Below are 144,179 nucleotides of genomic sequence, written 5' to 3'. Positions count from 1 at the left end.
ATATGTGCATTTTTGCTGGAGGAAGGTAAAGAGCTCAAAAACTAGTGTGAATAATGTTTTCTGTTGCGTGTTTACATGTGTGATACATCAGTCCTCTACAGTCCTTATTATATGTTTTAGTTCATCCAGAAATTTCCCTTGTTGTTATATGGCAATATGGCAGGCAGTGGGTTATAAATTCCTCTTATTGTTTCAATGTGAAAACAAATTGACTTTTTCAACTTTAACTGCCATGCATGCCTTAATCTATATTAGATCCTGCCAAATATATAACTGAAGCTGATTCCTTGTACTGATCTCCTCCTATAGCAGACCGTAGCAGAGTGAGTGGATTATTGACATTTTTTATAAAACTGTGCTTGAGTTCACTCTCATCTCGAGTATTGAATAATTTCTGTGATTCAAAAGTCCTTAACGTTAAAGGCAGATTTCAAAAGAAATGTCCGGAATGTCTATTCCAGTGCCGAACTGTAAATGAAATTCATGAATTTATTAAGTAGCGAACAGACCCAAATCTGAATACAAGAATGTTTTTATTCTGTCTGTATGTTTCTGCAAAATAGAGTACCTTCACTTAAATTTTTAAAAACAATAAAAACTCATAAAAGATGTGTATTCACTATATTTCTGTCTTAAATTACACAATTTTTCGATTTTTTTATGCTTCTTAAATAGCTGTTAAGTATTTTTGTAGAAACTATAGCCCATGTAGGAAGGTGTTATCACACAGTGAAGTGGAGCAGTAGAGAAGTGTGGAGGGGACAAGATTTACATAAGAAAGGCAGTAGAGAGTGGGCAGACAAAGTCTGCATTGCAAGACCTTGTTGCTGTGGGCAACAATCAGTTTCATTTGTTTTGGTTATGTGTTCCATTGATCATTCTCACAGTAACCATTATGATGTGGAATGTGTCAAGTGCATAATAAATGCATACATGAATCAATTTTTTTATGCTTAAAATTTTTATCATGTACCCCATATTATTAAATGGCACAAAACTCATATATTATGCCTATAAATTTATTTATTCCTATTCAAGAATTCATGTATGGTCTGTCAAACATTTTATTTCATCTGGTAATTTATCAAAAAGTTTTACAGCAGCATATTTTACCCCTTCCTGTGCCAAATATAGGTAAAGAAGAGGAGAGTGTAAGTCTTTCTTCCTTCTAGTATCATAATCATGAATGTCACTGTTGTTTTTAAAATGGTCCATGTCATTGAGAACAAATTTCATTAGTGAGTAAATGTACTATGAGGCTGTTGTAAGAATTCCTAACCTTTTAAACAGATGCCTAGATGTGCGACTATGAGTCCCACAAATTATTCTAACCTCTTTCTTCTGAACAGTGAATACATTTGCCCAAGTGTTGAGTTACCCCAAAATATAATTCCGTATGACATCAGAGAGTGAAATTGTGCTAAGTATGTTAGCTTACTAATTTCTATATTCTCAGAATTGGCAATTATTCTGATTGCAAAGTTCCTGAACCTAGTCGCTTTAGGAGATCCAAAATATGAATTTTTCCAATTAAGAATCTCATCTATATGTCCACCTACAAACTTAGTATGCTCTACCCTGTCTACTGACTTCTGTTGATGTGTTATTTTTATTGAAGGAACTGTACTCCTTGTGGCAGAAAATTGGATGTACTGTGTTTTTTTTTTTTTTAAGTTCAGAGCAAGCCCATTTGCAGAAAAGCAATGAACAACTTTTGCAAATTCATTATTTGTATCATTTTCTATTGGAGTTTCTTTTACTGGATAAATAATGATGCTTGCATAATCAGCAAATAGTGTCAGGTTAGCTTCTTGTTTCAGAGAAGGTAGGAAGATCATTCATTTATATCAAGAACAGAAGGAGACCCGGGATCAAACCCTGTGGAACACCTAATGTAATTCCACTCCAGTTACATGAAGTGGCAAACTTCCTTAAATCATCTAAACCATAGAAAGAAACTTTTTTGTTTCCTCTTTTGTAGATATGGCTTAAACCATTCATATGCTGTTCCATTTATACTGTAGAGTTGCAAGTTCTGTAATATAATGTCATGGTTCACACAATCAGATGCTTAGGATAAGTCACAGAAAATTCCTATTGGCGATATTTTACTATTTAAAGACTCTATTACATGGACAGTGAAATTGTATATAGCTGTCTCAGTAGAACAGCATTTTTGAAATCCGAACTGTGATTTACTAAGTATCCCATTACTGTTGAGATGGCTAACCATTCTTGAGTACATTACATTCTTGGTGATTTTTGAAAATGCTGTAAGCAAGGATACTGACCGGTAATTATTGACATATGTGGTGTCCCATTTTTCCTAGAGAGGCTATGACAATGACATATTTTAAACTGTCTGGGAAAATACCTTGAGTTAGTGATGCATTACATATGTGACTCAGAACATCAGTTGTAAATTCTCCACATTGTTTTAATATCTTGTTAGAGATGTCATCTACTCCAACTGAACATTTATTTTTCAAAGATTTAATGATTTTCCTTATTTCATACGAGGTTGTTAGGTGAAAATTAATTTAAGATTTCTCCAAACTGACTCTTCCACGTGCTGCTTGTTTTTTTTTTCTTGAGCTGTTCTCACCAAGTTTTTTACCTACACTTAAGATATGGTTGTTAAATACATTAGCTGCTTGTGTAGTTGTTAAATACATTAACTGCTTGTGTACTGTTGGTTAAAATAGTCTCATTCCCCTTAATAGTAATACTACATACCCCCGTGGTTACTTTTCCTGTCTCCCTTCTAACAACATTCCATATTGATTTGATTTTATTGCCCGAGTTGTTAATTTCATCTCTAACATATGTATCTCTTTATTTTCTGACAACTTCTTTCACTATGTTACAATAACTTTATAGTGTAAAATTACTCCTGGGTCTATACTAATTCTTGCTATCTCATACAGTTTTCTTTTTCTTTCTGAAGACATTTTAATACTTTTAGCAATCCAAGGTTTCTTTGAAAAATGGTGTTACATTTAGTAATTTTTTTGGGCAACAATGTTCAGAAGGGGATATAAACCTATCAAGATATATGTTGCATTTATCATTAGCATTTGGCTCATTATATAGGTACTGGACTGAGCAACCTTACACTGTTACTTAATGGTTTCTGAACTGTACACCCTGCTAGGTTTTGTAAGTTAATCAATTGTGCATCATGGTCTGATAATCCATTTGTCACAGGGAAAGCATGTGTTAGTTCTGCATCCTCTTGCTTTACAAATACATTATCTATTAGAGTGCTACTGTCTTGAGCTATATGTGTAGGGAAATTGATCATTGATTCTAAGTTACATGTCATTAATAACACTTCTTGTTCCCTTTTCCTATCAGAGTTGCTTAGAAAGTTTATATTGAAATCACCACAGATTAATAACTTCTTCTTTCTGTCTGACGGACAGCATAATAGGAAGTCAAACGTTTTTTATGAATAGCTCCCATTCTCCTAATGGGGACCTGTGCACTGTTGCTAATATCAACATACACTAGCTAGCTGTAGTTCACATGCACAAACTTCAGAGTGCTGATCAACACAAAATTTGCTTACTTCTACAGTTCTGTATTTGTACCCTTGTTTTGTGTAAATGGCAATTCCTCCTTTATCCATGCTAGATCTGCAAGTGTAAGATGCTGAATTATACCCATTTGTACTGACACTTTCCATCCCCACAGTTACATGGTGTTCAGACAGACAAAGTATATCAATCACATTCTTATTTTTGAGATCATCTAAACACACTAATAGCTCATCTACTTTATTTTTTGTTGCCCTGATATTTTGGTGAAGTAAGTTGATAGTACCCATAGCTTTATCTCTATTTGCTGTACATATGGCTTCATTTGTACTATTTTTCTTGATTGTTGTCTGTCTGGACTTTGGCTTTAATCTAAAGAACCCGTTATCTGGTCCCATTAACCACAGCGATCGTCCCATGTGTAACTGTGGCCCTCCTTACAGTATCTACTAATAGAGAAGCGACCTTGTCTTTCCCCTTCATATTTAGGTGCAGGTGTATTCCCACTTACCAATAGCATCAACTGGAACAACACTTACATGAGATTTTGCCGGTGTCTGGGGCATCCTGTCCAGTCGTGCCTTATAGCAGTGTTTATCCAGAGCCGATCATGGCATAGAAAGAGCTCCACAAACCCCACATTTGTGTTCCCATTTTCTGCTCCTGTTTTATCCAGGTCACTCCTAATGATTTATCTTGGATTCATAGCCAGGCTGTCTCCTGCTCCTCCAATTATAATAACCTGATGTTCCTTCTCAGAGTTCCTGCATAACTGACCTAAGTTTGCTGTCACCTGGCTAAGGCTAGCACATGGTTTCACAAAACTTGTGACCTATTACCCTGCGCCTAATTCATCCTGAAGCCGCTGGCCTACACCCCTCCCATGACTGCTACCTAGAAGCAGAATTCTTCTTTTCCTATTCTAATTTAATCCCAACCTGTTTTTTCCTTTAAGCTAATATTCTGCTTCAACCTACATTCATCTACATCTGGGTGAGACCCTTCCTACATTGCCTCAGATAGCAAGTAAAACTGATGATGTGTTCAAATATGTGAGTGGAACAACAAATTTTAAAATCTGATTTGATTTGATTTGATTTTTTATTGGTCCAGTTTTATCATACAGCACAAATTGTACAATTGATATTGGACAGGTCAAATATAAGTTACAATAATACGTAGTATAAGCAAAATAGTAGGCAAATTAAAAATAGGTACCTATTACAATTAATTTTGTTACGTATTCAGAAATTCTCTGGCAGAATAGAAACAGTGCTTTATTAGAAATGCCTTTAGTTTAGCTTTAAATATTGGATGAGTAGCATTTTTTATTTCCTCTGTTATCTTATTATGTAGTATTACACCAATGTTAATTATGCTCCTCTAATAGGTGGTTGTTCTGTGATATTTTTGATGTATATTTGATTTCCCTCTGGTACCATAGTTGTGTACATTTTTGTTCTGTAGCAGTTTGCTTGTTTTCAGGAGGTAGTCCCTAGTGAACAAGACAGTTTCATAAATGAATAAACTTGGAACATTTAGAACACTAAGCTCAGTAAAATGGGATTTACAGGAGTCCATCTTTTTAAGGCCACAAATTATTCTTAGAGCCCTTGTTGCATTCTAAAAACCTTTATACTATGAATTGAGTATCCCCAGAAAACGATCCCATATTGGACTAGTGAGTGGAACTGTGCATAGTATGCCTGCAGTACTGTTGTTTTGCTTGTTGTAGCCTTTAAAATTCTTAGGCCATAGCACACAAATTATAGTTTTCTAGACAAGTTATTTATATGTGTGCCCCACTTTAAGTCCTGCTGAACCAATAGACCCAAAAATTTTGTGACACTTACATTTTCTAGGGTATCATTTTTTAATTGTGCTTGAATAGACATTTGATTAGTTGGAGGAATTAAATGAAAATCGACACACACAGTTTTTTCTCTATTTATAATGAGTTTGTTTTTTTGTGAACCACTCAGAAAGTCTTTCCATAGAACTTTTTGCTGTGGACTGCAAAGTTTCTGGATTGGATCCAGTGAGCAATATGCTGGTGTCATCGGCAAACAGGATGGTTTTTGTGGGACTCGTATATTCAACTAAGCCATCCACATAAATCAAGAAGAGTAATGGACCTAAGATTGAGCCCTGCAGTACACCAAGTTTTATTGTTAATTCGCTAGAAAGTAAGGAGTTGTTTCTTATTTTATTAATTTTGTTGAATTCATACTGAAGTGATACTTTCTGCCTGCAGTTTTTTAGGTATGAAAACAACCAGCTATGTGCTACACCTCTTACTCCTCGTCTTTCTAATTTTTCGAGCAGAATGTTATGGTCCAGGATATCAAAGGCTTTTGATAGATCTAGAAAAATACCTGCAGCTAATTTATGTTGATCAAGGGATTTTAAAATGCAGTCTAAGAATTCGAAAATTGGTGTCTGTGTAGATTTAGACTTTCTAAAACCGTGTTGTTGTACTGTAAGTGGTGCATATTTATTTATGAAACTTAGAAGCCTGTCATAGAAGAGTTTTTCTAGAATTTTTAAGTAGAAACTTAACAGTGACACGGGTCGGTAGTTTGATATTTTTTTCCGAAGACCCTTTTTTTTAGCATTGGTGTAACTTTTGCTATTTTAAAAACATCTGGAAATACACCAGTTTTTAAAGAGAGGTTGAAAATTTTTGCCAAGGGGTTTTCTATGTGGTGAGCACATGTTTTTAATATGAAATCAGGTACTTCATCAAGACCACTTGACATTTTATTGCTTAATGATTTAATTTTACTTATAATTTCATTGGGGTTTGTTTCATAAACATACATAGAAGCAGTCAAGATCACTGACTTGCTGGAGAAACTTGGGACTGGTCCTTGACAGTGTACTTGAATGAGGTCTTCAGCCAGTGAAGTGAAGTATTCACTGAATTTTTCCACTATCAAATTTGGGTCTGTGACTTTTGAGTCTTCTAGTGTTAATGATATATTCTTTTTCTTTGGAGCTGAACTACAAGTTTCTTTCTTTATAACTCTCCACGTGGATCTCATTTTGTTAGATGAGTTTCTTATCAAATTGTCATTCCACATAATTTTTGCCTCTTTGACTACTCTACCATAGATTCTTTTGTAGGCTTTTGAATAATCAGTAATAATGATCAATCGGGTCAATATAACTTTTACTGACATCACAGAACTTTATTTGTTTTTTTCACAAAGATAGCAGAGCCACCATGTTTGGAAAACTCTCGGCTAAAATGACTTGCTAATCTATATCCTGAGATTGAGGTTAATTTTACTTCGGCATTTCATAGCCAGTGTTCAGTAATGCAAATTGTATCTACATTTAGTGCATACTGGAGTAGTGCTTCCAACATGGAAATTTTATTTGTGAGTGACTGAACATTATGGTGTACGATAGCAAACCCTGGGTATTTAGTAACTTTAGTGGAAATGGTTTCTGATTCTTTATCCAATGGCATTTCTAATACAGCACTTACCCTAAAAATTTTCAGTACCTTTCTTGTGTATGGCTTCTGTTTTCTGGTGGCAATCAGTAGGTTAGTTAACTTCTGGAGCTTGTATAAGTTTTGCTTCATCCACATCTGACCTCTTCAGTTTAAACCATTTCGTAATTTTCGTTTGGCTGATGACTTGATTGTTTGTTTCTCACCTAATTGGTTTAAACCACACTGTTTGGCAGATGGCACAGCTTGTAACTTGTCTAAAGCACTTCTTAATCTCCGTTTGTTTGTCACTTATACTTTTTTCTTCACTCTTCTTTGAGATGCGAGTACATATTTTTTCAGCTAGTAATTTCTTTCCATTAGTCGTCTACACGAGACATGAGCTGACTATGTTGCTCCACAGCTATAACCTCTGTGACGGCAGAAGGTGAAAACAGCTGATGCGGCTTTGTGAAGACTTTTTAAGTACAATTTTTCTCAAAAAAATGATCGTCTAACGATACAATCATCAAAATTGGTTACAGTGTTTATCATTTTAGTAAAAACTGAACAATATTATTAGTAAAAAATGTAGTAACAACCAGATTAACTTCAAGCAGAAACCAAAATTGCTATACTTGATTGACAACTGCTTCTACTACATAGAATTTAAAAAAAAATGTAAGTTTATATTTTGTGTGTGTGTGTGTGTGTGTGTGTGTGTGTGTGTGTGTTTTACTGTAGTTGAATGTAAATCACTGTGTGTAAAAAAGAATTACTTATCACAATTCTTTAAAATTATAGTGGTTGGGGGGAGAGATGATGTGAATTGTCCAGATCTGAAGTAATTATCATTTAGCCGCAACAAAACTTGTCCATAAATGCGCACAGGTATAGATGCGTACACGTTAAGAACATTGTGGCATTCAATAAATGTTAATTCCTGTTAGTTTGGGTGCACGTCGTGGTATTTACCTTTTCTCCCCAACGATGTACAACAACATGGCTGCGGCGGCTATTCTCTCTTCAGGTTGACTTCATCTCCAAAAAGGTCCATTTAAAAATGCAAGCCCTTGTCACATTGGGAAGTAGAAAATAAGGTGTAGCTAGGTACGAGAATGAAAACTTGTGTCTTCTGCGTATTGTAACTTTTAATTAAAAGAATACTGGTAGAGTGCAATTACATACGTCTTTATTGCACCAGCTCAAAAGACCAACAAGACACCGAGATATATATACGAGGGCGGTTCAGAAAGTAACCTCCGATTGGTCACAGTGCGGGTTGTGGGGGGAGTAGCGACGCCATCTGTGCGTTCACGCACTCAACAGGTCAGTTGGCATCAAGCCGTGGTCGAGTGAACGCCGTACCTGCGCTAGTTTAGTTTTTGTGGCAGTTTGAAATGTGTGCTGCAATAGAAAACCCCGCCAAATGTGAAGTGCGTGCTGTCATAAGGTTTTTTACAGCCAAAGGATATTCTGCAGCAGCTATTCATCGTGAGCTTTGTGCCGTGTACGGACCAAGAGTTATGAGTGAAGGAGTTGTCCGTGAATGGGTACGTTTATTTAAAAGTGGACGAGAAAACGTTCATGATGAAGGGAGGAGTGGTTGACCATCATTGGTGACTGACGAACTCGTTCAGACAGTTGATGCAAAAGTTCGTGAAAATCGACGTTTCTCAATGTCAGAGTTGTCTACTGGTTTTCCACTGATTTCTAAGACTCTCTTGTACGAGATAGTGACAGCAAGATTGGGTTACCGTAAGTTCTGTGCACGATGGGTGCCCAAAATTCTTACCGACCACCACAAAACTCAAAGAATGGCCTCTGCATTAGACTTTCTGTCACGTTATGAGGACGAAGGAGAACCATTGTTAAACAGAATCGTGACCGGTGACGAAACCTGGATTAAGTACGTGAACCCTGAGACAAAAGAACAATCAAAGATGTGGGCACATTCAAATTCACCTACCAAACCAAGAAAAGCCTCGCAAGATTTTTTCTGCCAGAAAACTGATGGCAACGGTGTTTTGGGATGCCAAAGGGGTGTTGTTGGTTGAATTCATGGAACGTGGTACGACCATTAATCAAGACGTGTACTGTGAAACAATAAAAAAGTTACGACGGGCTATACAGAACAAACGCCGTGGTATGCTGACTTCCGGTATCGTTTTTTTGCACGATAACGCCCGTCCTCACTCTGCTCGCAGAGCAACGGCCCTTCTTGAGTCCTTCAAGTGGGACGTTATCAACCATCCACCTTACAGCCCAGACCTGGCGCCAAGTGATTATCACCTCTTCATGCATTTGAAGAAATGGCTCGGGTCACAGCGGTTTGATGACGACGAAGAGCTCAAAGATGCGGTGACAGGCAGGCTCCAGGCACAAGCAGGTGATTTTTATGCAGAAGGAATTTCAAAGCGTGTGAAGAGATACGATAAGTGCCTCAATCGCTATGGAGACTATGTAGAAAAATAGTGCAAAGATGTAGTTGTAAGATGTATATATTAAAATATTTTTATTTAACTTGGTGTATTTTTTTAAATCAACCGGAGGTTACTTTCTGAACGGCCCTCGTATATATATAAACAAAGATGATGTAACTTACCAAACGAAAGTGTTGGTATGTTGATAGACACACTAACAAACACACACACAAAATTCAAGCTTTTGCAACCCACAGTTGCTTCATCAGGAAGGAGGGAAGGAGAGGGAAAGACAAAAGGATGTCGGTTTTAAGGGAGACGGTAAGGAGTCATTCCAATCCCGGGAGCGGAAAGACTTGCCTTAGGGGGAGAAAGAGACAGGTATACACTCGCACACACACATATCCATCCGCACATATACAGACACAAGCAGATATATATACATAAAGAGGTACATAAAAATCGATAGTTTTGTTTTTAAATTTTCTGTCAACGTAGATGTAATCATACCTCCCTATGATATCTCTGCCACGTGGGGATGGTGCGACTTTTTATTGATATGTGTAGGTCATTTAAAGAACCTACACAATTGCAACCCCCCCCCCCCCTCCCTTGCCACCCCTTACCCCTTACCCCTCCCCATTTATTGTATACTGGAGTGATCCATATCACTGGTCGCTGGATGTCAGTATGCAGTGGTGGTGCATTAACACCATTTAACTTTTCTGTGCTTTAAACTCTTGGCCTGCCATTGTACTGAGACCTTCATTTGTGCCCAAGTTTACCTCATGTACTCTCAGAACATGCCATTACATAATGTTTGTATCTAATTTTGTTTAATGTACACTTTACACATTATTACTACCACTATTTACAAAATAATAAATGAATAAATAAAGGTTGCATCAACAGGCACATTTGAATTCAGAGTCTGTAGTTTGATTATTGGAATTTAACTGCTGCTATTGCGGCATCGTCCAGAGTGCTCACCTCACATGAAATATGGTGCAGGCGCACTTGAGTTTGTTAATGCTGCTGTTAAGTTGAACTGTCCATGAATGTGCTACAGTTTCACTTGTTTACCAAAGTCAATAAAAGTGTTCATCCCTTTGCTGGAACATGGTGTGCTGAGGCTTGTGCATAGTGGAACCATTGATACTGTGGTGAGGAGGTTCATCATTTATGGCCCAGGCATTTGTTCCTCTCATAATCCACATGTTTCAGTGGTTGAACCAAGCTCACGCTGTCAGCATTCTGAGGCAATTGAATGGATTCAACGTAAGTCTCCAATGCCCTTATTCTTTTCCATACCACGTCTGTGGTAGAATGCTTTGTCGATACTCAAGTCCACTGATGATACTAATGTTTGATACTCTTCAGCACTGGCACACGGTTTTTACAGGAACACACCATTGAATTGCGAGTTTCAAACCTTCATAAAATGTTCGTTGCATATTTGGTGTTATATTCAGCTCTACATTACATCACAGGCTGCCACGTAATCGTGACTTATTTAGTTTCATAATCGAAAGCAGTCTTTCATGCATTTATGTTGATCAAAACATTGTTATCACGTTTGCAATCTCATTATATGGACGTGGAATGTTGAGCCTCGGGACAGTTCCAACACAGATGGATTTGGCTTATAAACGGGAAATACGTTGCAGATCGATAAGCTCCATCTGCAGTTGCCCAGGGGCGCTTTAAAATTAAATGCAAAACGGTCTCTAAAAGAGATCACAAGGAAATTTAGAACTGGCAGTGCGCTCAAATGTTTGGAAAACTATTTCTGTAATTCTTTTAACGAGACAGAAGTTTGTTCAAATTCATGTTTTCTTTAACACCAGTGAGTTTAGGGAAATGGACGGTGTTTTTTTTTTCATAATTTATCACCCGCACAATGCTATTTTTTTAAACATATCCCCGTCATATCCAAAATAGATTATTTCTCACCTTGCAATATCTTACTGTGGGCAGTGTGCAGTCAAATCCACGTAAAATGCAAAGTCTTCAGCCCATCCTGGGTGTTCCAATTTTCTTTCCTCCTTTCATTTTTCTTTCATAAATTTAACAATAGCGGGTTTCAATTTGAAAAATCGTTTCAGGCATGCCCCTTGACTTAACCAACGTACTTTGAAATAATATAGTCCAGTTACAAAAGACCTGACACCCCTTTAATTTCCTGAACGGTTACAGATATCGAAACGAGGTTTCGTGCAATTGATAGTACCCTGAGGGGCACTGTTTTGTATGGATAATGCCCTGATATCAGGCATCAACCGAGATGTTGATACAAGTATGATTTTTTTTAATGGAAATGTATACTTTTCATAACTATATTCAGTAGGTCTTGGAAAGGCAGTTGCGATGATATAGCGCTTTTATTACTGACACTGAAGCCTTTCGCAAGAGAATCCGAGAAATGCACTAAAACTGGGAAGCAATGAGGCGAGAGTAGGCCATTGCTGTGAAATAACACCAAGCTCTCAGACCAGACTCAGCCGTTATATGCCGATGCAGCAAGGCACGCCTTCGCTACTAAAATAAAACCTCATTTTGTATACGACCTAGAAACACCTACGATTTTTTTTGTGAGACTATGGCATATGCTAGTTTCTGGCGTATCAGATGGGACTAAGGAAAGCTGTTTCAATTGTACGTACTTTTCGAGGTTTTTGTTGGAACAACTACAGTTTTTCGAGCAGTTTTTCATTACTATTTTCACAGAATTTTCTTGACATTCGTCTCATAATAGCGTGTCTAACTTTTGCACATTGGTGTACATGTCAGCATGCAAGAAATTATGAATCATAAATGATCTGCTGACAGACAACACAGTTTTGTTAGTTCTTTTGCACAGAGAAGTAAACAGTCGAAAAGCTTAATACAACGATGTAGACTGGCATGACCATGTTTACAATGTAATATCTGATTCCGGATGACTCAGTTTTAGAATATTTCTCTCATTCTTTTGCAAGGAGTTTCTACTACAAAATTAACAGGCATTGTATCACTGCAGTCGTCTTCTCATGCGCTTTCGGATGCCGTTAAGAAAGTATATCATTCTCTTTAAAAAATTATACTTGCCTCATAATCACGATCGATACAAAAGTGAAGATTCTGTATTACACACCAAATTACGTGTCCCTTAGCGTGCTATCATTGGCCCAAAACCTAGCTTCGGTATCTAAAATCATTCACGAAATAAAAGGGGTATTACGTCGTGCATGACTCATCCTGAATATACTCCCTTTGTCAGAAATGTTACAGGACAGATTAAAAAAAATATAGAAAATTGTACTTCAGTTACCAACGTTTCTGGAGGTCTTGAAAGAAAGCAGGGAAATTTTCAACTTCTATGCTTGTAAGTTCATTTGTCACAGGCTGTCGTATGTATGTGATATCTTGATGGAGTTTTCTTTCAGTTGCATTCTTGAAAGGGCCTCGCTGCAGTTGCTTAATCATCGTCCACATTTCACTAGGGTTTTCCCAGCTTAACGCATATCTTATTTTTCACTCTTTGCTCAGAATCAGCATCGATTGTGTCACCAAAACTAATGCGCCAAGAATCCAGACAGGGTGTTGCTAAGCACAGCCTTGCCACATAGTGAGTTTCACGGAAACACGTGCAAGGTCATTTCGAGGACACACACATTAACATGAAAGCAACATTTGTTCCCTTTTGGTATTGCAAGCTCAGAAATAAAAAAAAGCCTGTCCTGGAACTTTTTCTGCGAAATGGATTAGTCTCCATACTCTTCGTACAGTTTCACTGAAACAGTTATACCTGACGGCATAGTAATGTATTCTACTTCCGAATATTTGCTACTTGATCCATCAATGTCATCATGTCAGCTACGTCTGCTAATTTAAAACAAAGTGCTTTTTGATGTACAGAACACAGAATCTCGTCTGCTAATCTTTGTAATTTCTGGTTCTTTCCTCGTCAACTAAAAAAATGGTTCAAATGGCTGTGAGCACTATGGGACTTAACTTCTGAGGCCATCAGTCCCCTAGAACTTAGAACTACTTAAACCTAACTAACCTAAGGACATCACACACATCCATGCCTGAGGCAGGATTCGAACCTGCGACCGTAGCGGTCCCGCGGTTCCGGACTGTAGTGCCTAGAACCGCTCGACCACCCCGGCCAGCCCGTCAACTAAATCTTTAAATTCTATCTGAGTGGTGTGTAATGTTCCATAGGAAATTTCTGCTACTCATATATTACTGCGACTGCATAATGGATATGGAGAATTTCAACCTTCTGTTCTCGTTCCCATCCACATCTTGTGACGATAGATCACTAGACTGCCTGTTTTTGTGCGAATAACCACTGGACCAACTTCCTTTATACCACGAACAAATAGCGAAGGATAAACAGTGCTTACACCAAGACCCTGGCGAGCTGAAGAAAGCCGTGTCGATCAAAAGAAGCCTCATCAAATGCTGGAAGGAAGTGTCGCATCGCTCTGCTGTATGAAATGTGGCGCTATACCGAGAGGGACCGAGCAAAGGCGAGACGTACCAAACAGTGACGAGACAGACCGAACCTCGGAGCGCTTGGAAGCAGCACATTGTGCAAAAGTGAAATTTTGCACGACTTGGTCGACCATGGTGTATAACAACTGACGCTCGGAAAACCGATATTTGATCAGAATAGCAGAGCCGAATTAGACAACGTGTGAATATGATAGTGAAAATGGGCCTCCGATATCTGGCGAGCTATGCGGGCGCGCGCGGGCCGCTTAGCGCTTACCTCCTCGCGGGACAGCGTCTCGTGTGGCCAGCGCGTGTCCAGGTCCTGCAGCAGGCGCAGCAGGATGCGAGTGTCCAGCGGCGAATACAGCACCTGCCGGCAGTAGGACGTCCAGCGCACAGCGGCCAGCTGCAGCTCCGTCACGTCGCCCTGGATCGCGTGTTGGTGCTGGATCGTCTACGCCACATGCGGCAGCTCGCCGCTCCACTCCCACGTCGGGCCCTGCGGGCACATCGCCGGCACCCGTCACTACAGACAATCTCACAGGACAAAATATCAGCCACCCCCTCAAAAAAGCTCAACTCCTCGCTTTGGAGCTCTGAAGGTGGCAGGGGTAAAATACAGGGAGCGAAAGGCTATTTACAATTTGTACAGAAAGCAGATGACACTTATAAGAGTCGAGGGGTATGAAAGAGAAGCAGTGGTTGGGAAGTGAGTGAAACAGGGTTGTAGCCTATCCCCGATGTTATTCAATCTGTATACAGAGCAAGCAATAAAGGAAACAAAGGAAAAGTTCGGAGTAGGTATTAAAATCCATGGAGAAGAAATAAAAACTTTGAGGTTCGCCGATATTGTTGTAATTCTGTCAGAGACAGCAAAGGACCTGGAAGAGCAGTTGAACGGAATGGACAGTATCTTGAAAGGAGGGTATAAGATGAACATCAACAAAAGCAAAACGAGGATAATGGAATGTAGTCGAATTAAGTCGGGTGATGCTGAGGGAATTGGATTAGGAAATGAGACACTTAAAGTAGTAAAGGAGTTTTGCTATTTGGGGAGCAAAATAACTGATGATGGTCGAAGTATAGAGGATATAAAATGTAGACTGGCAATGGCAAGGAAATCGTTTCTGAAGAAGAGAAATTTGTTAACATCAAGTATAGATTTAAATGTCAGGAAATCGTTTCTGAAAGTATTTGTATGGAGTGTAGCCATGTGTGGAAGTGAAACGTGGGCAATAAAAAGTTTAGACAAGAAGAGAATATAAGCATTCGAAATGTGGTGCTACAGAAAAATGCTGAAGATTAGATGGGTAGATCACATAACTAATGAGGAGGTTTTGAATAGAATTGGGGAGAAGAGAAGTTTGTGGCACAACTTGACTAGAAGATGGGATCGGTTGGACATGTTCTGAGGCATCGAGGGATCACCAATCTAGCATTGGAGGGCAGCGTGGAGGGTAAAAATCGTAGAGGGAGACCAAGAGATGAATACACTAAGCAGATTCAGAAGGATGTAGGTTGCAGTAGGTATTGGGAGATGAAGAAGCTTGCACAGGATAGAGTAACATGGAGAGCTGCATCAAACCAGTCTCAGGACTGGAGACCACAACAACAACAACCTGTGTAGGACTTCTGCCAAGCTGTCATGTTACCCTCCACCGCTCTGAAGTATGTCATGCCAGCCAAGTGGTGGGTACACCTTCTGATCAAAAGTGTCCAGCATCTAGTAATGGACATAAAGGGCACTGCGCACACACACCAACCGACCGACCAATTTCCTGTACAGCCTACACACTTTACGACCTACTTTACTGAGTGACTACAGGGACAAAAGATGAACTTCTGTTGGTCGGCTGGCAGGGCAGCGCTACACATAACATAATTTTTTGGGTGGAGTGATTGGGGGAGGGAGGGGTTGGGTGAAATTGTGACGGAGATCATGCGAAGGGCTGGTGGGTCGGCTGTTGGCTGTGTGTGTGTGTGTGTGTGTGTGTGTGTGTGTGTCCCTTTATTACTCATGGGATATGACCACCCTTTAATTTATGATAGCTGGAATTCTGCTGGGGACATTTCCAGTGAGGTGCATGAATGTCAGTGAGGGAATGACAGTCTGTTCTTCTTCAAGTGCTGAAACCAGAGGTGGTAGTGATGTTGGATTCTGGAGCGAAGTCGATCTTTTAACACTTCCCAAATGAGTTTCATTGGGTTCAGGTCGGGACACTGGGCAGCATAGTCCATTTCAGGAATATTGTTATTCACAAACCACAGATACTGCCGCACAACAGGGTTTACTATCACGCTGAAACAATTATAGTCTCCGAAAACGTCCTGTGCTGAATGCAGCCTAAAGCTCCACAAAATGTCTTCATATACTTCTGCATATAGCGTTTTCCTAAGTGCAATGAGGGAACGACACCCTAAGCACGATAAACAGCCCCATATTGTAACATCATCTCTTCTGTACTTCTGTGTTGGAATTACGCATGATGGCAGGCATTCTACAAACCCTTTCATTGGATTTCCAAAGTATGTAGCATGGTTCCTCACTTCAAATCACCCCTTTCCAGTGATACACTGCCCAATGGCGTCATTCTTTACATCACCCCATGTTTTGCTTAGCACTAATTACAGAAATTTGTGGCTTGACAGAAGCTGCGTGACCATCGTACTCCATTCCATTTAACTCTCATTCATTGTGCTAGCTGGACTACTGGTAGTACTTTGGAACACACGAGTGATCCCTTCCACTCATTTTTTGCGGTTTCTTACAACCACCGTCTGCTAGGGTTGGAGGTCCTGTCCGTCAGTACATGATGTCTGCTTCATCTAGGTTTAGCTGTTAAGTTTCCTCTCCACTTCCACTGCACACTCCCATCGCTAGCAGTCGACTAGGGCAGCTTTAGAACGTCTGAAATGACCCTGATGGATTTGTTACTCTGGTGACATCCAGTCACTACGTTCGAGATCACCGAGCCCTCGTGAACAACCCATTTTACAGTACTGTTTCTCTGCTAATAAGTCAATGGCTCCCACCTCCAGTTACCCTGTCAAGTCTACCTCTCGTGACATATAGTCGCCAATTCCGCATCACATAGTGGTGTCCAGATACTTTTGATGAGATGGTTTATGTGCCAGTCAGTTATAAGGAACACCGCAGTAAGAAGGCTCTACATGGAGAAGTGACAGGATTGCAGTTAGTAGTAATCGTGTTTGGACTCTCCTGTGATCAGATCGTGAGTGCAGTCCACCGATTTGTTGATGTATCAAGACAGTAATGGTAGATCTCTCGCAGCCATGTAGTACGGCGTAGGAGCAACACTAGTAAGAAGACTTTAGCTGACATGGACCAGAGACAATTGTCATACACTACCAGATACAATCGGTTTCAAAGATGACAAGGAATTGCTGCTCACAGCGAATGCTTTGGATCACTCTAAGTCACGTAGAACTGATACCAGACGGTTGTGTGACACTCCACTGCTGACCTAATTCAGGACAGTGCCTCTTTACAATGAAATTCTGTGTATGTGCCACTCAATTATCCGAAATTTGCGCTGTAAGATAGGTTGACGAGGTAATAGGACATGTACATGTGTTAAGACATTAGGCAGTAACTTGGATGGTACTAGAGGGAGCTGTAGAAGGTAAAAACTGTAGGTGAAAACAGAGATTGGAATATATGCACCAAATAATTGAGGACATTGTTCTTCTGAGATGAAGAGGTTGATTGGTGTATCATTGTGGATTGTCTACAAGGAATGGTGGACCACTCACAGTCATGTAACACATGTTAAGAGCAGCCATTGTTAAAACACCCTAACCGACAGTGACTAGTGACGGATGTCACACCTCGCCAATGACAATATTTTTCCAACCCGACAGAAATTGCTGCAGTCATTCAATGCAGACACGGATCCACAGTAGGATCCTAATGGGGGGGGGGGGGGGGGCTCTCAGTTTCTTACTTTCTCACCTCTCCCACCGGAAGGATCCAGGACTGAAAGAATGCAACAAGTTTCCAGCGAACCAACGTTGCGAATGGAACTGCATGCCATGGACTTTCGAAACGAGGTACTTCGCAAAAGGTCATTGCTCTCAGCGGCATGTGGAGTTGGACGTCTTTAATTGGACAAACAACACAGTATCTGGGCAGTAGTTGACTGGAGTGCAATCATGCCATACTGAAGAGTGGAAGTTGTGGATCAGGCCGGAGGTGGTTCTGTGATGTTTTGGGGCAGTTTTCGCACCGTGACTTGCGACCATTCATTGCCATGAAAATAAACCACGATGTTCATCTCTACATTATCTGTAATTAAGCATTACCCCTCTACATTTTGATATGGATATGCTGTGGACCCTCCCGTCTTCCAGGATGACAGCAGCCATTTTCACAGGGTTGTATTCTTATGTTCCTGGTATGACAAACACTCTCACTCCTCTCTGCAGATGACAGCTCTTGCAGGGGTGGATTCGTCAAGTGGATGTGGCATACCTGAAGAAAGTTCTGGAGCACATCATTGTGTGGAACTGAAATATATACCAAGCGAAAATTTGAGAAGTATAAATTAGAAGGACCGAAGATTTGGCTTCCTTTCAGCATCATCATGACTAGAGACTGTGCATAAACTGAGATGTGTGAAGGGTGTGAAGGGAAATCGGTGTATGCTTTTCAAAGGATCTATCCATGCAGTGACCTGAAGTGGTTCAGGGAAGCCACGAAAATCTGATCTCAGTGTGGGGCGAGTATTTGAATCCACCGTCCTCCCCAGTACGAGACCCTTACCTTCATCACTACGCCACTTCAAACGATCAGAAGTTGGGGAGAATTTGATCCTTTCAGATGAGGTACTATCGAAGAAGGTAGTAAAGTAGAGAGACGGGATACGAAACAAGGAGGTACTGAAAAAACAGCCGGCCGCAGTGGCCGAGCGGTTCTAGGCGCTACAGTCGGGAACCGCGCGACCGCTACAGTCGCAGGTTCGAATCCTGCCTCGGGCATGGATGTGTGTGATGTCCTTAGGTTAGTTAGGTTTAAGTAGTTCTAAGTTCTAGGGGACTGATGACCTCAGATGTTAAGGCGCATAGTGCTCAGAGCCATTTGAACCATTTTGAAAAAACAAATAGGCCCTATATTAAATCTATGGGAAAGCCTTACCAGTAGAATGGTCACGTTAATGGAACATTTGCCACGCAGGCCGCTAAAATTAATTTTGCGCTGGAAGGAATTAGAAATGGAAAAAAGTAATGTAGGTGTAGACAGATACTAGAACACGCGTCCTAGTACAAAGAAATTATAAACTTGGTGTTCTAGATACGTTGAAACAGACTTCGAGGGGTTGTAGATGGTATCTTGAGGAATACGTTGCGGGTAGAAACCCGTGTTGGGGAACGTCGTTCAACGACGCTAGAGCGCGCCGATGTTATAGGCGCTGGCAGCAAACGTGACTTTGCACGCTGACGGACGGTAGGCAGAAAGTCTCTTAATGTTGTTTGTTTATTCACTGATCGACTGATTACCGCGACCTTCAGTGGAGAAGGTGGAGCTAGCTGCTGCTTAGAACGGCTTTGTTTCCTATGAATACGATGCTCTGGTGCTTCGGTTGGTGGCGGTTTCTGACACGAGTATCCACCCGCAGTTTATTTTTCTCCTGGAACCCTCTAAAATACAGGAGAAAAATAAACTACAGATGGAAACCCGTGTCCGAAACAGTCATCCACCAAGGCAACAGAACATCGCATTCATTGGAGACAAGGCCTGTCTACGCAGCAGCTAGCTCCATCCTCTCCAATGGCGATCATGGCAATCAGTTGCGATCACTGAATAAGAAATAACATTGCGAGGCGTTCCTCTTACATTTCGTCAGTGTACAATGTGAATTTGCTGCCGAAAGGGTGCCCTAGTGGCAGACATAGGCTTCTATGACTTCGACGTTCTGTAGCTTCGTTGGATGAAATTTCTAGACACGTACTCCTATCCTCCATTTGTTCCTCAAGACACCCTCTACAACTCCTTGAATTTTGTCGCAACATTTCGGGGACACCCTGTAGAGATGAAAAGTAGTGCAGAAGATAGGAAGCGATGTAGGACTCCAAACCAGTCGAAAGACAGATGAATTAAAAAAACAGACAGTACTTTGGATACACAGCTGTACACCAGGATAAACTGAAGCAATACCACGTGGGAAGACTGTGGCTAAGGTCCTAAATTCTAAGCTTGTCAAGCAACGTACAACTGGTTCATGAATCAGTACTGACAATGTTTCGCGTCAATTGTTAAATGTGTGATATAATAACCAGAACATGTTTCGGGACTATGTTATTACTTTATAAAGTGGTATAAAGTAAGGAAGCAAATCGAAGATCGCAATACTACATACACTGAAAACCATGTAATTATATTGTCCTGCATTATACCATACCCTGATTGAGCCGTGCGCGGCTCGTGTTAGTGCCGTTTATTGCTTAACATCTTGTCTTTGCGGTACTGCCGTCCTGTTTCTTATTAGATTTACTGGCGTCACTAAGTTGCTGGCTTGCCTGCCCGTGAGTGGCACCAGTGGCGCTTATCGATAAGAGGACTGTCGTACTATCTTTAGAGCGACCGCTAGTATTTCCGGGTCGTCGTGTGTTGGGACGGAGCAGCAGTGAGGTCCGGACAGCCATGTACCTGTTATTGGAACACAGCATTCTGGACAGCTCAGGAACATATTTAGATAGTTGCATGTATTCTCTGTGGTTATCAAGATTAGTGCTGAACCATCTTTTTTTCTGATTCAGTGCTGGCAGATAGTAATAAACTTAGTTTCATGTAAGTACTGTGTGAATTATGAAATTTTTCCACCACACAGTGCTGCCTGCATATTACTGGATGTTCTGTGAGTAAATTTTCCACTGTAACTGCGAGAAATGCATTCGATTTTCCCCAGATAGTAGCATAGCTATATTGTTAAAATACTTTCCCCGGTTTTCAGAAAGCATGGGTGGTTTTTCAGGAATTCCATTTCTAATCTGTGCAATCGCATTTGAGCAAACTTTTTTATATCCTATTTTGAAATTTAATTCATAGTGTGTCGCACTTCGTAGATTTATACTTAGTCATAGGCTACAGAAGTGTGGGGGGGGGGAGGGAGGAGGGGGACGTCAGGGGACAGACAGCAAGGAGTTGCACTTGCCACCAACCCCCCCCCCCCCTCCCTCCCCACCATGAGCGTCTGCGATAAACTTCATCCATTTAAGAATTCTCACTAATTTCTGGATGTGTCCCGCATGTAATTCGTGACAGACTAAATATTGAGTGTCCTGTCAGTTATTTGTGCAATGTTTCATTCGTTATAATGAATACATCATTTGCCTGTCGTTTCGGAACACTGCTGAAACAAAGTACCTTGTGTTGCTTCTTTCGCCCCCTCATACAGCTGGAAATTAGTTGCGGTAATGGACAGTTCCGACTTAGCACCGTGTATACCTGTCTGACAACTGTCCGAAATTTTAAGAACAGCCCTTTCGTTTCTGGACATCGTGACCTTAACAAAATGTCTGAACTTTACCTGTTAAGGCTTGCTGAGACTTTAACAGCAGACAACTGGATTTCATATCCAAAGATTTATTTCATTTGCAGTATGGACAACATAACATCCTATACTATGTGTTTCTTTACTTTTGGTTTATCTGAGGGCAAACAATAATCCTAGGCTAAACACGATGGAAAATTGTGAATATTGAGGTTGAAATGGTGTTTGGATCTTTCTCAACTGCATGGTTGAGAATTTATACGCTGTATGACCCTGTCTCACTTCTAGTCACATAACTTGTGTACTCGAGTTCACGCATGTACACATGATCACTCCAAACCAAAGAGACGAAGACCATTTTGTTTGCATCATTGGCCTTTGATACGTGATTATGGGTATTCATGTCGGCTCTCCAGCCAGATCAGATGATGTTTTGAATCTGGAGCCCCGACATGAATACAACCAATTATTACGCCGGCAGAGATTACGGAATCACATGAAGATCCTCTACGGTGAGGGGACGTTTCAACTTTCAAGGGTATTTCATGAACTTCGTAAGAAGGGGAAATTACTGAGCAACCTCGCTTTTTGGCTGAGATGCTGGAATGAAGTTTTAATACCTAAATTTGCCAGAATTGTTGATTACATTGAGACAAGAATGGCCAACACCATTAAGAAGCGTGCTGGTTTTGCCTTACTAAGGGAGCGCAATAGTTTTATACGCACACAACTGGATTTCATATCCAAAGATTTATTTTATCTGCATTTGGCAGTTTCAGCGCTGCTTCCGCTGCATCCTGGAAGTGGGTCGACAGTTCGTCCTGGGCAATATCAGACTGGGTGTAGGCAAACGCCGTCAGTAGGAAATCTTCGAAAATTCAACGGTTTTCTTCGCAGTCTACACTGATAACACCCGTCGACATGTGATCAGTCTCACAACAAAAGAGTGAACGATGCTATGCCTGCAGTATTGGAACAGGAATTCAATTTTACCCATACACCCAGTGATGTTCCAATTACGGAATACATTTCTGCCGTTGAACAAGTCGTGTCCAGGTTTCCCGACCATCTAGCTGATGAGGTTAGGTAAGAGGTGTCTCAGCTGTGTCAGGTGCCACCCCCGCGAGGTAACATCTCGCTTTAAAGAGCCGCAATCCGGTCCTTCAGAGAAGATTTCGTAATTCCTCCAGCGGACAAGGCCAGTTCAACGGTTCTTCTTTTGCGGGACAATTATGTGCTTAAAATTTATCTCTCTCTTGCACACTTGGCATACCAAAGATTGCAGAACTATCCAACTCACCGTATAAAACCCAAGACTCTCAAGACTCTTCCAGTCATTAAAAGAGACTTCATTATCTGATGAAGTTCTGGGAAAAACGTCGACCTGGTTCTGCAGTCCAGCCGAGATTATACGGTTTGCCTAAGGTAGACAGGAAGTACGTTCTCTTCGGCTTTTTGTTAGAAATTTGGGCACTCCTACTTATAAGTTGGCTAAGTATCTAGCGTCCATGCTCAGTCCCCCTGTCGGAAATTGCTATAATCTTATTTCCAATTCTCTGGTTTTTATTCAACATATGACTTCTGAGTCTCAATCCCAAGAATTGGCTCTTTAGTTTTGATGTTGCGTCTCTGTTTTCCAAAGTTCCTCTTGAGGATTCTTTGCAGTTAATTTGTGAAAAATTGGACGAAGAAACAACAAGCTTTGTCGCCATGTGTTGACGTTGACGTATTTTTTTACTTAATGACAAAAGTTTTAAACAAACTGAGTGGCTATTGGGAGTCCATTATCCCCCGTGGTCGCCAATTTGTGGAAGATTGAGTACATTGCAACATGGTTCTTTAAACCAACTTGTTCATGGAGATACGTCGACCATACGTTTATGGGATGGCCATTTGGGAGGGATGTTCTGGATCGTTTTCTGTATCATTTTAATTGTGTGCATCCCAATATTGAGTTCATTATGGAAGTCAAAGAGGACGGCGAACATGCGTTTTTAGGTGTCTTGGTCCACAGGAGGGGTGATGGGACATTAGGACAGTTTATCTGAAGCACACGCATACGAACAGATATCTTTATCCATCAGGCAGTTATCAATCCTACCAACGCAACGAGGTCCTATTTACATTGGTGAAAAGGGTTTACGCTATCTGAGATGCAGACAGTTTGACGCAAGAACTGGAGACTGGACATTCGCGGGAACTAACAGAAGATACAAGCAAATCTGCGGAATTCCTACATTTTGCGGGGAGCATATCTTCAGAAACAGGAAAAAGTTTAAAGAAGTTTGATATTCAAAGTATTTTCCGTCCACCGCCTGAGACAACAGCTCTGCTGGGCTTAGTGAAGGATAACTTTGGTTCGAGAAAGCCCGGGATCTACACAATTCCCGCAGTTGCGGGAAAGCCTGTATTGGACGAACTATTCGTACGCTCCAGTATCGTTGCGTGAAGCACGATCGGCACGCACATTTAATTCAGCCAGAAAAATCTGAGTGTCTGAACATTGTCTTACTGAAAAATATGAAATGTTGTACGATGAGACAAGTGGTTGACCCTGCGTCGCTGTATTGGGACTGTGTAGTGGAAGAAGCCATTGGAATGCCGCTATCTAACAATACTCTGAATTGAGATAAGAGGTACCCTTTAACTAACAATTAGAACCTTGTTCTGTTTGATGTTAAGAAACACAATGGTCCCTGTTTCGGTCATCAGAAACTGTCAGTTTTTTATATCTATTGTTCCCACGAGCTTTCACCACCTGTGCGCTGTTGTGCCTGTCGCTAGAGGGCAGTTGTGTTCGCGCACGCGCGGTGGATCCACGGTCGATGGATATTTGTGTTCCGGCTGATAGTGCGACGGCTCACAGCCATAGTATTGTGACCAGATGACGATGTGTTCCACCTGGAGACCTGACATGAAAACAACCAATGGGGACGTTTACGGAACCTCAAATGGTGATTCTGCTGACCAATTCTATAGTTGTTTTTAACTATTATTCTATGTTCACATTCACATCAAGCATGTCAGAAGATGTACTGCTGATATACTCATGAGGTACGCTTACTTTCAAGGTACAGCTGCCATCTACATTTGAATAATGTTCGCTGTGTAGCTGTCAAGCGTTTGAGACAGGATAGGCTGTGTGTACTTCATGTGAAACTTATTTCTGCTGCCAAGGGTATTTAACTCCACTGGACGCTCTTTGTTGCTTCCGTACAAGGTAAAACAAAATTAACCACTCTGGAGCAACCCATACTCTAGCTACGCTACATATAAATCTGACCACAACCAACATTTCATTGGGGAGTTGGCAGTATTTCTAACTAGTCAAAATCAGCCTCTGATTATCACAAGAAGCAACTGCATGGAAAAAAGCGGGAATTTCAGAACATCCTTTAGTTACATGATTTGGCCTCACCAAACACCTGTAGTACTTTACTCGGAAGAAACACAGCAGTATGATGAATCTCACAGGATACTGAGCTACAAGCATGTGAATTGGGCATTGTTCAAGGAAATGCTTGAAAAGTCGTATCCCACAAATTCCCAAAATTACACAAAGCAGGAAACTTGTTGAAGCTGTCAAAGCCCTTAGCACCGCAGTTCAGGATGCAATAGCAGGTACCATTACAGTACTTATACCACAAGAATGCTCAATGGCCCTGCTCCCAGAAATACAGGGGCCAATGTCAATGAGAGATCATCTCGGGAGATACTGGCTGTACAAACAGAATATTAGCAGGCTCCAGGAGATCATACGGGCTAAATTAAAACTTTTAAAACCACAAACTGGGACAATACACTCGCAGGGCTGCACACCACATGACCTGGAGTGTGGCAAATAGCTGTCCACTCCACCAAGAAGAAATACTACACACCAAGTTTACAAATACCTTACAGACCAGCATACTCCATGGAGGAGAAGCATGAGCTGATGACCAGAACACTAGCAACATCATTCACACTGAATCTGGCTCCTTCCAATCCAGCACTGCTACTTGAAATGGACCAGGAGGTTACATGGCTTGTAACCCAGCCCAAGTGCAATGTAACAATACATACTGCTACACATGAAATTACACAGGTTATTAAGCACAAAACAGCTAGAAAAGCTCCTGGTCCCAATCACTTTCAAAACCGTGTCACCCAGGAGTTCATGAATAAAGCTATAGAGCATCTCACACATATGACGAATACCATTCTACAACATCAACACTTCCCTGTCCTGATGTTCAGGAAGCCAGGGAAATACCACTCCCTACCACAAAATTACGGAGCCATCAGCCTGCTGAGCTCCCTAAATAAGATTGTTGAGAAGATGATTCTCAAACATCTTACTATGCACTGCAACACCAATGACTCGCTGAGACTGGAGCAATTTGGATTCAGCAATCACCACTCCACAACACAACAACTCCTCCGCGTAGTAGAACATATTACACACACCCCCAACACCAACAAAGCTACAGGAGCGCTGTTCCCGGTCTTCAGTCATCTACAGCACAATCGTCTCATTCGCAAACTCTGCACTGCTAGTCTCTCCGACAAGCTCATACATCTTACACACTCATATCTCACCCACAGAAGCTTCAACACCGACGTTCAGGGCAAACAGTCAACACAACACAGTATACAAGTGGGAGTACCCCAAGGCAGCATCCAAGGGCCCCTCTTGTTTAATCTCTACGTCAATGACTTTCCAACTGAACAAAACACAATGGCAACCATCTACGCAGATGACACTACCATCCTAGTGCAAGACTGGAAACCATCAGGCATAATTCGCAACTGCAAGCAAAACTGCCTAGCTGGAATGACAGTGTGTTAAAGCAAATGCTGACAAGTGTGAAGCAGTTCTGTTCATTGACAAGCCATAACAACTGCACAAACATTAAGTGTTCTGGCATACCCACAAGCTCTGGAATGAAAATTAAGATCGCAAGAGCAAAGAAGGCAGCCAATAGCCCATTGGCAAGGACCACACCACGACGGGAGCAGGCCCCTAGACCAAGAGAATATAAGTGCCGCTCCTGCCAGCCTCGGCCACTCAGTATTTGGACAGGATTAGGACAGTATACGGACAGGCCTAGCGCAGAATGCTACAATAACAGTTATTAGTGATCCACAAACTGTGTGTCAAACTTGCACGAACATTGTATATAGCAAAGGACTCTGATTTATACTGCATGTCGCCTATTGCTTGCGACACCATTGTAAATTCCAGGTTAAGCATTGTCAAGCTTCTTATTTGTAATAAAAACTATTAATGTTGTTTGCTTGAATTGTTGTATAGCATTTTGAGAATGCAGCATCCTTTAGGCACCCTATACGAGATGAGTGGGCAGGACCCCACATTAAGACTGCAGACGAATAACACTACACACACGCCCGATACGTTTCAGTGTGAAAGTCAAACACTTCAGTGACAGGCCAACTGAGCAAATGCAAGGCTCAAACAGTGTTACTCTAAGCTCAGCAGGTAAAGCACACTGAATAGGAGGGTATCGAGGTCCGTGTACATGATACTGATTAGACCCATGATGATACATGCAGCTGCAGTCTGGGGTTACGTGGCTCTGACCGCCTGTGCTGCCTACAGGTGATACAGAACGAAGTGCACCACAGTCCACACACACACTGTCGACCTTCACAGAGAATACTGCCTTGAGACTCACACACAGATATTCAAAAAACTCACCACATGACTGTACAGGAACTTGAGACACTCTGACAATCACTTCATTCTTAACCTGGGAAACTACGACCACAACCATGGGTGAAAACACAACTGCTGAAAAACACTTCTATCTAGGGACAATTAATCACCTGTGGACAGCACAAGCTCACAGACAAAATAAACACTGGTGAATCCCTGCATTACAGCAAAACTAAATGGCATTGCCAGCTGCAAATATCTAGCTGACGAACTGGCAATACGGGAAAGCAGTATTGCACACTAAACATAAACATATCCAACCAAACCTCTTTATGGCCAATTGACCACTTGTATAATGACCTTGGCATGTTACAAGTACAGATGCTGCAGGTGGCCCAGGAGACACTCAGGTGCACAGCCCAGGAGTACCCCTCCTCAATAGGACTGACACTCGTAAAGAGTGTTTTAAGCTGCGACAGTGGTATTGAGCATCGCACGATACCCAAAACTAACGACAACCTCACCCTTGCAGACAGAAAGAAACTGCTATTGCTCTTACTATCTGTCCAGACTATTGCAGAAGTTCTTTTCCTTTGGTGCTTGCCTCAGCACTTTTCTCCCTCTGCTCTTAAAACTGCTACGTTCTGCTCACTTCTTGACCACTTCTATCGCCTCAAAGTACCTGTATTAGTGGGTAATCCTACGGACAACATCATGACCCCACATCCTGTGCACTTCTCAATTGTAATGAAGCAAACGGAGGTGATGGTAGAACTTTGGTGATGGTCACCATGTCAGTGTGGGTGTGGAGTAGCTTCGCCCTTTAAAGAAAAAGGCATTACCACGAATTGGACCTGGGTCCTCCACATAGCAGCAAGATATGCTGACCTCTGAGCTGCTCAAATGGACAAGAGAGAATTTAGCATTAATTGCAAAGTTTGCAACCATAACAATCACAATATAAATAATTTCCATAGAGAATATGCATTGAAGCTTAGGGTTAAGAAAACTGTTTTATATTCAGGTGCAACACCCTTTTAACATCTGCCAGCCGACATTAGGAGCAATCTGGAAATCCCCAAATATTCAAAATTAAAGTAAAAAATGTTTTATTAGCCAGTCCACCAATAATTTACCTGGATATGTGAATTTACCTACCTGTCCCACCTCAGATACACAACGCACAAACACTTTCTAACAGAAACCATATTTAGCCATGCAACATATTCTCTAGGAGCAGACAGGAATGGCAGATGGTTTATTCCACAGAGGGAAGCTGGCAGCAGCTTTGGAATGCCTTTTGAAGTGGTGATTCCACCTTAGTAATAGCCTATGTGCAGGTACGGTTGGTTCTCCACGGAACAGAAACTACTGTACTGGTCCCAACGTGGCATTGACAGCATAAAGGGCAGCAGCCCTGTAAAGTTAATTGTTTTGGTATCATTTTAGAAGTGTCAACTACATTTCATTTTTGATTATTTTATTTTTGTGATTTAGGAGCAGAAAACTATAGTGGTAAGTATATTTCCCACTGTCTTTAGTAAGCTGTTATGAGTTACTACTACATGTGAAAAAAAGGAATTTTCTGTTTTTATTTGACTATCTATTTTACAATCCTAGAAACTTCATTCAACACTACGTAAAGAAACGAGCTGAGACAAGTCACAATAGCATATATTGCAGAATGAAACAATGTGTTCTGTTGTAACAAGTGACAAAAGCACTGATGTCATGACAAACAGACACCAGTTGTTTAGCATATTATCACAAAAGGTCAACCACATCCAGAGGAGGTACAACATTTTCCCAAGAGCATAGTAAAACAACTAAATTAGTGGTAAGTATGGTCAGTTGGTGGTAAGTATCCTTTCCGCTGTCCAAAAAAGAAATTAATTTTGTGGTAAGTATATTCCCCTTGTATCATGGAAAAATTACTTTGGTAATAAGCATACTTCCCAGTGGCCTTCAAAACAACATTATTTGGTGGCACATATAGTTGCAACTGCTTCTGAAAGGAACAAGTGACATTTAATGACAATTAAAAGCTACATTTCATAACAGACAGAGAGTTCAGCTGGTGCAGCAAACTAACATCAGGTGCCAGGTGCATACAGAGCTCGTATGATGTGTTCTCAGGAATACAGTAAAGAAATACAGTTGATGGTAAGTACACTTCCCACATCCTGTGAAATGGTTAAATCAGGAACTTCTCTCACAATATATCGAGCAAGGTATCACAGTGGTGAGCTCACTGGACTCACATTCAGGGCGACTAACAGTTAAAGTCCATGCATTACTCTCCTGTGGCAACCTGTTCATCTCAGAGTAGCCCTTTCGACCTACAGCCTCAATTATCTGCTGGATGTATTCCAGTCTCTGTTTTCCTCTACAGTTTTTGCTCTCTACAGCTCCATCTAGTCCACCCAGACTTGGGTTTCCTGAGCTTTCTCTAAATCAGTATAGGCAAATGCCGAGATGGTTTCTCTGAAAGGGCACAATAAATAGCCTTCCCATCCTTGAAACAATCAGAGTTTGTGCTCAGACACTAAAGACCTCAATGTTTATGGGACATTAAACACTTATCTTCCTTCATTTCTCCTTTCTCAATACTCTTTTGTCTACCAGAAATCACTAAGTACAACTGACTGTGTAATGTAGGTGAAAGCGAACCTGCACTCTCATTTACCTTAGCAGAGTGCACTGTGTCTCCATTCGTTAATGGGACAGTGTGACTCACGTGGGCCGTACAGTCTGTCGACCTGCTGCAAAGAATCACTTAAGGCTTTTACTGGTCATGAGAGATATACTTAGCAGTAGCTGTGTTTCTTTACTGCATTTATGGGAATACATTGAACCACTCTGCATGCTCCTGGCATCCAGTGATAGTCCGCTGCACCAGTTTACTTTCTTTTTGTTATGAAACATAGCTTTTAGGGCTGTGAGAAGTATACAGCCCACCAAATAACAGTGTTTTAATGGCTCTTGGAAAATATGCTTTCCATCAAAATAGTTTCTCAAAATGGTTTGGGAAGTACACTTACTGTATTTACCCGAATCTAAGCCGCACTCGAATCTAAGCCGCACCTGAAAAATGAGACTAGAAATCAAGGAAAAAAAATTTTCTGGAATCTAAGCCGCACTTGAAATTTGTGCCTCGAAATTCAAGGGGGAGAAACGTTTTAGACCACATCTCCAAACCGAAACAAAGTTGGTCCATTGTAATATGAGACAATTTAGGTCGAATGAATGATGATACAGCTACAGTAGTTTGGTGCGTGTGGTAAACTTAGCAGTTAAGCTTTACCACGTAGTCATTGCTATGTGTCAGGCTCTCTGTCCGTATTTATACTAGAGAGCCTTTTTCACGTGCTTCGTCTGGTTTGAATTGATTGCTTATTTTTCTTTGATCTGATAAGTGCCGTTCTCTCTGTTATAGGTGTTTCCGTCAGTCTAAGCTCAAAATGCATTATCATACTGTGCCATGCATTGTTTGTCGCATTCTGATTATGCGTGTTTACAGCCTGTCACCGCTCGCGGGATGGCTTGCTTTTGCGCACGCTACCGCCGCTTACAATTAAAAAAAAAAAAAAGAGAGGAATCGTCTCATCAGCAAAACAATGGGAAGAGACTGCTATTTGTTGTTACTTACACTGCCACTTTCTTTGATAATGATCAACAAGAACCATATAATAGACTGCATATGATAGATGTTCCAAACGAAAGTTTAGCGAAAAATTTTCTCCGTTTGAAAATTTTTTGCAGACGCCTCTTTAGTGCATTACATTCTGCACAGAAATTAGATCCATCTTAGGTTTAAAAATCTAGTCAGTTGCCATGCTTCATTTCCGACTGTATCACTATTCAGCATAGGAATAATACGAATATAAACATGACATGATATATATATTCTTCCGCGTTTGCTGTTGTCTCTCTCTAGTTTTGTAGTTTATTAGGAAGACAGGATTTAAATGAGATAGCAGGAAACACGTAGGAATACATGGCAAAATGTTTACATTCGAATTATTCTTATGGTGAAGAGAATACTGGATGTGATTCACAATTCATAAAAGTTGCTATTAACAACCATCTCTTGTCACAGGTGGGACAAAAATTCAGAACGTAGACTTGGCCATATTGACAAACATCCCAAACACTCTTCCAGTTGGATTTTCGTAGTACATTGAAAGGCTGCATCATTCGGAGATGAAGAATACGGAATTTGTATTTACTTCATTGGATAAAGTATGAAAATGCAGTGGTCGAAACTTGGGGCAGAGAAAAAAGCTCGTCTTCCACCCCCCCACCCCCGTTTTTTTTTAATTTGTTTACTGACGCAGAGGTTTTGGCGCCAGTATTTATCTTTGTGCCTGCAAAGCATGCCTGTGTAGTGCTACAAATATTCGATGGCAGAAGTTAGTTGTGGCGGCACCTACCAACATTTTTCAGAACTTCCGCTTACTTTGCACTTGATTCTAAGCCACAGGCGGTGTTTTGGATTACAAAAACCGGAAGAAAGTGCAGCTTAGATTCGAGTAAACACGGTATTACACAATTATGTCTTTTGTGAATCTCGGGAAGCATACTTGCCAACCACTTAGTGGTTTTACGAAGCTTTTGGGAATATATATTACCATCTGTAGATGTACCTGGTATCTTGTGATAGTACACTGTACCAGATGCATAAAAATTGCTACAACAAATAGTTTTTGTTTGTTGTCTGATCACTACTATCGTCACCTGTGTAGTTGGAAAAAAAATTGCCTCATTTTCACAGTGGGAAATAGCAGCTCACAAAAGGGCTTTAGGAGAAATACACTACCACTACAGTTTTTGTCCTAAACCACAAAATAAAATTACAAAAATAAATAAATAAACAAACTGATCACATCTCCAATATAACATCAAAAAATTTGACTTTGCAAAGGGATTAAAGCGTTAACGCTTAAAGACTGCCCAAGCATTGTTACTTTACAGTAAGAATGTTTGTCAGCATGGAAAGTTACCACACAATTGGCAAACACTACAGCGACGTCATATGAACATTCCACAGCCTTTGCAGTAACAATATGTTAAAAATCGGCACTACAGAGATTGCTCAGAGCCAACAACAACTGACGACTGCTAACTTCAAATTATAGCTGACAGGTAGTACCTCGGGAAATTAATGTAACTGCACTGTGACTTTTTTTGCAGCTAATGGGGAGAGCTGTGTTGACTCACACGGTACACAACCATCTCGACCCATTGAGTGGGGTCTCTACGTGTCCATTATGTACTGCAGTACAAACCCCCGGGCAATGTAGTGCACAAAGAATCGTGGTGTACATGGAAACCGATGGATGGAAAGCGACATTCTTTTTAAGGAGCACTAGTGAGAAAATTTAGAGAAATGGCTGTTGACGCTGACTGCAGAACAATCTACTGCAACTAATGTACATTCCATGTAAGGGCCATGAAGACAAGTTTAGTGAGATTAGGGCTCATTCAGAGGCATATAGACAAGTCATTTTGCCCTCACTCTGTTTGTGGTACAACAGGAAAGGAAATTACTAGTGGTGATACAGGGTGTCCTCCAGCGGAACTTGGATCAGTGGTATTGTATTCCTTTCACAATAAGTGAAGCATTTCTTTGATACCTGATGATCCTTGTAGAAGGGTGCGGAAATGACCAGGTACCAATGCATGTCTGAAGTGTGAAGACCCACAGATTCAGCACATAGTTGAGTCAGCCTGGTTTTGGTCTGGTGTCACCTATGGATATCAAATGCCTCTAATAACTAGTAAGTATAATTTGAGAGCTGTGCAGTATCAGAACTGAATCCTCCAGCCTACTGTCTAGCCAACATAATGTCAAAATTTCAGCAATGGGTCTCTCGACAAATAGTGCACTATGGCATAGGTCCTGTTCTTAGCATGCATTTATTGTAATTTCCTGCTTAATACAAAGTCCTAAGCAATTGGAAAAAGCACGGTAATTCCTGTATATAAGAAGAGTAAAAAAATGGACCCACAACATTACAAACCAATATCCTTAACATTGGTTTGCTGCAGAATTCTTGAATGTATTTTCACTTTGATTTCCACGAGACAGAAAAGCTTCTGTTCACAAATCAGCACAGATTTAGAAATCATCGTTCGTGTGAAACTTGACTTGCCCCTTTCTCACAAGATATCCTGCAAATCACGGATGAAGGGAACAGGCAGATTCCACATTGTTATTTCCAGAAAGTGTTTGCCACAGTGCGCCACTGCAGACTGTTGATGAAGGTCTGAAATTACAGATTAGGTTTCAAGATATGTGAATGGCTCAAGATGGCTTCTTGTGTAGTAGAAGCCAGAATGTCGTCCTTGATGGTGAGTGTTCATCAGAGGCAGGGGTATTGGGGTTATTCTCAGGAGTGCCCCGGGGAAGTATGATAGGACCACTCTCATTCTCTATACAGGGTGTTACAAAAAGGTACGGCCAAACTTTCAGGAAACATTCCTCACACACAAATAAAGAAAATACGTTATGTGGACATGTGTCCAGAAATGCTTAATTTCCATGTTAGAGCTCATTTTAGTTTCGTCAGTATGTACTATACTTCCTCGATTCACCGCCAGTTGGCCCAATTGAAGGAAGGTAATGTTTACTTCGGTGCTTGTGTTGACATGCGACTCATTGCTCTACAGTAATAGCATCAAGCACATCAATATGCAGCATCAACAGGTTAGTGTTTGTCAGGAACATGGTTTTGCAGTCGGTGCAATGTTTACAAATGCAGAGTTGGCAGATGCCCATTTGATGTATGGATTAGCACGGGGCAATAGCCATGGCGTGGTACGTTTGTATCGAGACAAATTTACAGAACGAAGGTGTCCCGACAGCAAGACGTTCGAAGAAATTGATCGGCATCTTAGGGAGCACGGAACATTCCAGCCTACGACTAAGCGACTGGGGAAGACCTAGAACGACGAGGACACCTGCAATGGACGAGGCAATTCTTCGTGCAGTTGACGATAACCCTGATGTCAGCATCAGAGAAGTTGCTGCTGTACAAGGTAACGTAGACCACGTCACTGTATGGAGAGTGCTATGGGAGAACCAGTTGTTTCCGTACCATGTACAGCGTGTGCAGGCACTATCAGCAGCTGATTGGCCTCCACGGGTACACTTCTGCGAATGGTTCTCCAACATTGTGTCAATCCTCATTACAGTGCAAATGTTCTCTTTACAGATGAGGCTTCATTCCAACGTGATCAAATTGTAAATTTTCACAGTCAACATGAATGGGCTGACGAGAATCCGCACGCAATTGTGCAATCACGTTATCGACACATATTTTCTGTGAACGTTTGGGCAGGCATTGTTGGTGATGTGTTGATTGGTCCCCATGTTCTTCCACCTACGCTCTATGGAGCTTGTTATCATGATTTCATACCTGTGCAGCTAGAACATGTGCCTTTACAAGTACAACACAACATGTGGTTCATGCACGATGGAGCTCCTGCACATTTCAGTCGAAGTGTTCGTATGCTTCTCAACAACAGATTTGGTGACTGATGGATTGGTAGAGGCATACCAATTCCATGGCCTCCACACTCTCCCGACCTCAACCCTCTTGACTTTCATTTATGGGGGCATTTGAATGCTCTTGTCTACGCAACCCCGGTACCAAATGTAGAGACTCTTCGTGCTCATATTGTGGACGGCTGTGATACAATACGCCATTCTCCAGGGCTGCATCAGCGCATCAGGGATTCCATGCGATGGAGGGTGGATGCATGTATCCTCGCTAACGGAGGACATTTTGAACATTTCCTGTAACAAAGTGTTTGAAGTCATGCTGGTACATTCTGTTGCTGTGTGTTTCCATTCCATGATTAATGTGATTTGAAGAAAAGTAATAAAATACGCTCTAACATGGAAAGTAAGCGTTTTCGGACACATCCACATAACATACTTTCTTTCTTTGCGTGTGAGGAATGTTTCCTGAAAATTTGGCCGTATCTTTTTGTAACATCCTGTATAGACTGGTGGTCCAAGACATTATGACCTGCTTAATAGCTTGTTTGTCCATCTTTGGGACAAAATACATCACTGATGTTGCGTATGAGGGATCAGACGGCTTGTTGTTAGGTTTGAGGAGGTATGAAGCATTAGATGTCTGCACACAGGTCTTGTAATTCACGTAAATAACATTTCACTGATTTGCATACGTGGTAATGATGCTCGATAGCGATCCAGATGGGTTCTTTAGGTTTACATCATGCAAATTTGGCCACCAAGACATCAATGTGACGTCACTATAATGCTTTTCAAACCTCTGTAGCATGAATCTGGCTCTGAGACACAGACATTTACACTGCTGAAAGATGACATCGCTGTCGGGGAAGACATCAAGCATGAAGGGACATAGGTGATTCACAGCTGTCGGCATGTCTTCGATTACTACATGCAAGTGCAGGAGAATGTCTCCCAAGCATAATGCTGCTCCCACCAGCCGGCATCCGTGGTGTGCTGCACATTTGGAGCCGCCATTCTCCTCAATGATGGTTTTTGTGGAGACACCTATCAACCTGGTGTAGCAAAGAGCCAACAATTCCATTGATTGATGGTTTAATCCGAATGGTCCTGTGCCCATTGCAATCACAACTGATGATGTTGTTGGGTAGACATGTGAACATGTAGGAGTGGTCTGCTGTGGAGCTCCGTGTTCCAGAATTTACAATGAACAGTGTGCTATGGAACATTTGTGCGTGCACCAGCATTGTGCTCTTTCAGCAGAGTTGCTACAAATCACCGTCTATCCTACATTGCAGACAGACATGCCCTCAAACCCCAAGTACTGTGAAGCGTCATGGATGGCTAACCATTTAGCACCTAGTGATAGATAGCACATGAACATTTGACCAGCATTGCTGCTTTTGAGATGTGTGTCACAGGCTCAGCATAATAATAATCTGCCATTTATCATAATCACTTATCTCAACTGATTTTCCCATTTGCAGCCCATATCTTCCCTAAAGTGAGCCCCCATCTGTGTCTGCTCTATTTACATATTTTTGTTACCGCATCACATGCCCGCAATGCCACCAGGCAGCATCCAACTCGCAGTGGGCAGTGGTCATAATGTTCTGGCTAATAAGTGTACATTAAGGATCTGACAGCCAACGTGGCCAGCACTATGAGGCTGTTTGCTGATGACGCTATTGTGTATGAGCAAATGTCGCCATTGAGTGACTATAGGAGGATATAAGATGACTTAGACAAAATTTGTGATTGGTGAGATGAATGGAAGCTTATTGTAAATATAAAAAAAAATGTAGCTTAATGCAGATGAGAAGGAAAAAAAATCCCATGATGTTTGAATACAGCATCAGTAGTATGCTGCTTGACAGTCATGTCAATTAAATACCTAGGCATAATGTTGCAAAGCAGTAAGACATGAAACAAGCAAATTTGGTTGTAGGGAAGGCAAATGGCCAAACTGGTTTATTGCAAGAATTTTAGGAAAGTGTAGCTTATCTGTAAAGGACACAACACTAGTGTGACCCATTCTTTAGCATTGCTTGAGTGTTTGGGATCTGCATGACATAGGATTAAAGGAAGACATTGAACCAATTCAGAGATTTATCACCAGTAAGTTTGACCAGCACATAAGTATCATAGAGATGCTTCATGAACTCAAATAGTAACCCCTGGAGGGAAGATGATATTCTTTTCACAAAACACTATTAAACTATTTAGGTACCTCGTACTTGAAGCTGACTGCAGGACGATCCTACAGCCACCAATTTACAATTCATTTAAAGGCCACAAAGACAAGAGAAATTAGGGCTTGTACAGAGGCATATAGACTGTCGTTTTTCCTAGCACTATTTGTCAGTGGAACAGGACAAGAAATTACTAAGGTGGCTTGTGGGGTATGTACGTAATTTTAATCAGCACGATAGATACATTTTTGTACATGTTTACTTTCAAGGAACTTTGTTGTGCTGTTCTTTTTTAATAAAAACAAATACGAAGCACGTGCTTATTCACTCCATTCCTGGCTGATGAAAGTGTCTATTGCAATTATCATCTTTCTCATGTTCCCAGTACCTCGGAAACTCTCTGTCAATTGTATTTCTTTTTATTTGGCATTTATGGTGTAGACATCTTGGAATTCACGAGCATCTATTCTGTTATCAGAAACATTACATTCTCTTCAGACCATTATGCTGCTCAAAGATCTTGAGTTGAAGACAAAAGTTCACTGATGAAACACCAGAATTTAGCTCTTTCTCTCCTGCTCTCACCAATGCAGAGATAATGGAGACTTCGTTTGACAGTTCATCGAAAGACTGATAATGGGCAGAACACGAGTGAACACCTGTGAATGCTAACCAAATGCAACAGAATGGTGTCTGCTTGTGCTCAGCTACTGTTCAGAGCCACAGAGAATTCTTGTTCATTTGTGTCCGCTCCAGTGAAAAATGAGTTTCAGACCTGCAGTCCAGTCTTTTAAGTTTAGCAGGCAGATGGATCGGTCATATTTTGGGCCAGTATGGTATACAGATGTCTGACACATCTCATTTCGAATGAGGCTATTTGAGGGCTGTGCAATGTGATGATAGGATCCTCGAACCTACTGTCCTGTCATATAGTCGACGTTTGGATGATCGTTGGTTGTGTTACAAGATGACAATGCACAAGTACACCATGGGATACGAATGATGGAGGAAATCAAAGTCAAAATGAGGGCAGCTCAGTCTGTATTATTGTAAAATATTAGGAGAGAGAGAGTCACGGACATGATATGCAAGTTGAGATGGTAATCACAATAAGAAATACTTTTTTGCTGTGGCAAGATCTTTTCACAAAATTCCAGTCTCCAACTTCATCCTCCAAATGCAAAAACATTTTCATTTTCATAGCACTCACCTTCATAGGGAAATATGATCGTTATAATAAAACACAACAAATCAGAGATCACACAGAGCAATTAAAGTGTTCCTTTTCCCCACACATTGTTCAAGAGTGGAACGGTGGAGAAAAAGTATGAAAGTGGTTTGATAAATCCTCTGTCAGGCACTGAGCTGTGAAATGCAGAGTAGTCATATAGATGCAGACATTTCATATCCCATAAGCACGGTGGTTGTGGTGGTCTAGTGGGTAGCGCACTAGTCTCCAATCAGGGGGTCCTGGGCTCAATTCCCAATAAAACATAAAAGGTGGGGATTTTTCCTTGTTCCAGTGACTGCAGGGTGGCCCCAGGTGACGCCAACCTGTTATCAGATGACTCCTGGGGATATTTCCCAGGGGTAAAAGGAAGCTGGGGTGATAGGCCATAACCCTCTCCCTCCTAGTGCCACGGTGAACAAAGGCTGCACCCTACCTGCTGTCAGGACAACAGCCCAGTCACTGCCTGCCATCATAGACCTTACTTTAACTTCTATGTTGTATGCATCTGAACAATTACTTTAACACAGAACAAATACGGAAATGAACAAGACCAGAATAATTAACATATTCTGTTGGATTTTCTGTTGCGGCTATATCATAAATTACACAACAACAGAAAGACATCTTCAATCAATTTTCTAAAATTCATGACATAAAAGTATTGTATAAATCATTAAAATTCTACTGTACTCTATCGAAATTGTAATACTCCTGGGTAGATGCCAACGTTAGCATGCAGCTAGAGCCAGTGTGGACATAGTTTTTAGGCTGTTGTCCACATCTGACTAGATGAATAGCAGACTGGTATGCACACCCCACATCAGTTACATGATCCTCAAACATTTTGAAAACATTCTCACACTTTCACACACGATAATATTAGATACATACAGATACAGGGTACATAACTTTCATCCTGGTGTGGGTTGGAAGGGGGGGGGGGGGGGGGAGGTGGCACGGAAAGGGCATCTGGCCACAATTTACCACTAATACTACCAAATCCACATTAACATGCTGAGACTGTGATAGCAGGGGATAAAGACTAAGAAAAAGTAAAATGTATCAAAGTTGTGAGGTAAAAGTCTGTGCCCACTGCCAGAAGAAAATTCACTCCAGATTTAATGTTGTAACAGTGCATATGGAGTACATGAAATGATCACATTTACAGATCAATACTGCAAATGCTTCTCAGCTAGCATGTATCGACCCGTGCTAAAACACACACATTAGTATGTGGTGTAGCCCTCACTGGTGACAATGCAGGCACTGACTGTGGCATGCAGTCGATAGTACAGATGGCAAATACTGTCCTGAGATAAATTATGTCACACATGCTCAATCTGTTCACATAGTTATGTAAGAGTTGTTGGTTGACAAGTTGCACGAGTCACTTCTCATCCCATGTTCCCACATGTGCTCGGTTGGAGACAAACTCGTAGAACATGCTGGCCCAGGAAGTCACTGCTCATCTTTCGGAGAACACTGAGATTCGTGGGCAGCGTGTGGGTCAGCACTGTACTGTTGGAACAGTACATTACCTTCCAGTTGCAAGAATGCAAAAATAACGGGTGTAACATCATTCTGCATGTACCAAGTGCAGAAACACAACAGACGAATGAGAGTTGTAGTTTATCGCACCCCAGACCATAAGGCCTGGGGTGGGGCCACTGTATCTTGGACGAATGCACTCTACAAGAGAGTGCTCACCAGATTTATGTCATTTGCTGATACGACCGTCACTTGTGTGGGAGCAGAATCTGCTTTCATCACTTACGACCATGGCGTGCCATGCTATCCTCAAAGAGATCCTCTGATGGCACCACTCGAGCCATGCATGTCAGTGCTGAGGCACGATTGGAAGACGGGATAGATGTGTGCACGTCCGTAACACAACTGGCAATAACTGCTTCGCAACAGTTTGTGTTGACACATCTGGGGCTCACAAGACCTTTTATCTGTGCTGTGGTAGCCGTACGATCTGCAACTGCTGCCCTTTCAGTACAACAATCCTAGTGAGCATCTGTGCTGTGTGGATGTCCAGAACCTCGACTACGTGTGTGAGAATGTTCATGTGACTACTGATACTAGCAATGTTGCATAACTGACGCAGCACATCCAACTTGTGTGGCAATTCCCCCGAAAGAACCATCCTGCCACTCGGAAGCCCACAATTTGACCACTTTTTAAACTCACTCGTTGGCTATAAGAATCACAAGTGTGCCTTCCTGTCATGGTTGCCTGCTTGCTTCACATGTCTGCATCACACTGGCTGTGAGCATTTCATATTAAAGGGTAGACACATATAGCACTCTGATAGCTATGCCATTACACTATCTGTTGGCGGATGACACTGAAACCATTGCCAGTACATCTACTATTCCCAGGTGACATGTGTTGTCATCAGAACAAAATTGACATTGTATTGCCAGGTGTACAATATAAGCTGTATCAGCAGAAACATGTGACTAAAAAGATGCTAGCCTTACATTATTCTTGCACATTATCATTATCTTTGATGTTAATATGACAAGAAACATGAAAAATGCAATATCGAAAGTGAAGTTCATGGGAGAGATCTATGAACCGTTCAAAGTAAAGACAGGAGTGAGGCATGAGGAGAAAATAATCAGGACATGGGACAAAAGAGACAGATGGGTGAAGACTGAACCGTCGCCCTCCAAGTGCTGTGCCAAACAAAGACTGCACTCTACGTGTAGTCAGATCATGTCACACACCACACCATGGCTTGCGGAATATATATGCACATGTAGATAAAATGTCTGGCCTTTGCTGATGATATAGCCATCATAACAAATAACAGAAAAGAAGACAAAAAAGCTCTACAAACTATTTATCAAATCTCAGTCAAAACGGGACTACAAATCTTACATGAAAAAAACTTGTACATTGACACAATGTGAAGAGACAGACACCCACTAGTAACAAAGTATGGAACGATATCACATGAAGAAAGTTTCCAGTGCCTGGAAGAGATTACACAGAAAATGGGACTGAACTCAACATCCAATGAAAAAAGAATCACAAAACTACATAAGGTATTCAGACTTATATGGAACAATTATGACAAAAGAAGTTTTTCCATCAATGCCAAATTAAGACACTGTAGTACAGTAGTTACCACAGGCCTTGTACACCTCAGAACAACAGCCATGAAGGGAAGAACAAAAATCAAAGAGATGGAAAAACAGAAGGAAAGATCTACAGGCCAGTTCAGAGAGAGGGGATCTGGATAAACATATTGACAAAAGAACTGTACAAATACAAACAGAGGATTAAAAACAACACCAGGTAAAGAAGGACAAAGTTCTAGAGACACATACAAATTATGCACAAAAACAGACTTACCAAGAATATTTTTAATATAGTTATGACTAATAAAGTGAAAACCAACTGGGTATAGGAAACCATGGAGGACCTCAAGAAACTAAACATCTCCACAGAAGACATCACAGACAGGAAAAAATACAGAGTAAATAACTGGAAAACAGAAATTTCAGCAGATATTGAAAGAAGGAAACGGGGAAGAACGGTACAGAAGAGAGGAAGAAGAATCACAATGAATATATGAGAAGTTTTTGAAAGACAAATGAAAGAGACAGAAAAAAACCTTGAAAATTGATGGTGCTTTACTGCTCTCCTAAAGGGGGTATTAATTAACAATAATTCAATATAATAATAATAATAATATTTGTTGTACTTTAGAAAACATCAAACAACAAGTACAAAAAATACTGGAACAAAATAATGTGCAATCAGAAGAAGAAGAAGAAAATACAGTAATGGACTCAAACATCCCAGAGCAAACAAACAAAGAACAACACGCATCAATTAAACAATCAGAGGAAAACGAAATCTTAAGACAGCCACCAGAACAAGCACAAATAGAACATGAAGTGACACACATGTTAGATATAGAAGAAAACTTTCAGCTGACATATATAGAATACAAAGACACAAATACAGACATTAGACCATTCTTGCAAAGACCGCCAAATAACCCACAAGTCGAAACAACGTTAAAAACTATTAACACAATCATACACAACAAAATAAATGAAAACACAACTATGGAAGAGTTACAACTACTGGTTTATACAGGAGCACTCACTACACTAAATATACACACTAGGCAGAGATCAGAACCAACCAACACACACAAGAAACCCACAAAACCAGCATGGCAACACAGGCTACAGATCAAAATAGAAAAACTGAGAAAAGATATCGGACAGCTAACACAATTTATAAGAAATGAAATCTCGGAAAGAAAACGAAAAAGGTTGGGTAAAATCTCACAACAAGAAGCGACAGAGCAATTAGACGAAAAGAAGCAGAAATTACAAGCATTAGCCAAACGACTCAGAAGATACAAAAAAAGTGAAAATAGAAGGAAACAAAACCAAACATTCAACACAAACCAAAAGAAATTTTACCAGACAATAGATAACAAACACATTAAAATAGACAATCCACCAAACATAACAGACATGGAACACTTCTGGAGCAACATATGGTCAAACCCGGTACAACATAACAGGCATGCACGGTGGATACAAGCAGAAACAGACACATACAAGATGATACCACAAATGCCTGAAGTGATAATTTTGCAACATGAAGTCACCCAAGCAATTAATTCTACTCACAATTGGAAAGCCCCTGGAAAAGATAAAATAGCAAATTTCTGGCTAAAGAAGTTCACCTCAACACATTCACATCTAACTAAATTATTTAACAGTTACATTGCAGACCCATACACATTCCCTGATACACTTACACGTGGAATAACTTGTCTGAAACCTAAAGATCAAGCAAACACAGCAAAATATCGCCCCATAACATGCCTACCAACAATATACAAAATATTAACTTCAGTCATTACACAGAAATTAATGACACATACAACACAGAACAAAATTATAAATGAAGAACAAAAAGGCTGTTGCAAAGGAGCACGAGGATGTAAAGAGCAACTGATAATAGATGCAGAGGTGACATATCAAGCTAAAACTAAACAAAGGTCGCTACACTACGCATACATTGATTACCAAAAAGCTTTTGATAGTGTACCCCACTCATGGTTACTACAAATATTGGAAATATACAAAGTAGATCCTAAATTGATACAGTTCCTGAACATAGTAATGGAAAATTGGAAAACCACACTTAATATCCAAACAAATTCAAATAATATCACATCACAGCCAATACAGATTAAGCGTGGAATATACCAAGGAGACTCATTAAGTCCTATCTGGTTCTGCCTTGCCCTGAACCCACTATCCAACATCCTAAATAATACAAATTGTGGATACAATATTACTGGAACATACCCACACAAAATCACACATTTGCTATACATGGATGATCTAAAACTACTGGCAGCAACAAATCAAGAACTCAACCAATTACTAAAGATTACAGAAGTATTCAGCAATGATATAAATATGGCTTTTGGAACAGACAAATGTAAGAAAAATAGCATAGTCAAGGGAAAACACACTAAACAAGAAGATTACATACTGCATAACCACAGCGACTGCATAGAAGCGATGGAAAAAACAGATGCCTATAAATATCTAGGATACAGACAAAAAATAGGAATAGATAATACAAATATTAAAGAAGAACTAAAAGAAAAATATAGACAAAGACTAACAAAAATACTGAAAACAGAATTGACAGCAAGAAACAAGACAAAAGATATAAATACTTATGCTATACCAATATTGACCTACTCATTTGGAGTAGTGAAATGGAGTAACACAGACCTAGAAGCGCTCAATACACTTACACGATCACAATGCCACAAATATAGAATACATCACATACATTCAGCAACAGAAAGATTCACATTAAGCAGAAAGGAAGGAGGAAGGGGATTTATCGACATAAAAAACCTGCATTATGGACAGGTAGACAATTTAAGAAAATTCTTTATAGAACGAGCAGAAACTAGCAAAATACACAAAGCAATCACTCATATAAATACATCGGCTACACCATTGCAATTTCATAACCACTTCTACAACCCCTTAGATCACATAACATCAACAGACACGAAGAAAATAAATTGGAAAAAGAAAACACTACATGGCAAGCACCCGTATCATTTAACACAGCCACACATCGATTAAGACGCATCCAACACATGGCTAAGAAAAGGCAATATATACAGTGAGATGGAAGGATTCGAGATTGCAATACAGGATCAAACAAAAAACACCAGATATTACAGCAAGCATATTATTAAAGATCCCAATACCACAACAGATAAATGCAGACTTTGCAAACAACAAATAGAAACAGTAGATCACATCTCAAGCGGATGTACAATACTAGCAAATACAGAATACCCCAGAAGACATGACATTGTAGCAAAAATAATACATCAACAGCTTGCCTTACAACATAAAGTTATAAAACAACACAGTCCCACATACAAGTATGCACCACAAAATGTACTGGAGAATGATGAATACAAATTATACTGGAACAGAACCATTATAACAGATAAAACAACACCACATAACAAACCTGACATCATACTCACCAATAAAAAGAAGAAATTAACTCAACTAATCGAAATATCCATATCCAATACAACAAATATACAGAAGAAAACAGGAGAAAAATTGAAAAATACATCCAACTGGCTGAGGAAGTCAAGGATATGTGGCATCAGGATAAAGTTGACATTATACCAATTATACTATCAACTACAGGAGTCATACCACACAATATCCACCAGTACATCAATGCAATACAGCTACATCCAAACATATATATACAACTACAGAAATCAGTAATTATTGATACATGTTCAATTACCCGAAAGTTCCTAAATGCAATATAACACATACCATACAGTTGAAAGGAAGTGATGCTTTATCAAGGTCCACGTCACTTTCCATTTTTAACCAGACTTAACGTCTGAGGAAGTAAAGAATAACAATAATAATAATGACACTGTCTCTGTCTCAAGAAATTGATCTTCAAAGATCAGCTGAAGTTATCTCCCATGTCTTACTCTGCCTCTGTCCATGTGAATAACAGTAAAATTTAGGCTTATTTGGGAAAACAGCATCAAAGAAATTGTTTATTACAAATGGAACAACAGTATTATAGATTGCACATGACAAAGATTTATTGCCACAAATTGATGTTATCACCACTCTTGATAAATCCTGTTAATACAGTCCAATAAAAAATAACAACACCCGATAAATCTCTGTACACACGCCACATTACCACAAGTGAAAACTACATGGAGTGGAAACAGAGGGAGATACTACGACGCAAAATTGTTTCCATCTTATGACCTTCTTGTTGTTGCTGTGGTAGTCTGAAGATTGGTTTGCTGCAGCTCTCAATACTAATCTATCCTGTGCAAGCCTCATCACCTCCACCTCTACATATCTATTACAACACCCACCCATTTAAACCTGCTAGTTGTCGTGAAGTCTTGATCTATTTCTACAGTTTTTATACCCCTTCCCTTCCAACACACACACACACACACACACACACACACACACACACACAAGCCACCAAGGAAGAGCCTACAGCTTTGATTCAACCTCCCCCCAGTCATACCCTCATACCTCCCTAACTATGCTTTGTTCATTACTCCATCTTCCACAATCACTACGAATTCCTCCATCCTCCACGAGATATATACATCCTAAGCACCAATCCTGTAAAACTGTTGTCAACCTTTCTGCCACAACTCTTAGCCCTGCAGAAGTCTTGGTACTTTCTAAAGGCCCACCTTTAGCCCAAAACCTAAATTCAAGTGTGCTGGACTTGTAAAGGACCTTCTTTCCTTACCTAATCTCTGCAGCTGAAATTTCTTCAATGTGCATTAGAGAGGTATGAGGGTATGACTGGAAGAGGGGGGGGTGAATCAAAGCTGTAGGCTCTTCCTTGGTGGCTAGTGTGTGTGTGTTGGAAGGGAAGGGGTATAAAAACTGTTGAAATAGATCAAGACTATGCTCCAGACTGAATGCGGAAAGGCATAATCAGTCTTAAATGATGATGATGATGCATCCCACTAATAACAGCCAACAAAAACCTCACATAGAACCTTGCTTAAAACAGTTCCAGCCTCCCTCCCACCCTGAACCTCCCATTCCAGCCAGTCATCTCTTGGTTATCTTTCAGGAATTCGTCACTTCTAACCCGGCCTTACTTTCCTTTCCTAAATTCTCCCTAGTGAGACCAACATCACTCCTATGTAACACACACCTACCCATATCCTGAAAATCAATCCGTGCCTTATCATCTTCCCTACAGATAAAAGCTTCATCACAGTGTTCATGAATCATAGTGACTATGTGGCTGAGAGTCTTCACCAACTTTCTAACACCTCTGCATACAAACCTTACAACCATGATCACATCCTTGAATTCCAACAAGACTCCAGCAGCTCTCCAAGACCTTAAGTCCATCCCATAACCTGACTCCTGGATCTATCTCCCTCCTCACACCACTCCTTCCTTTTTACCTATTCGCCAAACTACACAAACCCAACTACACAGGTCTCTCCACTTGTCCAACTGTGGCTGGGTACAAGCCTCCCACTGAACATCACATGCAAACCATTGTCTGTAACCTCCCATCCTACAGTGAAGACAATGCTCACTTCCTTCACCGCCTTTCTGCATTTCCTGTTTTGCTACCACATGACTCCTTGCTGGTTACTATGGATGCAACATCATTTTACAACATCCCCCATGCCCGTGGCCTCACTTTCCAAACATCCTCCTGATACCAAACCCACCACCTCTTTCCTAATCCCCCTACCCAATCACATCCTGGCCCACAATTATTTCACTTTTGAAGACCAAGTCACAGGGTGAAATGCCTAAAGCTCGCACCACAAGTATGAAGTGCTATTGATTTGCGGCTTTGACAGAATGGATTGGTTGTCAGGGACTCATTATTGTTACCCAATCAACAGATTGTAAAAATCCTTTCTTGTGCAGATGTACACTTTTTAAATGAAACTGTGCTTACTGACATTAACAAACTAAAAATATGGTAAATCAGAATGTCAGTGGGGTTTGTTGCAGGATTCTAGTACAAGTTGTCAATGAGATACAGTATTTTTAAAAGTTTCCACACCAATACTAGTTTGTGCCACTCAATCTGGGTAGTTGCTAGGTATGATGTTATCAACCTCTTCAACCAGTTATGCGGAACTCATAGCCTAACTCTTAGCAACATAACAGATGAAACAAGTAGTTGATCCACATGTTACCTCTTGCACAATCGCATGTGGAAATGGCATTAATGGGGCAAGTGTCCTATGCATTCTCCATTGATATAGGTTTATCCCTTTCTATAAAGAGATGCATGGAATTGATCAAGAGAATTGTGTTAACTTCCATACATGGCCATTAAGACAGGATACTCCAGATGTATCATGTATCTTGTTTAGTGGTGAAGGAAATATTAACAATCGTGGCCTGGTAAAGTGCTGAAATAAGCACAATTGGTCTGTTAAAAATTCTCTTTGGCTGTGGCAGGTGGAATGTCAGCATCCTTGGAGTGTAAACGTGTGGTGTGGGGCAGTGAACCATCAGCTCATAGGCCCGTTTTTCTTAGAAGGAACACTGGATGTGCACGAGTATCACAGCCTCCTAACAAATCATCTTCCACGGATGCTAGAAGAGATTCCTCTGCAGACTAGGAGCAACTTGTGGTACCAATACGATGGCTGTACAACCCACAGTGCACGAAGTACAACATGGCTTCACAAACTGTTTACAAATCATTAGATTGGATGTAGAGGACCTGTATCTCGGTTGATCCATTCGCCAAATTTCATGCCTGCAGACATTTTTCTATGGGGAAAGCTGAAAGACTGTCTACAAGGGCATACCAACTACATCTGATGATATGCAATGATATATTACTGCAGCCTGTCGGATTGTCCCTGCTGAAATACTGGTTTGTGTGCAGCAGTCTTTCCATACCAGAATGGGAGCATATACTGGTGCTGCCAGTGCTCATTTTGAACACAGCCTGTGATGGTCAATTGTCTCATTACTGGTCACAATCCACATAACTAGTGTATGGACTTGGACTGTTCTTTAGTGTGTGCTACCGCAGTACATTGTTGTACCACACATTATGGTTTTTCCCCATTCAATGCTCATGTGGAGTGTGGGAAGAATGATTCTTTAAATGGTTCTGTGCATGCTGTAATTAATCTTGCCTTCATGGTCCCTATAGGAGTGATACATATGCGGTTATTGTATAATCCCTAAATACCTCACTTAATACAGGTTCCTGAAATTTCATAAGTTAGGTTTTGTCATATATTTGGCGTCTATCTTCACTTGTCTGGCATTTCCAATTTTTAGTAGCTTCTTGATGCTCTCCCATGCATCAAATAAATCTATGATCAATCATTCTACACTATTTTGTATACATTCAATGTCTGCCATTAGCCTTATTTGTTATGGGTCATACTTAAGCAATATTCTAGAATGGGCCACACAAGTATTTTGTAAGCAATGTCCTCTATAGACTGATTGCATTTTCCAGTATCTTACCAATGAATTGAAGTCTGCATTCTGCTTTGCCTACAAGTGAGTCTATGTCACCATTTCATTTCATCCTGATATTTGAATGAGTTGACCAATTAAAACTGTGCTTATTTGATAATGTAGTCATACAATACTGTCTTTTATTTGTTTTGTGATGTGCTCCAATTTACATATCTTTGGATGTTATGATCTGACTCAAATTTGTGCAGATATTTTTCGGGTAATAATTCATTATAGACAACTCTATCATCCAGGAAAAGTATGAGGTTCCTTATAATATCGTCTTCCAGAACATTAAGGTACAACATTAATGTAATGGTATAAATTACTATAACTGTATAAATAAGTTTATAAGTGTGTAAAATACATTGAACTATTTGTTACAACAAAATATTGTACCGGTATACTCAGCAAGATGTTAAATCAGCAGATAGCTACATTTTATGTTCAACATTTTGTGTACAGCATATATGCTGGAAAGGATTTATACCCAAATTAAATAAATCTGAAGAAATGGTAGTGTGTATCTGGAAAAAAAATCCGTAAAAACTCATACAGTCCAATTTGCTATTATGTCACTGTTACTCAAATATAATACAAAGTAACTGAATTCGATGAACATTCTCAGAGTGCAATATGCCTCAGAGTGAAATGCACAGTAATGTCAATATTATTTTTCAAGGCTATGTTTGTGAAAATGGATGAAAGCAAACCACACATTTTGTTCTCAATCTGCGGAAGCATTATGCACTGTGAAACACTGTACTGCTGTTATACATAAAAGCTGTCTCATTGCCAACATCTTTCCCCTGCTGGCTGTTCTACACTTCTCATCACTGATTCAACACATTGTAAGATATTTTATGCTGTATGACACCACAGTCCAATCTGGTTAGGATAGCATAAAAATAATATATGAATTTCAGTATTGAAACTGGAACAGCAGAACAGCTCTCATCACACTGGATATTAAATCGAGGTTGGATTACAGCCGTGGGTACATCATTTCATGCTACTCAACTGTATGTCATATGTCAGAGTTCATCAACTGTAGTGGCTGGCGACTGGTGGCATACCCATCTCTTGGCATCCTGTGAACAGACGTTCTCCACAGGTGACAGATTTGAAGGAAATGCTGGATACGGCAACAGTGGAACACTCTCTGTATCGAGGTAGCTCAGGTGATGTGTAGTCTTGCATTATCTTGTTAAAAGATAACATCACAGAGCCCTTGAAAATAGGGCACAGCGATAGGCCTTAACAAAACACAAATACAATGGCTGCTGTCCAAATTACTGGCTATGTGAACCAGAGGTTGTGACATGAATCCAGTTGCACCCCATACCATCACATCACGTGCTGGACTCACATGAGAATGACAGATACAATCTGGCCAGGTCTGTTGGCATCAGAGCCTCCACACACATGTACATCAATTGTGACGATGTTGCAGAACCGAGACTCATCCGATACGATGACACAGTGCCATTCCTGTGCCTGGCATTGTTGTCAGTTGCACCGCTGTCAGTTCACCTCTCTCTAGAGCTGCACTAAGGGCTTGACAGTCTGTGCTGCTCCAGATGCCATCACATTGTCTGTGTGGATACTTGTCTCACTGTATACAAGCCCACTTCCTGACTAAATGTACACAACTTCACTGCAGGATCACGTACGCATGAGCGAACACTTGTCTGCCCTCTCAGGTGCTAGTTGGGTGGCACTACTGAGGCCCTGCAAGGCATTTAGCATGGCCCTCCTGAACCTACCAATTCTATGTTCGCACAAAATGAGATTCTGAGCAATGCAAGCGGCAATATAGTGAAACAATAAACCAGATTCTCAGCAGACCATGAGCCTGCCACTGCCAAATCTGGAATGCTGATAAACATTTCTCCTTCTTCCATTATGCTTAACACGGTCTTCGTGTAAACAACCAACACTGAAATAGAATTTCTGAATGAGAAACCTGCTCCATATGCTTTTCTTGCATACAGAATATGCATGGGAGTGCTGAAAAGTAATGCCTCTGAATTTTTTATTCTGTTCTCAATATCGGTCGAGGTATGACACGTCACACATATTACTTGGTCAGCTTTTCCACTTCACTGACTCGTGGCACACCCCCCTCCCGCAAACAGATGGAGTCGCAATAGGCAGCCCACTCTGACCAGAGATTGTGAATATGTTTACGGTGCACTTCGAGGAAGAGGCCCTGATGTCATCCAAATGGAAATCCATCTTCTTCTTCTTCTTCTTCTTCTTCTTCTTCTTCTGTTATGTGGATAACACACTTGTCATCTGGCCTCATGGAAGAGACAAACTTCTTGACTTCTTTGTACATCTGAACTCCACACGCCACAAAATCAAATTCACTATGGAGACCAAAGAAGAAGGAAGACTACCATTCCTGGACATCATAGTCAGGAGAATAACGGACAGCACCCTGTGCCACAGTGTGTATCTGACTCTATAAAACACATAAACTCAGTTCTCCCTATGGCACTGTAAATAATTTCAATAACAAAAAGTGAGATGAATGTTGCAGCGGATATTTAATTTCCTCTGTGGCTTTGCATTCAAGATCAGTCTTACCTGAGAGTGCAACATTACATCTTTGGTTAATTTAATTATATGTTCATTAGATTTTGGTTATAAGGCACGTTTTGGTGCCTAATGTTTCATCTCCAAATGCTGGAAACAATCCATGGAGGAAGAGGAGTATGTAAGACATTGGTGGACCAGGTTGGAAGAATCTGTGAATTTCAATACTCTGTAGAAGAGCTCAATCATTTGAAAATAACTTTCAGACCTTGTGGCTATTCTAACAGATATACATAAGGCACTACATTCTAAAATATTTGCATCTGTCACTGAAAAACAAGCAACTAGAGGAAAAGTTCTCTTGCCATTTGTAAAAACTGTCGCAGATTATGACCTCCGAGTGCTATGAAGAGAAGGTATTGACGCAGTGCTTAAACCAAACTGAAGACCACAACAGCAGCCATACTCAAGTAAATTGCTATGCAGTAGTTTCAGTGAATTTGACAATGATGTGGCTGCTTTCATGGTGGCCCAGTCATATTGTGGGGTAGGGAATGCCAGTGACAGGGCTGGAATTGTAGGTGACACATGGATTTTTGGCAAAGCCTTGCATCAATACCTCCTTAATTATTGAGCTGAAAAACTGTAAAAAACATTCATACAGTAAAATCACACAAAAAAATTTCCTATTTCTGCAGGTATTGTGCCTTCTGGTTCTTTTTCATTACAAAAACATATTGATTCATGTTTATAAAGTCACAACTATGTCACTGTGATTTGTGTAACACACATTCTAGAACATGTTCCAGGAATGTCATGAAACAGACAGCTTTAAATACTTACTCTAGCTCATCTTTCAAGACTTGCATGCCAACAACAACACCATCTATCCAATCTGTTTTTATTTTACTTTCATGTAAAGATTTCTCCACAAAGGATATCATCTGCCATGTAGGCAGTGCAAGAGGAAATTCCACACTAACATTTGGGTAATCAAGTGGATTCTGTGTCTTGTCAGAACCAAGTACAATCAACCCAATTTCATCTTTTCCACTGGTAAATATCTGGAAACATATTAAATGGTAAAAATAAGTTTTGTTTATAACAAGTTGTATACCAATAAAAACATCACACACAGATACTCTTAATAAAATTATTTAATTGGATAGATAAAAAATCTACTCATCAAGCAGTGGCAGAATACACACATAAAAGACTGTTGTGATAGGCAAGCGTTTGGAGCCAGTGACTCCTTCTTCTGGCTGAAGGGTTGCAGGGGAAGCAAGAAGGGTGAAGGAAAAGGACTGGAGAGGTCTAAGAAAAGGGGTAGATTTTGAGAAAGTTACCCAGAAACGTGGGTCATGGGTGACTTACCGTACAGGATGAGAAGGAAAGACTAATTGTTAGGGACTGCATCGGGCAAGATTCGGAAACCTGAGAGCTTAAAGGTGGAAGACAGGGTAATATGCAAGACAGAGATTACTTCTAAAACTGTACATGAGTTCATAAGAGTGAGAAGCTAAGTGTATTGTATGCAATAGCTGTGGGAGGGGGCAGTGAAAATAGACGATAAAGACAATGACATATGTAAAAAGCTAAAACGGAGTGAAGCAAAGAGTAATTACAGTGAAGAAAAGCTGAGACAGGAGAAAATAACGTAAATTATGGCGAGGTGGGTGGTGAGAATCAAGGACACGTTGTAGTGCTAGTTCCCAGATGCGGAGTTCTGAGAAACTGGTGTCTGGCGGAAGAATACAGGTGGCATGTGTGGTGAAACAAGTGCCGAGGTCACGTATGCCATGTTGTAGAGCATGCTCTGCAACAGGATATTGCGAGTTTCCAGTATATACACTATGCCTATGCCCATTTATCCTAACTGATAATTTGGTGGTAGTCATGCAGATGTAGAAAGCTGAACAGTGTTTACATAATAGCTGGTATATGAGATGTGTCATTTCTATTTTTCGCCTGATCCGCAGTTCTGGGTGACTTTTCCAAAATCTACACCTTTTCCTGGAACTCTCCAGGCCTTTTCCTTTACCCTTCTTCCTTCCCCTTCAACGCTTCTGTCTGGAGGAGCCATTGGCTCCGAAAGCTTGCCAATCACAACAGTCTTTTATGTGTATGTTCTGCTGCCGCTTGGTGAGTAGATTTTTTATCTATTCAATTAAATAATTTTATCAATAATTTATTGTTTTTGTTGTTATAGTTACTCATTATAACCTACTTAAAGTACATCACGTACCCTCCTCTCCACAATTCTTCGAACACATAGTTTTGCCTTTTGCAAAAAATCACTGCGTTTCTGTATAACATACTTGGAGTCAAAGTGTCCAACATCTATTACAATTATAAACAGAAGAAAGAAAGTCATTGTATTTATTGGCAGTATTACGCAATCAAATATTTTGAAAGAGTTCCAGTGGTATAAATTTACAAAATCTTACAAATAAATATATACGTCTATTCTTTAAATCAATTCTTAGCAATAACATAATAGTATAAATTGCAGAATCAATATAGCCAATTTTAATGTAATGACTGCAATACATATACAATATAACAATGGTAAGTTATAACAAATGAGAGAGAGAGAGAGAGAGAGAGAGAGAGAGAGGCATTTAGACAATGTTTCATTACAGTGTGAAACTTATTAGAATTAAAATGAAGCCATAGTGAATTATTACATTCCAAAAATAATAATTATTGTGTTCTTTCACCCCAAAATAATACATTCATTAGGTAATATATACTTTTAATTTCAGAAATTTTTACAGCTCTGAACTTCACTGCTTCGATGAATTTATTACATGTGACAATGAATGAGGGTTGATAACACTGCTTTAGTCATTCAATTGTTCGTCATGTGATATTCGCAATGTTCTTAATAACTTCTTATGTAAAGTTCTATCATCAAAAAGATAATCTACATAAGTTTTAAAAGTTGCGAATCTTTAAACAACAACTTGAAAATGGGTGTATCAGTATTTTGTATACATTCTAGCATTGCTAGATTTACTTTTAAATTTTAAAGTATATGAGCAGATTGAGCGACTTTCCATCCAGAAAATTTACTGTTGGCAAGACCTCACTACAAAGAAAAATGGTCTTTCCGGAGTCAAATGCTAAAAAATTCATAAATACCAGCATTGTAAGTGATACAAACAGGTATTAAGCAACGGGCATAAATATCGTTCTGCTTGATGAGAAAAAAAGTAGGTACATGAAGGAGTAAATTGGGTGCAAGGATTGAACATAAACTGCAAAGGTTAAAAAAAAAAAAAAAAAGAGGGTCACTGCTCAAGAATTGAGAACTGCCCCCCCCCCTGCCCCTCCCCCCCGCCCCCCCCCCCCCCATCCTTTTACAGGCTTACTTTCACTTTTCAGATGAGACCATGTCCCCCATATGTGAAGAAAATAGCCAATATGTAAAGAGAATTACAGATAAAGAGTTTTCTAGAATGAGATTTTCCCTCTGCAGCATAGTGTGCACTCATATGAAACTTCCTGGCAGATTAAAACTGTGTGCTGGACCAAGACTCAAACTTGGTGATCGTAACCCCAGGCCTGTGTTGCCGTTTTGGGAGGTAGATCTTGTATCTGGAAAGAGGTGATGACAGTTAGGATACTATGGGCGAGCAGCTGCCATCAATTTTTGATGGTGCAGAACCCACAATAGTGGAACTGCTGCCTAGTCCAAAGGCACCTATTACCAGTCTTACCCCACAATAGTGTATCGAATCCAGAAGTAATGTCGAAGCTGATAAAAAGTCATATGAGAGATTCCTGTAATCTAGGTGTGACTGCACCAATGCTGCATACAGCCATATCAAAGTAGAGTGGACCACACCGCTGAGGCATAGAAGAGCATTCAGGTGCGACCTACATGTCTGCTTTAGTTGGCAAAGACGGGGAAGCCATGTCAACTAGGCATCAAAGACCAGTCCTAAAAAACACAATGACAGAAATGCATAACGTAGGTCATGGCAGCCAAAAAATGGATGCTATGAGTGAAAGCCCAGGATTGTGCTTGGTGTATTGCTCCCTGCATTCTGCCTCCAGCAATAGCCATCACGGATGAACAAAAACGATGGGGACACCATATGTCATGCAGCTGCTGCCAGATCATTGATAGCCACAAAAAGGAGAGTGACACTCAAAACAGAACCTTGTGCAAGCCCCTTCTCCTGCAGGGGGAGATGCTACAGGAGGCACCAACCTGTACCCAAAAAGTGTGACATGGAAGAAAGTTCTGGATAAAAATCGGGAGTGGGCCATGGAGGCCCCACTCCTTTAAGGTGGCAAGGACATTATGGCACCATGTGGTATCATAAGATATACACGCAGATCAATGAAAACTGCAACAAGGAACTGATGCTGAGCAAAAGCTGTTCAGATAGCACACTTCAAGTGGACTAAATTATCTTCAGTAGAGCGCCCTTGGCGAAAAGCACCCTGGATCGAAGCCAAAAGATCCGGGGATTCAAGGACACAATACAGCCTTCGACTAACCATATGTTCAAGTAACTTGCAGGACACTGAGTAAACAATCTGGACGACAGCTGTCCGTTTGAAGAGGCAATTTATCTGATTTCAAAATTGGAATAACAGCATTATCTCGCTACGGGGAAGAGAATTCTGCATTGCACCAGGGATGGTTAAAGAAAGGCCAGGTACACTGATGGAAAAATTTGCAACACCAAAAAGTAATTAATGTAGAGTAATGAAATACCAGGAATATATTTGTTGAGACAACGTATGTAAAGTGATTAATGTTGCAGGATCAATGTGAGTGTGAGATAAGCCACTGCAAGACATTGCTGAAGATGCCACTAAATGAGACAAGTTCATAGAGAATTGCAATAGAAGGCAAAATCGTCAAAAAAAAGGGAGCCGGAGATGCCCAGTGGGAGACAGGCCATTATAGGGTTTATGGTGATAGCAAAGAGAATGACACTCAGAATGGAACCCTGAGACACACCATTTTCCTGGATAAAGGTGTCCGACAAGGCAGACCCTTCATGCACCTCAAAAACTCGGTCTTTTAAAAATGTCTGAAGGAAACAGGGTAGGTGGCCACGGAAGCTCCACATGTGAAGAGTATGGAGGGTACTAGCTCTCTAGCAGGTGTCATAGGCCTTTTCCAAATCGAAAAACACAGCGACAATCTGGGATTTCTGCAGAAAACCATTCATGACATGGGTGGGCAAAATAATGAGACGGTCCACTGCAGAATGCCGTGTTGAAAGCCACACTGTGCATTCATAAAAAGTTGTGAGACTCGAGCCACCATATCATCCGGGCATGAATCATATGTCCCATCACCTTGAGAACACACTGGTAAGAGAGATGGAGTGGTAGCTAGAAGGAAGAGTGTGTGTGTGTGTGTGTGTGTGTGTGTGTGTGTGTGTCAGAGAGAGAGAGAGAGAGAGAGAGAGAGAGAGAGAGAGAGAGAGCTAATTTCGGCAAGAGCTAGATTTCCATCAATAAACTGAGTTGAAGCTGCTGTTGTGGTCTTCATCCAACTACTGCTTTGGTGCAACTCACCAGCCTATTCCTGCCTTTGTAAGCCTCTTCATCTCTGCATAGTATTTCAACCTAAATCCACTTAGAATGGTGAACCACCATTCAGAGAATAACTTTTTAACAACACAGTTTGACTTCTGTAAAGGCTTCTATACTGAGAATCCAACATAATATCTCACAAATTCAATTCCAGTAGAATTAAATAGTGGAAATTATCCCCTCTGTCATCATGCCAAAGCCTTTGACTGTTTAGATTAAAAAATTCTGTGAGGGGGAGCAAAAAAAGTATGGCATTAAAAGTCTTCCCCTTGCATGGATTGAGTTGTACTTTAACTACAGAAAATGGAAGGTCACATTAACAAATGATAAGACAGGAATAAGATTAAACTCAAAAAGGGAGAACATAAAATATGGTGTGGCACACAGTGTTTGCTGCCAAGTCCACAAAAATGATTTACTTGGGGCACTGGAGGGCTTTGGAAAAACTCTAATGTTTTGCAGTGTCACAAACTTATTGATACAAGATCTAAACTCATCCATACCAGAAACATCCAGGAGAATAACAGAACAGGCTTGTACTGATCAACAGATACCAGCTTAATGCCTAAAAACTTGTATTGTGCAGTTCTAAAGAAATAAAAGTGACTTACAGATACGAATATCAAAAGTAGGGATAAATGGGTAACTAGGCTCCCGTGTTCTAAGTTCCTGGAAATGCAGATACCACTCACATGTGAGACCAGCATGTGAGTCAGTTAACCGAGAAGCTCAGTTCTGCCCATTTTGTGCTTAGAAATCTCTTACTGTATCAAACTGGACAAAGGATTGCTAACACACTTTCACTCAGTTTACTCATATGGCATAATCTTCTGAGGTACTTCAGCTAAGCGGAAAAAAATATTTATTCTACATCTTGAAAAAGCTTCTTCAGGGACCCATGGATTCTCACACTTACATGCCTATAGAAGTTATATTCCCTAATGGTATTTGTGATTAATAACAAGAGTTAGTTTAAGATGAACTCAGCAATTCAGAACTGCAATACTAGAAGCAAAAATAATTTCCATATATAAAAACCTAAAATCAGGGTTGCCACAAGTTTCTCCAAGTGAAATTCCCTGATATTTCTCTGATTCCACAGACACGTTTTAGAATTTTTTCCCGACAAATTTTGAGGTCTCAAGGGGAGGTAAAGACATAAGTCGACAAAAGAATGTATTTGTGATTAATAACAAGAGTTAGTTTAAGATGAACTCAGCAATTCAGAACTGCAATACTAGAAGCAAAAATAATTTCCATATAAAAAAACCTAAAATCAGGGTTGCCACAAGTTTCTCCAAGTGAAATTCCCTGATATTTCTCTGATTCGACAGACACGTTTTAGAATTTTTCCCCGACAAATTTTGAGGTCTCAAAGGGAGGTAAAGACATAAGTCGACAAAGGAATGTAAGGGCTTTGTATTTCTCCCCCATTTTGTTTTAGGGCGCAAAAACAACTAGGGTCATATGTGTCCATGCCAAAACTGTGAAACACAAAGATGAAATGAGGAGTTAAAAATGATTACATGTCAACGTTTAATGGCAGAAGATAGGACAGCTACAAACAGGGACGTGGAGAAAGCTCTATGAAGTACGCAATAGGGAAATGGAGGCCCAGAACTAAAAATTGAATGGCCTTCACTATATTGCTACAACTGATAAAAAGTAAAACACGGTCGACAGCCCACGGATTGTTCACTAAAATGGCCAATAACTCAGATGGCAAACACAAACGGGAATGTAAACGGTAAAAAAAAAAAGGGCATCCCATCAGGAAACGGCAGACAGTTAAAAGTTGGGTGCAATGTGCACAAAGTAGTAGGGGAGCACCACTTAACAAATGGTGATGGCTAAAAAAGCAGTGCCCAATATGCAACCTAGTTAAAATGACCTCCTTGCCGCAGGAGGACTGAGAGGAGGTTGTCCAAGCCACTGGGAGAGGCATAATAACCCAGAGTTTATTCCTATGAATGGAGGACCAGTGGCGATGCCAAAGTGACACCACCTCCTGACAGAAAGCAACAAGAGATCATCAGAGGGAATGCAAGAATTATTGGGCTGAAGTATGAGGAATGCAGCTTTGGCAGCAGTGTCAGCAACCTCTTGGACCGATATGACCTGGAACCCACATAAACATCACAGTGGCTCCATAAAAAGTGAGCAAGTGGAAGCTTTCCTGGAACGGGTGCACTAAGGGATGGACATGTCATAGGCTTTCTCCAAATTGAAAGACACAGCCAGTCTGGGATTTCCACAGAAAACCATTCATGACATGGGTAAACAAAGTGGGTGATAGCCAGAAGGAAGTTGTTTGTCCTTACCGGGCTTAGGTGTGGGTATGACAGTGGCTTCATGACAGTGGCTGGGAAACATGCCCTCTGCCCAGATCCGGTTGTACGTATTAAGCAAAAAGTGTTTGCCCACAAGAGAAAGGTGCTGCAACTTTTGAAAGTTAACAGTGTCTGGTCCAGGGCGGAGGATTGAGATGAAGTGAGAGCATGATCTAGCTTCCTCATAGTAAAGGCAGCACAGTAACACTCACGATTCTGAGAAGAGAAAGGCATTGTTCGAGTCTTTTCTGCTCATTTCCAATAGAGGTAGGCAGGACGATAGTGGGAGGAGCTCAAAATTTCTGCAAAATGGCGACCCAAGGTGTTGGAGATAGCAATAGGGTACACGATGATAGTGTCTGCATGTGAGAGCATGATCAGGTCGAAAATTGGGGAATGGATCTTGCTCCCAGAGAACCGTCGGAGGTTGGTGCACACGATGGAAGAGGGGGGTGAAACTGTTAAAAGAACTAGTGAATGAAGTTCAGCTGCCTTTTTGGTTATCCCGAAGAATGCGAATTGCATTGCAGCTGGCTTCAGTCCACCAAAGGACTGGGACACAGCATGGTAAAGAGGAAGTGTGAGGAATGGAATGTTCTGCGATGGTAAGGATAATGTTTGTAAGAAATTCCACCTGGTCATGACAACTGCGGAAATCGTGTTCGTTGAAGGTCACCAGGGAGGAGTAAAGTCTCCAGTCAGCCTTAGTGAGCTGCCATTTCGATGTGCACGGAGGTGGGGTAGGAGTTAGCAAATGGATAGCACACAGGAAATGGTCGCTCGAGTAGGTGTCAGAAAGAACGGACCGTTCAAGATTATGTGCAGGACGGGCAGTGAAGAAGGAAAGGTCCAAATGGGAATAGGTGTGTGACGAGTCTGAAAGCAACATGGGTGCTTCTGTGCTAAGGAAGAAAAAGTTAAGTTGATTAAGAATGGCAGCGAAGAGGGCACCTCTCGGATAGGTTCTGGAAGAGCCCCAAATGTGATGGTGTGCATTAAAGTCCCCAAGCAGCAGAAATCGGCGAGGAAGCTGTCCAATAAGCTGGAGGAAGTCGAACCTGGTGACATCGAATGACGGAGGGATGTAAATGGTAGAAACGGAAATGCTCAAGTGAGGAAGGAAAAGACAAACTGCAACAGCTTGATGACAGGTAGTCAGGGAGATGGATGGGTTGACTATGAATGTCATCCCATAAGAGCAGCATGAGTCCCCCATGAGACAGAATTCCAACCTCGAGCGGAAGGTCAAAACAGACCAGGAAGAAATGTGAAAGCTCAAAGCAGTCGTGAGGATGAATTTTGTTTCCTGAAGACAGAGTACAAATAGAAGCTGCGATTCTAAAAGCAGTCATAAATCCTCTTTGTTGGATCAAAGGCTGCAAAAGTTCCATTGGAGGACAGTCACGATGAGGACAATAGGAAGGGGTGTCACCTCGGCAGCTGCCGAGTGCCAGTCTGCGAAAACTCGCTGCTACAGGGCACAGAGGCAAGAGGATCCTGCTCCATGAGGTCCTACAGAAGTGTCGGCTTTCTTCTGCTGTCGACATGAGGAGTCCAGGGCATGTTGTCTGTAGTTCAACAATGCCTAGATGATCAGTACTGCAGTTCGATTACATCTGCATTATTACACTGTGCCAAGAAGGGCTCTCAACAAGGGTAGTGTCCAGGCATCGTGGAGTGAACCATGGCAATGTTGTTCGGACATGGAGGAGAAACAGAGAGACAGGAACTGTCGGTGACATACCTTGCTCAGGCCACCTGAGGGCTACTACTGCAGTGGGTGACGCTACCAACGGATTATGGCTCTGAGGAATCCTGACGGCAATGCCGCTGTGTCGAATAATGCTTTTCGTGCAGCCACCTTACATCACATTACGACTCAAACTGTGTGCAATGGGCTGCATTATGTGCAGTTTCACTCCACACATCCATGGCGAGGTCCATCTTTGCAACTGCAACACCGTGCAGCACGGTACAGATGAACCCAATAACAAGCTGAATTGGACTGCTCAGGATTGGCATCACGTTCTCTGCACCAATGAGTGTCACATATGCCTTCCGACGATTGTCAGAGATGTGTTTGGAGGCAACCCGGTCAAGTTGAACTCTTAGACACACTGTCAAATGAGTGAAGCAAGGTGGAGGTTCCCTGCTGTTTTGGGTGGGATTATGGGGGGCTGATGCACACTGTTGGTGGTCATGGTAGGCACCATGACAGCTGTGCTATAAGTGAATACCATCCTTATATTAGAACAAATAAGCCCTCGGTCACAAATATTAAGTCAAAATTGACCAGGTTTCGACGCTACTATGAGTGTCGTCTTCAGAATTACACTAACTGTTCTAGAACATATTATGTATATAATACATTAATAAAATTAAAGTTTGTACTGACTGGAAAAGATGAAGTACAAACTTTAATTTTATGAATGTATTATATACCTAATATGTTTTAGAACAGTCAGGCTAATTCTGAAGACGACGCTCATAGTAGCATCGAAACCTGGTCAATTTTGACTTAATATTTGTGACCGAGGGCTTATTTGTTCTAATATAATTCTGACACGGGCACTGAACCTTAGCAGCTATGTTCAAAGTTTTATGAATGCCATCCTCCGACCAATAGTGCAGTCATATTGGCAACATATTGGCGAGGCATTCGTCTTTGTGGATGACATTTCGCATCCCCATTGTGCACATCTTGTGAATGACTTCCTTCAAGATAATTACATCACTCGACTAGAGTGGCCAGCATGTTCTCCAGACATGAACCCTATCGACCATGCCTGGGATAGATTGAAAAGGGCTGTTTATGGGCATGTGACTTGCCAACCACTCTGAGGGATCTACGCCGAATCGCCGTTGAGGAGTGGGACAATCAGGACTGACAGTGCCTTGATGAACTTGTGGATAGTATGGCACGACGAACACAGGCATGCATCAATCCAAGAGGACGTGCTACTGGGTATCAGAGGTACCCGTGTGTACAGCAGTCTGGACCAACACCTCTGAGAGTCTCGCTGTATGGTGGTACAACATGCACTGTGTGGTTTTCATGATCAATAGAAAGGGCGGAAACGATGTTGATCTCTATTGCAAATTTCTGCACAGGTTCAGGAACCGAGGGGATGCAAAACGTTTTTTGATGTGTGTGTGTATGTATGTATGTATGTATGGGATGGGCATCAGTTGTTTGGTAAGTGGTGCTTAGGTGTGTGTGTGTGTGTGTGTGTGTGAGAGAGAGAGAGAGAGAGAGAGAGAGAGAGAGAGAGAGAGTGGAGGGGGGGAAACTGTGGTTGGTAAGACCTTTTTCCTTTTTGTAATGTAGTGGATTTGTTTACGGTTCATTGAGGTAATTTATGTTTGATTAATTTGGTATTATTTTTTGGGGGTATTTATTTGCTTATATCGGTGGGTTTTATGGAGTGTGGTCTGGTGTTGTTGATTTGTGGCAGTTGGTAGTATTGTGCACCTTGGTTGAGCTATATAGGTCAAGTGAAATTTGCAGTACCAGGTTTTTGTGTCTGGTTTCATGGTATCTCTGGCTATGTTTGAGCCGTATAGACCAAGTGAAAGTTTCAGTGTATGTGTGGGTTTCTAGTATCACTGTCTTCATTGGAGCTGTTTAGTTCAGGCAAAATGTATGATACCAATAGCTGTTATTCGCAGTTTTGGGGTGGGATGATTGTTGAGGGTTTGTTGAGGATTTTGTGTGCATAATTTTTGGTTTGATATTTATTTTGGAATGGTGTCATCATCCTTATTGTTGTGTGTGGTGATTGACACTGCCCAAAACCCCTACTTCGAGCGGTTCCCCCATTAGTTTCACTTTATTTCTGGTGTTAAATATTCCACTTGTTAGGGCCTGTTTATGTTTGTTCATGGGTGTAGTGATAGATGTCGTGGTCTCCATATTGAAAACGCTTGAAATAGGAGTGTCACCATCTTGAAGATGCCACGGGTTAAAGCAAATAAGAGAACAAGAACTTTTGGTAATCCCCTGCTGCCTATGTCTGTGAAATATGCTAACAACAAATTATGGCTAGTGCTACTCTGCTCGAATTGATAATTATGAAATTACTTGTAGATTTGTTATGTCAGGGGTAAAACAGCGATTTTGAAAATATCCACTGCTCGTCCTATACTATTTAGCTGCTATTTTTATATAATACTTCAAACAAAACATTCATGTAATGGGACGCAGACTACTGTCAGCTCTCTATATATGGGTAAAGTCAGGATCTATATAATAGTATTAGTATGCAGAATTTACGTTCTGGAGCCCAGGTATTCTTATAAATTATGGACACCTTGTCTCATGGGGTATTTTTTTACTTCATTTTTAAGGATTTGGGTATTTTTGTTTGCCTGTCCGTCTCTTGTCATACTGTTACACTTTTCTAGCAGAATATAAAGCTGTAATCTGAACCGTACGGAGAGGTGCACAGTCTACATGGAAATATGCCATTGGTACTTGAGGGAACATAGATATATTAATGCTTAAATTCACATCATTGATTTTCCACAATAGTATTTGTTTTATAGTCAGTTATAAACCAGCTTTTGGCATTCTGTGTCATCCTCAGACAATTTCTGATGATGTCCAAAAAAGCCAAAATCTGATTCATAACGAACTGTAAAATAAATGACTTTTATCATGCTGAGCACCACAGCTGAGACCAATATTAATGATTATATGTGTTATTACATATTTATCATGTTGCAGTTGGTTTCACTGATTGAACATCTTCAAATTGCCCATTTGTGTCATGACTTTACACATGTAGGCCACCTGAATATGTTTAGTGAACAAATCTGGTCATAACACAATAAATGTGTAATAATACAGCTTAGATGGTTATTAATATGAAATAAATATTATTATGGAACATCAACCATGTGTATTTCCAGGGTTGCCACATGTTCTGGAAATCAGGGAATTTCAAATGTATCAGGGAATTTTGAAAAGAGCACTGGAAAAATCTTGTTTTTGTCTCAGTAGATGAAATGGTTTGTTTACTGAGATGTCATGTGTCATCACTGGCTGGGTGCAGCTGAGTACGTGCGTAACTTCCGTACTCCCTTATTCTTACTGCTTCTCCCCTTTATACCACTCCCCTCGAATTGCAATCAGTACCACCACCACTTCTTGCCACTAGCCTAGCAGCTATCGACAAGAGACAGGGAGGCAGGAGGAGTGGTTATTTGAATCTGATTCTCAGAGATTGTTGACGCAGCAGCCAGAGGTGGTGATCACGTATACATGAGTTGTGTCTGGGTGACTGTCTGAATATCTGTGTGCTCTTGTTTTCTGACAAAGGGTATGGCGGAAGTTTAGTTGTGAGAATGTTATTGTCTTTTTTACATGCCTGGATGTGGCTCAGCAATCATCTTTACCGTGAGTTGCTACTATCCTCATTAGCGTTGATTCTCAGAGTATTTGTGCAACTCACCAGCTACACAACCGGCAGGCCGGAAAGGACAGAAGGAAGACTCCCTTGAAGACTTGCTACATCCCTCCAGCCAATCAACACATGAGTCTCCCTCTGCCAACTGGAAAGGCTCGAAAAAGTCCAACAAAGGCAAATGGTCTTCTGTTTCGCTGACCCAAAGATCCTCTTTGACGGTGTCGCCATGTGATACCTTCTCCTGGCCGGCCACCATTTCGCCAGTGTGCCCCACCAACCTTTCTTGTGCCCTGGATTCCTCATGTCGACAGCAGAAGAAAGCCGACACTTCTGTAGGACCACATGGAGCAGGATCCTCTTGCCTCTGTGCCCTGTAGCAGTGAGTTTTCGCAGACTGGCACTCGGCAGCTGCCGAGGTGACACCCCTTCCTATTGTCCTCATCGTGACTGTCCTCCAATGGAACTTTTGCAGCCTTTGATCCAACAAAGAGGATTTATGACTGCTTTTAGAATTGCAGCTTCTACTTGTACTCTGCCTTCAGGAAACAAAATTCATCCTCACGACTGCTTTGAGCTTTCACATTTCTTCCTGGTCTGTTTTGACCTTCCGCTCGAGGTTGGCATTCTGTCTCATGGGGGAGTCATGCTGCTCTTATGGGATGACATTCATAGTCAACCCATCCATCTTCCTGACTACCTGTCATCAAGCTGTTGCAGTTTGTCTATTCCTTCCTCACTTGAGCTTTTCCCTTTCTACCATTTACATCCCTCCGTCATTCGATGTCACCAGGTTCGACTTCCTCCAGCTTATTGGACAGCTTCCTTGCTGATTTCTGCTGCTTGGGGACTTTAATGCACACCATCCCATTTGGGGCTCTTCCAGAACCTATCTGAGAGGTGCCCTCTTCGCTGCCATTCTTAATCAACTTAACCTTTTCTTCTTTAGCACAGAAGCACCCATGTTGCTTTCAGACTCGTCACACACCTATTCCCATTTGGACCTTTCCGTCTTCACTGCCTGTGCTGCACATCATCTTGAACGGTCCGTTCTTTCTGACACCTACTCGAGCGACCATTTCCTGTGTGCTATCCATTTGCTAACCCCTACCCCACCTCCGTGCACATCGAAATGGCAGCTGACTAAGGCTGACTAGAGACTTTACTCCTCCCTGGCGACCTTCAACGAACACGATTTCCTCAGTTGTCATGACCAGGTGGAATTTCTTACAAACATTATCCTTACCGTCGCAGAACATTCCATTCCTCACACTTCCTCTTTACCATGCTGTGTCCCAGTCCTTTGGTGGACTGAAGCCTGCTGTGATGTAATTCGCATTCTTTGGGATAACCAAACAGGCAGCTGAACTTCATTCACTAGTTCTTTTAACAGTTTCACCCCCCTCTTCCATCGTGTGCACCAACCTCCGACGGTTCTCTGGGAGCAAGATCCATTCCCCAATTTTCACCCTGACAGTAGCAGACAATATCATCGTGTACCCTATTGCTATCTCCAACACCTTGGGTCGCCATTTTGCAGAAATTTTGAGCTTCTCCCACTATCATCCTGCCTACCTCTATAGGAGATGAGCAGAGAAGACTCGGGCAATAACATCTCTTCTCAGAATCCTGAGTGTTACTGTGCTGCCTTTACTATGAGGATGCTAGACCACGCTCTCACTTCATCTCAATCCTCCGCCCTGGACCAGACACTGTTAACTTTCAAGTGTTGCAGCACCTTTCTCTTGTGGGCAAGCACTTTTTGCTTAATACATACAACCGGACCTGGGCAGAGGGCATGTTTTCCAGCCACTGTTGTGAAGGCACTGTCATACCCACACCTAAGCCCGGTAAGGACAAACAACTTCCTTCTGGCTATCACCCACTTTGTTTACCCATGTCATGAATGGTTTTCTGTGGAAATCCCAGACTGGCTTTGTTTCTCAATTTGGAGAAAGCCTACGACATTTATTGGAGGACTGGTATCGTTTGTACTCTCTACACATGTGGCCAACTGCGCCATCTCCTTGAGGAATTTTTAAAAGACGAGTTTTCGATGTACGTATGGGGTCTGCCTCCTCGGACACCTTTATCCAGGAAAATGGTGTACCTCAGAGTTCTGTCCTGAGTGTCGTCGTCTTTGCTGTCGCCATTAACCCTACAATGGCCTGTCTCCTGCCGGGCATCTCCGGCTCTCTTTTTGTTGATAATTTTGCTATCTACTTTTGCTCTTCATGAACCTGTCTCATTGAGTGGTGTCTTCAGCAATGTCTTGATCGTCTTTACTTATGGAGCATGGACAGTGGCTTAAGTTTTTCTACTGACAAAAACATTTGTATGAATTTCTGGCAGCACAGCTGGTTTCTCAAACCATTTTTACATCTTGGGCCTGTTGCTCTTCCATTCATTGAAACTACAAAATTCCTGAGGCTCCTGCTTTATACAAAACTATCTTGGTCCTCCCACTTCATGCTCCCTGCAGCTTTTTCGATGGGTGTGAACCCTTCACCGTCTTGGCTTCGTGCGGCAGCCCATCTTCACCTTGACCTTCATTCACTTTCTAAAGACACTGCACCAGGCTCGGTCTATTGCCTTCAGTTTCACGACCTATGCATGGAATTTTGCAGTAGTATCTTTGTGTACACTGATGGCTCTTGGACTGACCATGGTGTCGGGTGTGCCTTCAACGTCAACCAACATTTTTTGGTACTGACGTCCGGCACATTGCTCAGTATTTACAGCAGAGCTCTTCACCCTGTATCAGATCATCGAGTACATCTGCTGACATACTCTTTTCACTGTGTCACTGCTCACACTCTCTTGGCACCCTTCAAAGCCTCTGTGCAGTGTAGACTGTCCATCCCTTAGTGCACCGGTTCCAGGAAAGCTTCCACTTGCTCACTTTTTATGGAGCCACTGTGATGTTTATGTGTGTTCCAGGTCATATCGGTCCAAGAGGTTGCTGACACTGCTGCCAAAGCTGCATTCCTCGTACTTCAGCCCAATAATTCTTGCATTCCCTCTGATGATCTCTTGTTACTTTCTGTCAAGAGGTGGTGTCACTTTGGCATCGGCACTGGTCCTCCATTCATAGGAATAAGCTCTGGGTTATTAAGCCTCTCCCAGTGGCTTGGACAACCTCCTCTCAGTCCTCCTGTGGCAAGGAGGTCATTTTAACTAGGTTGCATATTGGGCACTGCCTTTTTAGCCATCACCATTTGTTAAGTGGTGCTCCCCTACTACTTTGTGCACATTGCACCCAACTTTTAACTGTCTGCCGTTTCCTGAGGGGATGCCCTTTTTTTTTTTAGAGTTTACATTCCCTTTTGGGTTTGCCATCTGAGTTATTGGCCATTTTAGTGAACAATGCGTGGGCTGTCAACTCTGTTTTACTTTTTATCAGTTGTAGCAATATAGTGAAGGCCATTTAATTTTTAGTTCTGGGCCTCCATTTCACTATTGCGTACTTCATAGACCTTTTTCCACGTCCCTGTTTCTAGCTGTCCTATCTTCCGTCATTAAACGTTGACATGTAATCATTTTTAACTCCTCTCTTCATCTTTGTGTTTCACAGTTTTGGCATGGACACATATGACCCTAGTTGTTTTTGCGCCCTAAAACAAAATGGGGGAGAAATACAAAGCCCTTACATTCTTTTGTCGACTTATGTCTTTACCTCCCCTTGAGACCTCAAAATTTGTCGGGGAAAAATTCTAAAACGTGTCTGTGGAATCAGAGAAATATCAGGGAATTTCACTTGGAGAAACTTGTGGCAAACCTGATTTTAGGTTTTTATATATGGAAATTATTTTTGCTTCTAGTATTGCAGTTCTGAATTGCTGAGTTCATCTTAAACTAAATCTTGTTATTAATCACATATACCATTAGGGAATATAACTTCTATAGGCATGTAAGTGTGAGAATCCATGGGTCCCTGAAGAAGCTTTGTCAAGATGTAGAATAAATAATTTTTTTCCGCTTAGCTGAAGTACCTCAGAAGATTAAGCCATATGAGTAAACTGAGTGAAAGTGTGTTAGCAATCCTTTGTCCAGTTTGATACAGTAAGAGATTTCTAAGCACAAAATGGGCGGAACTGAGCTTCTCGGTTAACTGACCCACATGCTGGTCTCACACGTGATTGGTATCTGCATTCCCAGGAACTTAGAACACGGGAGCCTAATTGCCCATTTATCCCTACTTTTGATATTCGTATCTGTAAGTTGCTTTTATTTCTTTAGAACTGCACAATACAAGTTTTTAGGCATTAAGCTGGTATCTGTTGATCAGTACAAGCCTGTTCTGTTATTCTCCTGGATGTTTCTGGTATGGATGAGTTTAGATCTTGTATCAATAAGTTTGTGACACTGCAAAACATTAGAGTTTTTCCAAAGCCCTCCAGTGCCCCAAGTAAATCATTTTTGTGGACTTGGCAGCAAACACTGTGTGCCACACCATATTTTATGTTCTCCCTTTTTGAGTTTAATCTTATTCCTGTCTTATCATTTGTTAATGTGACCTTCCATTTTCTGTAGTTAAAGTACAACTCAATCCATGCAAGGGGAAGACTTTTAATGCCATACTTTTTTTGCTCCCCCCTCACAGAATTTTTTAATCTAAACTGTCAAAGGCTTTGGCAAGATGACAGAGGGGATAATTTCCACTATTTAATTCTACTGGAATTGAATTTGTGAGATATTATGTTGGATTCTCAGTATAGAAGCCTTTACAGAAGTCAAACTGTGTTGTTAAAAAGTTATTCTCTGAATGGTGGTTCACCATTCTAAGTGGATTTAGGTTGAAATACTATGCAGAGATGAAGAGGCTTACAAAGGCAGGAATAGGCTGGTGAGTTGCACCAAAGCAGTAGTTGGATGAAGACCACAACAGCAGCTTCAACTCAGTTTATTGATGGAAATCTAGCTCTTGCCGAAATTAGCTCTCTCTCTCTCTCTCTCTCTCTCTCTCTCTCTCTCTCTGACACACACACACACACACACACACACACACACACACACACACACTCTTCCTTCTAGCTACCACTCCATCTCTCTTACCAGTGTGTTCTCAAGGTGATGGGACATATGATTCATGCCCGGATGATATGGTGGCTCGAGTCTCACAACTTTTTATGAATGCACAGTGTGGCTTTCAACACGGCATTCTGCAGTGGACCATCTCATTATTTTGCCCACCCATGTCATGAATGGTTTTCTGCAGAAATCCCAGATTGTCGCTGTGTTTTTCGATTTGGAGAAGGCCTATGACACCTGCTAGAGAGCTAGTAACGTCCATACTCTTCACATGTGGGGCTTCCGTGGCCACCTACCCTGTTTCCTTCAGACATTTTTAAAAGACCGAGTTTTCGAGGTGCATGAAGGGTCTGCCTTGTCGGACACCTTTATCCAGGAAAATGGTGTGTCTCAGGGTTCCATTCTGAGTGTCATTCTCTTTGCTATCACCATAAACCCTATAATGGCCTGTCTCCCACTGGGCATCTCCGGCTCTCTTTTTTTTTGACGATTTTGCCTTCTATTGCAATTCTCTATGAACCTGTCTCACTTAGTGGCATCTTCAGCAATGTCTTGATTGTCTTTACTCGTGGAGCATCAACAATGGCTTACGCTTTTCCACTGACAAAACTGTCTGTATGAATCCCACGAACGCTGACTGCAAATTTGTATGTCCGTCTGGTTATTTGACCTGTTGTGCTGCCATTCACAAACAGCATTCCAGGAGGTGTTTTCCTACAGGATAACACTTGCTCACATACTGCTGTTGTAAGCCAACATGCTATAGTGTGTCAACATATTGCCTTGGCTTGCTCGATAACCAGCTCTACCTCCCATCGAGCACGTATTGGACATCATCTGATGACAGCTTCAACCCATCCACAAACATCATTAACTGTCCTTATATTGGCCAACCAAGTGCAACAGGCATGGAACTCCATCCCACAAACTGACACATGACACGTGTACAATAGCGTACCAGCATTTGCATTTACATTTGCAGTGGCTTGTCTCACACTCCCATTGATCCTGCAACGTTAATCACTTTACATACGTTGCCTCAACAAATATATTCCTGGTATTTCATTACTCTACATTAATTATTTTTTGGTGTTGCAAATTTTTCCGTCAGTGTACCTGGCCTTTCTTTAACCATCCCTGGGGCAATGCAGAATTCTCTTCCCAGTAGCGAGAAAATGCCGTTATTCCAATTTTGAAATCACATAAATTGCCTCTTCAAACGGACAGCTGTCGTCCAGATTGTTTACTCAGTGTCCTGCAAGTTACTTGAACATATGGTTAGTTGAAGGCTGTATTGTGTCCTTGAATCCCCGGATCTTTTGGCTTCGATCCAGGGTGCTTTTCGCCAAGGGCGCTCTACTGAAGATAATTTAGTCCACTTGAAGTGTGCTATCTGAACAGCTTTTGCTCAGCATCAGTTCCTTGTTGCAGTTTTCATTGATCTGCGTGTATATCTTATGATACCACATGGTGCCATAACGTCCTTGCCACCTTAAAGGAGTGGGGCCTCCATGGCCCACTCCTGATTTTTATCCAGAACTTTCTTCCATGTCACACTTTTTGGGTACAGGTTGGTGCCTCCTGTAGCATCCCCCCCCTGCAGGAGAAGGGGCTTGCACAAGGTTCTGTTTTGAGTGTCACTCTCCTTTTTGTGGCTATCAATGATCTGGCGGCAGCTGCATGACATATTTTGTCCCCATCATTTTTGTTCGTCCGCGACGGCTATTGCTGGAGGCAGAATGCAGGGAGCAATACACCAAGCACAATCCTGGGCTTTGACTCATAGCATCCCTTTTTTGGCTGCCATGACCTACGTTATGCATTTCTGTCATTGTGTTTTTTAGGACTGGTCTTTGATGCCTAGTTGACATGGCTTCCCCGTCTTTGCCAACTAAAGCAGACATGTAGGTCGCACCTGAATGCTCTTCTATGCCTCAGCGGTGTGGTCCACTCTACTTTGATATGGCTGTATGCAGCATTGGTGCAGTCACACTTAGATTACAGGAATCTCTCATATGACTTTTTATCAGCTTCGACATTACGTCTGGATTCGATACACTATTGTGGGGTAAGACTGGTAACAGGTGCCTTTGGACTAGGGAGCAGTTCCACTATTTTGGGTTCTGCACCATCAAAAATTGATGGCAGCTGCTCACCCATAGTACCCTAACTGTCATCTCCTCTTTCCAGATATGAGATCTACCTCCCAAAAAGGCAACACAGGTCTGGGGCTACGATCACCAAGTTTGAGTCTTGGTCAAGCACACAGTTTTAATCTGCCAGGAAGTTTCATATCAGTGCACACTATGCTGCAGAGTGAAAATCTCATTCTAGAAAACTCTTTATCTGTAATTCTCTTTACATATTGGCTATTTTCTTCACATATGGGGGACATGGTCTCATCTAAAATGTGAAACAAGCCTGTAAAAGAAAGGGGGGGGGGGGGGGGCAGTTCTCAATTCTTGAGCAGTGACCCTCATGTTTTTTTTTTGTGCAATTTGGGTTAGTTTATGTTCAATCCTTGCGCCCAATTTACTCTTTCATCTACCTACTTTTTTTCTCGTCAAGCAGAATGATATTTATGCCCGGTGCTTAATACCTGTTTGTATCACTTACAATGCTGGTATTTATGAATTTTTTAGCATTTGACTCCGGAAAGACCATTTTTCTTTGTAGTGTGGTCTTGCCAACAGCAAATATTCTGGATGGAAAGTCGCTCAATCTGCTCATATACTTTAAAATTTAAAAGTAAATCTAGCAATGCTAGAATGTATACAAAATACTGATATACCCATTTTCAAGTTGTTGTTTAAAGATTCGCGACTTTTAAAACTTACGTAGATTATCTTTTTGATGATAGAACTTTACATAAGAAGTTATTAAGAACATTGCGAATATCACATGACGAACAATTGAATGACTAAATCAGTGTTATCAACCCTCATTCATTGACACATGTAATAAATTCATCGAAGCAGTGAAGTTCAGAGCTGTAAAAATTTCTGAAATTAAAAGTATACATTGCCTAATGAATGTATTATTTTGGGGTGAAAGAACACAATAATTATTAGTTTTGGAATGTAATAATTCACTATGGCTTCATTTTAATTCTAATAAGTTTCACACTGTAATGAAACATTGTCTAAATGCCTCTCTTTCTCTCTCTCTCTCTCTCTCTCTCTCTCTCTCTCTCTCTCATTTGTTATAACTTACCGCTGTTATATTGTATTTGTATTGCAGTCATTACATTAAAATTGGCTATATTGATTCTGCAATTTATACTATTATGTTATTGCTGAGAATTGATTTAAAGAATAAACGTATATATTTATTTGTAAGATTTTGTAAATTTATACCACTGGAACTCTTTCAAAATATTTGATTGCGTAATACTGCCAATAAATACAATGACTTTCTTTCTTCTGTTTATAATTGTAATAGATGTTGGACACTTTGACTCCAAGTATGTTATACAGAAACGCAGTGATTTTTTGCAAAAGGCAAAACTATGTGTTCGAAGAATTGTGGAGAGGAGGGTACATGATGTATTTTAAGTAGGTTATAAAGAGTAACTATAACAACAAAAACAATAAATTATTTGTGATTGGCAAGCTTTCAGAGCCAGTGGCTCCTCCAGACAGAAGCGTTGAAGGGGAAGGAAGAAGGGTAAAGGAAAAGGCCTGGAGAGTTCCAGGAAAAGGTGTAGATTTTGGAAAAGTCACCCAGAACTTCGGATTAGGCGAAAAATAGAAATGACACATGTCATATACCAGCTATTATGTAAAAACTGTTCAGCTTTCTACATCTGCATGACTACCATCAAATTATCAGTTAGGATAAGTGGGCATAGGCATAGTGTATATACTGGAAACTCACAATATCCTGTTGCAGAGCATGCTCTACAACATGGCATACGTGACCTCGGCACTTGTTTCACCACACATGCCACCTGGATTCTTCCGCCAGACACCAGTTTCTCAGAACTCCGCAGGTGGGAACTAGCACTACAACGTGTCCTTGGTTCTCACCACCCACCTCGCCTTAATTTATGTTAATTTCTCCTGTCTCAGCTTTTCTTCACTGTAATTACTCTTTGCTTCACTCCGTTTTAGCTTTCTACATCTTTCATTGTCTTTCCCGTCTATTTTCACTGCCCCCTCCCACAACTGTTGCATACAATACACTTACCTTCTCACTCTTATTAACCATATACAGTTTTAGTAGTAATCTCTGTCTTGCATATTACCCTGTCTTCCACCTTTAAGCTCTCAGGTTTCCGAATCTTGCCCGATGTAGTCCCCAACAATTAGTCTTTCCTTCTCATCCTGTACGGTAAGTCACCCATGACCCATGGTTCTGGGTGACTTTCCCAAAATCTACCCCTTTTCTTAGACCTCTTCAGTCCTTTTCCTTCATCCTTCTTGCTTCCCCTGCAACCCTTCAGCCTGAAGAAGGAGTCACTGGCTCCAAACGCTTGCCTATCACAACAGTCTTTTATGTGTGTGTTCTGCCACTGTTTGGTGAGTAGATTTTTTATCTATCCAATTAAATAATTTTATAAAGAGTATCTGTGTGTGATGTTTTATTGGTATACAACTTGTTATAAACAAAACTTATTTTTACCATTTAATATGTTTCCAGATATTTACCAGTGGTAAAGATGAAATTGGGTTGATTGTACTTGGTTCTGACAAGACACAGAATCCACTTGATTACCCAAATGTTAGTGTGGAATTTCCTCTTGCACTACCTACATGGCAGATGATATCCTTTGTGGAGAAATCTTTTCATGAAAGTGAAATAAAAAGAGATTGGATAGATGGTGTTGTTGTTGGCATGCAAGTCTTGAAAGATGAGCTAGAGTAATTATTTTAAGCTGTCTGTTTCATGACATTCCTGGAACATGTTCCAGAATGTGTGTTACACAAATCACAGTGACATAGTTGTGACTTTATAAACTTGACTCAATATGTTTTTGTAATGAAAAAGTAACAGAAGGCACAATACCTGCAGAAATAGGAAATTTTTTTGTGTGATTTTACTGCATGAATGTTTTTTACAGTTTTTCAGCTCAATAATTAAGGAGGTATTGATACAAGGCTTTGCCAAAAACCCATCTGTCACCTACAATTCCAGCCCTGTCACTGGCATTCTGTACCCCACAATATGACTGGGCCACTATGAAAGCAGCCACATCATTGTCAAATTCACTGAAACTACTGCATAGCAATTTGCTTGAGTATGGCTGCAGTTGTGGTCTTCTGTTTGGTTTAAGCACTGCGTCAATACCTTCTCCTCCATGGATTGTTTCCAGTATTTGGAGATGAAACATTAGGCACCAAAACGTGCCTTATAACCAAAATCTAATGAACATATAATTAAATTAACTAAAGATGTAATGTTGCACTCTCAGGTAAGACTGATCTTGAATACAAAGCCAAAGTGGAAATTAATTGTAAGCTGCAACATTCATCTCACTTTTTGTTATTGAAATTATTCACAGTGCCATAGGGAGAACTGAGTTTATGTGTTTTATAGAGTCAGATACACGCTGTGGCACAGGGTGCTGTCCATTATTCTCCTGACTATGATGTCCAGCTATGGTAGTCTTCCTTCTTCTTTGGTCTCCATAGTGAATTTGATTTTGTGGCGTGTGGAGTTCAGATGTACAAAGAAGTCAAGAAGTTTGTCTCTTCCATGAGGCCAGATGACAAGTGTGTTATCCACATAACAGAAGAAGAAGAAGAAGAAGAAGAAGAAAAGAAGAAGATGGATATCCATTTGGTTGACATCAGGGCCTCTTCCTCGAAGTGCACCGTAAACATATTCACAATCTCTGGTCAGAGTGGGCTGCCTATTCCGACTCCATCTGTTTGCGGGAGGTGGGTGTGCCATGAGTCAGTGAAGTGGGAAAGTTGACCAAGTAATATGCGTGACGTGTCATACCTCGACCGATATTGAGAACAGAATAAAAAATTCAGAGGCATTACTTTTCAGCACTCCCATGCATATTCTGCATGCAAGAAAAGCTTATGGAGCAGGTTTCTCATTCAGAAATTCTATTTCAGTGTTGGTTGTTTACACGAAGACCGTGTTAAGCATAATGGAAGAAGGAGAAATGTTTATCAGCATTCCAGATTTGGCAGTGGCAGGCTCATGGTCTGCTGAGACTCTGGTTTATTGTTTCACTATATTGCTGCTTGCATTGCTCAGAATCTCATTTTGTGCCAACATAGAATTGGTAGGTTCAGGAGGGCCATGCTAAATGCCTTGCAGGGCCTCAGTAGTGCCACCCAACTAGCACCTGATAGGGCAGACAAGTGTTCGCTCATGCGTACGTGATCCTGCAGTGAAGTTGTGTACATTTAGTCAGGAAGTGGGCTTGTATACAGTGAGACAGATATCCACACAGACAATGTGATGGCATCTGGAGCAGCACAGACTGTCAAGCCCTTAATGCAGCTCTAGAGAGAGGTGAACTGACAGCGGTGCAACTGACAACAATGCCAGACACAGGAATGGCACTGTGTCATCGTGTCAGACGAGTCTCGGTTCTGCAACATCGTCACAATTGATGTACTTGTGTTTGGAGGCTCTGATGCCAACAGACCTGGCCAGATTGTACCTGTCATTCTCATGCGGGTCCAGCATGTGATGTGATGGTATGGGGTGCAACTGGATACATGTCACAACTTCTGGTTCACATATCCAGTAATTTGGACAGCAGTCATTGCATTTGTGTTTTGTTAAGGCCTATCGCTGTGCCCTATTTTCAAGGGCTCCGTGATTGTAGATTGTATTTTATTGGTCCTGTTGTCTACATAGCAGCTTATGCATAAGACATTGGACAAGTCAAGTTATAAATATACAGGCTGAAAGTAATTTCAAAGCATACATATTTAAGCTTACAATAATACACTTTACACACAAGTATTTATATAACACATTTCATAAATTTAAATATTCTTCAATGGAATAAAAGCAGTGATGCTGTAAATATGACTTTAGAGATTTTCCAAATGTATTGACCTCAGTGATAGCTTTTATGTTTTCAGGAAGTTTGTTATAAAGCTTAACTCCCATGTGAAAAGTACCTTTTTGGCACAGTGCTATGCTGATTTGAGTCATATGTAAGTTCCTGTTTTGTCTGGTAAAGTGCTCATGTATATCACAGTTTTTTTTAGCCTCTGGTCCTTGCCTATTACATTTAAATTAAAGAACAAAAGGGTTTCCATAATGTATACACACGGTAATGGGAGAATACCAGATTTCTTAAACAGGGGTTTACAAGAGTCTCTAGGCTTGCACCCAAACAAGATTCTAATGGCCCTTTTTTTGTAGTTTAAAAGTGCTATTAGCTATTTTAGAGTTTCCCCAGAAGGTGACCCCATATCTAAGACGAGAATGAAAGTACGCGTGATATGCATTCAATACTGTTTTCTCACTACAGCATGATTTTAATGAACAAAGAAGATAACGTGTTTTGGTCAGTTCTGCATTGAGACATTCAATATGCTTGTTCCATCTGATGTTACTCTGCAGCCAAAGTCCTAAGAATTTGGTTTCAGTACTGTTACCAACTGGTTCGTCATTGATAGAGACTGGTGGGATAAACATGTCCTTGTTAGGAACATTGTGGAATTTTAGAGCAACAGTTTTCTTACTGTTTATTACAAGCCGATTACTCTGTGCCCAGCTGCTAAGTTGTTTTGTGACTGTGTTTACTGTCTGCTGTAACTGTTCATCGTCGTCTCCTTTTAGTAGAATCGTGGTGTCATCTGCAAATATGATTGATTTGTGTGCATCAATATTTAAGCTTAGATCATTTATGTACAGAAGAAACAGAAGAGGTCCCAATACAGATCCTTGGGGTACACCACATTTTATTTGTTTATAGTCAGATAAGTGATTAGATACAGTTTTTAGTTCAATATTTGTGTGCTTGACGCACACTGCCTGCATACGATTTGTCAGGCAGGAACTGATCCACTTGTTGGACAGACCTCGAATACCATATCTTTCTAGCTTTGATAGCGGAATTTTATGGTCCACCATGTCAAAAGCTTTTGACAAGTCAATAAAGACTCCTATTGTTTCCTGTTTTTTGTCCATCAGGTTTAGGATGAAATTGATGCACTCATAGACAGCAGTTGTCGTTGACCTCTTATTTCTGAATCCATGTTGTTCATTACATAGGATGCTGTTTTTATTTATAAATTTCATAAGTTTCTCATACATAACTTTTTCCAGTACTTTAGAGATGCAGGAGGAAATTGTGATGGGTCTGTAGTTATTTACATTGTCTTTATCCCCTTTTTTATATACAGGAATAACTTCTGATGTTTTTAACACATCAGGGAAAGTGCCTGCCTGAAGTGAGCAGTCGCATAAATGTGTGAGTACTTCAGTTAGGTTTGATGCGCTCTCCTTTAACACTGTTGCAGGTATACCATCAATACCTGCCAATTTGGAATTTTTTAGTCCTTTTATTGCTTTAGCTACTTCATCTTGTGAAACAGAACCGATGTACATTGATCCTCTACATGTACTTATTTTATATTCATTTGCCTGGATGCTCTTAAAGTTTGATTGTAACATATTTTCAGCAACACCTGTGAAAAAGTTGTTAAATGTGTTAGCTACTTCTAAGGGGTTTGTTACTTTTTTATTTTTATGTGATAGTGTTATATTTTTCCAAGGTTGTCTGTATTCTCCACATTCTTTTTTTATAACACTCCACATAGCCTTTGATTTATTAGCTGAATTATAAATGATTTCATCATTATGCATTATTTTTGCTGCTTTTATTACTTTTCTTAATATTTTGGAGTATTTTTTATAGTATGCGCGTACTACAGGTGAGGAATTTTTCGAGTTACATATTTCATGAAGTAGTCTTCTCTTCTGGCATGAAACCCTTATTCCCTTTGTGATCCAGCTGTTTGTTCTAGAGTTTCCCCGTATGGTTAATGTTTTCAGTGGGAATGCAAGTTCAAAGAAATGGGTTAATGTATCAATGAAAGTGTCGAATTTTTCATTTATATCATTCATTTTGTACACTCCTAGCCATTTTTCTTTGTGTAATAAGTTGTTGAAGTAGTTCACATTATGCTGATTATAGCTTCGATATGCTGTTCTAAAAGACATGTTGTTAATAATACTGCCTTGTACTTTTATGCTTAATATTTGAGCAAGATGATCACTAAAACCTGCATTGAAAATTTTTAGTGAGGTGTTGTGTAAACTCTTATTTACTAGAAACTGATGAAGAGCTGTTTGACAAGTTTCTGATACTCGGGTAGCTGCTTTTACTTCAGCCTTTAAATTGAAGGACGTTGCAAGGTTCAAAATGGTCTCCCTATTTCCACTATTCGTGAGGAAGTCAATATTGAAGTCACCACAGATTATAAATTCACAATCCATTTTATTTACTTTATTTAGCAATGACTCCATTTTGTTTAAGAAAAGTTCAAAATTCCCAGACGGTGATCGGTAAACTGTAGCAATAACCAGGTTGAACTGAGTAATTTTTATAGCTGCAATTTCATAATCCTTTTCGACATTTGCCCTAGTTAAGTCAGGTAGTGTAATAAAATCTACATTATCCTTTGTGTAAATTGCTACCCCACACTGTTTGCTGTTTTTCCTGCAGTAGTAAGCACCCAAGACAAATTTGTTTATTTTAGTATTCTGGATTAATTCTGGGTTAAGCCAGTGCTCAGAAATGCATAACACTGAGATATCATTAAGTTCATGTGTTAATAGAACGTTAATTTCATCGATCTTATTACGCAGGGATTGCACATTATGGTGATAAATTTTTAAATCGGGCGTATTCACAATTTGGTAATTGGGAATCATATTTACAGCATCACATACCTCTAGTTTAAATTAGGAATGTCAGCAGCGTTGTATTTTTGTTCTTCTTTCTTGTTTATTTTGTTTTCCTCGCTGTTGGAAGGATGTTCAGGAAGCTGATAAATTGTTCTATCCCTTACAAGTCTTTCTTTGATGTTATCTTTTAACAAGATAATGCAAGACTACACATCACCTGAGCTGTACTGAGCTACCTCGATACAGAGAGTGTTCCACTGTTGCCGTATCCAGCATTTTCTTCAAATCTGTCACCTGTGGAGAACATCTGTTCACAGGATGCCAAGAGATGGGTATGCCACCAGCCGCCAGCCACCAGTCGCCAGCCACTACAGTTGAAGAACTCTGACATATGACATTCAGTTGAGTAGCATGAAATGATGTACCCATGGCTGTAATCCAACCTCGATTTGATATCCAGTGTGATGAGAGCTGTTCTGCTTTTCCAGTTTCGATACTGAAATTCATATATTATTTTTATGCTATCCTAACCAGATTGGACTGTGGTGTCATACAGCATAAAATATCTTACAACGTGTTGAATTAGTTATGAGAAGTGTAGAACAGCCAGCAGGGGAAAGATGTTGGCAATGAGACAGCTTTTATGTATAACAGCAGTACAGTGTTTCACAGTGCATAATGCTTCCGCAGATTGAGAACAAAATGTGTGGTTTGCTTTCATCCATTTTCACAAACATAGCCTAAAAAATAATGTTGACATTACTGTGCATTTCACTCTGAGGCATATTGCACTCTGAGAATGTTCATCGAATTCAGTTACTTTGTATTATATTTCAGTAACAGTGACATAATAGCAAATTGGACTGTATAAGTTTTTACGGATTTTTTTTCCAGACACACACTACCATTTCTTCAGATTTATTTAATTTGGGTATAAATCCTTTCCAGCATATATGCTGTACACAAAATGTTGAACATAAAATGTAGCTATCTGCTGATTTAACATCTTGCTGAGTATACCGGTACAATATTTTGTTGTAACAAATAGTTCAATGTATTTTACACACTTATAAACTTATTTATACAGTTATAGTAATTTATACCATTGCATTTATGTTGTACCTTAATGTTCTGGAAGACGATATTATAAGGAACCTCATACTTTTCCTGGATGATAGAGTTGTCTATAATGAATTATTGCCTGAAAAAAATCTGCAAAAAATTTGAGTCAGATCATAACATTTCAATTTGGTCCAAAGATAGGCAACTGAGTTTAAGTTTTCAGAAATGTAAATTGGAGCACATCACAAAACAAAAAAAAGACAGTATTGTATGACTACATTATCAAATAATCACAGTTTTAATTGGTCAACTCATACAAATATCTGGATGAAATGAAATGGTGACATAGACTCACTTGTAGGCAAAGCAGAATGCAGACTTCAATTCATTGGTAAGATACTGGAAAATGCAATCAGTCTATAGAGGACATTGCTTACAAAATACTTGTGTGGCCCATTCTAGAATATTGCTTAAGTATGACCCATAACAAATAAGGCTAATGGCAGACATTGAATGTATACAAAATAGTGTAGCATGATTGATCATAGATTTATTTGATGCATGGGAGAGCATCAAGAAGCTACTAAAAATTGGAAATGCCAGACAAGTGAAGATAGACGCCAAATATATGACAAAACCTAATTTATGAAATTTCAGGAACCTGTATTAAGTGAGGTATTTAGGGATTATACAATAACCGCATATGTATCACTCCTATAGGGACCATGAAGGCAAGATTAATTACAGCATGCACAGAACCATTTAAAGAATCATTCTTCCCACACTCCACATGAGCATTGAATGGGGAAAAACCATAATGTGTGGTACAACAATGTACTTTGTCGGACAAACCCACAGTGGTTTATACAGTGTGCATGGAGACATGGAATCAGTTGACAGTAGCTGGGTAATGGTTCATATTGATTCCCATTTCCCTGTTGCAGTAGGTGATCTTATGCCTTTAATTATTTTTTCATTGCCATCTTAACTTGCATTCTTCAATTCAGTTTATTAACCCTTCTTATCTCTTTGTATTAGGGCAAATGTACAGTTAACTTTTGAGGAATTTGTATTTTCAATTTATCAACTGGAGTTTTGTTTCATATGCAGCAGCAATGTTACAAATTATTTGTTTCAGTTTCTTTACAATAATTTGCTGTTTCATGGGTGCCTTGAAGGAAATAAAAGATCTCGAAAGTGTCTTAATGACAACCGATGGCCTCATGTTGACAAGACAGCTGGTTGCCTTGCAGAGGGCAGGGCTTGACGGTCTGAACATCAGCTTAGACACCCTGCAGTCCCAACGCTACAACCAGATCACGAGGAGGAAAGGCTGGGAGCGTGTCATGGTTGGCATAGATCTAGCCTTGCAACTTGAATACGACCCTGTGAAGGTATTACTAGTGCAGCTGTCATCGCATGCAGACTTTCATAAACAAAATATATAAATCTGTTGTTAAGAATATCAATACAAGAATCACCATTTTAAAGCAGTATGCCCACACCCTCGCCCCCATCCCCGCTCCCACCCTCACCGCTGTCTCCACACTGCAGCTGTAAGTGAAGGAAGGTATATTAAGACAGAAGAAGTAAATTTTAGCTGACGATGCTAACAGTTTCGTAGTTTATACAACATAAAAAGGATGCCTTGCAAGTTTACCAATTAAAAATCTTATATTTTCCTCCCAAGAGAGTCTTATGAGACTCAAGATCTTTACAGTTTCTCTTTTTTTCTTTTGTGTCTTTAGTTTAAAATAAGTTTCCACTATTGTGGTGTTGTTTTGGTAAAAATACTCGATTGTTTGGAAAAATTATTCTTAATTCTGTAGTCACATTTTTGTTGTGTCTAAGTACTACTGGTTTCAGTAGCAAGTGCCAGCATCAGTTCATCTTATTATCAAACATTTCTGTGCAAAATAAAAGCTGACCACTGTGGCCGAGCGGTTCTAGGCACTTCAGTCCAGAACCGTGCTGCTGCTATGGTCGCGGGTTCGAATCCTGCCTCAGGCAGGGATGTCCTTAGGTTAGTTAGGTTTAAGTAGTTCTAAGTCTGGGGGACTGATGACCTCAGATGTTAAGTCCCATAGTGCTTAGAGCCATTTGAACCATTTTGCAAAATAAAAAGCTTCTGTACAACTGCAAACTAGACATACCATTTTCAGGGTGCAGTTCACATCTATTGAAAGCACAACAGTGACCTTTACTTTTAGTAGATAAGACACCTACTGAGGTAAGTGACTTGATGACTGCACACAAGAAGTTGTCGTTTATTCCATATGTAGCTACCATGCAGACTCATATTTTGTATTAGTTTGTCCTTACTCTTCCAAAAGGTTAAACCTTGTCTCTGCAGCCGCAGCTTCCTCTCTTCAGCAGTTGTCTTCATCTCCATGTGTGAAGAAAATCCCATTCATTGATCATATTGTTTAAGTAGGATGTTCTCAGTCATCCCCTTGTTTTCTTACCTACGATCTTGCCTTCAGAAATGTTTTTTAAAAGATTATCGTCTCCAGTTAAGTGTCCAGTGTATTTTGCTTTGCCCTGGCCTATAACTTTCAGTGGTTCTTTCTTCTCTCCTATTTCCTTTAATTTTTCTGTCAATGCAGATAGTTCTTGTACTTCTCCTCCAGAACCACATTTCAGCAGGTCTGAGGCGAGCTTCCTTTGGCTTTTCTAATGTACAGATTTTGCATCTGTGTGTCAGAACACTCCACACAAAGGTCTTTACAAATATTTTCTTAATGTGGAAGCTGATATGTTTATTCAGTTGCAGCTTCTTCTTATTTTGGAAGGAACTCTTCACCTGTGCTATTCTTTTCTTGAATGCCTTGAAATATTGATTGTTTTCTTGCAAAATGCTACTGAGATATTGAATTTCAGTTCCTTTCTTGAGTTGCTCATTGCCTGTTCTTGTGTCAGTCCTACCTCCTCCTCCTTTCTTGTCTGTAGCCATAACTTTTGTCTTCTTTGTATTCATTTTTAGCTTTAGTTTTACCACTTCTTGATTTAAGGCCTGAAACATTTTATTTAGTTCCTACTCTGATTTACTATTGTGATGTCGTCAATCTGCAGTGTATATGCATGCAATTAAGTTTCCATATCGACATCATGCTCCAAAAACCACCTAACTGTGTGTGGCAGGGGGTACGTCTCATGCCACCAACTGATCCCCTCTGCCTTGTTCCACTTGTAAACAGTGCTTGGGAAGAATGACTGTCAGTACACTTCTGTATTATCTCTAACTTCTCAAATTTTCTTCTCGTGATCATTTCGTGAATTGTATATGAGAGAAACTATTATGTTGTCAGACTCTTCTCGGAAACTACTCTCTCGAAATTTGGGTAGTAAATCTTTCCGTGATGCACAACTGCTCTCTTATGGCATCTACCACTGGAGTTGCTGAGCATCTCTGTAATGATCTCACAGTGACTAAATGATCCTGTGACAAAACACTCCGCATTTCATTGGATCTTCTTTCTCTCTTCTGTCAGTCTTACTGGGTAAGGACACAGGGGTAATTTACATTCACTTAAGATTCTTCCTGTGAATCTTAGTCTGGCATCTGCTTTTCTATTGCTGTTTTATGTGGTCATTCCACTTTAAGGTTGCTCTGGATAGTTACTTCTAGATATTTTATGGTAGATTCTGTTTCCAGCAATTTGTCATTAATAGTGTAGTTGTACAGTATTGGATTTCTTTTCCTGTGTGTGTGTGTGTGTGTGTGTGTGTGTGTGTGTGTGATATGTTACATTTATTTATGTGCAGGGTCAACTGCCAGAGCCTACATCATTCACCAATCCTCTGCAGGTCATTGTGCAAATTGATACTGTCTTCTGTTATTGCTACTTTCTGATGGACAAGTGTAGTACCTGTGAACAATATTAAGGAGCCTCTGACACTTTCTACTGGATCATTTATATACATTGTAAATGTAATGGTCCTATCACATTTCCATGGCGTATTCCAGAAATTACCTTTTGATTCTGGTCATCTTTTCTTTGTTGTTGTTATTACTTCCTAGATGAACATATTAAGGAAGTAAGGTGATAGAAGGCACCCGTATCTCACTGCCCTTCTGGTTTTCCTTCTTTCATATCCGGTTCAGTACTCTGACTTTAGTATATACTCAAAATTAATCATCTGTCCTTCCACTTTGGACATTACTTTAAGGAATGATGATATAATGGTAATCTGTTTAATAAACAATATTTTAACGATACACTTTGCTTTCCAATCATATAGTGGCTTGATGATGGAATTTGATACTGAAATTAGTAATCATTAGACAAAATAAAAGTGAAGCTATAATAAAAAAAAGTAATATTTTGGATCATGTCAGTTGTTGTTCCAAACAACAGCATGTCAGAAATAGGTTGAAATGGCTCTGAGCACTATGCGACTTAACTTCTGAGGTCATCAGTCACCTAGAACTTAGAACTAATTAAACCTAACTAACCTAAGGACATCACACACATCCATGCCCGAGGCAGGATTCGAACCTGCGAACGTAGCGGTCACTCAGTTCCAGACTGTAGCGCCTAGAACCACACGGCCACTCCGGCTGTCCAGGAATAGGTACTAAATTATTTGTCCGCTGATGACCTCACAGCTTAGAACACTAAAACACAAATGTTAATTGTTTGTTATGTGCCCTGGTAGAGTTTACAGCTGTTTACAGTTCACGATTGGTTGTTGGAGATTGGACATTACTCACATAGTGTATTTAGTGCACAGTGCAGAAAAAGGCAGTGTCCAGAAAAGTAAATAAGTGTAAAGGCAAAAGTTTCATGACAGGATGTTGTGTCACCATACTTGGAAGACAATTATAGCCAAAGACAGAAATTTAAAAGAAACTGGCTCATTTGAGCTGCGGAGACCTAGTCGAGGATTCTCAGTAGATAATTGTTAGCACAGTAGAATTTATAAAGAGACAATGTCAGTTCGTGTCAGGGAAGGTTGATTGGTAAGTATCTATCAGCTTTCTCGTAAAACTCACAATTTGAAGAATACACATCAAGGAAAAGGTAGAAGTCCAACAGTGTCAAATCTAGACAATAAAATCGATCATCCAACAGTTTTGCAAAATCCCCAGTTGTACTTTACTTACTTACTTACTTACTAACTTACTCAGATTTGCTGTGTACCATACAAGGAACTGGTTTCCACTAGTTCACTTGATCAGCTGCCAAGTTCTCACCTTCCTCCAAGTTTGTGTCCATGGATTGAAGATTCATTGCAAAAGTTCCAGGTGTTAAAAGGTCTTCCTGCACATCTGTATCTGTCCATTGATTTCAACAACAGTGTTGATTTTGGGATTCTTCCACCTTACATGCGTAGAACATAACCTGCAATCCTCAGTCTTCTTTCAACAATAATTTTGTGCAGGCTGTGTAGACCTCTTATTCTCAGCACTTCATCGTTTGTAACTTGGTTGGGTTAACATCTTCAGAATTCATCTCTAGCATTGTTGGTGAAAAACATGGAGACTGTGTGCTGATTTTACTGACATTTTCCAAGTCTCACACATATAAACGATAAAGGAGTGCAGTCAAAGCTTTGTTGGCATATTACAGACCTAATTGCCATATGGACTGATTTCCCAGTTCTGCTGGTGATTTCTGCATCTGTGACCTCATTATTACATACAAAGCTACCGAGATATGGCAATCTGTCAACATCTTGTATTATCTTCTATTGCACTGTAATCGGGGAAGAGACGAGTAATTTCCACTTACTTTGCACATTCTGTTTACCTTATCCCAATTAATTTTCAGCCCTACACAATAGGGCATTTAATGAGAAAGCATATAAAAATTAACTTAATGCCTTCCAAGGAGACGGTCTCTACTTAGTCTCTACTCCTTCAAGCCTGACTTTGTAAGTGTAGACCAGACATGGCTTAAATTCAGAGAAATAGTATCGACATCAATTAAGAGATATATACCAAATAAATTGAAAGGATACCAAATAAATTAAAAGGGTGGTGCACAAAATATGTCAAAACTCAGCTGCAGAAGCAATGAAAAAAAGCATGTCAAAATTTAAAAGAATGCAAAATCTCCAAGATTAGCGATGTTTTACTGAAGCTCGAAACTTAGGGTGGGTTTCAGTGCAAGATGTGTTTAATAGTTCCCATAGTGAAACTTCGTTTTGAAATCTGGAAGAAAATCCAAAGAGGTTCTGGTTGCATGTGTAGTACACCAATGGCAAGACACAACCAATACCTTCACTGCGCAATAGCTGTGGTAATATTACTGATGACAGTGCTACTAAAGCAGGGTTACTAAACACGGATTTCTGAAATTTCTTCGCCAAAGACAACAAAGTTATTATTGCAGTATTCAAATCAAGAACAACTGCAACTGTGAGTAACTTAGTAGTAGCTCTCCTCAGTGTCATAAAGCAGTTATGTTTCTTTCAGAGAATGCTGATACAATAGCTCCATTAGAAATCATATATAGCCCTGGAGATTCTAAAAGGTATCAGATAGATTATATAATGGTAAGACAGAGATTTAGGAACCAGGTTTTAAATTGTAAGACATTTCCAGGGGCAGATGTGGACTCTGACCACAATCTATTGGTTATGACCTGTAGATTAAAACTGAAGAAACTGCAAAAAGGTGGGAATTTAAGGAGATGGGACCTGGATAAACTGAAAGAATCATAGGTTGTACAGAGTTTCAGGGAGAGCATAAGGGAACAATTGACAGGAATGGGGGAAAGAAATGCAGTAGAAGAATAATGGGTAACTTTGATGGATGAAGTAGTGAAGGCAGCAGAGGATCAAGTACGTAAAAAGACGAGGGCTAGTAGAAATCCTTGGGTAACAGAAGAAATATTGAATTTAATTGATGAAAGGAGAAAATATAAAAATGCAGTAAATGAAGCAGGCAAAAAGGAATACAAATGTCTCAAAAATGAGATCGACAGGAAGTGCAAAATGGCTAAGCAGGGAGGGCTAGAGGCCAAATGTAGGGATGTAGAGGCTTATCTCACTAGGGGTAAGATAGGTACTGCCTACAGGAAAATTAGAGAGACCTTTGGAGATAAGAGAACCACTTGCATGAACATCAAGAGCTCAGATGGAAACCCAGTTCTAAGCAAAGAAGGGAAAGCAGAAAGGTGGAAGGAGTATATAGAGGGTCTATACAAGGGCGATACACTTGAGGACAATATTATGGAAATGGAAGAGGATGTAGATGAAGATGAAATGGGAGATACAATACTGCGTGAAGAGTTTGACAGAGCACTGAAAGACCTGAGTTGAAACAAGGCCCCTGGAGTAGACAACATTCCATTGGAACTACTGACGGCCTTGGGAGAGCCAGTCCAGACAAAACTCTACCATCTGGTGAGCAAGATGTATGAAACAGGCGAAATACCATCAGACTTCAAGAAGAATATAATAATTCCAATCCCAAAGAAAGCAGGTGTTGACAGATGTGAAAATTACCGAACAATCAGTTTAATAAGCCACAGCTGCAAAATACTAACACGAATTCTTTACAGACGAATGGAAAAACTAGTAGAAGCCGACCTCAGGGAAGATCAGTTTGGATTCCGTAGAAATACTGGAACATGTGAGGCATTACTGACCTTACGACTTACCTTGGAAGAAAGATTAAGGAAAGGCAAACCTACGTTTCTAGCATTTGTAGACTTAGGGAAATCTTTTAACAATGTTGACTGGAATACTCTCTTTCAAATTCTAAAGGTGGCAGGGGTAAAATACAGGGAGCGAAAGGCTATTTACAATTTGTACAGAAACCAAATGGCAGTTATAAGAGTCGAGGGACATGAAAGGGAAGCAGTGGTTGGGAAGGGAGTAAGACAGGGTTATAGCCTCTCCCCGATGATATTCAATCTGTATATTGAGCAAGCAGTAAAAGAAATAAAAGAAAAATTCGGAGTAGGTATTAAAATCCATGGAGAAGAAATAAAAATGTTGAGGTTCGCCGATGACATTGTAATTCTGTCAGAGACAGCAAAGGACTTGGAAGAGCAGATGAACGGAATGGATGGTGTCTTGAAGGGAGGATATAAGATGAACATCAACAAAAGCAAAACGAGTGTAATGGAATGTAGTCGAATGAAGTAAGGTGATGCTGAGGGAATTAGGTTAGGAAATGAGACACTTAAAGTAGTAAAGGAGTTTTGCTATTTGGGGAGCAAAATAACTGATGTTGGTCGAAGTAGAGAGGATATAAAATGTAGACTGGCAATGGCAAGGAAAGCGTTTCTGAAGAAGAGAAATTTGTTAACATCGAGCATAGATGTAAGTGTCAGGAAGTCATTTCTGAAAGTATTTGTATGGAGTGTAGCCATGTATGGAAGTGAAACATGGATGGTAAATAGTTTGGACAAGAAGAGAATAGAAGCTTTCAAAATGTGGTGCTACAGAATAATGCTAAAGATTAGATGGGTAGATCACATAACTAATGAGGAAGTATTGAATAGGATTGGGGAGAAAAGAAGTTTGTGGCACAACTTGACCAGAAGAAGGGATCGGTTGGTAGGACATGTTCTGAGGTATCAAGGGATCACCAATTTAGTATTGGAGGGCAGCGTGGAGGGTAAAAATAGTAGGGGGAGACCAAGAGATGAATACACTAAGCAGATTCAGAAGGATGTAGGTTGCAGTAGGTACTGGGACATGAAGAAGCTTGCACTGGATAGAGTAGCATGGAGAGCTGCATCAAACCAGTCTCAGGACTGAAGACCACAACAACAACATATAGCCACTCATTTGATAAAGATCCATACCTAGAGACTGAAAAGTTGCTCAGGTCACACCAATGCTCAAGAAAGAAAAGAGGAGTAATCTACTAAATAACAGACTCATATCACTAATGTTGATTTGCATTAGGATTTTGGAACATATATTGTGTTTGAATATTATGAATTATCTCAAGGATAATGATTCATTGATAAATAGCCAAGATAGATTCAGAAATATTGACCTTTTAAAACACAGCTAGCTCTTTAGTCACACAAAGTAATAAGTGCTGTCGACTGGGGCTCTCAAATTGATTCCATATTTGTAGATTTCCAGAAGACTTTTTGAAACAGTTCCTCACAAGTATTTTCTAATCATCTTGTGTGCCTATGGTGTATTGTCTCAGTTGTGCAACTGGATGTGTGGTTTCCTGTCAGAAAGGTCACAGTTCATAGTAATTGATGGAAAATCGTCAAGTAAAACAAAAGTGATATCTGACATTCCTCAAGGAAGTGTTATAGACCACCTGCTGTTGCCGATCTACATTAACAATTTAAGAGAGAATCTGAGCAGTCCTCTTAGATGATGATATCATTTACAGTCTTGCATATCATTTACTGTCTTGTAAAGTGATCAGATGATCAAAACGAACTGCAAAATGATTTAGGCTACCTATCCATATGATGCAAAAAGTGGTAACTGACCTTAAATAATAAAAATTGTTGTCATCCGCATGAGTAGTAGAAGGTATCTACTAAATTTTGGTTACATGATAATTCACGCAGATCTAAAGGCTGTGAAGTCTATTGAATACTTAGGAATTACATTTACAAATAACTTAAATTGGAATGCCCACATAGATAACGCGGTGGGAAAGCAAACAAAAGACTGTGATTTAATAGTAAAACATTTAGAAGGTTAGGATTACTAAAGAGACTATCTACAACTATACTTGTCTGTCCTCTTTTGGAGTATTCTGCATGGTGTGAGATCCTTACCAGATAGGACTGACAAAGGACATCATTTAAAAGTTCAAAGAAGGGCAGCTCATTTTGTATTATTGGGAAACAGGAAAGTGCATGCCACAGATATCGCATGTGAATTGGGGTGGCAGTCATTAAAGCAAAAGCATTTTGCTGGAGCAGGTTCTTAAAATTTCAATCATCAATTTTCTCCTCCGAATGTGAAAATATTTTGTTAGAGCCCTCTTACATAGGGAGAAATGATCATTGTAATAAAATAAGAGAAATCAGAGCTTGTACGGAAATATTGAAGTGTTTGGTTTTCCTCAAATGCTGTAGGGGAGTGGAATGGTAGATAAATAGGTTGAGGGTGGTTCTCTGAACCCTCTGCCAGCAATTAATTGTGAATTACAGACTAGTCATGCAGATATAGATAATGTAGATAGGCTTTCAATATTGTGCACTGATTCTCTAATTTTATACATTGCTCAAATACTTTCGTGGGGCTTTGTAGTGACCCCTTCAAAATAACACTTTACCAGTCTTCTTAATATGTATTTTGGTAACCAGGTTGATAAGAAGTTACAACAATACTCTCTTATTACTCCCCAGTTTTGGGTTTTATTAATGAACAAAATCGCCGCAGTGTTCCATAACAATTACGGGCTGAAGTTTCCTGCTGATGGAACCAATATGATTTTCTGTGTTTCTGAGCATACAGGTTGTGTATGCTGTTTGGAGCCTGTTGTATGCTGAATCAAATGTTTTTATTGTTGTGATCTTCCATCTGAAGATTGGTTTCATGGAGTTGCCCATGCTAGCTTATCCTCTGTGACCCTCTTCACCTCTGGGTAACTACTGCAGTGTACAATAACTTGAACTTGCTTACTGCAGTCAGTTTTTGGTCTCCTACAGTTGTTACCCCCATTATATTCACAGATGACCACATATTGTGGAAATTGCATATTGTAATGTAGGATGCAACAATAAGGTACAGAAAGTTTCTGTTGAAAATTACGAATTATTTAGGAATAAAGGAGATGGCTCACCAAAAGGCAGAAGCACTGTCTCATCGATAGGCACACGAAAAAAAGGTATGTAGAATGAGATTTTCACCGTGCAGTGGAGTGTGCACTGATATGAAACTTCCTGGCAGATTAAAACTGTGTGCCGGACCAAGAGTCAAACTTGGGACCTTTGCCTTTCGTGGGCAAGTGCTGAGCTATCCTTGCACGACTCACGACCCATCCTCACAGCTTTACTTCCACCAGTACCTCGTCTTCTACCTTCCAAACTAAAAGGTACGTTACTTGGCGAGCTTCCAGAATGCACTTTCTTTTTCTAGCTGTAGGGAAAACATGTGCGCGCGCCCACACACACGCACACACACACACACACACACACACACACACACACACACACACACACTCTCTCACATGCGCATGCATGTCTCCTTATGCTGTGGTCGCTCAACTGCCAGCTCTTTACTGGCCCATGGTGAGTGTTCTGGAGTGAGGTGGGGCTTTAGAGTGGGGTAGGATGGGGTGGGTTGAGGCAATGTGAGAGATGGAGAGAGATGGGAGGGGTTTGGAGGGAAGCATTTAGTGGCTCGTGGGAGAGTGGGGAGCCATCTGTGGGCTAGCTAGGGGTGCAGGTAGAGGGGTCAGGTGCCAGACAGCTGGGCACTCATAGACTAGGGTGAGATAACAGCACACAACTAGCTGATTTGCGAGGGGGGAGAGAGGGGTGTGTGTGTGGGGGGGGGGCTGGGAGTTAACTTGGATTTAGGCCAGGAAGCAAAGGATGTGCTGTAAGTATGGCTACGAAAGTTGAGTATTCTTAAATAAGATCAGCTGGTGCCAATGTATTGGAAAGTAACTGGCACACAAAGTGCAATTGTGGCTCCTTTTTCTTTAAAAGTTTTAAATAGTCTGCAGAGCAAATTGAATTAGGAGGATCAGGCATTTGTGTGGGTCTAGGAAAGTAAATTGTAGAGCCAGATAAAAGGCGCACAAGACAGGAGGGGTACTACTACTCATCACTGCTGTATCGTGCTACTAGTACATGTCAGTGTGAGTGCACCGAGAGTGGTGTTGCCGTACATGCGTCTTTAAATTGGTCACCGACTGATCATTGCAGGCTGGCTGCTGGAGGCCGTCTCTGGGAGCCAAGCGTGCCGTGCGGTCCCTGCCGTGCCATCTGCTGGTGACTCGCACATATATTAGTGTGGAACAGTGCTGACTGACTCTCTGTGTGATTCTAGTTTGTAATGTGCACATCAGTGTTCTGTGTCTTGTTGAGTCCTTAGAGGCACATTGTTCGGAGGTTATTATTAAAGCCATATTTGTGCGACTTGGATCACACTTCAGTATTTATTTATTTATTTATTTATTTCTTGTTCCATAGATCCAGTTAGTGAGTCAATCACAAGGATATGGAACGTGTCAAATTGTACAGGTTTCAATTTAAACTATACAAGGGCAATTCAATGGCAAATTGTACATAGTTTAAGTAAGACATACTATAAATACAGTAACAGATACAATATCAGCTAGATAACATAACAACCATTTGACAGAAAAAGGAGTTTCAAATAAAGGTTAAAGGCAAGAGCACAAAGTTAAATCAGATATTAGGCCTACAAGAGTAAATACATGTATAGCCAATCTGTTGTTACAAAAAGTGAGCTAATTCCCAAATGCACAATAAAATCAATTGAACTACTTCTAGACGCAATAAGTTTAGTGATGGTATACATTTTCTTTCAGGTATTCATCCACAGTATAATAAGATTTCTCTGTCAGGTAATCTTTGAGAACTCGTTTAAATTTTGGCAGTTCTGTATGAACACATTTGATATGTAGTGGTAGAGCATTGAACAGCTTAATGCTGGAGTAGTAAACTCCTTTTTGTACCAGAGTGAGATGTTTCATTTCTAAATGTAGATTGTTTTTGTTTCTGGTGTTATAACCATGGAATTTACTGTTGTCTTGGTAGATGGAATAATTTTTGCACACAAAGGTCAGCAAGGAAAAAATATACTGTGAGGCAGTTGTTAGGATACCTATCTTCCGAAACAAGTGCCTGCAAGAGTGTCTTTGATTAACCCCACACGTTATTCTGATTGCTTTTTTTTTGGATGGTGAAAACTTGTTTTGCAAGTGGTTGGTTCCCCCAGAATATGATAGCATATGACATCAATGAGTGGAAGTAGCCAAAGTAGGCAACCTTAATAGTGTCAACTTCAGCCACTGAAGAAATTACCGGTAGTGAAAATGTTGCCGAGCTAAGTTTTTTACATAGATGAAGAATGTGAACTGACCAATTACATTTACTGTCTATGTAAGCACCCAGGAATTTTGTTTCTTCAACTTTCTGTATTGGTTGATCTCTACATTTTATGTCAATTTCATTGGGATTACTTTGTGATGTATGGAACCTCATATAATGAGTTTTATCTGCATTGAGTGAGAGACCATTTGAGGAGAAACAATTTAAGATGTCATTAAAAACAGTAGTTGTAGTTTTTTCAAGATCATGATCAGTCAAATCGTCAATTAGAATTGTGGTATCATCGGCAAACAGGGTAAATTTGCTGTTTGTCTCAGAACAAAGAGGAAGATCATTAATAAAGATGAGGAAAATCAGTGGGCCCAAAACGGAGCCTTGAGGCACACCACACGTTATCATGCCCCATTCAGACGAGGCAGGTTCTCCAGAAGAGCCATTTAGCATTACAGTCTGCTTCTGATCCTGTAGATATGATTGTAGCCACAAGCCAACAGTACCACCTAAACCATAGTATTCTGCCTTTTTCCAAAGAATTTGGTGGTTTACACAGTCAAAGGCTTTCGTAAGATCGCAAAAAATACCCACTGGAGACATTTTTTTGTTAATGGCTTCCAAAACTTGGTTGCTGAAAGAGAATATTGCCTGTTCAGTACAAAGACCGGCACGAAAACCAAACTGATTTTTGCTTAAGATACTATGGAATTTGAGATGGTCTACAATCCTCCTGTGCATGAGTTTTTCTAGAATTTTCGAGAAGGTAGTTAATAGGGATATTGGGCGATAGTTTGTAACAATGCTTTTATCCCCTTTTTTAAAGAGAGGAATCACTACAGCCAACTTAAGTCTGTCAGGGACAATCCCATCTTGTAGGGATGCATTGTATATGTTGCATAAGGTGGGACTAACAAATTTATAACAGTGTTTCAGTATTTTACTAGAAATATTGTCCACACCAGCAGAATTTTTGTTTTTTAATGATCTAATTACTCTTATGACTTCGCTTACAGTAAATGGAGATAAGGATAACTGCGGGATTCTGTTGCTAATAGCTTTCTGTAGGAGGGACAATGATTCTTCCATAGAACCATTACAGCTTGTCTTCTCTGCTGCTCTCAAAAAGTGGTTATTAAATATTTCTGCAACCAACTCAGGTTTCTTTATGATACTGTCCCCTGTTTTAATCTCTACCTGAGACATGTTCCCTGTTGTCCTGCCAGTTTACCTCTTTATTACATTCCTTATAGTTTTAATTTTATTTTCTGAGCTTTCAATTTCTGATTTTATGCACATACTTTTAGATTTATTTATAACCTTCTTGAGAATGCTACAGTAAAGTTTGTAGTGTTGTCATTTCTTTGGATCATTACAAGTCCTGAGAGAACTGTATAACATCCTTTTTGTTCTACAAGATGTTGTTATCCCTGTAGTGATCCAAGACTTCTTGGCATTGCCTATATGACTATTTCTAACTACTTTTTTTTGGGAAAGATGGACTCAAATACAGACATGAATTCATTTAAAAATGAATTGTACTTTTTGTTTACATCTGTTTCCCTATCAACTCGGCTCCAGTCTATCTCTTTTAGGCTATCACTGAATTTTTTAAGGCCCTGTTCATTTATTATCCTAAAAGATTTCCAAGAATGCTCGGAACTGTTGCACACACTGATGTAATTGAGCCTAAGCAATTGACCACCATGATCAGAAAGGCCAAGGATTGGATGTACAATGATCTCATTCCATGTAGACTTATCTATAAATATATTATCTATCAGACTTTTACTGTTAACAGCAACCCTAGTTGGGAAATCTACTATGGTCATCAGATTATAAGACTCCATTAAATGTACTAAATCAGCTTTACTATTGCTCTCATTTAGGAAATCAACATTAAAGTAACCAGTAATTATCAAGTTCTTGGACTTTGAGTACAGTATGGATAATAAAGAATCTAAGTGCTTAAGAAATACATTCAAATTCCCTGAGGGAGATCTATACAGTGCTAACACTACAGCCGTGAAGTCATTTACAGTAATCTCAACACCACATACTTCAATTTGTTGCTCTATACAATGGCTCTTTAAATCTAATGCATTGTAAAATATGTTGTTTTTTACATAAATTACCACTCCACCTTTTTCCATGATGGTTCTTGAGTAATGCGCTGCCTGACACACAGTATTACTTGGTTAGTACATCACCACAAACATATGGACCGGGACTGTACATGCTTTGACAGTTTGCTACGTCTCTCTCTTCTAGGACTGACATGGTAGCTGCCTTGCATTTCTTAATGACTCTGACCTTGTCAACCACAAACCGAATCTTAGTACAGTCATGATTTCCCTGAAGAGATTACATGACAGCAGAGACTTGTAAAATTGTGTTACCCATTTCTCTAGCCAGTGAAGATTCATTCTATACCTTCAGATACAGTGTCATTTAGGAGTAGAACAGCAAGAAATACGTAGCTCCTCTAACAGTAATGACAGTTTATCACCTCCCAACACTACATGTGCCAATGTTTCAGTGCATTTTTGAATATGTTTGTTAACAGATTCATCAACACAACAAAAATTTATGATCTCAGTAGCATCTTATTTCTTAACTCATACTTTACTATTCATCAGAATCTTCATCGCTGCTCTTTGATTCGTCAGAGCTCCCTGCTGTACTTTGTTTTATTTCATAGTCAGAATTAGTTGAAATACCACCTACCGTATTTACCCAAATCTAAGCCGCACTCAAACCTGAAAAATGAGACTCGAAATAAAGGAAAGAAAAAAAAAAAAAATTCCCGAATCTAAGCCACACCTGAAATTTGAGACTCGAAGTTCAAGGGGAGAGAAAAGTTTTAGGCCGCACCTCCAAATCGAAACAAAGTCGGTCCATTGTAATATGAGACACAATTTAGGTCAAATGAATGACGATACAGCTACAGTAGTTTGGTTCGAGTCGTAAGCTTAGCAGTTAAGCTTTACCAGGTAGCCTTTGCTATGCGTCAGGCGCTCCATCCGTATTTATACTGGTACCCTTCCTTTTTCATGTGCTTCATCTGGTTTGAATCAATTGCTTATTTTGCTTTGATCTGATAAGTGCCGTTTTCCTTGTTATAGGCGTTTATGTCACTCTAAGCTGAAAATGCATTACTGTACTGTGTCATGCATTGTTTGTCGCATTCTGATAGTGCGTGTTTGCGGCCTGTCATCACTCGTGGCATGGCTTGCTTTTGTACACGCTACCGCTGCCTACAATTAAAAAAAAAAAAAAAAAAAAAAAAAAAAAAAAAAAAAAAAAAAAAAAAAAGAAGAAGAAGAGAGAGAAATCATCTCATTAGCGAAACAATGGCAAGAGACTACTATTTGTTGTTCCTTACACTGCTGCTTTCTTTGATAATGATCAACAAGAACCAAATAATAGACTGCGTATGATAGAACATGTTCTGAACGAGAGTTAGGTGAAAATTTTTCTCCATTTGAAAATCTTTGCGGCCGCTTCTTTAGTACATCAAATTCTGCACAGAAATTAGAGTCATCTTGGATATAAAAATCTAGTCAGTTGCCGTGCTTCATTTCTGACTGTATCACTATTAGGCATAAGAATAATATGAATATAAACATATCACGATACGTATATTCTTCCGCGTTTGCTGTTGTCTCACTCTAGTTTTGTAGTTTATTAGGCAGACAGGATTTAAATAAGATAGCAGCAAACACGAAAGAATACGTGGCAAAATGTTTATATTCGTATTACTATTATGATGAAGAGAATACTGCATGTGATTCACATTTCATCAGGTTCCTATTAGCAACCGTCTCTTCTCACAGGTAGGAAAAAATTCGGAACATTGAGTTGGCCATATTGACAAACATCCCAAACAGTCTTGCCGGTCGGATTTTCGTAATACATTGAAGTTCTGCTACATTCGAAGATGAACAATACGGAATTTGTATTTACTTCGTTGGATAATGTATGAAAATTGTCTTCCACCTTTTTTTTTTTAATTTATTTACTGACGCAGAGGTTTTGGCGCCAGTATTTATCTTTGTGCCTATGAAGCATGCCTGTGTAGCGCTACATATATTCGACGGCAGAAATTAGTTGTTTCAGCACCTACTGACATTTTTCAGAACTTCCACTTGCTTTGCACTCGATTCCAAGCCGCATGCGGTTTTTTGGATTACAAAAACCAGAAAAAAAGTGCGGCTTAGATTTGAGTAAATACGGTACATCCTCTCCTTTGGATTCAACTTCTTAAGTATTATATTTCAAGTCAACACCTGCTAATCTGTGAGACCGAAATGATGAGCCATACTACTCTATTTCACTGTACCTGTATGTTTCATTTGTATAACATTTTATTCCATCATAGATGCTGCACTTATAGTTTCATATATGCATTGCAGCAGCAGACACAATAAAAGTAGCAATCAGCAGTGCTTAGTTTGTTGAATGGGTAAAAAATATGCCATTGTCCCAGTTCCACATATCCCCAAAATTTGATTCTGCCAAATTCTGTACTCTCTGAAATCGAATGTTTAATCCAAAGATGAAAGTGAACAAGTTTGATGCAGTATTGCTAATATTGTTTATTACTCATCTTGCTGAATGAAGTGCATACCGTATCCTTTCTGAAAGGTTTGCAGAAGTAATGCACATACCAGTTTTCTAAAAACTTACATTGAGATTGTGCTCTCCTTCCTCTTGTACAAATTAGTAGAGCCCTTCGGATTACTCCACAATATGCCTCTTGGCAAGGTGGTAACGACAGTATTATGAAAAGGATAGATTGGCACTCACTGTATAGTGTAAATGTGTTGCTGGCAGGGGGGGGGGTGGGGGGGGGGGGGTGGGGGGGAAAAGGAACACCACCTATTATTAAACACGTAAGCTTTTGGTGCAAAACCCCCCCCCCCTTCCCTCACACACACACACACACACACACACATACGCACACGCACACACATGCGCGCAAATGCAGATCACACATACATGACCACTGTCTCCGGCTGCTAGGGCCAGACTGGGAGCAACTGTGCATCATGGGAGAAACAACGGTTGGGTGTGTGTGTGTGTGTGTGTGTGTGTGTGTGTGTGTGTGTGTTTTTTGTCCACTTTGGAAGAAGTCTTTCTGATGGAAAGCTTACGTGTTTAGTAGTCTTTTTGTTGTGCTTGTCTGTGACCTAACATCTCCTGTATACAGTGAATAGCAATGTATCTTTTTTATAATATGGTCATTACTCCAGCCTAGATTTCTATTGTTTGTTTCCTTTTAAGACCTTATAAAGACAGTTACTGACAATTTCTTTTTTCTTATTGGAGAAAAGTAAAACCATATGGGGGCCAGACGTAGATTGTAAATGAATATGGAATAGAGTATTTTTATTCTCCCTGTATGCAGTGTCAATAACGTCACCTCACACACTTCATTTCTGGCAGCACCTCCTTCTCAACACATGACTGTCCCCCACCACCTCACCATAGTCTTCAAGTTATATCCTATAGCACTTCTGGGTGGACAAATAGATGAAGGATGTAGTTTAAAACAGTATAACTAAACTTAAAAGTCAAACTGCCCTTTTATAGAGACTGCCATCATTATTTAAACATACTAAACAACATCAAAACAGTCAAAAGAAATTTTTTTTCAAAAGAGCGGAAAATTGTAGTGAAATTCATGAGAGGATTGTTTTAAATTGTTATATCTTAAATCAATAAGTATGTCAGCATTTCCCAGGATTTTCTGGCTTAATTAAGACTAGGTCATGCCACCACAGTGGTCAGACAGTGGACTTGACTTCCAGAGGACAACGGACCCGAATCCCATCGGGCCATCAAAATTTGGGTTTTCCTTGATTTCCCTAAATGATTTAAGACAAATGCTGGGATGGTTCCTTTGAAAAAGATGACATTCGGCTGAGGAAGTTAATTTCTGTGGCATGTCTGATGACACAGTGCTGGTGGAAGCACGAGTATTTCAGAGCACACCATTCATTGCACATTGTTAAACATAGGGCTCTGCTGCAGACAACCCCTGTATGTTCCCATGTTGACAACACAGTTGAATTACAATTTCTGTGGCTCAGGAGCATTGAGATTGGGCAGTGAATCAATAGAAATGTGTCATCTGGTTGAATCATTCGAGTTTCGCATTACACCTACTTGACGGTTTTGTGCACATACACTGTCAACAGAGTGAATTGGTGCTTGAAAGGTGCACTTTGCTACAGACTTAGGCCAGTGGGAGCAATATTATGCTATGGAGGACATTCACCTGGTCTTCTATGGGTCCTGTGGTAGTAACTGAAGGCTCCATAACAGCTTTGTTCTGTGTGAACATTATTGTGCACTGTCCGCACCCTGTCCCTAATGAAGGTGACATGTTTCAACAATATGACTTTCAGTGTCACGAGGCCAGAATCAAATTCACCCCTTCTGAATCTGATGGAATACATCTGCAATGCTATCAGATACCAGTTCTGCACCCAGAAACCACTGATCTGCAATTTATGGGAATTACATGACCTGTGCTTAGACATGCGGTGCTGCATAATGCTGGGAACATACCTCACATAATGCTGGGAACATACCTGAAATTTGTTGAACTTGTCCCACACAAAATCACTGCTGTATTGTGTTCCAACAGTGGACAAACACATTATCAAACAGGAGGTCATAGTGTTTTGTCTCATCAGTTTATATATTCAATGCTTGAATGAAAGGTGTGCTCTTTTCCTTTTTTCTGCCATTGCGTGTATGTGTAAAGCGGGATGTTCTACCATTTGGGCTTGTTTATATGATGGCTGTCAGTATTACCACCTGCACAGATACTAAATGCTCCTTTTGTGAAGACCTTTTATCTTGAGAACACTTTCAACTTTGTTTCGCAAATGGCAGCACAGTTTCATGTAATAGTTAAAATAATACCTTCAGCAAAAGATGTGTGCGTTGGAGTGGGGAAAAAGATTGGAGATGTATGTAGTTTAATTTTCATAAATTGTTAAGAAGGTTAACAGCTTGGCATGCTAAGATAAATTCAGACATTCTCTAAAAAGAGAGAAAAAGATTAATTTAACAGAATCAGTGAGGTATACAAATATAACAACAGACTTGTAGAACCATTATTTTGTAGGTTAGATTAGATTAGATTCAGCTTTTGTTCCAAGACCCAAAACATGAGACGATTCTCATGGGTGAGTAACATGCCAGAAAGTATAACATAAAAAATATAAGACATTTGAATACCCTGATCATTTGTCAGGAGATTGTCAAACTAGGTGAATACAATACAAACTGGAACAGCTAATATTTTCAGAATTGATACGCTGTCAGACTGAAACATTGTTATGCACTATTAATAAATTTATCAAACAAAAAGTACATAATCTTGACTGTTATGACAAAGTGCTCTCAGAACTGAAATCTAACAGACATTCTTATTTAAGCTGGCCTAACAGCCACTGTTAAGATATTCATCTATTGAGTAGGATGAGTTACCTATCAAAAAGTCTTTCAAACTCTGTTTAAACCATGCTTTATCTGATACCAAGTTTTTAATGGTGTCTTTCTTCCACAGATAAATTGTGTTGTAATGCAAGGTTTTAATGAAGATGAAGTGTGCAGTTTTGTGGAGTTAACAAAAGAGAAAAATGTTGATGTAAGATTTATCGAGTACATGCCTTTCAGCGGCAACAAATGGAATGATGGGAAGATGGTCTCATTTAGTGAAATGGTCCAAATAATTAGAAAGCAGTGGCCTAATTTTGATCCTCTGCCCAATGGGCCCAATGATACCTCAAAGGTACGTGCAGTATTACATATGAACATACATTGAAAATAATTTAATGTTTATGACTTACTACCAATCACAATAATACTTCACATCTGCTGGTGGTATGAGAGATGGACTGGTTTAGTTACATATTTCTCATCCCATTCAGTAAGTCTGTCCTGGCCTGGGTTTCTCTGCAGCTTTTCTACAACTCTCCCCATTTCCTAAACCTTGACAATCCTTTTCTTTCTTCCCTTTTCCGTCCCCTTATTGTTTCTGCCAGAAGAAGAAGCCACTGGCTCCGAAAGCTTGCACATTTCCATAACTTTAAGGGGAGTTAGAAGGGGAAAACATTCTTTTTCACTTTTTCGGGTTTTTACCTGATTATAAAATTTGCAATTTTCCAAATAAAATGATATGTATATTACTTATAAACTTGCGTGGGAAGTATTTTATTTTATTTTCTAAAATATAATCTACACTAGTTGAAAATGTTAAAATTTTTACACGCATTACTTCAAGACCTAATAAAATCGGTAATTTTTTATATACAGGGTAGTCCATTGATCGTGACCGGGCCATATATCTCACGAAATAAGTGTCAAACGAAAAAACTACAAAGAACGAAATTTGTCTAGCTCGAAGGGGGAAACCAGCTGGCGCAATGGTTGGCCTGCTATAAGGCGCTGCCATAGCTCAAACTGATATCAACTGTGTTTTTTAAAATAGGAACCCCATTTTTTATTACATATTCATGTAATACGTAAAGAAATGTGAATGTTTTAGTTGGACCACTTTTTTCGCTTTGTGATAGATGGCGCTGTAATAGTCACAAACATATGTCTCATAATTTTAGACGAACAGTTGGTAACAGGAAGGTTTTTTAAATTAAAATACAGAACATAGGTACATTTGAACATTTTATTTTGGTTGTTCCATATGTGATACATGTACCTTTGTGAACTTATCATTTCTGAGAACGCATGCTGTTACGGCGTGATTACCTGTGAATACGACATTAATGCAATAAATGCTCAAAATGATGTCTGTCAACCTCAATGCCTTTGGCAATACGTGTAACGACATTCCTCTCAACAGTGAGTAGTTCGCCTTCCGTAATGTTCGCACATGCATTGACAATGCACTGACGCATGTTGTCAGGCATTGTCGGTGGATCACGATAGCAAATATCCTTCAACTTTCCCCACAGAAAGAAATCCGGGGACGTCGGATCCGGTGAACGTGCGGGCCATGGTATGGTGCTTTGACAACCAATCCACCTGTCATGAAATATGCTATTCAATACTGCTTCAACCGCACGCAAACTATTTGCCGGACATCCATCATGTTGGAAGTACATCGCCATTCTGTCATGCAGTGAAACATGTAGTAGTAACATTGGTTGAACATTATGCAGGAAATCAGCATACATTGCACCATTTAGATTGCCATCGATAAAATGGGGGCCAATTATCCTTCCTCCCTTAATGCCACACCATACATTAACCTGCCTAGGTCGCTGCTGTTCCACTTGTTGCTGCCATCATAGATTTTCCGTTGCCCAATAGTGCATATTATGGCGGTTTAGGTTACCGCTGTTGGTGAATGATGCCTCATCGCTAAATAGAATGCATGCAAAAAATCTTTCATCGTCCTGTAATTTCTCTTGTGCCCAGTGGCAGAACTGTACATGACGTTTAAAGTCATCGCCATGCAATTCCTGGTGCATAGAAATATGGTACGGGTGCAATCGATGTTGATGTAGCATTCTAAACACCGACGTTTTTGAGATTCCCAATTCTCACGCTTTTTGTCTGCTACTGATGTGTGGATTAGCTGCCCCAGCAGCTAAAACACCTACTAGGGCATCATCATTTGTTGCAGGTCGTGGTTGATGTTTCACATGTGGCTGGACACTTCCTGTTTCCTTAAATAATGTAACTATCCGGCGAATGGTCTGGACACTTCAATGATATCGTCCAGGATACCAAGCAGCATACATAGCACACGCCCCTTGGGCATTTTGATCACAATAGCCATACATCAACACGATATCGACCTTTTCCGCAATTGGTAAACGGTCCATTTTAACACAGGTAATGTATCACGAAGCAAATACCGTCCGCACTGGCGGAATGTTATGTGATACCACATACTTATATGTTTGTGACTATTACAGCAGCTGGCTGGAGTGGCAGAGCAGTGCTAGGCGCTACAGTCTGGAAACGCGCGACCGCTACGGTCGCAGGTTCGATCCTGCCTCGGGCATGGATGTGTGTGATGTCCTTAGGTTAGTTAGATTTAAGTAGTTCTAAGTTCTAAGGGACTGATGACCTCAGAAGTTAAGTCCCATAGTGCTCAGAGCCATTTGAACCATTTTTGACTATTACAGCCCCATCTATCACAAAGCGAAAAAAGTGGTCCAGCTAAAACATTCATATTTCTTTACGTACTACATGAATATGTAATAAAAAATGGGGGTTCCTATTTTAAAAAAATGCAGTTGATATGAGTTTGACCCATGGCAGTGCCATCTACCAGGCCAACCATAGCGCCATCTGGTTTCTCCCTTCAAGCTAGACGAATTTCGTTCTTTGTAGTTTTTTCATTTGATGCTTATTATGTGAGATATTTGGCCCGGTCACTATCAATGGACCACCCTGTAGAAAGCTGTGGATTGCTGTGTTATAAAGGTTAAATTATGTGTTTGTATTGGTAGCACTGTCAAAAATAGTATCGTATCTTTTCATAGTATAAACATGCTTTGTATATCGAAGTGCTAACATTTTTCTGAGGAATAGTGACGAATAGACTGGTAAATCTCTCAAAAAGTATGACTCCAAAATGAAGTGTTTTTAAGAAATGTGGGTTTCATGGTAATAAATTTTTGAATAAAGAGAAACATTGTGTTCAGCATGTGGTGTGTGAAGTTACAGACAATGAAATACTCGCAAACTCATGAGTATCTAGAGAAACACCCATTAGTGCTTCGAAGATTAAAATAAAACATAGTGATAACACAGTTATCTCAAAACAAAACTCATGTAAATGGTAGGTTAGGTTATATTCTGATACATCTACACATCGTAACAGGGGTGTTATGTGAATGTGTGTGCTGTATGTATGTGGTGGGCCAGTTAGTTTACATGAAGACATTGAGGTATCAAATGGACTAGCCAGGAAACTTATCATTAGTTCTGCCAGTTGTAAATATACTCATTCATTTTGGAGTTCTGATAAGTGTAAAGATAATTATTTTGAAATAAATGTTGGGTGGTTTTATGGATTGAGAGCTATTGGCAAAGGACACACTGCAGCAGAAACAATGTGTGTCGTGATGTATATGCCACGCCCACTTTGTAAAATGGACAAGTATGCAGGATTTATTGGAGCTGCTGTGAAATCCACTGCATGTGAGTCAATTAAGGGTGCTGCAAATGAAGCTGCTGAAATAAACGATGGTATGATTGACATATCAGTAGCTTTTGGGGCACTTGGTAGAAGCGCAGCTGAAGTTCTAAGAATTCTGTTGCTACAGTGACCAGTGGTGGATACTGGAAAGCTAATAGATTTCCAGATTTTAACCAAACATTCTTATAAGTATAAATCAGGGAATGAAGAAGGGCATATCTGTGACAGAAATTATGAAGGACAACTAGTCGTACGGAGGCCTGTGCAGCTGTTGAAATTTATAATCGATCTGTAAACTAAAGGGGAGTGTGTTACACTAAGTTCTTTGGTTGTGCAGACTCAAATGCATATAACAGTGTAGTAGCCACTCAGCCTTATGGTGAGAAGCTTATCACAGAACTGGAATGTGTTGGTCATGCCCTCCTGGATCTGGTTCATGGTGCAATTACCGCAATGCCCAGTACTCAAACAGGTCATACAGCCATAAACATTATATCCCAGCAGCAGTTGTGGATATCATAAAACCTGTTTACAGAGACCTGGCAATCCTGAATTATTGAAGAAGTGTCTGCATTGTCAGACTCAAAATCCCAATGAGTCGTTCAATAATCTTATAGCGTCAGTGTCGTCGTAACTGCCGTCTGCGTCACGTCTGCTGTGCAGCGAGCTATGCTGATTTAAGTATTAACTCTATTTTTCTTACTTGTAACTTCTTCTTCCGTGTGTTTTTGCTTTTAGGAAGCTTTAATTGTCGAGTGCTACTAATAGTGTTCCATAGATTTTGTGTTTGTTTTGAATACAGTCAGAGAAAGTCCGTTTAGTCAGCCATAGTGCCAGTAGTGCTAGTGTTTGTTTTCAATACAGTCCAGAGACAGGTAGTGCTATTTTCATTGTTTTCTACAGGAAGTGTCTAGTAACCACAGTTTAGTCAACTATCAGCCGCCTTTAGTGAATTAGCAGTCTAGTTATAAGTTGATTAACTCTCTACAGTAAATTGATTTCTTAAGATGGATAGGATGTGAGACTGCTGTGTACGGACACAGGAGGAGCTGGCCACTGTTCGCAAACAGCTGAACGTGTTGATGGCCGCGGTTAGCCGTCTTCAGGCAGTGGTGAGTCTGGTGCGTTGCATGGTACACCCCAGGTGTTACATGCTTCACCCACTGACCCTGCTGTCGACACATCTTTGCGGATACCGGGCGCGGTTGTGCCACCCTCTTCCCAAGGGGAGTGGCGGGTTCAGCGGCGTTCGCGGCGCACGAGGTGGAGGGTCAGTGTGGAGGCTGGCTGTGTGGCATCGCCCGTTCTGCCTGTGAGTGGACATGTGGCCACTCCTTCAGCAAGGTCCGAGCAGGCACATGGGGGGAGGGGTTTATTAGTTATTGGGAGCTCCAACGTTAGGCGGGTGATGGAGCCGCTTAGGGAAATAGCGGAAAGGTCGGGGAAGAAGGTCAGTGTTCACTCTGTCTGCTTGCCGGGGGTCTCATCCGAGATGTGGAGGAGACCGCGCCGGCAGTGATAGAGAGCACTGGGTGCACCCGACTGCAAATTGTTGCTCATGTCGGCACCAATGACTCCTGCCGTCTGGGTTCAGAGGTCATCCTCAGTTCGTTCAGGCAGTTAGCGGAGTTGGTGAAGGCGGAAAGCCTCGCGGGGTGGAATCTGAGCTAGCTATTTGTAGTATCGTTCCCAGAACCGATAGTGATCCTCTGGTTTGGAGCCGAGTGGAAGGCTTAAACCAGGGACTCAGACGATTCTGCGGAGATCTGGGGTGCAAATTTCTCGACCTCCGCTATCGGGTGGAGAAATGTAGGGTCCCCCTGAATAGGTCACGCATGCACTACATGCAGGAAGTGGCTACAAGGGTAGCGGAGTATATGTGGAGTGCACATGTGGGTTTTTTAGGTTAGAGAATTCCCTCCCTAGGCCCGACAAGACACCTCCTGAGATGCGGCAAGGGAGGAGTAGACAAAATGCAACAGGGAATAACAATATTAATGTGCTAATAGTAAACTGCAGGAGCGTCTATAGAAAGGTCCCAGAACTGCTCTCATTAATAAGCGGTCACAATGCCCACATAGTACTAGGGACAGAAAGTTGGCTGAAACCAGATGTAAACAGTAATGAAATTCTAAACTCAGATTGGAGTGTATACCGCAGAGACAGGCTGGACAGTGAAGGGGGAGGCATGTTTAAAGCAATAAGAAGTGCAATAGTATCGAAGGAAATTGACGGAGATCCGAAATGTGAAATAATTTGGGTGAAGGTCACGGTTAAAGCAGGCTCAGACATGGTAATGGGATGTCTCTATAGGCCCCCTGGCTCAGCAGCTGTTGTGGCTGAGCACCTGAAGGATAATTTGGAAAATATTTCGAGTAGATTTGCCCACCATGTTATAGTTCTGGGTGGAGATTTTAATTTGCCGGATATAGACTGGGAGACTCAAACTTTCATAACGGGTGGCAGGGACAAAGAATCCAGTGAAATTTTTTAAGAGCTTTATATGAAAACTACCTTGAGCAGTTAAACAGAGAACCGACTCGTGGCGATAACATATTAGACCTTCTAGTGACAAACAGACCCGAACTATTTGAAACAATTAACGCAGAACAGGGAATCAGTGATCATAAAGCGGTTACTGCATCGATGATTTCAGCCGTAAATAGAAATATTAAAAAAGGTACGAAGATTTTTCTGGTTAGCAAAAGTGACAAAAATCAGATTTCAGAGTACCTGACGGCTCAACACAAAAGATTTGTTTTAAGTACAGATAGTGTTGAGGATCAGTGGACAAAGTTCAAAACCATCGTACAATATGCGTCAGATGAGTATGTATCAAGCAAGATCGTAAGAGATGGAAAAGAGCCAGCGTGGTACAACAACCGAGTTAGAAAACTGCTGCGGAAGCAAAGGGAACTTCACAGCAAACATAAACATAGCCAACACCTTGCAGACAAACAAAAATTACGCGAAGCGAAATGTAATGTGAGGAGGGCCATGCGAGAGGCGTTAAAAGAATTCGAAAGTAAAGTTCTATGTACTGACTTGGCAGAAAATCCTAAGAAATTTTGCTCCTATGTCAAAGCGGTAGGTGAATCAGAACAAAATGTCCAGACACTCTGTGACCAAAAAGGTACTGAAACAGAGGATGATGGACTAAAGGCCGAAATACTAAATGTCTTTTTCCAAAGCTGTTTCACAGAGGAAGACTGCACTGTAGTTCCTTCTCTAGATTGTCGCACAGATGACAAAATGGTAGATATTGAAATAGATGACAGAGGGATAGAGAAACAATTAAAATCACTCAAAAGAGGAAAGGCCGCTGGACCTGATGGGATACCAGTTCAATATTACACAGAGTATGCGAAGGAACTTGCCCCCATTATTGCAGCAGTGTACCGTAGGTCTCTACAAGATCGTAGCGTTCCAAAGAATTGGAAAAGGGCACAGGTCATCCCCGTTTTCAAGAAGGGACGTCGAACATATGTGCAGAACTATAGACCTATATCTCTAACGTCGATCAGTTGTAGAATTTTAGAACATGTATTATGTTCGAGTATTATGACTTTTCTGTAAACTAGAAATCTACTCTGTAGGAATCAGCATGGGTTTCGAAAAAGACGATCGTGTGAAACCCAGCTCGCGCTATTCGTCCACGAGACTCAGAGGGCCTTAGACACGGGTTCCCAGGTAGATGCTGTGTTTCTTGACTTCCGCAAGGCGTTCGATACAGTTCCCCACAATCGTTTAATGAACAATTTAAGAGCATATGGACTGTCAGACCAATTATGTGATTGGATTGAAGAGTTGCTAGATAACAGAATGCAGCATGTCATTCTCAATGGAGAGAAGTCTTCCGAAGTAAGAGTAATTTCAGGTGTACTGCAGGGGAGTGTCGTAGGACTGTTGCTATTCACAATATACATAAATGACATTGTGAATGAAATCGGAAGTTCAGTGAGGCTTTTTGCGGATGATACTGTGGTATATCAAGAGGTTGCAACAATGGTAAATTGTACTGAAATGCAGGATGATCTGCAGCGAATTGATGCATGGTGCAGGGAATGGCAATTGAATCTCAATGTAGACAAGAGTAATGTGCTGCGAATACATAGAAAGAAAGATCCCATATCATTTAGCTACAATATAACAGGTCAGCAATTGGAAGCAGTTAATTCCATAAATTATCTGGGAGTACGCATTAGGAGTGATTTAAAATGGAATGATCATATAAAGTTGATCGTCGGTAAATCAGATGCCAGACTGAGATTCATTGGAAGAATCCTAAGGAAATGCAATCCGAAAACAAAGGAATTAGGTTACAGTACACTTGTTCGCCCACTGTTTGAATACTGCTCAGCAGTGTGGGATCCGTACCAGATAGGGTTGATAGAAGAGATAGAGAAGATCCAACAGAGAGCAGCATGCTTCGTTATAGGATCATTTAGTAATCATGAAAGCATTACGGAGATGTTAGATAAACTCCAGTGGAAGACTCTGCGGGAGAGACGCTCAGTAGCTCTGTACGGGCTTTTGTTGAAGTTTCGAGAACATACCTTCACCGAGGAGTCAAGCAGTATATTGCTCCCTCCTACGTATATCTCGCGAAGAGACGATGAGGATAAAATGAGAGAGATTAGAGCCCACACATAGGCATACCAACAATCCTTCTTTCCACGAACAATACGAGACTGGAATAGAAGGGAGAACTAATAGAGGTACTCAAGGTAGCCTACACCGTCAGGTGGCTTGAGGAGTATGGATGTAGATGTAGATGTAGACCAAAAAATGTTTTTCTTGTAATGAAGACACTAAAGTGGGGGTCAGTCATGCTGTTATTGCTTTTAATGATGGCAACATTGGTAGCGTGAAAGTGCTACAACATATGGGAATTAATTCTGGAGCAAACTGCATCAGAGAATTTGAATGGATGGACAAGGTTTGCAATGGTAAAGCACTGTATGCAGCACAGTTGGCCACTACGGAGTCCAGAAAGAAGAAAACAAGAAAAAACTTAAAAAAGGTCAAGAGGATGATATACAGTATGGTGCAGGGTGCTTCTGAGTGACTAAAAATAAAATGTTAAGCGTATATTGGGTTACAGTCTATTAAAACTTTAAAAACTCTTCTTGAAAATTTAGATTTTCTCTTGCATTTTTCCCTAAATCTCAGAAACTACTTCGAGTAGCGAATTAAAATTTTCAGGGAGTAATAACATACGTATTCTGAGTCTTCTGAACTAAAAGAAGAACATAATATTATGCATAAATAAAATTATTTAGAATAACATACAAAAAAGTACACAAAATTTTAACTGTGTAATTAAAAAATTGCATTTCCAAAAGCAGTGGCTGAAATGCAATTATTGTAAGACTCAGAACATATAGTTTAATGTCCTGTAAAAGTTTCTTGTCAATGGCTACAGTTGTTCCTGAAATACGGGGAAGTTAAGTCACCAAATTTAACATTGTCAGGATAGGCCGTTCAAACTCCCCTTAATGCACATTTTCTCCTTCCTCCACTTGGTGAGCAACACATTTATAGTATTTACACAACAGCAGTAGCTATTTTCTTACAATTTCTTTTTGCAGGCATACCATGTCCCGGGCTTCAAGGGACGTGTGGGATTTATTACCTCAATGAGTGAACACTTCTGTGGCACGTGCAACCGTTTACAGATAACAGCTGATGGCAATTTGGAGGTGTGACTCTTTGGGTATTCAGAGATATCTCTCAGGTGAGTGATGAAACATAGAATAATCATGTCCAAGTGAAAATTCATGCGAGGAAACCATAAAATTACTAGAAGACTGACAGACTGATCAGTATTTTACCTTCAGGAGGTGAAATTCCAAAACTTCTTATAGACACATTCGTTCCTCTTGTCCTCACATTAGTCATGGAGTCCGAGTGACCTTTGAGACCTTCAGAAACTTATCCCTCTTTCCTCTCTCATGAAGGAACTGATAGTTCCAAATGCTGAGTATAGAATAATACTTTCAAACTGTTTGCCATGCACATTAGGTATGTGGTTGGTATATGGAAGAGATAAACTGCAGTTAAATCCAGCAGGTATGAAATGAGTAATCTTTTCTTGAAGTTTTCAGCTTGCACCCTCCTCCCTCCCAGACATACAAACCAGATACCTCTAGCTAAATAATTTGTGAGTATATATAATTTGCCTCTGTCAACATCATGTTACACTAACCTATTTGTGAGATTAAATTAAAGGAAAGTAATCAGAACTGGAAATTATGTAAAGACATTTTTGGCTATGTCCCTGTGTTGTATTAAAGTTAACATAGTATTTCTGTCCATGTGATGGTAACTATGATTCGCCAGCCACCGTTGCCGAGCGGTTCTAGGTGCTTCAGTCCAGAACTGCGCGACTGCTACGGTCGCAGGTTTGAATCCTGCCTTGGCTCAGATGTTAAGTCCCATAATGCCCAGAGCCATTTAAACTGTGATTCATGATTATCAGAGTCTATATGTTCCAAATAAAAATTGGAACTTCATGTGTATAAATGTACAAATTATTAGACAATGGGACCAACAACTGACACTTTTAAATTGATGACTAGACTAAGACTTGGCGATAAGTTTGTTTCAGGACATGGTAAGGGGGGTGAGGGGTGGGAAGAATCAGCTCTCTCTTTGTGAGCATACCAGAAATCCTTTATCAACCGAAGGTAAAATAAGATATAAAAATACAGGGTCAAACAATTAATTTAAGTATCTTAAAAACCAAATGACTAATAAAATTGGAAGCTAAGAAAAGTAAGTTCATAGTAAGTAGGGTGAAACACAGGGGGCTGCAACATATTGCCATTGTTGTTTGACTTGTCTATCAAAGAAAAAAGAAATGGATCAAAACAAAATAAAAGTGAGAATGGAAATGTATCAGAAGCAAATAGGAATAAGCAAGGAACATATTCTTTAATTAAAAAAAAAAAAAAAGACATGTGAGGCAGATGTTCCTACAATTTTATGTTCAAAGCACAGCAGCCTGTGAAAGCAAAATATTTATGACATTGAAAAAAGAAAATCAGTGAGTGAAAAGTGTGTGTAGGTGAACTGTGGTGAAAGACTGGATATTGGAACTTCTGTTATGCTGCCCAGTATTAGTTGACTTGGTAGTAAAGGAGCAAGTTTGCAAGGGCAGATAACTGTTTGGCTACGTAAAATAGAGTGGGAGTATGGAAAAGCTAGTCCAAGATAGGATGAAAAAGATAACAGCAACTTAAAAAATGAATTGATAAGTTACCATGAACCCCATTCCAATCTAGTGAATGCAGTGGTTGACAATATCTTGTGACATTCGCCTATAAGGCTCAAACAATAATTGCTAAATAAAATTACAAAATGTTGACAAGACTGTATCTAAGCTGTCACTCTCTTTTGAAACAAGGGTGTTTAAACCAAGAAACACGCAGGAAAGCAGGGACAACTCGCACACTAGAGAAGGATGGGCAGTATCATTGAAGGAGTGAGCATGAACCGTGTGGAATATGTGTGGTACAAGTAAAAAAAAAAAAAAAAAGTAATGATAGTAAAATTCCAATCCCGGGAGCGGAAAGACTTACCTTAGGGGGAAAAAGGACAGGTATACACTCGCACACACGCACATATCCATCCACACATACAGACACAAGCAGATATATATATGTCTGCTTGTGTCTTTATGTGTGGATGGATATGTGCGTGTGTGCGAGTGTATACCTGTCCTTTTTTCCCCTTAAGGTAAGTCTTTCCACTCCCGGGATTGGAATGACTCCTTACCCTCTCCCTTAAAACCCACTTCCTTTCGTCTTCCCCTCTCCTTCCCTCTTTCCTGATGAGGCAACAGTTTGTTGCGAAAGCTTGAATTTTGTGTGTATGTTTGTGTTTGTTTGTGTGTCTATCGACCTGCCAGCGCTTTCGTTCGGTAAGTCACCTCATCTTTATTTTTATATATAGAAGTTTATTATTTTATTTACCGGTCTTGCAGTTTCCTTGATTTCTTGCAAAGTACAGTACAATGAAAACCTACCATATTGCATAACAAGTAGATGAGTATAAACTTCAGAATAGCATCTTCGCCATTAAATGACCTATGTTTTCTTTACTAACAAGAGAAGGGACAGAAGCAATAAACACAAAATCAGAACTGCTTTTGCTTGATTACAGCAGGGACAATAATTTTTAACATCTACATTTACAACAGATCATATTTACAAAATGTTTTCGAAATTTGCTCTGTTTGCTCAAATGAATGTATTGCACTGCTCAATCATTCATTTACACTCAACCCCGACTGCTGCACATGCTGTGGGGTGTGTCATCTGGTTATGTCATATGTTCAGTGTTTCTCACCAATTTTTGGGGTATTTTGAAATGTACAAAAAGGAAAATGCAGAAAGTTATCACATTTTGCTGCACATTACCTGCATCACAGAAAAATAATGTATACAAATCTTCTCAGATTTGCCACTGAATAACTTTGTCCAAGCCTCACAATATTTCACCAACACAACTGTTCGTCATCTTCAGGTAGTGGTGGGTCCTGTCATCACTGCTGCAAAATGTGGCTGGTGATATTCGCACAGCAGAATTGAAATTTGTCAGGCTAGAAGCAGGAGTACGAATGTGTGGACAGGCACTCCCAGTTGGATGTAAATGCCATTCATAGTAGCCTTCTGCTTATGTGTTGTGGGCAATGACTGCACTTCTGGACACTCGTGTGGTTAAGAGCTGAATTAACTCTCTGCAAGGTACTGCATCAGGTCATACATCGGAGGATCTGGTTTCTACTGTTTTAATTTCATGGCAGTCAGTGCTGGATTCTGGGCAGTGCTTAGTCAAAATTCCATATTCCTGTTGGTAAGATTGCCCACCGTATGGATACATGCCTCATTCTTAAAAACACAGTCCTAGAGTGATGATGCTGAGGATAAAATTTCAGTCCTCTTGGGAAACGTGTGGTGCCCTGTATTCAGGCAGTGCTCTACTACCATTAATTTACTGGGTGGCATTTTTGTCAGCGCTGTTGAACACAGTGTTCTTGCACAATGTGAGGTGTCTGCCCTATATAAGGTTTCCCATAATGGCATCAGATCTTATATATGATCTGTGTTTTCTAAGGTCAAGATTGTCTTTAACTGAACACAAACAATTCCTTAGTTTTGCTGGTAGACGAAAAATACACTTGATTCTGTTTCTCTTAGCGATTCTTTTAATTTTGAAAACATGCCACTGAAATATGGCAAGAAAGCCATTTGCAGTGCTTGTCTAAGTATCTTCATTTACATCCCTACACTGAACTTGCTTTGCTCAGAACACATTGCAAATCTGTTTACAAGAATAAACATTCTGCTGGAACACTGTTCTTAGGTGTTACAGTTCACCAGGCAGACTGTCGGTATCTGAAATCACGTGTGCTCTATGTGCCAGGGAGTGTAAGACACTACCACATTGTGCAGGGTGACGGCAACTTTTGGACCTCAAATATAACTCTGCGTGTATCAGTTTGCAGTAGAGACTAAGCCCCAGTGCTATGTCAGCTTTTCTTCTAACCGTGACATCCAGGAATGGTAAGCTGCTATCTTTTTGTACTTCCACAGTGAACTGAATATTCAGATGGAGCGAGTGCAAATGCTGCAGGGACATAGGTAGTGTCTGTATTATGTGGGCCACACCACAAATGTCTCTTCAGCATTCTGCCAGAAGGAGGAATGTTGGATATTTACTAAGGGAAATAGAGGATCTCCCATGGGAACACTGTCCACTTGATTAAAGTAGTTGGTGTTACATAAGAAATTGGATGAGGTATGCACATGTTTAAACAGCATCACAATTTCTTTCTCAAACTTGCTGCTAATAACCTCTAATGAGGGCTGCAGGGGCACTTTTGTAAGTAATGATATAACATTTGAGCTAACTAAAAGATCTGAAAGTTCTAGTTTAAGCATCTTCAGGTATTCTATGAAATCCTCTGAATTCTAAATATGATGGTCATAGTCATCCACATGATAAATTTCAAAGCTGTCACGTGGAAATTGCCAGTTGCATCTTGCAGCAGTGATGGTGGAAATCACCACCACCTGAAGATGCCAAAATGTTGTGTCACTGAAATATTGAGGGAGGGACTTGCATAATGTTATCTGGTGGGAAACCCAAAGTGTTTTTGCAACAGATCTATTAGGCAAGCCTGAAAAGTCACATATACTCCAAGCAGTAAGTACCTGTTATAAAATGGTCACATTAGTGAGCTTGGCAATTAATTAAGAGTTTATCAATAAATTTGGCTTCATTTTGCAAGAAATTGTGCTGTGTTCCAGTACTCCCTCTTCAACAAAACTAATGTCAGTTTCTGCTCCACCTCTTCAGCCCGAGATCCTATGTATACTCTTGAGCATTTGTGTAAGATACCTGTTTATTTATAAAAATGAAAGTAACTTCTATCATGACTTTCCCATTCTTGTCCAGTGGGTTTGTTATCCTGCTGTTGCCTACTGCAGACTACAAGATTACTGTTGAAGATTTCTGCAAAGTTTTTCTTCCTTTTTAGTGTACCAACATTTCACTGTGTGGTAATTGCCTGGTACTGTTTAACGGGTGTTTTAACTGTTGTTTCAGAGATGCAATACGAAGCAAATGCAGTGAGGATGACTTGCTTGCCATGATTGGGGCAGCAGTGAGAAGAAAGAAGAAACAACATGGAGGTAAGATACATTACAGCAAATGTAACTCTGTAGATAGAAAGAAAATTTCTGCTTAACAAGTCATAGCAAACATAAGAGCAAAATAGAATGAAAAGCAACAGTGATAGAACCTGTGTTTTTTGTGTAAACTTGGATTTAATTTTTTATTTAGTATTCATTCTGATTAATGCCCATTGGTCAACAGTATATTTCAGCCCTAGAATTTGGTTCTGCAAGGTCCACCAGATAACCATATATGGCTGTTGTAACTCCTTTATTGGACTTCAGAAGTTTTCCAGCAACAAATCTTTTTTTTTTTCTTTCTTTCTTTCTTTTTTTAAAAAAAAGCTAAAATGCAGAAAACATCATAAAGCAAACACTCACAGAAAAGCATCAGTGTCCTTGAAGCAATGGAAACTCCAGTAGGAATATCAACAATGTTGGAAAAGACAGATTACTACTTACTGATGAAGGCTGTGGCTGAAAGCTTTATGTAAGTGTCTTTTAATTCTTCCCATCTGCAGCCTAAGGTATCTTCTTTATGGTAAGTAACAGTCTGTCTTTTCCTTCATTATTCATTAGTGTTCTTTTTTTTTATTGCTGTTTAGCAAGCATCGTGTGGTATATAAGGGATGTGAATAGCGTCAGATGTTGAATCATCACTCTGGAGGATATGAAGGTGCTGCATATTGGTGTGAGACAGCATTATCTGATGAGAGTTTGAAAGAAACCTCATTGTGGATGTCCATTTGGTCCCCTGGTTAAACCTTGCAACATCTGTATTTTTGGAGTATTTGGATCTGACAGTGGCCTGATGTTGGAAAGTAAGGGCATACTCATCATCAATGTTCCAGTTGACTACATCAGACCACTACAAGGGAGCATCACTGTGTAGTGTACTGAGTACATTGTAACCTGTTCACGTCTGTGACTGCCATCTGAGAACAAGTACAGTAAACTCTCGTAGAGCTACACTTTTGGCTAGCTAGATTGACACTTGACAAGTTTCAATTTGCGTGCACCTGGAGCCAAGCATTTGCTGGTGTTTTTTGGCAATCTACTGCTAATCAGTGCACTGGTGCGTGTCAAAAGTCCAAGTATCGTCAATTCGTGCGTGTGTTGGTTGAAGCTCTAGTGCGTTTCTTATTCGTATTGCATGGTTTCATGCCACTGCCATCTATTGGAACTCCTTGGAAGTACAGTACATACAGTATTGTTCTATGGAGCACAACGTAGGCCTGTCGAAACTGACAATTAGAGTGCGCCACCTAACACTTTCCACTTGTTGTCGGTACATCAAAGCTGAGTGTTTAACAGTGAACGTACAACACCCTGTTGTGTTGCCACGTGGGCTTGGGTAGAACAGAGGAAATGGCATAGATGTATCGAATGCTTTCATTTGATGGCTGCCACAGCCTGGTTTCAAAAATCAAAAGTTTGTCTAGTGCATCTCGAGTGTTGTCAAGTTGTGCATTTGTGTGTTTCTGATTTGAGGTTTTGTGCTCCCACTATGTGCCTTAAAGTGTCCAGAGATAAAAGGGGCCAAAAACCATAAAGGACTCAGTCGAGTGTCTGTAAAAAGATCACTGAACGTGACTACGGGCACGTAACATAAAATGAATGTGATCTTGTTGGAAAAAGATCATCACACTTTGCAGAGAATTGATGCTGGTGAGCCACCCACAAAAGTTGCTGCAGAGTAGGAGTACAATTACTGATCGGAAGACAAATCGATCAGGAATTGAAAAATTTTTGTTCCATCCAAGCATTGGGCAGCGCAGTGAAATCTTGAAAAACAATGAGAAAAGGTGCACATCCTCAGCTAGAAGAGGCATTATTTTTGTGGCACGAATAAATAAGAGCCAAAGGTGTGTCAGTTTCAGGTCCTCTACTTTGTCAAAATGAGCTAATGAGCTGATAGAAGGAAAGAAGCAAGAATTCCTCAGAAGTAATGGCTGGCAGGATCATTTCAAGAAGCAGCATGGCATCCATGAAATTGCCATCAGTGCCAAATCATTATCTGGGGATGAAGCTGCTATGCTGATTTTAAGAAGAAACTGCACACAATCATTGACAAAGGAGGTTATACTGACAATCAACTTTACAAATGTGATGAAACTGGGTTGAATTACAAAATGCTGCCAACGAAAACCCTTGCTTCTAAAGAAGAAGAAATGGCTTCCAGATACAAAAAAATCAAAGAAAGATTTACTGTCCTCGCTTGCAGTAATGCCACTGGCAATCATAAACTGTGTCTTACTTTAATTGGCAAATCCAAAACACCAAGAGCATTTAGACACCAACCAACCAGCTTTCCCACTGAGGTACACGAATCAGTCTTAAGGCATGTATGAACAGTGCCGTGCCATCTTCAGAGAGTGGTTCCAGGCAGAGTTTGTTTCAGCTGTAGTAAATTACATGGAAGGAAAAGGACTTCCTTGAAAAGCGCTACTTCTTGTGGACAATGCTCCTTCTCACCCAGGTGATCTGCAAGATGGGGATATCGAAGTTGTATTTCTTCCACAAAATGTCACATCTCTATGTCAACCGATGGACCAAGGTATTCTTGAGGTGATGGAAAAACATTACAGACACAAGATGCTGGAATACTTAATAGGTGTGATTGATGCTGCAGATGATTTTGTGGAAGCTCTTAAAAAAATTGATGTTTTAAGTGTCATTCATTGATTGCTGAAGCTTGGAATCTAATTCCTCCAGTTCCTCTTGTTAGGTCTTGGAAAAAACTCTTAGATCGTAAGGCAACCTAAGTGGTGGGAAGGAGGAGACAACACCGAAACTCAAGCCGACATAATTTTGGTGAATTTACTGGAGAAGCTGGTTGTAAAGACACACACTTCGAAGACATTGAAGAGTGGATGGAAAATGGCATTTTTTCATGTGACTGAGGATGAAATCGTCCAAATTGTAACCGATCATAAAGCGTTAGAAGACTATGTTTCTGATGATGAATCAAAGAAAAATATTCCTCACACATTCTGTTACGAAGTGATCCAAACTGCCCTGGAGTACATCAGCCAACAGGAGGAGACGATTTATCCTGAAATAGTTTGATTTCAACGTTGGAGATGTATTGTTGCAGCAATAGTTTCTCAAGCAAAAAAAAAAAAAAAAGAAAAAAAGACATTCGTGACTTCGTTACCAAAAAATAAACTCTAATGAAGCATCCTAGAACTTCTATGTCCATAACTTAAAAAGTTTTTTTTTTTTTTACTTTTCTTGAAAGTTCCTCTGGACAGACTTTTCGTTCCTTTGAGTAATCTCTAGATTTGTTTCATAATTTTGTACAGTAGTTTATTTTTTATTCAAAAGAGTAGGTAATAAAATTAAAACTCCTGTTTTTTCCTGCTGCCAAATAAGGGAGATTTTTTCTGTAAGAATGCAAAATAAACGAGCTTTGTTATACAGCATTTAAAAACTTTGAGTTTTCAATCATAGTTTGGTGCCTTTTTAACATGTCAACACAATTTTTTCAGTAAAAAAGTGTAGGGTTATTTGCAACCATATCAGTAATGTTTTACATACCCTACGCACGTTTTACGATCGTATTTCGCAATATTGACGCAATTTGGAGTGTTCACATGTGAAAACAGGGGGACTTTGATTTATCTGGAATTTTCGTTATCGGAACTGACCACCGTCCTGATCATTTCGGATAAACAGGAGTTCACTGTAATAGTCTCCTTGCAACATGCTGTGTCATACAGCTAGGAGCAGCCAGACTATGGAATTGCCGTCCTGCGCATAGGCTGCCATTAACACCCAAGCAAATGACTGCATGTGAAGTGGTGCCATGATCAAGAAGTATGGACTGCTAATGAATGGCGTCACATTATGTTCACTGATGAGTCCCAGTCCTGCACTGCTCCAAATGACTATCGTGGAGAAGTTTGACAGTGACCCGGGGAGATGGGGAGAGGTCCCATTCTTCCACATTTTGGGGGGGGTGGGTCACAAAGGAGTCCCATGGTGTGGGGAGCCATTGGGTATGACTTCAGGTCACGGCTTGTAATGGCCGTGGGAACTCTGATGGTACAGCAGTGTGTAATAGTATTGTGGTGCTATTTTTCAACAGGCCGGTGCTTGTCCACATGTAGTGTGTGTCTCTTTAAATTGTCTGTGTGATGTTGATATACTCCTGTGGCCAGCAAAATCCCCATATCTGTCCCCGATATAACATTATGGGACCAACATGGACGTCAACTCCATCCCACTGCCTGTATCCATGATTGCAATGTCCAGTTACAACAGTTGTGGATCACCTTTCTCAGGAGGGTATACAGCAGCTATACGACATCCTCCCGCACTGTCCAGGCCAGACAGGGTGCATTGCTGTATTGATAAGTGGGCTCAAACTGATAAGTTCTGTGTAAATTTGACTCTGTTTTGTTATCACTGAAATAACATCACATACCCTCTAAATTAGCTATGTTTCAATTTGTTTTCTCCCCACCTTCTGAGTGTCTCACTTTTTTTCAAGCAGTGTAATTTAAGACAGACATAAGAATATGAAAATGGGATGGCATATCACATTGCTATTCAACTATGCCCCTAAGAAAATTGTAAGATAATGGAGAAGAGCAGGTGCACTATTACACTGACTAGAACGTAAACTTAAAGATAGAATTATATTGTGTAACCTATACCGATGACATAATACTAATTGACAAAAACATCACTGATATGCTAAAGCAATTTGAAATATTAAGGGAGCAAGCTAGGAAAATTGGACTACTAATTTCACCTGGAGAAAAAATTCTTGGCTGATACCAAAATGGCACTGGGTGAACTTATATAGGCAATGACATAGTATTCGGTGTTAAATAGTTTAAATAATTTGGTGAAAAAGACCACTGAACATCATAATGAAAAGAAGGCCATAGAATCCAGACTTCAGAAAGTACAAACTGTCTCTCAGTTAACTAAAAGTATTTTTCCTGGAACTCTAAAATCTAACATTGTACAACAGTGATCAAATTAGAATTTCTTTATGCATGAGAGAGACTCTTTGTCCAACACAAGACATGAAAACAGCAAACTGAATTAGAAGAATGTAAAATTGTAGTAAAAATCTTAGGTCCAAGAATAAAGGATGGGATACATCACACAGAACCCAGTGTGAAATCTCCAGGCAAATTCCTAAAAGCTCTTGTTACAATGTGTCTCCAAGGAATCCAACTTGTGGGACATACAGAAAGAATGTATCCAAACAGGCAGCTCATTGGATTCCCACATACTTGAAAAATAAGATCCTACTGATGAAAACAAACAGGAAGAGACCTTAAGAAATTGGAATCACCACATTTACAGTATTCTGATGTAGTGATGAGTCACACAGAGTGCAGTTTCGCAGTAGCTTGATCGATGCTTGTACTTGTGTATGTAGTATATGCAAGTGTGTACAGCGTCTCTTCTGGTGTACTCACGATATGCTAATTTAGTGGCCGAGCAGTAAACCGGATCCCTACTCGGTTCCAGTGTGCTGTGCTAATTATTCTTCTTCACTTGACATTTATGCTTGGAGCTGCATGAGAGGCCATTTTCCAGATAATGCCACAAAAACAACAAATTCTCAGATATCAGTTTAACTTACACGCTTCAACATCATAGACAACATTTCACATTAATATGTTGCAGAACAGTAGATTAGTGTTAAAATTGCCAGAGTAAACATTGTTCTCCATGTGACAGATTGTCAAAAGATGTCCAAAATCGATAAATTTTATATCTCTGCACAGAGAAGCAGCTGGTTGCTCATTGTCATCTGTGGTGCTAATCAATGGGTCGAGCTCGTTGCTGGCACAGCGCCACCTCAGAGTAAGTGGCCCCTCATCCCAGCAGGTGTCGATGTTTAAACACCCGTATAGCTCCCAAGACTTACTGCGTCTGTGGATAACTCCATCTCTGCACAGAACTTCCCACATTTCCCACACAGTGGGCCCTCGTGTCTCTTACACACAATAAATCTTCAAACTTATTTCATTGGCTAAGTTAAATTTCGAGTGTGATGTGCTATTTCGTAAAAAATAGCAAACGGTAGACATGGATGTTATTGTGACTCTTTCCTAAGGCAACATTTGTGTATTACACTTGGAGAAGTGCACTGCAACATAAAACAGTAGACCGTAAGTTCAAACAATGGAAACTACAGGTTGGAATATCAGCAGTGTAGGAAAAGATAGAGTGCTAATTACCATAAAGATGGCACGTTAAAATGCAGACAGGCACAGTTAAGACACTTACACATAAGCTTTTGGCCACAACCTTCATCAGAAAAAGAAATAGAAATACACACAATTCATTCACACAAGCAAGCACACCTCACACACACATGACCGCCAACTCCGACAGCTCAGACCAGAATGCTAGTCTGTAAGTTTGCTACACAATAAAATAATTATTCTGAGCTACAAGAAAAATGGATTCAAAGAACTAAACAGCTTGAAGAAAAAAAAGGGAAGCTCCCTGAAGCAACGTAGTTTCACGAGTGTGCATACCAGTGGTAAATTATGAGAGTCGCAACTCTCTGAAATGGATACAAAGGCCACCAGATTGCATTAGCTTTGTTTGTGTCTCGGATTGTTACCAAGAATGGTAGGAGCTATAAGAGATGTGAAGAGTGTAAGATGTTGAGTGATCCCTGTGAAGGACACAGATGCCCTGTACTTCTGTGAGTCAGCATTATCAGCACGCAACAAAATTTGAAGGGGCCTAATTGGGTGTCTCCATTTGCCAGGCTGATTGAATTATGCAATATGCAGATCTGTGAGTCATTCAGATGTGGTAGTGGCCCCATGTTGGACTGCTTGGGAACGTAAGGGTGGTGTGCTTGTCAGCAAGCTTCCGGTTTACCGTGTCTGACGAGCCCATGGGAGAATTGCTGTAATGTACGCCGAGCACATAGTAACCCTTTCACACCTGCACCTGTCATGTGACCAGCAGTGAGACATTCTGCAAGACCCGCGATGACAGTTGTCAGTGAGTATGACAACGACATAGGGAGAGGGCGTGTGGGGCAGCATCGGATATGACTTCAGGTCACTCTGACAGCACAGCAGTATGTCATGGACATCCTACATCCTCATTTGCTACCTCCATGTCCAACGGAGTTACAAGAGACAGACCAGTGAAAACATATCCAGTTGTTGACTCACAAAACGGTTTTGAGCTGTGACGCATGTAGTCTTAAGTGAATCATTCATACAAAAAGAAAAGAAGAAGAAGTTAAAGTCAGAATGTGAAAAAATTGGAGAATGGAATAGATATTTGAAGACTTCACACTTGAAACTCCCAGTTTTCCTATTGTGAAAGTGCCTTTGTGACCATATGCATTTCACTGACAATAAACTTTTTTTTTCCCCCTGGGTCTTGGCTCCATATTTTTTCATCCAGTTGAGTCAGAATACCTGCATTGTATTTGTGAGGTATTGTTTCAGTCTTGCAAGCTAATCTAAAATAGAAATCCCTTTTGCATCCTAGAAAACAATGACCACTCTTTCTCTCCGATTAAGTCACCTTGGCTATTTTTGTGCAACTGCTGTTTCATTTCATCCACGGGAACAGATTGGTGCATAGAATCAGTTGTGTGTCAGATTGTCCCAAATTGTTTTTCACATTAGGTTGTAGTCAGGCTTCAACAGACATGCCACTCACTTTCTGGTATGGCCACGGCATCAAATGTTTTGCACATCTTTTTAATTACTGATCTTGCAATATCACACTGTGTTCTTTCTCAGCATTTTCATATTTGATTGTAATTCTAGGAAGTTGTTCATGAGTCATCTTACAGAGACATATGCTACATATGAATTCAGCCACCCATTCCTTAACTTGTGACTATGAAGGAACTCCCCCCATGAACCATGGACCTTGCCATTGGTGGGGAGGCTTGCGTGCCTCAGCGAGACAGATGGCCGTACCGTAGGTGCAACCACAACGGAGGGGTATCTGTTGAGAGGCCAGACAAACATGTGGTTCCTGAAGAGGGGCAGCAGCCTTTTCAGTAGTTGCAGGGGCAACAGTCTGGATGATTGACTGATCTGGCCTTGTAACATTAACCAAAACGGCCTTGCTGTGCTGGTACTGCGAACGGCTCAAAGCAAGGGGAAACTACAGCCGTAATTTTTCCCGAGTACATGCAGCTCTACAACTTGACTAGAAGAAGAGATCGGTTGGTAGGACATGTTTTGAGGCATCAAGGGATCACAAATTTAGCATTGGAGGGCAGCGTGGAGGGTAAAAATCGTAGAGGGAGACCAAGAGATGAATACACTAAGCAGATTCAGAAGGATGTAGGTTGCCGTAGGTACTGGGAGATGAAGAAGCTTGCACAGGATAGAGTAGCATGGAGAGCTGCATCAAACCAGTCTCAGGACTGAAGACCACAACAACAACAACATGAAGGAACTGACTCCTAATAAGTAAGACGATGCCTGTAGAAAAGTACAACAAAACAGTAATCTCAAAAAAGGACAGGATAGACAGTACATTCTGTAGGACATATTAAAAGTGATTGGTAAAAGAGACTTGGTGTGTTAAATGCAGCTTTTGGTTACATGATAATTGAATTGGATAGATAAACAATCTACTTGCTAAGTGGCGGCAGAACACACACATAAAAGAAGATTATAATTAGGCAAGCTTTCAGAGCCAGTAGCTCATTCTTCAGGCAGAAGGGTTGAAGTGGAAGGAAGAGGGGTGAAGGATAGGTCTAGGAAAAATTGTAGATTTTGAGAAAGTTACCCAGAACTGCAGATCAGGGGAGACTTTCCAGATGGGATGAGAAGGAAAGACTGATTCCACATCTACACACATACTCCACTAGCCACCATATGGTGCATGGCAGAAGGTACCCTGTCTCACTACAATAGTCTGAATAAAATTACTTGATAGTTGACATCAATCACTTGCCGCAACAATGTTGCCACATTGGCTACCAGCTACCGTTTGGTTACAGGTGACAACAAACAAGCGGCTCACTTCACAAATTATGTTAAACGTTTAACACAGAGCAATTTTTCTAGTGGCTGGTGCAAGGTATGTCAGAAATGTTGGATACTCTGTCGACTATTGATTTAAAGTGACCAGTGACTGAACTGGGGAAGACGACCCGTTTTGTATCCCTGACTGTAAACTTGTGTCCTAACCCAGCCGAGAAAATTGTGGTCAACAGTCTGCAGCAGTACTAATATCATGATCGCTTTGTTCATGGCGATTAAAGCTAACGCTTAAGGGTAAACTCAAGACAACAAAAACTCAATTTCAGGGCTGAAAGCAAATTAAAATTTCTCCGTTTCATTTGTTACCTGTAACTATCCTTACTCTAGCTGCACATGCTGCCATGTTAGAAACCAGTGAACAGTCCATGTGGGCACTTGTTCGTGGATTATAGATGACTGAGGCAGATTCCAAATGAAGAAATAGTGACAGGAAGAAAAATAAGACCAAATAGAACAGTCAAAACAGTGATGAAAAATGATGCAGCAAAGTATTAAAAATAAAAAAATACATTTAAACCAATTAATTGAATGAAAATAATAATCACACTCTTTTGGTTAGATTTAGAAATAAAAATTTTGCTACATTGATGAGATTCAAACCTACGACATGCTACACATTAGATTAATCTGCCAACCATTGTGCTATGCCACAGCACTGCATGAAGTATTTATATATGTGAATGTAGTGACCCAGTTGCAACTATGAACTGCAACCTTAAAAATTTCAGTTTCACACAATGTAGTGAAAAGCTTATCTAATGTAAGATGATCTCTGTGAATATGATAACTATATGTATGATACTGAATTACACCTTGTGCTGAGTTATTCGGTAGTGTTTGGTTAGTGCTATGAATGAAATGTGTGTCTTTCATTAGCATTGTTAATGTGTGTTGTTTTTGGTGTAGCTATCGCGTGTCATGAAATACATAATAAAAGTGTCGGGCTCGTAATTCGGGATACAAATACATCAAGAAAGAATGCTGAACCAGGAATTGGAAGTGACTGGCCAATTTTGGTGGAGTTTGGCAACAGCAGACAGTTCAAGTGTGACGCTGACTACTCTTATTGGCGTTTGAAGTGCCAACTATCAAGTAATTTTATTTCAACTGTAGTCAGTTCCTTTTCCGTTCCATCTGCCAATCGATTGAGGAAAAAGTGAATGTCTATATGCCTCTCTATGAGTCCTAATTTGTCGTCTCTTATCTTCGTGGTCCTTACGCATAATGTATGTTGGTGCAATCAGAATTGTTCTGCAGTCAGCACAGTGTTCCTCAAAATCCCTCCAGGGATTCCCATTTGAGTTCCAGAAACATCTCCATAATGCTTGTATGTTGTTGTTTCGACCTACTGTTAACAAATCTAGTATCCTGCCTCTGAATTACCCCAATGTCTGCTTTAATTCGACCCCTTGTGGATCCCAGACACTAGCATCCTATATGTGATGTCCATCACAGCTGAGCCACACTGTAGTAAAATCCACCCAACAAACGAAAGATGATTATTCGCCCTCCCTACCATGACCCTCACAAGTTTGTTCCATTTCATATCACATTGCAACGTTATGTCCAGATATTGAAACAATGTGACTTCATTCATGACACTACTAATGCTGGATTCTGGCATTATGGATTAGTTTTTCCAACTCATCTGCAGTAACTTATATTTTTCTACATTTAGGGTTAGCTGTCATTTATCACACCAACTGGGAACTTTGCCCAAGTCATCTTTTATCCTCCTAAATCACTCAACGATGACACCTTCCATACACCACAACATCATCAGCAAACAACCACAGATTACTGTCCACTTTGTCCATCAGATCAGTTATGCACATAGAAAATATGAGTAATAGCGCTCCTATCACACATCCCTGGAATGATCCTAATGATACCCTAGTCACTGATGGACACTCACCGTCGGGATAATGTAGTGGGTTCTATTACTTCAGAAGTCTTTGAGCCACTCACATGTCTGGGAACCTATTCCATGTGCTTGTACCTTTGTTAAAAGTCTGCAGTGAGGCACTATGTCAAATGCTTCTCGGAAATCAAGAAATATGGAATCTGGGTTTGTGAATTTTGTGATGGCAAAGTTAGAGGAGCAATGCATCTGCATTAAATTTTGCGTGAAACTCAAGAAAACCTTTACACAGACACACCAAATGATGCAGGGAGCCTATAGCGATGAGTGCTTAAGCCATACTTGGTGTTATGTATTATTCACACGTTTTAAAATGGCTTTACAAAAGTCAAAAATAATCCTTGTTCAGGACGCTCTTAGATGTCCCCTGATGACGCTTGTGTCAGGAACGTCAAAGAAATTGTGTGTGGCAGTCGAAGATACACTGTCTGAGAGATTGTAGAAGAATGTAACATTTCAATTGGATCATGTTATGAAATGACACAGCATCTTGGAATGCATTGTGTTGCCGCCAAGTTCATTCCACGGCTCATGAGTCAAGACCAAAAAAACTTTTGGATCTCACAAATGAGAATGAGATGTTCCTTGCGAGAATAGTATGACCCCTGCAGACTTCTTTTTATTTCCAAAGTTGAAAAGGATGAAGTTTTGCAATGGTAGATGAGATAAAAGAAAATTCGCAGACGGCACTTTATGCGACCCAGCAAGATGTGTGTCAAGACTGCTCCTGGAAGTGGAAATGATATTGGAAGCAGTGTATCAATTGTGGAGGAGAGTATTTCGAAGGAGACAATCCATAGTAATTAAAAGATAAGCATAGAAAATTTTGTGGACAAAGTTTTGGAATTTTTTGAACAGACGTCGTATGACAAAAGGGCATGCTGAGTTGCCCATGAGCGATGCTTTGTACTGATTTGTGGACATAAACTTATTGGTCTCTATGAAACTGATTAGATTCAAACCCAGAATATGTTCAAGAATTCTGCAGCAAACTGATGTTACGGGTATTGGTCTGTAATTTCGCGGGTCTGTTCTTTCGCCCTTCGTATATACAGGAGACGCCTCTGTATTTTTTTCCCCAGTTGCTAGGTCTTTCTGCTGGGTGAGAGATTCACAATAAATACAAGCTAAGTAAGGGTCCAGTGCCATATAGCACTCTTTGTAAAACCAAATTGAGATTCCATCTGCAACTGGCGACTTATTTGTTTTTAATTATTTCAGGCGTCGGGGATGCTTACGAGGGTGGTTTGAAAAGTTCTTGAAACAGAATAGAAAAAATGTACTTATGTCACTGAAACTTTTTTGTTTTTCAATGTACCCTGCTTGTAGATTAATTCACTTGGTCCAACAGTGTTCCAATACCTCGATCCCATCTCGACAATGATTTTCCTCCAGGCCTATAAAATAGTTGTCAACTCAGGCTATCAATTCTTCATTTAAGTGAATCTTCATCCACAAAGAAAAATTTTAAGTTTAGGGAAGAGGCACGTGTGGCAACAATTCATACCTTAGTTTGTGTAATTTTACCATGGCGATGGTACATGCATGCGAGCGTGCATTTGCTTGATGCTAGACGACTTTCTTCCTTATTAAACCTGGCCTTTTTCGCATATCATTTGTTGCAATTTGTCCAGAAGGTTAGCATAGTATTCTCCAGTAATTGTTTGCCCAGTGGGGAGATAATGTACAAACGGAATCCCCTTCTCATCCCAGAACACTGATGCCATGCTCTTCCCCGCTGAAGGAATTTGGTGGCGCATCCCAGAACACTGACACCATGTCCTTCCCCGCTGAAGGAGTTTGGCGGCGGAGATTCAGCATGTTTCCACTGCCTTGATTGTTGCTTTGTCTCTGGGGTATAGTAGTAAACCAAAGTTTCCTCGTGGTCACAAACCAGCACAAAAGATCTTGTTTGTTTCTCCTAAAACAGGCCAAACATTGATGTGATATGTCCATTCTCATGCGTTTTTGACACAGCGTCAAGAGTCGCGGCACCCATCTTGTGAATACCTTTCAGATGACATCTGGCAAGCGTGAGCAATTTCATGCACTCTAAATTGGTGATCATCCTTGATCATTATGCGGACTTTTGCAATGATTTCTAGAGTAGTGACACGTTTTGGCTGACCTATTCATGGATGATCATCATCTAAGCTCTCCTGACCAAATTTAAATTCATTTATCCACTTGGCAACAGTTGAAGACAAAGGAGCAGAGTCCCCTGGTGTTTTCTGGAAATCGGCATGAATGTCCTTCACTTTCATACCTTTCTTTATGAAGTATTTAATCACTGCTTGAATCTCGACCCAACCCCCCGTCCCGTACCGTCGCGTCTTTGCAGATCACTGCACAGGAACAACAACAGAGCCGTGTCACTGCCACAGCTCTCTTCCAAGAGCACTGACATGGGATGGGTTTACAGGCAACAGTCCAACGAATATCATGTGAACAACTTGTGCTAGTGCTGGCCTCTTGTGGTGATTGTTGTTAGGTGTCTTTGTGCTATTGTCAAATGACGGTATGTTTATATGATTCTCTTGCATGAATGATTTCTTAAATGCAAAATTTAAAACATTTATCTCCTACTGCCACACCAGACTGGTCAAGTGACTTGATGGAATTCTTTGACTCACTTAGTGATTTTACATAGGACAATAAATTCCCCTGCTTCTCAGCCAGATCTTTTGCTGAGGTATGACAGTGGTAGTAACCTTTCCTTGTTGCCATTTGGCATTCTCTTTTGAACCAGGAGTGCAGTATCTTTTCCTTCCTCAGTATTTTCCAAATTTCATTGTTAAACCGCAGTGGCTCTTTTGCATCCTTAATTCGTTTACTAGGTACAGACTTGTTGAGAGTGCAATTCACGATCTGTTTAAGCTTTGACCATAATCTCTCTACGTCCATCTTAATGGAACTAAGTGATGTCAGTTCTGTCTAAGTAAGATGCTAACATCTGCTTATCTGCTCTTTCTGGCATGAACATTTTCCTAGCCTTCTTGACTGATTTATTAATTTTTGTAACCTTAGTTGTTATTATGTTATCATGATTATTAATCCCCATCTCTATGCTGAAGTCATTGATGATATCTGGCCTGTTTGTAACTACAAGGTCTAAGATATTTCCATTGCATGTGGCATGGCAAACTAGGTGCTCAAGACAATTTTCGAAAACCACATTCAAAAGTGCTTCACAAGATTGACTGCACCCCCTGCAATGAAGCCATAGGCTACCATCTATACTCAGTAGGCTAAATTCACCTCCAACTAGTATTGCATGATCTAGGTATTTATGTGCTACTGTCTGTAGACTTTCTGTGAATGGCTCCAAAGCTGTCATAGCAGAACTGGGTGGCTGATTATCCATTAATTAACGTGATTTCACCTAGACTTGTTATACGCAACCAGATAACTTCACTGTCACAATCAGCTTTGACCTCAATAGAGACAATGGACACTCCCTCTCCTACAGTGTCTAACCTGCCTTTCTGATATATATTCCATTAATCACTAAATATGTCAGAGCTTTCTGCTCTCGGTTTCAGCCATCTCTCAGTCTCTGAGAATAATTTGAGTGCGATACTTTCCTGGATGGCAGTAAATTCGGAAACTGTGTTACAAGTACATTGACAACTGATAAAATTTTGACAATCTACACTGGAGTGAATTCAAAAGATAAACCTCAACCAACATTGAATGTATCTTGGTGATAAAGAGCCCAAATAAATAAATTGATGATTTTATTCCATTTCATCTGATTGAATGAAACACACACAGCATAACTACTCAGAAAACAACTATAGTGCTGATTACATTTACTATCATACATGTAGCACTCTGAGAACATTTCACCTTGTCATAGTAGTCCTGTGTTTTGGAACTAGGCAGTGCTTCATTTCACAAAGCGAAAGGAATAGCTTGTGTAAAAAACAAAAGAAGGGGAAATAGTGGTTGCTGGTGTTTTTAACACTATCATTCAATTTAGTTCCTATTGTGAACTTTGCAGCTAGGATATGTAAATGCTCTGAGACTGCTATTGATAATATCTTTATGAACAAATCTAGGGGAAAAACATCATATCACAAAACCAATAGTAAATGGACTATCTGATCACGACGTGCAGCATCTTGTGTTAAATGTTGAAACTTGTCAGGATAAAAAAATATTAAATCTGAGTACAGGAGGATAATAAATAAGCCAGAAATTGAGGAATTCAGGAAATTGCTCAAAGACATGAACTGGAGAGATGTTTACCTGACTCAAATGGAAAATGCAAAGCATTTATTAATAAAGTTACCTCCTCTTTTGAAAATTGTTTTCCCCTAAAGGTAACTCAGATCACACAGAAGTCAAAAGATAAACCATGGATTATACAAGGAATAAAGATATCATGTGGGGCAAAAAGGAGACTGTATCTACTATCTAGGAACGTTTCTGATATTAGAATTGTAATGCATTACAAAGAATACTGCAAAATATTGAATCAAGTAATCCAGAAATCGAAGTAGCTTTATTAAGAGAAAATGATAATTGTATCGGGCAACAAAATAAGAACTGTTTCAGATATAGTGAAGACAGAGAGAAGTGGGGCCAAAAAGGAAGTGGAACAGATAGCTCTAAAAGTAAATGAGACTTTGGTAACAAGTGCATGTAGTGTTGTAAATCTCTTAAGCAAGACTTAATTTTTGTTACTGACGGCTCGAGGTTATCAGGTTCGGTGAATGGTGCAATGGAGTATCTGGGACCAGTCTTTGAAGAACATCGTGTAGAACCTATTCGAGGAACTTTGAATTCCAACCATTGCTTCTCAGTATACTTACTCCTTAATGAAATTTGTTGCAAGTTATATATCTATATTTCCAACAAGTAGCTCAATACATATTATCAATACTAGGAATAAGAAAAATCTACATAAAGACCTAAAATCACTTATGTTGGTCCAAAAGGGGGTCCAATATTCAGGAACACACATTTTCAATAAATTACCAGCAACCATTAAAAACTTGGTTTCAGATAAAGCACAGTTTAAACAGAGTTTGAATGACTTTTTGATAGGCAATGCCTTCTACTCTATAGATGAATATCCTAACAGAGACTGAAAGGCCAGCTTAAGTAAAAATATGTTAGATTTAAGTTTTGACAGCACTTGGTTGCAACAGTCAAAATTAGGTATTTTGTGTATGATAAATTTATTAATAGTGCATAACAATGTTTCATTCTGACAGCGTATTAATTCTGTAAATATTAGCTTTTCCAGTTTATTGTATTGTATTCACCTATTTTGACAATCTCATGACAAATGATCAGGGTAGTATTCATTATATTAAAATGTTTTGTGTTATACATTCTGACATGTTCCACACCCTCGAGAATCATCTCATTTTTTCGGTGTATGTAATGAAAACTGAATCAAATCAAATCCAATCACCATCTCTCATCATGTAATAACTTCACTTCTTCTTCTTCCCTTGTCGTCTCCTGTTTTTCCAGTACTCGTCCATCTCCTCCTCATGTTTTTCCCCCTTTATTCTATTCGTGTTGTTCTCAATCCCCTATTTCTTCTGCATTGAAAGCCTTTTATTTTTATTTACTTATTTTTTTTATTGAGGTGAGTCTCTACGGACTGCGTGGTAACAACCGACTTCACTCTAGTGTCCAGGTCTTGTTCTTGCTCCAGCTTTGACTTCCTGCCAGTATCTTCTGAGCCCCTGCAAGAAGTGCCTTTTTATGCTCTTCAGATAATGGTCCTCACTGTCTTTCGGATGTTGATGCCATGTTAAAACCTTGGTAGTTGGTCACCAATCTTCTAAATTTGTTCCTTTCAGGAATTTCTCTCTGAGATACCAATCTGCTTAAGATCTTTTTCACATTTTTTGAACCATCTCGGCCTCGTTTTCTTAGATGGGATAAAACTCCATATTCTTTTTGTTAGTCGATCACCGTCCATTTTCATGAGATACCATAAAATAACAATCATTTCTTCGTAATGGATGCTGTGATAGGTTCTGTCTTGCTGCACGAGTCCTCATTTGCTCTCATTCGCCATTGTCCATCGACCCATCTATTACCTTAGGATTTTCCTTAATATCCTACACTCACGCTTTTCCAGCCGCTCAGCTTACCTTGTCTATTCGTGGTCAAAGATTTGGATGCTTATAAGCCCTCAGGTTTTACAACTGTATTATAATGTTGGAACTTGGCCCATATACTCATAGACTTTTTGTTATAAGTATTCTTTGTCAGTTGGTATGCTTGGTCTAACTTCCTCATCCCGACAATTGCTTCTTCTTTTAATCCATTCTCCAGGTGGATGACTTCACCAAGATACCTGAAATTCTTAATTCATCCAATTTTTTCCCAGGTTGGTTATCATCCATTCAGGTCCATCACAGATGTTCGTCATATGTTTTGTCTTTTGAATAGAGATCTGGAGTCTAACTTTTTTCAGCAATTTCTGACAGCCTATTTATCTTGTTGACTGCTGACTCTATGTTGTTAGCAAAAATGGCTAGGTCAGCCGCAAAATCTAAGCAGCCAATGCACACCCCTTTGTTCTTAGGACCAAGTCTGAACCACTCTTCATTTGTTTCTCCTTGGGCTAATAACTTTCTCCACTCTTGAATGACCTTTTCCAAGACACAATTGAAAAGGTTCAGATACCTCACCCATAAATTTAATTTTTGACACTGTGTTAGTAAGAGTTTGTTTGATCAGCTTTCTTTTCCAAAATATTCATTACTGCCTGTCAGTCGATGGAGTCATATACTTTCTGAAAATCAACAAATATGACCACATAGTTATTTTTCCAATTTTTTTTGTACCTGATCATGCTCTTCAGGTTAAAGATCTGTTCTGCACAAGAATCGCCCTTTCGGAAACCAGCTTGATAGTCCCCAATCAGTTGGTTACAATGATCTTCTATTCTATTCTGTATCACTTTGGAGAGAATCTTATATGGAACAGATACTAATGAGGTACCCTTATAGTTATTGACATTCTATTTATCACCTTTTTTGTGTATACGATGGATTAAAGCTGACTGCCATTCAGTTGGTATCATCCCAGCTCTCCAGATCTCCTCAAAAAGTTGGACTAGTATATCTAGAGTTTCATTATTTGCCAGCTTCAGTAGTTCCACCACTATTGAATCCTCTCCAGCTGCCTTATTATTCTTAAAGTTGTTGATGATCTCTTTGGTCTCCTCTTTACCAGATGGAGATGAGGGGTAGTTTGTGGATTGGGGCACATACAGGGAATCTTTCTTTCGGTTCATCACAATTAAGTAGGTTTTCAAAGTAACGAGACATTATCTTGCAGTTCTCTTTGTTGGTCAGGCCGAGTGTGGTGTGCGTACTGTAAGACCTTCAGTACACACACCATCAGATTATTTGACTTGTTGCTCTAACGAAGTAAGCGAGTGTCAGCAATATGTCTCGTGGTCTTATCATGGCATGTTTATCTTCTGCCATTAGGTCAGACGATAGAAATGCCACTTGCACACTTAGAGTAGCAGATTGATGGTGACCAACTTTAAATAGAACTTGATTAATTTTCACACACGTTTATTAAAATAATAACAAATATAAAAATTATTTAACTTGGTTCTGGATGCTATTTACAATTGACAATCTGAAGTTCCTTTGGTATTGGTACGTTAATCTTATTCTTACATATATCTCGGATACTTGACAAAAGTGTCTATACATTTATCTTCATGGCTATGTACAGGAATATGGTAATCTTATTAGGCGCAGACTGGATCTTGACTATGGACTGGCACAGACAATTGTAGAACTCGTACAGACTGGTACAGACTAATGCAGACTGGTACAGACTAATGCAGACTGGTGCAGACAAATGCAGACTGACTGATCGAAGGTCTTTACACCCGTTATAATACCTCGCACGTTCATGTATCACTGCGTGAGTGTGATGCGCGAGGAGAAAGTGTTCTATGTTAGCAGCAATCTCATTGGCTGCGTTACATATTAATACGCGGATCGGCGGAAGCAGAATTTGGTCCGTCTCTATGGCAGCGCCATCTCGTAGTGGGGAGATGGACGAGTGCTGCGCCTGCGCTGTTGTGCTTAGCGGGGCGCACTCTAGTGGGAAATTTGTGTACGCGCTGAATACGCGGAACTATGTACACAACACTGAGCTTTCCATTTTCGTCTCTAAAACAAAAACTAGGGGCTTGGTATCCTTTCAAATTCGATTTGAACGTCTGATAGAAGTCTCTGACATTGTTTATCTGGAAACGCTGATCGATCTGTTCTAACTGCTGTTTCTCATGCAGTAGAGTTCTGGCTGCATATTTTTGAACTTCATGGAATACATCAAAATCATCAGGTCTCCTGGTAGAGTTCCACTATTTCCATGCACTTGCTGTTTGGGCCACCACCTCACCACAAACCTCATTCCACCATGTATGATTCCTCTTTTTAGCTGTCAGGATTGTAGTATTAGCTGCTTGTTGGATCATGGAGGCAATGTCTGCCCATTTATGGGATTCAACTGTCAGTTACTGGTGGCATTGTTCCATTACGTTTTGATTGATTTTGAGCTTCGCAGTATCATATTTATGAAATTTATTTCCGGTTTTCACAGTCTTATTGAGAGGGATGAAATTAATTTTGATCTTGGAGAGGTGATGATCCTTTTACATTCAGTATGTTATCTGTAAAAAGGTTTCTTTCTATTATTTCTGATTGTTTGATGTTGTTTCTTTCTTATTTCTGTAATCCATGCTATCATTGATTCCTTCTTCCAGAACTACTCATTCAGTAGAGGTCTCTAAAATAAGATTAATCTTCTTTTAGCCATTACTTCTGATATTTTCTCAAAATTTTTGTATATCTCCTCATTACTTCTCATTTTCCAGCCATCTGTAGCTTGTATTGCAACCATTATTTTCTAATAATGCTCCTTTGTGGAACCTCTGTTCTGTCCAGCTTATAGTTCATCATTAGGCATCCTCATCCATGTAAACATCCTGGTCATACCACTGTGGGATAGTGTTTAAATTTGTTTTTTTTAGTTGTACATTTCTTGTTGTAAATATCCTTTGTCAAACGATTTGCTCTCTCCAGTTTGCTGACTCTTGCATCTACTGTTAATTCTTCTAGTCCATTTTGTTGTACAGTTTGTCCAATATATTTAAATTTACTTACTAATGCTATTTTACATTTTTGTTTTTCTAAGAATGTTGATGCATTGTTTGAAATTGTCATCAATGTTGTTTTTTCGTCTGAAATTTTGGGACCAGCTCTCTTTGCTATTTCTTCCAAAAGATTTCTTTTAATAACTGTCTGTCAGATTTTTTGAAAGTATATCAGAATCATCTGCAGAAGCCAGGCAGTTTACCTTAATTCCATTTGTTTTTCGTCCTAAAACTATTGGTTCAATTTTGTGATTTTTTTTCTCCAAATTCCAATAACTTTCTATTTTTTCTAGAATGTAGTGTTACAGTAAAGGTGATAAACTGTCCCCTTGTCGAACACCAGTTTTTATTTCAAATGGTTGAGATACTTCTCCCATAAATTTAGCTTCAGTCACCCTATTTGCTAGTGTTTTGAGGATTATGTTTGCTTTAACACAAAATTCTTTGATGATTTTACCCATAATTTCTCTGCCTACCAAATCAAATGTTTTCTTGAAACCAATACGTGATACTATTATTGGTTTGGTGATTAACAGTCTGTGGAGAATTATCAATTTTCTAATAAACATCTGTTCTGTGCAGGGTCTTCCCTTTCTAGAGCTCCTTGATATTCTCCCAGTTATTTGTCTAAAGTTTCTACAACTCTGTCCAGAGAATTTTTGATAATATTTTGTATACCACTGGCAGAAGTCAGGCATCTCTGCAATTGTTGACATTTTGTGTGTCCCCTTTTTTTCATAGCTGTGGATTAATGCTTTCAATAATCTCTTCAGCTTTCCAAATGTTCTCAAACAGCAGTTGTAGATCATTTGTGTGTTCTGACTATTTCAATAATTTTGCTGTAGTGGAGTCTTCATTTGTTGCTTTGAAGTTTTGGAATGATTTGATGGCTTCATGAATTTATTGTTCTGTTAGTGGAAAATCGTCCTCCAGATGTTGTGGGACTGCTATTATATATTGCTACAATGTGCTGTTATTGTTATTGTTGTTGTTGTTGTTGTTGTTTGGTTGCCTGTTCTTCAGCACTATCTTTCTGTTTCGTTTATCTATTTGCCACCATTTTAGCCCATTTACCGGTATTTTCAGCTTGTTCTTCACTTATTTGACCTTTTGGTGGCTCCTCTTGAAGAGATCTTATTTCTCAGCATTTAAAATTACATCATCTGCTGCTCTTTCGCATCTGAATTTCATCATGTCCAGTCTAGTTTTTTCATTCATTTAACCATCCATCTTCCATGACTCAAGATCCTAAATTTTCATCCTTATTTCTTGAACAGTCTCATTTCTCTTTTTACATTTTCCAGATGAAGAAACTTTTGGTCCTCAAAGCTAAGATTAGTATCACTTTTTTTATTTGTTTCTGCCTATGGCTGCTATATCTCTTTAGTTAGAATATTTTCTCTCTCTGTATTTGATTATAGTCTAAGTCTGAATATTTTTATAAGTACATTTATTGCTGTAGCAGTGAGTAAAATAAATTGTATTGCACTGCCTGTAGCATGTAGCACCATTTTGACTGTTAGTCCTCTTGCTGTACAAAAAGTAGCTTTGATGATTACTTAATGCAAGTATTTTGTAAGAGCTGTGGAATGGTTAGTATCTGTTTATATTTTTCTGATTAATTCAAGCTCGTCAATGCACATCCTGTGTTAAGGAAATATTTGCACTGAATTTACTGTGTGTTAAATATAAGCAGTGGATCCATTGGGGTAGTCTTTTTGGTAGAAATATGTCAAGGTGAACAAAACAGGAGATGGTGAAGGAAGAGAGGGAAAAGATCAACATTTGCTTCTCATCAGCAATATAACTGGGTTGAAACATTCAGTGAAAATTATCTGTGACAGGAAGTTGTCAGAAATACATTTTTTGAAGAAACTTTATGTTTGTATAAGCATTTATTAAATTTAAAAATTGGATTTCATGTGTTAATACAAAAGGTAATGTTTTGCATTGCAGGCATGCTGAACCTGTCAAAGATGAAGAATCGGCCAATGATTCTTATTGGAGGATAACAGTATGTATAACTTAAACTTGAGATTCTTGAAAATAAAGCTAGTCAGTATTTCTTAACAGTACTGATTTAAATACATCTAAAAGATCGCTGTTACCTAAATGAAAGTTGACGAGCAAAGTCTTAGTGGACATTTGTATAAATTTGTCATAGGTGTTATTTACAAGAAGAGTAAATAGTTTCAATAGGAATGTGGTGAGACATTTAACAAATGTGATGACCACACATTAATAGGACCTTGTAACACTACCATTATGATATTAGTATGCTTTTATGTAAATAACAGAAACCCTGTCCCTATGTTGCCACGTATAACCCTCTTACTAAAATTTAGTTTAGTTTCCAAATAAAATACACTGTGGACGGATAGTCCTGTTTATAGGAAAAGATAATCAATAGAGTTATCCTTCTTACAGGATTTACCGTGTGTTGCATCTAATGGATAAGTAAATTGGACTATTCACTTCTTTTCCTAAGATCTTACCCAGTGGCTAGATAGAAACACAGTATGAATAATAATATACTGAAGCTAGGACAACTCATTTCCAAGTTCATTTAGTGGTTTAAAACATGTACTTAATGGTCACCAACCTATCCTGGCAATGAAATAGTGAAGTATTGGAGAAGCAGAAATGTGAATTTTGCCTACTTTCTTGCTACTGTTTAGTTTGGCTCTTCGAATAAATTACCCCACTTAAACAATTTTGGGCTACATCTTTATACATTATGATTTAAAAAAAGAAAAAGCCCAGTAGATAACTTCAAGGAAGGTAAAAAAAATTAGCCGGGGATGGGGGGAACAACCTTTAGAAAAGCACTTTCCATAATCAAGAAACTTAAATACTTAGACACTAAAGCACACACTTTTTAACTGAACATTTCACTTAAAGAAAACCTCTTTCTTGGTGGAATTTACTTTCAAAAGCTATTATTCTTTGAACTAATTCTGTATAGCCATCTAACAGGTTCTAGTAACTTGGCTTCACTCTGATTGAATTTTATGTAAGCAAACTATAACACTTTGCAATAGTTAAGAAAACATTTTTATTATTTACACTAAAGCAATTTAAATGGTGCCTCTTTATATTAACTTGGCACTTCACTCTGATTGAATTTTATGTAAGCAAACTATAACACTTTGCAATAGTTAAGAAAACATTTTTATTATTTACACTAAAGCAATTTAAATGGTTCCTCTTTATATTAACTTGGCACTTCATAAGTCTGTAAAACAGGACACTCGGATCAATCAAACACCAGGAAGGAACCCTATACAGATGTATGATTAGGATGAAATGACAGGGTGAGCCAGTTTCCGTAAATTTCAAGAATGATTATTAAATCACAGTTTAAATTAATGGTTCATGCTGTACAAAGGTAAAAATAGAAAAAAATCTTATCTGGTGGCTATAGGCTTGGGTTTGGCAAACAGTTATGACGGCTACACTACCCACACTATGGCCTGCAAGTTTCTTGCTGTATGGGCTCAATTTCTCTTCTTGGCTTCATTCAGTTTTACATACAGTAGCTCAACAACTCGCAGCTATGCTGTAAGCTGTTTGCAGTCTTCAACCAAGGCATTTTTATGAAAATTTGCAGGCAAAGCTTCTGCTCCACAAAGGAGTTACCTCAATCACTGCTGCCTACAGACTGTGTGACTTACTTCCCACACTTGCTCAAGGTAGCACGCCAATTCGCCTTTCGCACCTTTTCCACTCCCCACAGCTATTTTCGTTTCAAACAAAAGCACACTGGCTTTTACATAACACCTATTTCTTACATTGTTCCTAAGCATGACCATTTCTTAAATTGTCAAATTTACATCAACATGAACAATTTATACACACAAATATTTTTAAATACAAAATGTTATCAAAACATTATTTAGACCCTTGGTATCCTTTGTAGAGGACTTGGGCAGGTTTGTCCCATCCTAGTACACATTATTTTGTTACCTCCCTTCAGATATTCCATTTAGCTACATCTACAATAATTCCCAATGTTCTGCCTTTTGAGGTGTCCAGTGCGGGTTGTTTTTATTTTTTATTTGATATGCGTATTCCATAGATCCGTACATGCGAGTGATTCACCTGGATGTGGAACGTGTCAATACAATTGTACAAATACAATTAATGCTACAGAATAGTAATATAATTCAATGATATAGATATTACAAGCTGTCATTAAACTAGTATAGCAATTCTCGACATAACATTATAACTATAACATTAACACTATAACATTAACATAATATTGTATCATCCATCTAATAACTAAGAGACTAAATACATCTATTATTAAGGGAGGGCATTACTTCTGGAAAAGAATTCATCTAACGAGTACAGTGGATGGTCGAGCAGGTATTTTTTTAACATACCTTTGAACAGCGTTTCATTTTCTATTGTACATTTAATATAATTAGGCAATGCATTAAAAGTCTTTATAGCCGCATACTTTACTCCCTTCTGTACAAGTGTTAAATTTTTTAGTTCAACATGTAGATCATCTTTACCTCTAGTATTGTAGTTATAGTATGAACAATTTGTTTCATACTGAGCATAGTCTTTATTAACTACATTCATCAGAGAGTATATGTACTGACATGTTGTGGTCAGAATACCTAACTGTATAAAAAGTTTTCTACATGAGGTTCGTGGAGGAACCCCACACATGATTCTGACTGCTCTCTTCTGAGCATTTAAGATTTTTTTTGAGGCTGGTGAATTACCCCAGAATATTATTCCGTAACTCATTAATGAGTGAAAGTACCCAAAGTAAGACGATTTTAAAATGTTGATGTCCCCAAAATGAGTAATTATTCTTAGAGCAAAAGTTGCTGATGAAAGCCTTTTTAGAGTAAGGGACACATGCTGTTCCCAGTTGAGCGTACTGTCAATGCGAACCCCCAGGAATTTAGTGGATTGCACCTGTTCTAGTTCCTGGTTGTCATGAGCAATTACTATACTTTCTAGAGTTTTATTTTTGTGTGGAACTGTATAAAATTAGTTTTTTTAATGTTAACTGAAAGAGAATTAATTGAAAACCAAGCTGTAACTTCTCTGAGTATATCATTAACATCAGTCTCCATATCAGCAGTAGACTGACCATCAACGACAATGCTTGTATCATCAGCAAACATTGTGAATTCACAATTTTTACTAATGGACAGGGGTAAATCATTAACATATATTAAAAACAGCAAGGGTCCAAGGACAGATCCCTGGGGAACTCCATGCTGAATTTTGCCCCATTCAGAATCCACTAGATTAGGAGATCCTTTGTTGCAGCCATGTAGAACCACCTTTTGTTTCCTGTCTTGAAGATATGATTTTAGCCAGTTACCTATAGGCCCTTTGATTCCGTAATGATAGACCTTCTCCAAGAGTATCTTGTGGTTTACACAATCAAAGGCCTTGGAAATATCACAGAAGACACTAACTGGTGACTTCTTACTATTAATAGACTCCAAGACATCATTTGTGAGTGAATATATGGCACACTCTGTGGAAACCCCTTTTTGAAAACCAAACTGTCTGTGGTTAATAATATTAAGTTTATCAAGATGTGCCACAATCCTGTTATACACTGCCTTTTCAAGAACCTTTGAGAATGTTGTTAAGAGAGAGACAGGACGATAATTTTTTACATCTGTAGCATCGCCAGACTTGAAAAGAGGTCTCACAGTGGCATATTTCATTCTCTCTGGAACAACTCCCTCATAAAGAGACATGTTGCAAATGTGAGCAAGTACTACACTTACATCATTACTGCAGGCTTTCAACAGTTTATTAGAGATGTTATCTATACCTGAAGATCCTTTACTTTTCAATGAGTGAATTATTTTTTTTATTTCATTAACAGTTATGGGTGTTACATTTATATCATTAAAACATTGTGGGAGGTTAAGTTTCAGAATATCTAAAGCTTCTCTTAGGTCACCACTGAACCTATTTGAGAGGTGACACTTAGAAAGTGGTTGTTAAATGTGTCTGCTATCTGTTTACTATCAGTTATTACCAAATCGTTAATTTTTAGGACAGCAGATTTTTCATTGTCAGATGGTGAAGTACCTGTTTCCCTCTTTATTACATTCCAAATCGTTCTGATTTTATTGTTTGAACAGTTAATTTTAGATTGCATGCACATACTTTTAGATTTTTTAATGACTTTAGTTAAGATTTTGCAGTATGTCCTATAATATTTCATCTGCAGGGGATTATTGGATTGTCTAGATATTATATACAGTTCCCTTTTTCTCTGGCATGATATTTTTATGCCCTTGGTGAGCCATGGTTTTTTGCTTGATTGCCTGTTCTGTAGTCTACAGACCTTTTTTGGAAAGACATTTTCAAATATATCTGATAATTCATCAGTAAATAAATTATATTTTGTATTAACATCATTTGCAAGATAAACATACCTCCAGTCAGTCTCCCGAATGCATAATTTGAATTTTTGGATATTTTCCTCATTCATGTTTCTAATGGTTTTCCACTGTGCACTAGCTTTGTTCTGATTTGTATTAAAGTTGTCAATTGTGAGTATTTGCCCATCATGATCAGAGAGTCCATTTATGACTTTTTCAACTTTGATGTGATTAGTTTTACTCATGTCTACAAAGATATTGTCTATTAGAGTGCTGGAAGTGGCAGTAGTTCTTGTGGGAAAACTGACAGTGGAGACAAGGTTGTAGGTATGCATTAAGTTTGCAAACTCTGTCTTAGAAGATGAGCTTCCTAGGAAATCTATATTAAAATCTCCAGTCACTATAATGTCCCTATTTTTTCTTGTGAGATACAATAGCACAGAATCTAATTGTTTCATGAATACTTTAAAATTACCAGATGGAGCCCTGTATACTGCTACGATTACCAGTTTCTTGTTACCTTCTACTATTTCTGTGACACATGCCTCAAAGTCTTTCTCTACACAATATTTCTCTACATTTATTGTATCAAAGGACAGGCTGTTTTTCACATAAATAACTGCCCCACCTTTGCACATATGCTTTCTACAAAATGAGGTAGCTAAACCATAATTTGGTATATTGAGCATTTCAATGCCAAAAGTGATATGGTGTTCTGTCAGACAGAAAATATGAGCACAATTTGCGCCTGTTGGTTCATCAATATTTACAATAAATTGGTCTAACTTACAGAGCAGGCTTTGAATATTTTGGTGAAAAATTTTGAGCTCATTTTTAATTACATGATTAGTTGTGGTGTTACCATTGCTAGGACTGAGTTTTATTACTTTTGACATACCAGTATTACAGGAACAGTTTTCTGCAGGGAAGAGGGAGCTGTTGTGCTGGTAACACCCACATTTGTTGTTATTAACTACATTACTTACATTCTGATTGGAACCTTCCCCCTTCTGCCCCAGTACCATAAAAAATCCCCATTTGCAGCTGAGGACTTTCTTGATCTCAGGCACATCCTATGTGGAGCAGCTGCAGTCACTACTGTGCTCCTTTTTGCCATAGAGGGTGGATCTCCTGTTGGTGAGGTTTCTACACTGTCGGCTTATACACTTGATCCTGTGGGGGTTGGTGTTGCTGTTTCTGCTATTGATGACTGTTCTTCCTCCTTAAATGCTGCTGCTTCACAAGTTGGCGGTGGACTAACGTTTCCCACTTGAGTTGTAACTGCTGGTGCTGTCTTGCTTTTGTATAAAGGACCTGTTTGTGTTGATTCACATACAGGTGCTGCTGCATATGAAGTCTTCCCTTCAGCTGTTCCATTAGGTTTGAAGGAGTATTTTGACGACACTGTATGTGTTTCTTCCAATGGTACAGTTTCAATGGACACAGGTGCTTTTAGAATGATTGGAGGAGTGGTGTTTTCAAATAGTTTGAATGTTTCTGCTAATAATGCTTTAGCGAGTACACGTTTTCCTAGCCAGTTCCTGTGCATTCCATGCCGAGTAAAATGGTTTCTCTCTTCGGAATTACTGTCCAAAAACTTCACGTCCTTGAATGCTTTGCATACCTTTTGAAACATTCTGTTTGTGAATTTGATTTCATTATTTACACATGAACTGTTTATTAGGTCATGTCTATATGGGATGCTAACGATGATTGTTTTTCTTGGCGAGATTCTTTCCAGTGCATTTCGCAATGCTGTGATTGCATTTTTCGACTCATTTTTATAAACATCGTTAGCTCCAGCAATAATTACACAAACATCGTTTGGTTGAGGGCTTAAATCTTTAATTATTTGCTGGAAAGGAGCCCCGGGTTTTACTGTGGCAGTAACGGAAAATTTAGATTGCATATTCGTAAGAATAGTGGCTAAATCTCGTCCATGGCTGTCTGCAAAGATATAAACTTTTGGTTTTGTCTCGTCTTCTCTCAATAATTTCATTTGTCGGTGTTTCTCTTGTGCAATGGGCGCAAACGAGTTTTTCGTAACTATAGCAGATATTGGAGCACTTTGAATTTCAGTAACGGTTTCTTTGAGAGTGTTGTAGTTTTCACTTTGTACATTTTTCACAAAAGGATTAAAATCGACATTCAAAGAATTAATTAACGATTCGATGTCATTCATATATTTTTTAGCTATTGCAAGTTCTTCTTTCAGCACATCAGAGATGGGTTCTTCAGTACCAGCATTATACATCTTGACTGCACTTTTTCGACCACTGCACTTAACAAAGCCACATACACAATTCGGATTTATCACTTTTCTGTTGTTCATACACGATAGATGGATCCATATATGTGAAAAAGAGCACAAACAAATACCGCTATGAATACTGTTTTGGCAGACTATGCACTTTAAACTAAATGTAATACGATTTTCTACGGCACGATTTACTACTGCTTGCATACTCGACGCCACTTCCTGGGTGTATTGTATCGAGTTAGCTTTTTCAAATTTCCATGTGGGTTTATCAATGTATTTTGTAACTGATATTT

General features: G+C 39.8%; 1 pseudogene; it reads left to right on the top strand.

The window, feature by feature from the left end:
* The first annotated feature begins 72,833 nt into the window (after positions 1-72,833).
* On the top strand, positions 72,834-137,261 carry LOC124554992 (annotated as a pseudogene).
* The last annotated feature ends 6,918 nt before the right edge of the window (positions 137,262-144,179 follow it).

Source organism: Schistocerca americana, chromosome X (genome assembly GCF_021461395.2).
Source record: "Schistocerca americana isolate TAMUIC-IGC-003095 chromosome X, iqSchAmer2.1, whole genome shotgun sequence".
Lineage (NCBI taxonomy): Eukaryota > Metazoa > Arthropoda > Insecta > Orthoptera > Acrididae > Schistocerca > Schistocerca americana.
This window is presented reverse-complemented; position numbering and strand designations above follow the sequence as displayed.